At 39.6% G+C, this 144179-nt stretch overlaps 2 protein-coding genes, 1 long non-coding RNA gene and 1 other non-coding gene across 16 annotated transcripts; 2 read left to right on the top strand and 2 right to left on the bottom strand.

Moving 5' to 3' along the window:
* The first annotated feature begins 29888 nt into the window (after positions 1-29888).
* On the top strand, positions 29889-96780 carry LOC100062166 (zinc finger protein 782). 5 transcript variants are annotated; one of them, XM_070249013.1, is made up of 7 exons: positions 29889-30148; positions 30688-30820; positions 57533-57760; positions 58139-58232; positions 62655-62781; positions 78938-79033; positions 89508-96780. In XM_070249013.1, the coding sequence occupies exons 4-7, from the start codon at positions 58218-58220 to the stop codon at positions 91298-91300; spliced, it is 2031 nt and encodes a 676-aa protein (XP_070105114.1). In that variant the 5' UTR covers positions 29889-30148; positions 30688-30820; positions 57533-57760; positions 58139-58217; the 3' UTR covers positions 91301-96780. The 5 variants fall into 5 exon arrangements, with proteins under 5 accessions (XP_070105114.1, XP_070105113.1, XP_070105117.1 ...); XM_070249012.1 differs by lacking the exons at positions 29889-30148; positions 30688-30820 and adding exons at positions 53591-53742; positions 55829-56182; XM_070249014.1 differs by lacking the exons at positions 29889-30148; positions 30688-30820 and adding exons at positions 56053-56182; positions 58564-58710.
* LOC111770248 (U6 spliceosomal RNA) lies at positions 31086-31187 on the bottom strand. The gene has a single exon (XR_002803410.1). It is a non-coding gene; the product is annotated as a U6 spliceosomal RNA (small nuclear RNA).
* A 14999-nt stretch (positions 96781-111779) lies between the features above and the next one.
* On the bottom strand, positions 111780-135819 carry ZNF510 (zinc finger protein 510). 9 transcript variants are annotated; one of them, XM_070248088.1, is made up of 8 exons: positions 135709-135787; positions 134937-135007; positions 133868-134155; positions 133036-133094; positions 121705-121801; positions 119916-120042; positions 119524-119619; positions 111780-117170 (listed from the first exon to the last, which is right to left on the bottom strand). In XM_070248088.1, the coding sequence occupies exons 5-8, from the start codon at positions 121786-121788 to the stop codon at positions 115465-115467; spliced, it is 2013 nt and encodes a 670-aa protein (XP_070104189.1). In that variant the 5' UTR covers positions 121789-121801; positions 133036-133094; positions 133868-134155; positions 134937-135007; positions 135709-135787; the 3' UTR covers positions 111780-115464.
* Positions 135432-138794, top strand: LOC111770123 (uncharacterized). Its single transcript, XR_002803069.2, has 2 exons — positions 135432-135880; positions 138679-138794. It is a non-coding gene; the product is annotated as an uncharacterized lncRNA (long non-coding RNA).
* Positions 138795-144179: the final 5385 nt, after the last annotated feature.

Raw genomic sequence — 144179 nt, 5'->3', positions numbered from 1 at the left:
AAATAAAGAAGATAACATTCAAAACAACTACCATCCTCATCTCTGCAGCTTGTCACATGTATGTAGCTGGTATTTATAACTACCTTCTTCCACCACACATTCCATATTCTTTTTATCCTCAGCAAGTGCCTCAGCTTGTTGTGGCTCTTTCTTTACCAGGTGAAGGCTCTGGGTCATTAGTCATCTTATCTGAATTGGACTGTTTTATTTTTCCACTTACTTTAATCACAGGGCATGGTAGCACTTAGAGACACTGTGATATTGTGATATAATAAGAAATATGTATTTGGTCTTCTTCACTGGTTCTTGGCACAGAGCTGCTAAAACCCTTGTAACTTCCTGAGTGATAGGAGTGAGAGGAGCATCTTTTTTTGCTTATAATAAGCTCTCTTCAAACATACTGAGTTTATGCTAATGAAGCATAATTGAGTTTGTAAGTCAGCATAATATTAGCACACTGAGTTAATGCTAAAGAAGTGACTCTTGGAGGATGAGGACTGGTTACCGAGGAACCAACTATGTGATTAGAAGGTTGGAACTTTCGCCCCCAACCCTCAACCTCTGGCGAGGGAGTTGGGTTGGAGACTGAGATAATCAGCAGTGGCCAATTATTTAATCAATCATGCCTCCATAATGGAACCTCCAAAAAGCCCTACACGATGGGGTGTGGAGACTTGCAGGTCGGTGACAACACTGAGGGGCTGGGAGGGTGCGGCCCCCGGAGAGGGCGTGGGAATTCCGTGCACCACCCACACCCTCCTTACCCCCGATACCTTGCCCTGTGCCTCTCTTCCATCTGGCCATTCTTGAGCTGTTTCCTTTATACAGAACTGGCAATAGTACATAAACTGTTTTCCTGAGTCCTGTGAGTCGTTCTAGAAAATTATCAAGTCTGAGGAGGGGTTTTGGGAACCCCTGGCTTATATTGGTTGGTCAAAAGTGACGGTGAGGGGCCGGCCCTGTGGCTGAGTGGTTAAGTTCACGTGCTCCACTTTGGCAGCCTGGGGTTTTGTGGGTTTGAATCCTGGGCGCAGACATGGCACCACTCATCAAGCCATGCTGAGGTGGCGTCCCACATGCCACAACTAGAAGGACCCACAACTAAAATATACAACTATGTACTGGGGGGCTTTGGGGAGAAAAAGGAAAAATTAAAAAATCTTAAAAAAAAAGTGAAGGTGAGAACCTGGGATTTACAACTGGCATCTGAAGTAGGGGCAGGCAGCCTTGTATCACTGAGCTTTAACCTGTGGGGTCTTCACTAACTTTGGGTAGTTAGTGTCAGAATTTTTTGGTGTGGAAAATTCACACACTTGGTGTCAGAGTAGAGAAAAAAATTTTCCTTTTAGAAGTCCTAAGGGATTGCCTATATTCCAGACATACTCTTACTTCCATTGTGGAGTGGCAGTCCAATTTCCTCTTGGTAATCAGAACTAATCACCCTGGCCAGAACAGTGACTCCCTTCTTTCTCTGTTGATTCAGAGGCAGAGGGGCCCAAAATGGCCAGATGGCAGTCTTAAGTTGCAGTTCAATGGAATCATTGTTGTGTCTCCTGGTAGGAGCATTTCTCCTTTTAGAACAAAGACCTCTAGACCAGCAGAGCATTAGGTCCTGAGGATGGGGCAAAAATTCTGCTAGTGGGTCCCTAGGGTTATTAGTGAATGGTGCCATTCTCATTCCCACCCCTTGACTCCTGGCTATGGGAGAAACAATGCCACATATTGGATGCTGCTTTAGGACACATACAGCCTCCTGGAGAAACTTGACCCAGCCAGGCAAGGTATTGTCACCTATCTGGCACTGTAACTGAGTCTTCAAAAGGCCATTCTGCCATTTCATCAAGCCAGCTTTACAGTAAGGGTGGGACATGACAGGCCCAATTAATTCCATGAGCATGGCCCATTTCCACACTTCATTTGCTGTGAAGTAGGTTCCTTGATCAGAAGCAATGTGTGGAACCATGATGATAGATAAGGTATTCTATAAGTCTATGGATGACAGTTTTGGCAGAAGCGTCGCATACAGGGAAAGCAAATCTGTATCCAGAGTAAATTTCTATTCCAGTAAGAACAAAATGCTGCTGTATCCATGATGGAGGAGGTACAATGTAATCAAGCCTCTAGGTAGCTGGCTGATCACCCCAGAAAATGGTGCCACTGGGGGCTCAGTGTTGGTCTCTGCTGCTGGCAGATTGGGCACTTGGTGGTGGCTGTAGGCAGGTCTGCCTTGATGAATGTTGCTGAGCCCATGCATAACCTCAATTTCTGCCACCACTTTTTTTTCATGAGCCCACTGGGCAATAGTGGGAGTGGCTGGGGAAAGAGGCTGACTGAAAGGGTCATCCTATGCACTTGATTATTAAAATCTTCTTCTGCTGAGATCACCCTTTGGTGAGCATTCACATGGGACACAAATATATTTATGTTTTTCATTCATTCAGGGAGGTGAGTCCACTTATTTCTTCCCTAGATTTCCTTGACAACAATTTTCCAGTCATGTTCCTTCTAAGTCTCTGAGCATCCAGCCAAACCATTGGCCACAGCTCATGAATTGGTATATAGTTGCACATCTGGTCATTTCTCCTTCCAGGCAAAGTGAACAACCAGGTGCACTGCTCAGCGTTTTACTCACTGGAGGAGTTCCCTTCACCATGGTCCTTCAGGGATGTCCCAGAGAGGGGCTGTAGTGCTTCAGCACTTTTTGGGTGGTTCCTGCATATCATGCAGAACCATCTGTAAACCAGGCCAAGGTTTTCTCATCTTCTGTCAACTGATTGTAGGTAACTTCCCATGCAGCCATAGGCACAGGCTGGGAGACAGAAGGGAATGTAGCAGGAATGGGGACCATGGGCAGTTGGGTCACTTCCTCATGTAAATTTTGTGCTTTCAGAGCCTGTGCAAGCCCAGTCTCATCTACGCTGCTTCCATTTGATAACGGAGAGCCTAACATGATGGCTTGGTGGGTCAGCTAACACCCAATTCATGATGGGCAGCTCAGTCTCCATTAAGGCCCAGTAGCAGGCCAAAAGACGTTTCTCAAAATGAGAATAACCAACTGTAGAAATTATCTTGAGTCTATGGATGATGGTGACTTTGGTCACCTAGAGCTAATTCTCAAGGAGCTTCAGCCATATATGTTGATCTCTCTAACCCCAGCCCCTGGAACTGAATGAACTCTTCTTCCTGAAGATGGCTAACACATGTTAGGAGGGAGCAGAGCTACAGCTCAACACTTCTTTTGCTTGTTGTTGAAAACATAGACTGGAAATAACTCAAAGGTAAAATCAAATCTAAGGTTTGATTAATTTGTCTGAATTATTGTCAGGTTGGAAAAAATGAATTATAATTCTCATCATGTTTCATATAAAACATTGGTTCATTAAACAGGAAGATAAAAAGCAAATGTGGTAAAGAATCAACTTTTATCTGGAAGAACTGTCAAATAAATGTTTTGCAAATAAAGAATTTTATTGAATGAAATCCTAAAAGGAATAAACCAGATGGTGCTGTTCGCTTGTATAGACTGAGAATTTATTTGCATCTTCTTTTCAGTAGAAGGAAATCCAAAAGTGGACTCTTGAGGAGACCTACTTTCTTAGTTCTGTTAATTATTCCCATTTTGGAAAACTTATACTGCTATCTAAATCTTCACTCAGACTTGGGGGCAAAATGGTCTGTTATAGTTTTTCCCCGTATTTGAGAGGGCCTAACAGTCTGTCATCATTCCTGCACATCATGATTCTGACACTATCACGTGTGCCTCAGTCATTCCAGGCCAGATTCTGATTATAAACCTTTCCAATAGACATTCATGCCTCTTGGAAACCATATTTGCTCAGAACAGCATGCTCAGCGTGTTGAACCACCAGGGGCCTCTGTGCACACTGTGGGAGCGCTGCTGGGGGGCATGCTCAGGGCTGCCCCCAGGAAGAGGGTGCTCCTCAGATAGGAAACTCCTGAGAAGGGGGGGGTGGGAGGATGGGAATAGAAAGTGCTGGGTCCCAGGGACGGTATATGACAAGTGACCTCTGCTGAGGTATACACACTCTGACAGCGGAGGGGCTTCCTGGAATATTCTGGGACTTTGGAGACCATACTCAGAAAAGCGAGGTCTTGCCAGGCATGGCAGAGCCTTCAGAGTGGCTGCTGGTATTATTGCTACTGAGAGTGAACCAGGGTCTTATAGTCTTGGGAAGACCTTTTTCTGAGCAGTAGGTCAGAGAAGGGACACCATCAACCTCTCTTGGTCCCTTTCTTGGGGCTGGACGTTAGAGGTAGAGGTGTCCAGCAAGAAGTTTCTGGGTGGTGGGGGATAAATATGATCCCTTCTGTGAGGGCAACCCCAGACCTAGGGCCAGAGGCCTCCTCGTGGTAAAGAGTGAGCTGCACGTGAGAAAATTGACATATCAATCAGATTAAGTGGGTCGCGGCACTCTCGACATTTATTTTCCTTTCCCTTTCTCAAAGACTTTAGTAAATCCCAGTCTGAAGGTCCCAGCTCAGTTTCAGCTGTCACTGGGTTCAGTCGCAAACCAGAGACCATCAGGTGCACGAGCAGGGGAACAGCACCTTCTTGTGGTTAGCACTAAGGTAACGTAGTCAAAATTTTTAATTTTTTTGGTGAGGGAAGAGTTGCCTTGAACTAACATCTGTTACCAATCTTCCTCTTTTTGCTTGAGGAAGATTAGCCCTGAGCTAACATCTGTGCCAATCTTCCTCTATTTTTTGAATCTGGGATGCCACCACAGCATGGCTGATGAGTGGCGTAGGTCCACACCCGGGATCCAAACTCACAAACCTGGGCTGCCAAAGCAGAGCACACAGAACTTTAACCACCTGGCCATGGGGCTGGCCCCCAAGCTTTTATTTTTATTTCCTCTGTTGAGCTCCTTCTGTGGGGGCAGTTTGTACAAAGGGCTACGGAATCCATCCTGGCATGCTGGAATCTGGGTGGAGGTGTTTGGATCCATCAGGGAATCAGGGTACTTGCTCTCTTGAATGTGCCAACCCCATGTCAGGGCCCACTTCTGAACAACTGGGTGAGAAAAATTAGATGTACTCCAATTTAACTCTGGCTTCCCATGACCAGGGCAGTGGAAGGCCTGAAGCTGGTCACCTCGCTCAGCAGACCTGGATGGCCTCACAGCTTCCTTACAGGAGTCAAAACTCCCTGCCACGTGGGACACTGAAGGCTGAAAGCTTCCCTGTGGCCTCTGATAAAGAACTGGGAGACTAAGTTTGGGACTAATCTAGAAGAGTTTGGGGCTCAGAGAGGCCAGTGTAAAGTCAGGTCCAATTTAAGGGATGCCCCAGCACACTGGACTCACTGGGGAGTCACTGCTAGTTACTTTATTTGTTGCTGTGATAGAATTTGAAGAAGAAGAAAAAACAGCAGGTAAATAAAGCACAGCTGAGCACCTTTGAGAGGGAACAGAGGGCCTGAGCTTCCCCTATAGAAAGTATTCCAGAGAAGGCAAACAAAGCTCAGGACTGGATGTCATGCATGCAGCATCAAAGGAGGTAGTGGAAACATTTCTCTCTCTTGGTGTGGCCAGCCACTGGGGCTCACCAATGCCTGGCTGCCAGTCCAAGTAAGCACAGGAACTTAGAGGCCAAGGCCATTCAGTCAGCCTTTTGAAGATCACACCTTCACGCAGAGTACAGGAGCAGTGTGGTGGGTAGCATGTGAATGATACCAGACACTGCAGTCAACAATGAACAAAGGAAGGGTGCACACCTTTGCCCAATCTCTGTGTCTTCACAGGATACAATTCCAGTTGTATCCCTTCTCTTGGAGAGGTGTCCATGGCTCTCAAGGCACGTCTTGCCCATGGTGCTCTTCTGAGGAAAGCATGTCCAACAGCTCACTACTGTCCTGGGCATCCAACAAAACCAGTCTTGCTGTCCTGGCCAGGGACTGAGCTGGATCCAAAGGGAGCCTTGTGTCAAGTGATTCTGAGAGGGAAATAACCCTCTCTACTCTGCCTTGGCATAACCTTCTGCCTAATTAGAGTGCTCTGCCTCAGATGCTGGAAAGCAGAACCAGTTCCATCTCCTGGAACTCTTGGGGAGTTAGAGATTCTATTTATGGTGAGTATAGATTCTCCCAGAAAGGCAAGTCATGGGAGCTTATTTTCTGGGTCAAACAGGGATGAGCTGTGGTTCATGTTTTCCACAATGCTCCTGAACACCTTCTTCCCCAAAGCACTAAGTGACTGCTGGGTCATGTGAACCAACTTCTGATGCCTCCTCCAATCCCCATGTACATTGCAACACCATAACCTGAGTGGAACAGTTTCTTACACACATGACAAGCCCAACTAATTCTCTGTTGATGGGGGAGATTCCCTGCTGCCACCCAAGGGTGTGCCCTGAGCTGCCATCTCTGCTGAGGGAGCAGGGATAGAGTCCCCAAGGGCTCCAAATCAAGCCCCCTGCACAGTCTTAAGCTTCTTTTCAGTTTTGGTGAGGTTTTGGCAGTTCTGTCCTTCCTCAAAGATGGTGTAATAGTGTCCTATGGCTGCTGTAACAAATGACCACAAACTTAGCAGCTTAAAACAACACAAAGTTATTCTTACAGTTCTGGAGATCAAAATTTCAACATCAATTTCACTGGGCTAAGTCAAGGTGTCACAGGGCTGGATTCTTCTGGAGGCTCTGAGGTGAGAGTCCATTCTCTGCCTTTTTCAGCTTCTAGTGGCCACCTACATGGCTTGGCTCATGACCCCTTCCACACATCACTACAACCTCTTACTCCCGTTCTCACATCTCTTACTATTTACTGTGATCTCCTGCCTTCCTCTATAAGAACCCTTGTGATTACACTGGGTCCACCCAGATCATCCAGGTTAATCTCCCCATCTCAAAATCCTTAACTCAATCACATTTGCAGTGTACCTTTGCCACATAAAGTAAATTCACAGTTTCTGAGGACTAGGATGTAGACATCTTTGGGGGGCCTTTGGTTTATCACAGATGCTGACCACATGCTTCTCTGTGCAGGGAGCCCTGGAGATGGGGAGATTAGGCTATCTCTACTGCACACTTAGACTCTGCTCTACCTAGTCTGGTCTTTTTGATTGATTCAGAGCTTGGTGTCACTTGACCCCCCACCCCCACCCAGTGGCGAGAGGCAGTAACTGCAACCAAATAATATCAGGATGTGTAAGAACCAGGCAACCACCTCTAACAATATCAAACACCATATTAGATCTCAAGACCAAAGAGAAAAAGATAAGTACCCAGAAATCAGTCATGAGGACAGAAAAATATGTAGTCTAAATGACAAAGAATTCAAAACAGCTATCATCAAACAACTCAACGAGGTAAAAGAGAATGTAGAGAAACAATTCAACGAATTCAGGAGCTACTTCACAAAAGAGATTGAAACTATACAGAAGAATCAATCAGAAATACTAGAGATGAAAGACACAATGGAAGAGATAAAACAAAATATGGATTCCCTGAATGCTTGAGTGGACACCATAGAGGAGCATATCGGCATAATTGAAGATACACTTGAAATGCTCCTGATAGAGGAGGAGAAAGAACTAAGACTAAAATGAAATGAAGAAAGTCTCTGAGAAATAGCCGACTCAATGAGGAAATGCAGCATAAGAATTATAGGTAGTCAAGAGGGAGAAGAGAAGGAGAATGGAGCAGAAAGCTTGTTCAAAGAAACAATAGCAGACAAATTCCCAAACCTAGGGAAGGAAATCCATGTGAAAGAGGCTGCCAGATCTCCTAAACACGTCAATGTAAAAAGATCTACTGCAAGGTGTATAGTAGTGAAACCGGCAAAACTGAATGACACAGAAGGAATACTAAGGATGGCAAGGCAGAAGGAAGTAACCTACAAAGTAACCTCCATCAGGCTTTCAGTGGATTTCTCTGCAGAAACCTTACAGGCTAGGAGAAACTCCAACGACATATTCAAATCATTGAAGGATAAAAACTTTCAGCCAAGAATACTCTATCCAGTGAAAACATCCTTCAGATACGATTGAGAAATAAAAACTTTCCCAGACAAACATAAGCAAAGGGAGTTCGTAGCCATGAGACACCCCCTACAAGAAATCCTCAAGAAGGCCCTCATGCTTGAAAAAAAAAGCAGGGGGGAAGGGGTTACAAATCACAGAGTAAGTAGTTAAATAGGTAGACAGACTCAGAGCAGGATAGCAAATACTCAAGTATAGCATTAAAGGCAAAGGGAAGGAAAAAGCCATAAATAAAGATAATCCCGTCATTTTAACCACAAACTCAAAACACAAAATGTAATAAGATGTGAAAAAAACAACTTAGGAGGGGAAGAGGTAAGGGACTGAGTCGGTTCAGTCTAAGGAAATTAGAGGCCATCAAAAAGGAACTATCTTGTCCACAAGATCTTGAATACAAACCTCAGGGTAACCACTAAACAAAAAAGCAGAACAGAGACACAAATAATAAATAAGGAGAAAACAAAGAAACACAACATAAAAAACTGCACAATTTGATTGGAGGACCTAAATACACAGTCCGAGAAACAAAGGAAATTCAGGAGAACTGGAAAACAGATGATAAAATGGCAGCATTAAGACCTCATATATTTATAATCACCCTAAACATAAATGGATTGAATTCTCTAATAAAAAGACACAGAGTAGCGAGACAGATTAAAGAACAAGACCCAACATTATGCTGCATCCAGGAAACACATCTCAGCTCCAATGACAAACACAGACTCAGAGTGAAGGGATGGAAAATGATACTCCAAGCTAATGGGAAACAAAAGAAAGCAGGTGTTGCAATACTTATATCAGACAAAGTAGACCTCAAGATAACACAAGTAAAGAAAGACAAAGAGGGGCAGTATATGATGATCAAAGGGACATTCCACTGAGAAGAAATAACACTTATAAATATCTATGCACCCAAAACAGGAGCACCAAAGTACATAAAGCAACTATTAACAGACCTAAAAGAACACATTAATAATAACACAATAATAGTAGGGGACCTCAACACTCCACTCACATCAATGGATAGATCATCCAGGCAGAAAATCAAAAAGGAAACAGTGGAATTAAGTGAAAAGCTAAACCAGTTGGACTTAATAGACATATATAGGACACTCCATCCTAACACAGCAGAATACACATTCTTCTCAAGTGCACATGGAACATTCTCAAGAATAGACTATATGTTTGGAAACAAGGCAAGCCTCCATAAATTTAAGAAGACTGAAATAATAACAAGCATTTTTTCCAATCACAATGCTATAAAGCTAGAAATTAATTACAAGAAAAAAGCTCAGAAAGGGACAAAGATGTGGAGACTAAACAACATGCTATTGAATGAGCAATGGATCATTGAAGAAATTAAAGTAGAAATAAAAAAATATCTAGAGACAAACGAAAATGAAAACATACTATACCAATTCATATGGGATGTAGCAAAAGCCATATTAAGAGGGAAATTCATTGCAATAGAGGCCCACCTTAACAAACAAGAAAAAACCCAAATAAGCAATCTCAAATTACACCTAAATGAATTAGAAAAAGGAGAACAAACCAAGCCCAAAGTCACCAGAAGGAGAGGAATAATAAAAATCAGAGCAGAAATTAATGTAATTGAAACAAAAAAGGCAGTAGAAAGGATCAATGAAACAAAGAACTGATTCTTTGAGAAGATAAACAAAATTGACAAACCCCTAGCCAGACGTACAAAGCAAAAAAGAGAGAAAGCTCGGATAAATACAATTAGAAATGAAAGAGGGGAAATAACAAGGGATGCCACAGAAATATGACAGAGTATAAGAGAATACTGCAAAAAACTATATGCCAACAACATGGACAATCTAGAGGAAATGGATAAATTCTTAGGCTCCTACAACCTCCCAAAGCTGAATCAAGAAGAAATAGAGAATCTGAGTGGACCACTCACAAGTAAAGAGATTGAGACAGTAATCAAAAGCATCCCAAAGACTAAAACCCCAGGACCAGATGGCTTCCCTGAGGAATTCTACCAAACTTTCAGAGAGGATTTAATGCCTATCCTTCTCAACCTATTCCAAAAAATTAGGGAAGATGGAACACTTCCTAAGACATTCTGTGAGGCCAACATCACTCTGATACCAAAGCCTGACAAGGACAACACAAAAAAAGGAGAACTACAGGCCAATATCACTGATGAACATAGATGCAAACATCATCAACAAAATATTAGCAACCTGAATACAGCAATACATGAAAAAGATCATACATCATGATCAAGTGGGATTTGTTCCAGGGACACAGGGATGGTTCGATATCTGCAAATCAATGTGATACACCACATCAACAAATTGAGGAATAAAAACCACAGGATCATCTCAATAGATGCAGAGAAAGCATTTGACAAGATCCAACAGCCATTTATGATAAAAACTATGAACACAATTGGGATAGAAGGACATTACCTCAACGTAATAAAGGCTATATATGACAAACCCAAAGACAACATCATACTCAATGGGCAAAAACTGAACGCCATCCCTCTGAGAACAGGAACAAGACAAGGATGCCCACTATCACCACTCTTATTCAACATAGTACTGGAGGTTTTGGCCAGAGCAATTAGGCAAGAGAAAAGAATAAAAGCAATCCAAACAGGGAGTGAGGAAGTGAAACTGTCACTTTTTGCAGACGACATGATCTTCTATATAGAAAATCCTAAAGAATCCATCAGAAAACTATTAGAAATAATTAACAACTACAGTAAAGTTGCAGGGTACAAAATCAACTCACAGAAACCAGTTGCATTACTGTACTCGAATAATGAACTTACAGAAAGAGAACTCAAAAACACAATTCCATTTACAATTGCAAAAAAAGTATAAAGCACCTAGGAATAAATTTAACTAAGGAAGTGAAGGACTTATACGATGAAAACTATAAGACATTATTGAAAAAAATAGATAATGACATAAAGAGATGGAAAGAGATTCCATACACATGGATGGGAAGAATAAACATAGTCAAAATATCCATACTACCCAAAGCAATCTACAGATTCAATGCAATCTCAATCAGAATCCCATTACATTCTTCATGGAAGTAGAGCAAAGAATCCTAAAATTCATGTGGGGCAATCAAAGACCCCGAATTGCTAAAGCAATCCTGAGAAAAAAGAACAAAGCTGAAGTCATCACAATCCCTGACTTCAAAATGTACTACAAAGCTATAGTGATCAAAACAGCATGGTACTCGTACAAAAACAGGCACACAGATCAATGGAACAGAACTGAAAGCCCAGAAATAAAACCACACATCTACAGACAGCTAATCTTTGACACAGGTGCCAAGAACATACAATGGAGAAAAGATAGTCTCTTCAACAAATGGTGTTGGGAAAACTGGACAGGCACACACACAAGAATGAAAGTAGACCATTATCTCATGCCACACACAAAAATAAACCCAAAATGGATCAAAGACTTGAAGATAAGTCCTGAAACCATAAAACTTCTGGAAGATAATATAGGTAGTACACTCTTTGACATCAAACTTAAAAGGTTCTTTTCGAATACCATGCCTTCTCAGACAAGGGAAACAAAAGAAAAAATAAACAAGTGAGAGTTCATCAGACTAAAGAGCTTCTGCAAGGCAAAGGAAACTAAGATCAAAACCAAAAGCACACACACACACGCAGGAAAAAAATATTAAAACTAAAAAATGAATTCAACAGGTTTCAGCACGTGAGAACAACATACAAAAATCAATAGTATTTCTATACACTACGAAAGAACAATCCAAAAACAAAATCAAGAAAACAATTCCATTTACAATAGTATCAAAAAGAGTAAAACACTTAGCAATAAATTTAACAAAAGAAATGCAAGACTTGTACAGTGAAAACTACAAAATATCATTGTAAGAAATTAAAGACCTAAATAAATGAGAAGACATTCCACATTCATGGATCAGAAGACATAAGATTTTTAAGACAGTAATACTCTCCAAATTGATTTGAGAGGTACCATCGGAATCTCAGTGGACTTCCTCATAGGAATTGACAACCTGATCCTAAAACTCATATGGAAACTCAAGGGACCTAGAATTGCCAAAACAATCTTGAAAAAGAAGAATACTTCCCAATTTTTGTAGCTATCTACAAAAGATACAGTAATCAGGACAGTCAGTCTAGTGCTAGCACAAGGACAGACACCTAGACCAATGGAACAAAATTGAGAGTTCAGAAATAAATCCTTATGTTTATGCTTAATTGATTTTCAACAAAGTGCCAAGACAACTTAATAGAGAAATAATAATCTAGATATCCACAAGCAAATGAATGAAGATGGAACTCCTATGTCACGTCGTATACATAGATTACCTCAAAATGAACCAGGGATTTAAAGTGAGAACTACAAAACTCTTAGAAGAAATCATAAGTGCAAATCTTTGTCACCTTGGATTAGGCAATGTGACTTAACAATTCTACATATAAGTCTATATCTAAGAGAATGGAAAACACATCTCTATACAAAAACTTGTACAAGAATGTTTACAGAAGCATTATTCATAATGGCCAAAAAGTGGAAACAACCCAGATGTCCATCAACTCATGAAAGAATGAACAAAATGAGGTATATTCATACAATGAAGCATTATTTGACCATATAAAAGAATGAAGTTCAGAAACATGTTACTACATGGATAAACCCTGAAAACATGCCAAGTTAAAGCAGACAAAAATTCATAGGGACAGAAAGAAGATTAGTGGTTGCCCGGGACTGGGGGTGGAAAGGAATGGAGAGTAACTACTAATGGGTAGGGGGTTTCTTTTGGGGATGACAAAATGTTCTGTAACTATACAGTAGTGATCAACTTGGTGACCATACTAAAAACTACTGAACTGTCCATTTAAAAAGGTTGAACTTTATAGAGTATATGAATTATATTGCAATAAAACTGTTATATATTAAAAAATTAACAGTACTTTCTCTTCCTTGAAGCAGTCTCCCCACTTAGAAAGAGCTAACACACAAAGGTTCTGAGAAGGTTTGGATCACAGGAAGAATCTCCTCAACACCACAACAGTAATTCTTACAGAATAACATTTGTGATTTTATGGCCTTTTAATCCTTTACTATTATTCCCCCTTTATAGTACCTTTATATAATGTGAAAATAAATTTAGAAAGAATACTGGTTAGCAGTTTCCCCTGTCTTCTAAGGATACGCAGATGGATTTCGATACATTATCACTCCATCAGTTTCCCTTAAACACAAGCATTACAAACAGTAAATGCCTGTTTTAGATGTAAAGGCTTTACGCTGCCCCCTGTTATGTTTTTCTTTTCACTAAAAACCCAACAGATGGCTGACCTTCTGCTATGAACTGATAAGCAGCTATGTCTGATAACACAGATGGTCTTCTGCTACTACCCTAAGTCCCATGTTAACAAGTCTGAGAACAGCAGAGACTTTGTTGGAAGAGATGAAAGAGATACTCTTTAGCAACTTGGTTACTGCACAAAAATCTACTGGTGCAATTCTCTGTAAAGCCTATCATAATGAATAACTCAATATATCCTACTGAAGGCTTAAAACTATAACGTACACCTACACAGGCCAATATACAAACAAAAGTCTTTCGGACAATGCAAATATGAAAAGCCTGTCAAACTTGATACTTGTGTGGCTTATCTTTCCAATGCCTGACAATAAAGCCACTCCAACACTGATCAGTGTCTTGCAGCTTTCCTGCCTGCCCACTGCTCCGCTCTTCCTGCTGGCTGACATGTTGGAGCAACACTTCATCTCATCCATTGAAAATCTTCCCTAGACATCTTGGTATTCCTAGGAGATTGTGGGTGGAGGGCAGGGGGATGAACACCAAAGTGTATCAAGTTTAAGCTGAACTGTGTATCTGCTGAAAACAACACTAATGCCTGATCTTCTCTATGTTTGGATGGGTACCACCACATCTGTCTGTATTCTTGAGCAGTTTCATTAATATTGCTTAAAAGTCACATTTAACATTAAGGTCATCAATTCTGAAATTCTAAAATGAAGCAAATCTAACTGCATCAAAGTTATCTTTACAAAAAGAGGTCAATGCTGATTAGGACTGGAATTCTAATGTATAAATAAGTGAAGACTTACAAATCTTAAGATTTAATTTCCCCCCATCATTCACAAGTACCATTCTTCTTTTTTTTCTGAGGAAGATTGGCTCTAGCTAAAATCTGTGCCAATCTTCCTCTATTTTTTAGTATGTGGGCTGCCAGCACAGCACGGCTGCTAACAGAGCAGTGTAGGTCCATGCCCAGGAACAGAACCCGGGCCACCAAAGCAGAGTGTGCTGAACCTAACCACTAGGCAACCAAGACTGGCCTCACAGATACTATTTTTTTATCGGTAAATTATGTTAGGCTCTACCACTACTATTAATAAAGCTATTTAATTCCTCCTTTTCCAAAACAATTTAAAATCTCGACTCTTCAATCCACACTGCCTCGATCACCTGCAAGAGGGATATAGAATGTGCTATTCTAGACACTTTCCCATCTCTGAACAGGAGATTAAAATTTCCGCGTGTGCATACACACATACACACACACACTCAACACATACTCTGAACAAGCTTGTGCCCTTGACTACTTTTCTATTTCAGACAACTATGTTTAACAGAACAATGGTGTTTGTAGACCAGACTGAAGAAATCAACAGAAACTTAGTGTCTAGAATTCTTAATTTTAAATTTTTCCTCTATATATTTTCTTAAAATTTTGGTGCCTGTTATCACTTTCTTTCAGCAACTCAAAATAATATTAATAGAACAACTTGGAAACGTGATTTCTTACAAGTTACGTTTGCTGTCTTTGAGATATGGCCTGCATACAATATAAGCCTATTTTCTACTAGAAAATTCTTATTAGATGTATGATAAATGGAAATGAAATATCTTTTTTTCATGGAGCTTTGAACATTGATGATACCATAGCTTATGAGTGTGAATGAATAAATAAATGAGGTTTAACTGAAGCCCAATTATTGCTGCCCAACTGTTCATGGTGCTCCACTACTAGAAAAGGTTTAAGAACAATTACTTGGGAGTGAGATCAGTATCATGGCAGAGTGAGTTGTTCTTTTGTCTCTCCCCTCTAGGTTACAACCAGTTGGACATCCACGGACAAACAAAGGACTCCCTGCACAGCACACCAGAATGCCTGAGAGATCCATACATCCATACATCTGAAGGTGGGTGGACTGGACCTCTGGGATGCAGTGAAACCACAGGAGCAAGCCCCTCCATTGCAGTGGTGTTCCAAAAGGTGGATCCTCACACTAGTGTGGGCACTGGTGACCAGAGGCTGCAGGTGAAGACACAGCACTTGCAGCTTAGCCCCTGCCCACCCCCAGCAGTGGTGGGTGGTGTACACATCCTGAGGCTTGAGGACACAGAGTGGAGCCAGCAACACAGCCCCTTCCCTCCCCTGGTGGTGGTGCTGGTCTTTCCAATAGTGGGGATAGAAACTAAAACATGGATTTCCTTGGCAGGGGTGGGAGGCCCTGAGCTGAGGTTTCAAAGCACACTCTTGGGTGCCAGTGACAAGAGGCTGCAAGAGCAGCAACAACACTCACTCATGGCTTAGTTCCTGCCCTTCCAGTTGTGGTAGGTGGCACTTGTGACCTGAGGCTTCAAGAACCACAGCAGAACCCCTGACCCAGCCCCCAGTGGCAGCACCCCCAACACTGGCTCTACCAGTGGTGGTGGGGGCTGCATACAAGACCTCAAGCCCCTGACAGCAACAGTGACACCTGTGAACCCAGTGCCCCAGGAGTGGTGCTTCCAGCACCCCAAGATAACCCAGGAGCAACACTGAAGGTGGTGCACAGGGCAGCAGCACCTGAACCTGTGGAGAGCCTACAGAGAGCCTGCAGAGAGCCAGTGGGGGAACATGAGACCCAGGTGACCCCAGAAGCAGCAGAAGTGCACGCAGCTTGGTGACCCCAGTGGCAACACTGGAGACTGCAGTGACAACACAGGCAGCAATGCACCAGCAACCCCAGAGGCACCAGCAGCACAAGGAGGGCATTGATGATGCCTCTAGCAGAGGCAGTGGAGGGCAGAAAGTACAGGCTCAAATACAACCAGAAGCAGCTCAGAACCAAAGTAACCAAAGCCTTACTGAAATAAGAAGGGTGTCTGCTACCACAAATGCACTGGAAGAGGAATTACTCATCAAGCACCATGAGGAACCAGAGTAACATGGTAACACAGAAAGAAAATGACAACTCTCCAGAAACCAACCTTGAAGTCACAGAAGATTACAATCTAACTGACAGAGAATTGAAAATATCTGTCATGAAGAAACTCAATGAGTTACAAGAAAACTCAGAAATGAGCTCAGGAATAAAATCAATGAGAAGAAAGAACACTTCACCAAAGAGATTGAAACTCTAAAAAATAAAAAACAAAACACCAAACAGAAATTCTGGAGATGAAGAACAAAATTAATGAGATGAAGAATAAAGTAGAAGGCATTGAAAATAGAGCAGATGATATGGAAGGAGAATTAGTGAGCCTGAAGATAGAAGTCTAGAAATAATGCAGGTAGAAGAGGACAGAGAATTACAATCTTTAAAAAATGAACAAATTCTAAGAGAAATAGCCAACTGAATTAGGAAAAGCAACATAAAGATAAGAGGCATCCCAGAAGGAGAAGTCAGGGAGAAAGGAGCAGAGAGCTTATTCAAAGAAATAATAGGTGAGAACATCCCAAACCTGGGGAAGGAACTGGATATACAAGGATTTCAAGCTAATAGAACTCCTAATTGTTTCAATGCAAAAAGACCTGCTCCAAAGCACATTATATTAAAACTGTCAAAAGTCAATGACAAAGAAAGAATATTAAGAGTGGCCAGAAAAAAGAAAATAACCTACAAAGGAACCCCCTTTAGGCTATCAGTGGATTTCTCAGCAGACACTCTAGAGGGTAGGAAAGAGTGGAATGATATATTTAAAATTTGAAAGACAAACACTATCAGCCAAGAATACTCTATCCAGCAAAGTTATCCTTCAGATATGAAAGAGAAATAAAGGCTTTTCCAGAAAAACAAAAGTTGAGGGAGTTCATCAACACTAGACCTGCCTCATATAAATGTTGAAAGGAGCCCTCATACCTGAAACAAAAAGGCAAAGGTTTACAAAACTTTGAGCAAGGTGATAGACAGACAGGCAGAATCAGAAAATTGAAACTCTATATCGGAATAGGTTAGTAAACACTTAATCATAGCATAAAGGCTAAAGAGAAAGAAAGCATCAAAAATAACTATAACTGTTTCAATTTGGTAACAAACTTACAATACAAAAAAGATGATTTGTGACAAAAAAAAACATAGAAGGGGAAGAGGAAAATGATGGAATCTGTATAGGCCAATGGAGATAAGATGCTATCATCAGAAAAAGGACTATCTCATCTAAGAGATCTTTTATGCAAACCTCATGGTAACCACAAATCAAAAAAATCACAGCAGAGTCACAATACATAAATAAAGAGAAAACTGAGAAAAACATCACAGAAAACCACCAAACTGAAACAGCAGACAGAAATACAAGGGAAAAGAGAGGGGAAAAGGGGCGGAGCAAAATGGTGGGGTGAGCTGACCCGGGATTCTCTCCCCTCCAAAATACAACAAAGGATTGGAAAAACTGAATTTCAGAGAATAAATCTAATGCCAACACGTTAGAGACCTACAATACCAAGAAGGTGGAGATCATAAACCTTGCTTACACCTTCGGAGGTGCTGGAATGGTAGAGAGAACATCGCTCCCTCCCCTAGAGTCTGCGATGGCTGCGGTGCTGGTCGGGAAGGAGCGGGGGAGGGGCCGCGTGACAGGGGGATCATCCAGGACTCCTGCCGCTGGTTCAGTGGAAACCTGCTCACGAGGGGAAAGCTTCCATCTGCGGGGACCCCATAAACCCAGGACCTTGGGAGACCAGAGAACAGAACTGATCTGAATCCAGATCAGCATGTGAGAATAGCAGCCCCTCCCTCCCAGCAAAGCCACTGGGCGCAGCCATGTTGCCCGAAGGCAGAGAGCTCATAACACGCAGCTCTCAACCCCCATCTAGTGGCGACAGGCTGTAACTGCAACCGAATTCTACCACCATGCGAAAAAAACGCTCCTCTACCATCCAGCTATTTTAAAAAACCCCAGACCAGAAGGAAAACAATAAAAACATAGAATTAAGTCCTGAGGACGTGGAATTAGGTAAACTAAGTGATAATGAGTTCAGAGCAGCTATAATCAAAAAGCTCAATGAGGTAGAGAGAAAGATAGAGAAACAAGCCAATGAGTTCTGGAGTTACTTCACAAAAGAGATTGAAATTATAAAGAAGAATCAAACAGAATTACTAGAGATGAAAAACACAATGGACCAGATAAAACAAAATACGGATTCCCTGAATGCCTGTGTAGACACCATAGAAGAGCAAATTAACATAATTGAAGATAGACAGGCTGAATGGCTCCAGACAGAGGAAGAAAGAGAACTAAGAATTAAAAAATAACGAGGAAAATCTCCAAGAGATAGTGGATTCAATGAGGAGTAAGAACTTAAGGATCATAGGAATTCCCGAGAACATGGAAAAGGAAAATGGAGCAGAAAGTGTGCTTAACAAAATTATTGAAGAGAACTTTCCAAATGCAGGGATTGACGGAGAAATGTGTGTGGAGGAAGCTTTCAGATCTCCTAGATTTGTCAATGTAAAAAGACCTACTGCAAGGCACATGGTAGTAAAATTGGCAAGAAGGAAAGATAAAGAAAGAATACTCAGGGAAGTAAGAAAAAAGCAGAGAATAACCTATAAAGGAGCCCCTATCAGACTTTCAGCGGATTTCTCTACAGAAACCTTACAAGCTAGGAGAGAATGGAGTGACATATTCAAAGCTTTAAAAGATAAAAATCTTCAGCCAAGAATACTCTATCCAGCAAGAATTTCCTTCAGATATGAGGGAGAAATTAAATCTTTTTTAGACAAAGAAAAGTTAAGGGAATTTGTAACTAAAAGCCCTCCACTACAAGAAATCCTCAAGAAGGCTCTCATACCTGAAAAAAGAAAAAAAGGGAGAAAGGGGTCACAATCCACAGACTAGGGAGACCGATGGATAGAACCAGAACAGGATAGCAAATATTCAACTATAGCATTAGGGTAAAGGTAAAGAAACTACCAAAGCAAGGACGATCTTATCACTCTAACTACAAATTCATAACACGAGTTGGAATAAGAAATGAAAATAATTATTTAGGAGCGGAAGAGCAAAGGGTCTAAATCAGTATTGGCCAAGTAAGTAAGAGACCACCAGAGAATAGACTATATTATACACGAGATTCTAAATACAAACTTCAGGGTAGACACTAAAATAAAATACAGAACAGAGTCACAAATCATAAACAAGGAAAAATCTAAGAAACCCAGCATAAGAAATTGCAGTATTAAATGGGTAGGCTAAAGCACACAGGAAAAGAAATGCAGGAAAACAAGATAATGAGCGACAGATTGACAGCATTAAGTCCACATGAATCAATAATCACTCTCAATGTAAACGGATTGAACTCTCCAATAAAAAGACACAGAGTGGCAAAATGGATTAAAGAACAAGATCCAACAATTTGTTGTCTCCAGGAAACACACCTGAGGCCCAAGGACAAACACAGGCTCAGGGTGAAGGAGTGGAGGACAATACTTCAAACTAATAGAAGGAAAAAAAAGGCAGGTGTTGCAATTCTTATATCAGACAAAGTGGATTTCAAAATAAGACAGGTAAAGAGAGACACAGAGGGACAATATATGATGATCAAAGGGAAACTTCATCAAGAAGAAATAACGCTTATAAATATCTATGCACCCAACACAGGAGCACCAAGATTCATAAAGCAACCATTAACAGACCTAAAGGAAGGCATTAAAAACAACACAATAATAGTAGAGGACCTCAACACCCCAATCACATCAATGGACAGATCATCCAGACAGAAAATCAACAAGGAAATAGTGGAGCTAAATGAAAAACTAAAACAATTGGACTTAACAGAGATATATAGATCACTTCACCCTAAAAGAGCTGAATACACATTCTTCTCAAGTGCACACGGAACATTCTCAAGGATAGACCATATGTTGGGAAACAAGGCAAGCCTCTACAAATTTAAAAAAATTGAAATAATAACAAGCATCTTCTCCGATCATAATGCTATAAGGCTAGAAATTAATTACAAGAAAAAAGCTGAGAAAGGCACAAAGATGTGGAGACTAAACAACACACTACTGAACAAGCAATGGATCATTGAAGAAATTAAAGAAGAAATCAAAAAATACCTGGAAACAAATGAAAATGATAGCATGCCATACCAACTCATATGGGACACAGCAAAAGCTGTATAAAGAGGAAAATTCATCACAATACAGGCACATCTTAACAAACAAGAAAAATCCCAAATAAGTAATCTTAAACTATACCTAACTGAACTAGAGAAAAAAGAACAAATAAAGCCCAAAGTCAGCAGAAGGAGAGAAATAATAAAAATCAGAGCAGAAATAAATACTATTGAAACGAAAAAGGTGGTAGAAAGGATCAAGGAAACAAAGAGCTGGTTTTTTTGAGAAGATAAATAAAATTGACAAACCCCTAGCCAGACTTACAAAGAAAAAAAGGGAGAAAGCTCAAATAAACAAAATCAGAAATGAAAGAGGAGAAATAACAACAGACTCTGCAGAAATATGACGGATTATAAGAGAATACTATGAAAAACTATATGCCAACAGAATGGATAACCTAGAGGAAATGGATAAATTCTTGGACTCCCACAATCTCCCAAAGCTCACTCAAGAAGAGGCAGACAATTTGAACAGACCAATCACAAGGAAAGAGATTGAAACAGCAATCACAAACATCCCAAAGTATAAAACCCCAGGACCAGATGGCTTTCCTGGGGAATTCTACCAAACTTTCAGAGAGGATTTAATGCCTATCCTTCTCAACCTATTCCAAAAAATTAGGGAAGATGGAACAATTCCTAACACGTTCTATGAAGCCAACATCATGCTGATACCAAAACCTGACAAGGACACCATGAAGAAAGAGAACTACAGGCCAATATCACTGATGAACATAGATGCAAAAATTCCAAACAAAATTTTGGCAACCAGAATTCAGCAATTCATCAAAAGGATCATACATCATGATCAGGTGGGATTCATACCAGGGACACAGGGATGGTTCAACATCCGCAAATCAATCAACGTGATACACCACATCAACAAACTGAGCAATAAAAACCACATGATCATCTCAATAGATGCAGAGAAGGCATTTGACAAGATCCAACAGCCATTTATGATAAAAACTCTGAACAAAATGGGCATAGAAGGAAACTACCTCAACATAATAAAGACCATAGATCACAAACCCATAGCCAACATCATACTCAATGGGCAAAAACTGAACGCCATCCCCCTGAAAACAGGAACAAGACAAGGATGCCCTCTATCACCACTCTTATTCAACATAGTACTGGAGGTCCTAGTCAGAGCAATCAGGCAAGAAAAAGGAATAAAAGGAATCCAAATAGGGAGGGAAGAAGTGAAACTCTCGCTGTTTGCAGATGACATGATCTTATATATAGAAAACCCCAAAGAATCCATTGGAAAACTCTTAGAAGTAATCAACAACTACAGCAAAGTTGCAGGGTATAAAATCAATTTGCATAAATCAGTAGCATTTCTATATTCTAATAACAAACTAACAGAAAAAGAACTCAAGAACACAATACCATTCACAATCGCAACAAAAAGAATAAAATACCTCAGGGTAAATTTAACTAAGGAAGTAAAGGACCTATATAATGAAAATTACAAGGCCTTTCTGAGAGAATTGGATGACGACATAAGGAGATGGAAAGACATTCCATGCACATGGATTGGAAGAATAAACATAGTTAAAATGTCTGTTCTACCTAAAGCAATCTACAGATTCAACGCCATCCCAATCAGAATCCCAATGACATTCTTTACAGAATTAGAACAAAGAATCCTAAAATTCATATGGGGCAACAAAAGACCCCGAATTTCTAATGCAATCCTGAGAAAAAAGAACAAAACGGGAGGCATAACAATCCCTGATTTCAAAACATACTACAAAGCTACAGTGATCAAAACAGCATGGTACTGGTACAAAAACAGGTGCACAGATCAATGGAACAGAATTGAAAGCCCAGAAATAAAACCACACATCTATGGACAGCTTATCTTTGACACACGAGCTGAGGGCATGCAATGGAGAAAAGAAAGTCTTTTCAACAAATGGTGCTGGGAAAACTGGAAAGCCACATGTAAAAGAATGAAAATTGACCATTCTTTTTCACCATTCACCAAAATAAACTCAAAATGGATCAAAGACCTAAAGGTGAGACCTGAAACCATAAGGCTTCTAGAAGAAAACGTGGGCAGTACACTCTTTGACATCAGTATTAAAAGGATCTTTTCAGACACCATGCCTTCTCAGAGAGGGGAAACAATAGAAAGGATAAACAAATGGGACTTCATCAGACTAAAGAGCTTCTTCAGGGCAAATGAAAACAGAATTGAAAGAAAAAAACAACCCACTAACTGGGAAAAAATATTTGCAAGTCATCCATCCAACAAAGGCTTAATATCCATAATATATAAAGAACTCACACAACTCAACAACAAAAAAATCAAACAACCCAATCAAAAAATGGGCTGGAGACATGAACAGACATTTCTCCAAAGAAGATATAAGGATGGCCAATAGGCACGTGAAAAGATGCTCATCATCGCTGATCATCAGGGAAATGCAAATCAAAACTATACTAAGATATCACCTTACACCCATTAGAATGACAAAAATTTCTAAAACAAATAGTAACATATGTTGGAGAGGTTGTGGAGAAAAAGGAACCCTCATACACTGCTGGTGGGAATGCAAACTGGTGCAGCCACTATGGAAAACAGTATGGAGATCCCTCAAAAATTTAAAAATAGAACTACCATATGATCCAGCCATCCCACTACTGGGTATTTATCCAAAGAGCTTGAAGTCAGCAATCCCAAAAGTCCTATGTACCCAATGTTCATTGCAGCATTATTTACAATAGCCAAGACATGGAAGCAACCTAAGTGCCCATCAACAGACGAATGGATAAAGAAGATGTGGTACATATATACAATGGAATACTACTCAGCTGCAAAACAGAACAAAATCATTCCATTTGCAATAACATGGATGGACCTTGAGGGAATTATTTTAAGTGAAATAAGCCAGCTAGAGAAGGATAATCTGTGTATGACTCCACTCATATGAGGAATTTAAAAATGTGGACTAAGAAGAGTTTAGTGGCTACCAGGGGAAAGGTGGGGTGGAGGGGTGGGCACAAAGGGTGAAGTGGTGCACCTACAACACGAATGGCAAACATTAATGTACAACTGAAATTTCACAAGATTGTAACCTATCATTAACTCAATAAAAAAAAAAAAGAAATACAAGGGAAAAGAAACAATGGAAAAATAGAACAATCTGAAAACAAGAGATAAAATGTCAGTATTAACCTCTCATATATCAATAATCACTCTAAATTTAAATGAATTGAATTCACCAATTGAAAGACACGGAGTGGCAGGATGGATTAAAAAATAAGATGCAACAATATGCTGCCTCCAGGAGACCCATCTCAGCTCTAAAGACAAACACAGGCTCAGAGTGAAGTGGTGGAAGGCAATATTCCAAGCAAAAGGCAAACAAAAGAAAGAAGGTATTGCCATATTTATATCAGACAAAATAGACTTCAAGCCAAAAATGATAAGAGACAAACATGGACATTATATAATGATAAAGGGGACGTTTCACCAAAAAGACATAACACTTATTAATATGTGTGCAGCTAACACAAGAACACCAAAGTATATAAAGCAACTATTAATGGACCTAAAGGGAGAAATTGACAGCAACACAATAATAGTAGGGGACTTTAACATCCCACTTACATCAATGGATAGATCATCCAGATAGAAAGTTAATAAGGAAATAGTGGCCTTAAATGAAATGCTAGACCAGATAGACTTAAAAGATATATATAGAACATTCCATCCCCAAAGAGCAAAATATGCATTCTTCTCAAGTGCACATGGAACATTCTCAAAGACCGACCAAATGTTGGAGAAAAAGGTAAGCCTCAATAAATTTAAGAAGATTGAAATCATATCAAGCATCTTTTCTGACCACAATGGTACAAAATGAGAAATCAACTACAAGAAAAAGGCTGGAAAAGTCAGAAACATGTGGAGACTAAACAACATGCTTCTGAACAACTATTGGATCAATGAAGAAACCAAAGGAGAAATCTAAAAATACCTGGAGAGAAATGAAAATGAAAACACAACATACCAAAACTTACGGGATGCCGCAAAAGCAGTACTATGAGGGAAGCTTACGGAAATACTGGCCTGTCTCAAGAACCAAGAGAAATCTCAAAGAAACAATGTTACACTATACTTTAAAGAACTAGGAAAAGAACAAAAAAGCCCAAAGTCAATAGAGGGAAGGAAATAATAAAAATCAGAACAGAAATAAATGAAATAGAGACTAAAAAAGACAATAGAAAGGATCAATGAAACTTTGAGAAGATAAACAAAACTGACAAACACTTAGCCAGAATCACTGAGAAAAAAAGAGAGAAGACTCAAATAAATAAAATCAGAAGTGAAAGAAGAAATTACAACAGACATCACAAAAATACAAAAGATAATGACAGAATACTACGAAAAGCTATACACTATCAAATTGGATAACCCAGAAGAAATGGATAAATTCTTAGAATCATACAAACTCCCAAAACTGAATCAAGAAGAAATAGAGAATCTGAAGAAACCAATCACAAGTAAAGAGATTGAAACAGTTATCAAAAATTTCCCAAAAAACAAAAGTCCAGGACCAGGCGGCTTCTGTGGTGAATTCTACCAAACATTCAAAGAAGATTTACTACCTATCCTTCTTAAACTCTTTCAAAAAATTGAAGAGGATGGGGTGCTTCCTAACTCATTTTATGAGGCCAACATCACCCTGATTCTAAAACCAGAGAAGGACAACACAAAATAGGGAAATTACAGGCCAATATCAGTGATGAACACAGATGCAAAATCCTTCAATAAAATATTAGCAAATTGAATACAACAATATGTTAAAAGGATCATACACCATGATCAAGTGGGATTTATTTCAGGGAATGCAGGGATGGTTCAATATCTGCAAATCAATGCGATACACCACATTAATAAGATAAAGAATAAAAACCACATGATCATCTTAATAGATGCAGAGAAAGCATTTGATAAGATCCTACAGCCATTTATGATAAAAACTCTTAATACAAGGGGTATAGTAGGAAAGTACCTCAATATCATAAAGGCCATATATGACAAACACACAGCCAACATCATACTCAATAGTGAAAAACTGAAAGCTATTCCTCTGAGAACAGGAACAAGAGAAGGATGCCCACTCTCACCACTCTTATTCAACACAGTACTGTTTTAGCCAGAGCAATAAGGCAAAAAAAGAAAAAAAAAAAGAAAAAGAAAGAAAAGAAATAAAAGGGATCCAAATTGGAAAGGAAGAAGTAAAACTGTCACTATTTGTAGATGACATGATTCTATAAATAGAAAACCCTAAAAATACACCAAAAACTATTAGAAATAATCAACAGATACAGTAAAGTTGCAGGGTATGAAATCAACATACAAAAATCAGTTGCATCTATACACTAATAACAAACTAGCAGAAAGAGAAATCAAGAATATAATCCCATTTTCACTCACAACAAAAAGAATAAAACACCTAGGAATAAATTTAACCAAGGTGAAAGACCTATACACTGAAAACTATAAGACATCACTGAAAGAAATCAAAGAAGACATAAATAAATGGAAAGACATTCCATGCACATGGATTGGAAGAATAAACATAGTTAACATGTCCATATTACCTAAAGCAATCTATAGATTTAATGCAACCCCAATCAGAATCCCAGTGACATTTTTCACAGAAATAGAAGAATCCTAAAGTTCATATGGAACAACATAAGACTCTGAATAGTCAAAGCAATCCTGAGAAAAAGGAACAACGCTGGAGCTATAGTAATCAAAACAAAATGGTACTGGCACAAAAACAGACAGACAGATCAATGGAACAGAACTGAAAGCCCAGAAATAAAAGTACACATCTATGGACAGCTAATCTTCAACAAAGGAGCCAAGAACATACAATGGAGAAAGAAAAATCTCTTCAATAAATGATGTTGGGAAAACTGGACAGCTACATGCAAAAGAATGAAAGTAAACCATTATCTTACACCATACAGAAAAATTAACTCTAAAAGGATTAAAGAGCTGAATGTAAGACCAGAAACCATAAAACTCTGAGAAGAAAACATAGGCAGTACACTGTGACATCGGTCTTAGCAGCAACTTTTTAAATACCATGTCTACTCAAGCAAGGGAAAGAAAAGAAAAAAGAAACCAATGGGACTACATCAGACTAAAAAGCTTCTGTGAGGCAAAGGAAATCATGAACAAATCGAAAAGACAACTCACCAACAGGGAGAAAATATTTGCAAATCATATATCCAGCAAGGGGTTAATTTCCAAAATATATAAAGAACTCACACAACTCAACAACAAAAAGACAAACAACCCAATCAAAAAATGGGCAGAGGATATGAATAGACGTTTTTCCAAAAAAGATATAAAGATGGTCAACAGGCACATGAAAAGATGTTCAGAGCCAGTCCTGAAAGTCTAGTGGTTAAAGTTCAAAGCTCTCACTGCTTTGGTGCCCTGAGTTTGCTTCCTGGTCATGGAACCACACCACCTGTCTGTCTGCTGCCATGCTGTGTTGGTGTCTCACATAGAAGAACTAGAAGGACTTACAACTGGGATATACAACCATGCACTATGGCTTTGGGGAGGAAGAAAAAAATAAAAGAAAAGATGTTTGGCATCACTAATTATTAGGGAAATGCAAATCAAAACTATAATGAGATATGGCCTCACACTTGCCAGAATGGCTATTATTAAAAAGACAAGAAATAAGTGTTGGAGAGGATGTGGAGAAAGACAATACTCATACACTGCTGGTGGGAATGCAAACTGGTGCAGCTATTATGGAAAACAGTATGGAGATTCCTTGATAAATTAAAAATAGAAATAGTATTTCATCCAGCTATTCCACTTCTGGGTTTTTATCCAAAGAAGATGAAAACACTAATGGAAAAGATACATGCACCCCTATGTTCATTGCAGCATTATTCACAATAGCCAAGACTTAGAAGCAACCCAAGTGCCCATCAACAGAAGAACAGATAAAGAAGATGTGGTGTATATATGCAATGGAATACTGCCTAGCCATAAAAAAAGGACAAAATCCTACCATTTGTGACGACAGGATGGACCTTGAGGGTATTATGCGAAGCAAATAAGCCAGACAGAAAAAGACAAATACTGTATGATTTCACTCATGTGGAAGATAAACAAACAAACAAACACATAGATAAGGAGAACAGACTGGTTGTTACTAGAGGGGAGGTGGGTGCGGGGAGGGTGAAAGGGGCCAAGGGGCCAAGGGACCACATGTGTACAGTGATGGATGGCAACTAGCCATCTGGTGGTAAACATGACACAGTCTATACAGAAGCTGAATTATAATGATGTACACCTGAAATTTACACAATGTTATAAACCAATGTTCTCTCAATAAAATAACAAAAAGAAAAGAAAGAACTACTACTCAAGAGGACAGGGACAATGTCCTTGTAACAAAACTTAAAGGCTCCTCAACTGTATACTTGGAAAACCATGGATATTCAGATACTTACATGTTTGGTGAGTAGCCAAGATCAACTAGGAAACCATTAGATCATCACATTCTGGTGCTAAAGTAGGATTCAAACCATACAGGCCCAAGTATGAAGTTATTACTGAGGACTGGAGTAGCTGGGAAGGCTTCAGGTGGCACAAATTGAACTTTCAGCAGAAGGATCTGGAAAATATGGATGAGCACAGGATTCATGAGGGCATTCTGGGCATCAGAAGCATTAAGTTATTTGGCATGAGGCCCTAGGAAGCAACCTGCCTGCCTGGACAGAAGGCGTCAAGCTGGAGAAGATAAGGTTAGATGACTAAGTGGAAGGCAAATCACAGGGAATCTCAGAGGTCTTTCAAACATGTTGTGTGCTTGTTCATTTATTCATTCAATATACGTAACTAACATATGACTATGTGGTTACTATGTGACAAGTACTGGATATACAACAATATGTACATCACCCTTGCCCTCATGGACTTAAGTGAGGCTAAAAGACAACAAATAAATAAACAAACATAAGTAATTACAAATAGTGATAAGCGCCCAGAAGAAAATTAATAGAGTGCAGGGGGAAGCCTGCTTGAGATCATGATGATTACAGAAGGCTTTCTAAGGTGACAGCATTTGAGACCAGAGTCTCTTCCTTTTTTTTTTTTTTTAAAGCAGGGAGCAGCTTTCTAGACAGAGGTCTCCAGATGGACGAGCCAGGGCCCTGCTTCTTGAAGCAACTTGGTATACTCAAAGAACTGAAAGGGCCAGTGTGGCTGCAGCTCGTCAGACATGGAGAAGAGTGGAATAAGGTGATGTTAGAGAGGAAAGAATAAACCAGAGGCTAATAGGGCAGGATACAGATTATGGATGTCTTCGTTAATAGAGTGGGAGGTTGACAAGCACTGACTTGCATTTTAGAGAGTTCTATGTCATCAGAGGGTCTGATTTAGTAGGTTTGGGGTGGAGAAGGGAGATTCTGCATTTCTAACAACCATCCTAGGTAACTTCTGATACAGAGACTCTTCAGAAAAGCTCCTGGAGAATCATGCTCTAAAAGACTCGCCTTCCTCTCCTTTGGTGACGTTCACCCAAGGTAAACTTTGACACAACGGCTTAGATTCTCATCTAGAGAAGTTAGGAACAAGAGACTCCTGAGTTAGGAACAGTGCAGACTTAGCTCCATGCTACACTCACACACTAAACACTGAGTGATTTGTTATAAATTACTATTTCAGAAGGACTACCACAAGGCAACTATCAGCCAATGGTTACCCAGAACTAGACGGAGCCTCCCAAAGTGCTATCCTCAGGAGAGAGGCCTAGAATGCACTAATTTTGTTCTGATGACTCCTAAAGGCTCCAAAACACGTAAGACTGTGCAGACTTCCACGGGGCAGGGGTCGTTGCCTTTGACTCCTCCTGGAACCTGGCACAATGGTGAACAGATAGCTACAAGCAAGGCACTGGTGACTGGCGCCGATTTCTGATAAGATCATCAATCAGTAACTGAAAAAGAGGCTGCTATAATTTCTGCTACAATGTATTAGTATGCCCATGAATTTCGTGCGAACTACTTTCTATAAACGGATCTCAAGCTGTACATAAAGTTGCAATTCTCAGCAGTCCGCATTTAGAGGAAGCTCTTTGTGGCTCCGGTAAAATTTTCTCTGCCACAATTCTTTAAAATTCTGTGGAAAATCACTAAGGAATGGGATAATTCCTAACCTAGTTCATTGACAAGAACAAATGTTCAGTACGTGCTTTACTAAGGAGGACCACGGAAACAATCGTTTTAAGTGATGTGCTGATTTCTTCTAAACTTTGCAGTGTATTTTACAAACAGCAATCTAACAGCCTGGAAGGTGTCAGTCTGCTGGGAGATGCCGAGCTGCCGAGGGCTCGAAGGCGCCACCACAGGCATATAGGAGATCTGGACGCCCCGCCCCCGCGCGCCGGCGGCCCTCCAGACCCCCTGCGGGCCACGCGACTGCGCACGCGCTCTCCGCCGCGAGAGGCGGGTGGCGCGCGCGCGGGTCTCCTCGCGTCCTGGATGCGGACCCCAAGTAATCGGCGTCCCCTCCTTGTGGGAAGTGGATGGATCTGCAGGAGCCAAATCTCTGGTAGTGACGAGTGAGCGAGCCAGGCTCTCGGCCTTTCATCCTGTCCGAAATAGAAGTCTCTTGGGCCTCTACCGGGACTGCCGGCTCAGAAGACAAGTGGCCTGATCCGCAGACCTTTGGGTGTGTGAGGTCGGGCCACCTGGGCTGTGCAAATGAGCTGAGCTGAGACTGGAGGGGGCATCAGAGTCAGCGGAAGCAGAGAGGAGGGAAGGGCATGCCAGGCAGAACGTTCTCTGGGTTCCGAGAAGGGAAAGCTCAGTAAACTGGGTCGGGGTGAAATAAGGGCGAGGCTGGGCTGGGACCCAGCAGCTAAGATCATTGCAGCCTTAAAAACGGCATGGGGGAGTCATGTAAAAACCTTGACTGATTTTAAGCCGGAGAGTGACGTGATGTGTGTTTCAGAGAGAGGACTGACTGCAGTGGATCAGAATGGATTAGAAAAGGCAGGGACAAGCCGCGGGCTTCAAGTTCATCTTGGCAAGAGGTGTTGGTGGCCTGAAGGAGCAGTGGGAATGGAGAATGGTGGATGGAATCCAGATATTTTGGGAAGTAGAATATATAGGACTTGGTTTTTGCCTGGATGTAGGGAGGAAGAGAGGGAGAGGTAAAGACAAATTCTGAATTCTCAGAATTCTGGTTTGGGCAGCTGTGGGTTTCTTCATTGACAGAAGAAACACAAGAGCAGGTTTTGGGGCTGGTGTCTGTGGAAGATGCGTTCACTTTAGGACATACTGAGCCTGAAGTTCAGCTGATGAAAGGAGCAGCTTGAGAAGGCCTTCACTGTGGAATTTGGCATATAAGGTAGGAGACACAGCAGTGATCATTTACAACTTTTTTCAAAGTTTCTATTGTGTCCCTTAGTTCACTTATCTTTTTTTTTGAGATATACTTGACATATGACATTATATTAGTTTCAGGTGTACAACATTAGGATTCGATATTTGTATATATTGCAAAATGATCACCACAAGTCTAGTTAACATCTAGTATCTCACATAGTCACAAAAAATTGTTTTTCCTGTGATGAGAACTTTTAAGATCTACTCTCTTAGCAACTTTCAAATATAAAAATATGGGACGTTTTATGAATTTGCATGTCATCCTTCTGCAGGGGCCGTGCTAATCTCTGTGTCGTTCCAGTTTTCATATACTGCTGCCAGAACGAGCACTGGTTCCTGTACCTTGATGGTGAACTTGTGATTAGGGAACCATTTTCTCTTGGCAGTTCTTGGGACAGGCACACTAACAATTTCTCGCTCTTTGGTTCTCTATTCCTGTTTTTCTTACTGAATCTTATCCATACCAAATGTGAGTGCTTTAGAAGAGTAACAAAAGGGAGTGACATAGGCCTGATTGCTTTTCAGTAAATAAATGCATTTGAGCTAAATGGTCAGATCTGGATGAGAAAGGAGAGGATGGCAGCCTAGAATCCCTGAGGTAAATGCTCCTCTCAGCCTCAGGGCCATGCTTCTCTTCTAGGGCCCTCTCTTTGTATCTCTCTCTCTTTTTTTTAATTGAGTTCATAATAGTTTACATCAATGTGAATTTCAGTTGTACATTATTTCTTGTCCATCACCACATAAGTGCTCCCCTTCACCCCCTGTGCCCCCCTCCCTTCCCCTGGTAACCACTGAACTGTTTTCTTTGTCCATGTGTTTGTTTATATTCCACATATGAGTGAAACCATCTGGTGTTTGTCTTTCTCGGTCTGGCTTATTTCACTTAGCATAATACCCTCAGGTCCATCCATGTTGTTGCAAATGGTATGATTTTGTGTTTTTTTCTGGCTGAGCAGTATTCCATTGTATATATATATATACACCATATATCTCCTTTATCCAATCATCGGTCAATGGGCACTTGGGTTGCTTCCATGTCTTGGCTATTGTGAATAGTGCTGCAATGAACATGGGGGTACATATGTTACTTTGGATTGTTGATTTCAAGTTGTTTGGGTAGATATCCAGTGGTGGGGTAGCTGGGTCATAGGGTAGTTCTATTTTTAGTTTTTTGAGGAGTCTCCATACTGTTTTCCATCGTGGCTGCACCAGTTTGCATTCCCACCAGCAGTGTATGAGGGTTCCCTTTTCTCCACACCCTCTCCAACATTTGTTATTTTTAGTCTTAGTGATTATAGCCATTTTAACAGGTGTAAGGTGGTATCTTAGTATAGTTTTGATTTGCATTTCCATGATGCTTAGTGATGTTGAACATCATTTCATGTTTTTATTACCATCTATATATCTTCTTTGGAAAAATGTCTGTTCATATCCTCTGCCCATTTTTTGATTGGACTGTTTGTTTTTTGTTGTTCAGTTGTGTGACTTCCTTATATATTGTGGAGATAAACCCCTTGTCAGATATATGATTTGCAAATATTCTCTCCCAATTGGTGAGTTATCTTTTTGTTTTTATCCTAGTTTATTTTGCCTTGCAGAAGCTCTTTAGTCTGATGAAGTCCCACTTGTTTATTTTTTCTTTTGTTTCCCTTGTCTGAGAAGACATGGTATTCAAAAAGATCCTTTTAAGTTCAATGTCGAAGAGTGCACTACCTATATTATCTTCCCGAGTCTTATGGTTTCAGGACTTATCTTCAAGTCTTTGATCCATTTTGAGTTTATTTTTGTGTATGGCGTGAGATAATGGTCTACTTTCATTCTTTTGCATGTGGCTGTCCAGTTTCCCAACACCGTTTGTTGAAGAGACTTTCTTTTCTCCAGTGTATGTTCTTGGCACCTTTGTCGAAGATTAGCTGTCCATAGATGTGCGGTTTTATTTCCGGGCTTTCAGTTCTGTTCCACTGATCTGTGTTCCTGTTTCTGTACCAGCACCATGCTGTTTTGCTAACAATGGATTTGTAGTATATTTTGAAGTCAGGGACTGTGATGCCTCTGGCTTTGCTCTTTTTTCTCAGGATTGCTTTAGTAATTTGGGGTCTTTGGTTGCCTCATATGAGTTTCAGGATTCTTTCTTCTACTTCTATGAAGAATGTCATTGGGATTCTGATTGGGATTGCATTGAATCTGTAGACTGCTTTGGGTAGATGGACATTTTAACTATGTTTATTCTTCCAATCCATGAGCAAGGAATCTCTTTCCATCTCTTTATGTCCTTATCTATTTCTTTCTCTAATATCTTATAGTTTTCATTGTATAAGTCCTTCACCCTTCTTGGTTAAATTTATTCCTAGATATTTTATTCTTTTTGTTGTGAGTGAAAATGGGATTATATTCTTGAGTTCTCTTTCTGTAAGTTCATTATTAGAGTATAGAAATTCAACTGATTTTTGTAAGTTGATTCTGTACCCTGCAACTTTACTGTAGTTGTTATTTATTTCTATTAGTTTTCCAATGGATTCTTTGGGGTTTTCTCTATATAAGATCATGTCGTCTGCACACAGTAAGAGTTTCACGTCTTCACTCCCTATTTGGATTCCTTTTATTCCTTTCTCTTGCCTAATTGCTCTGGCCAAAACCTCCAGTACTATGTTGAATAAGAGTGGAGATAGTGGCATCCTTGTCTTGTGCCTGTTGTCAGAGGGATGGCGTTCAGTTTTTGCCCATCGAGTATGATGTTGGCTGTGGGTTTGTCATATATGGCCTTTATTATGTTGAGGTAATTTCCTTCTATCCCCATTTTGTTAAGCGTTTTTATCATAAATGGCTGTGGGATCTTGTTAAATGCTTTCTCTGCATCTATTGAGATGATCATATGGTTTTTATTCTTCATTTTGTTAATGTGGTGTATCACATTGATTTGCAGATGTTTTGAGATTTTTTTTTTGAGGAAACTAGCCCGGAGCTAACATCTGCTGCCAATCCTCCTCTTTTTTGCTGAGCAGAAGACTGGCACTGAGCTAACATCCGTGGCCATCTTCCTTTACTTTTTATATGTGGGACGCCTGCCACAGCACGGCTTGCCAAGCGGTGCCATGTCTGCACCTGGGATCTGAACCAGCGAACCCCGGGCCACCAAAGTGCAACATGTGCACTTAACCGCTGTGCCACCTGGCTGGCCCCAATTTGTGGCTGTTGAACCATCCCTGTATCCCTGGTATAAATCCCACTTGATCACGATGTATGATCTTTTTCATGCATTGCTGAGTTGGGTTGCCAATATTTTGTTGAGGATTTTTGCATCTATGTTCATCAGTGATATTGGCCTGTAGTTCTCCTTTTTTGTGCTGTTATTGTCAGGTTTTGGTGTCAGAGTGACGTTGGCCTCGTAGAATGTCTTAGGAAGTGTTCCATCTTCCCTAATTTTTTGGAATAGGTTGAGAAGGACAGACATTAAATCCTCTCTGAAAGTTTGGTAGAATTCCTCAGGGAAGCCATCTGGTCCTGGGGTTTTAGTCTTTGGGATGCTTTTGATTACTGTCTCAATCTCTTTACTTGTGAGTGGTCCACTCAGATTCTCTATTTCTTCTTGATTCAGCTTTGGAAGGTTGTAGGAGCCTAAGAATTTATCCATTTCCTCTAGATTGTCCATGTTGTTGGCATATAGTTTTTCATAGTATTCTCTTACAATCCTTTGTATTTCTGTGGTATCCATTGTTATTTCTCCTCTTTCGTTTCTAATTTTATCTATCTGAGGTTTCTCTCTTTTTTTCTTTGTAAGTCTGGCTAGGGGTTTGTCAATTTTGTTTATCTTCTCAAAGAACCAGCTCTTTCTTTCATTGATCCTTTCTACTGCCTTTTTCGTTTCAATAGCATTAATTTCTGCTCTGATTTTTATTATTTCTCTCCTTCTGCTGACTTTGGCATTTGTTCTTCTTTTTCTAATTCAGTTAGGTGTAGTTTGAGATTGCTTATTTGGGGTTTTTCTTGTTTGTTAAGATGAGCCTCTATTGTGGTGAATTTCCCTCTTAGTACTGCTTTTGCTGCCTCCCATGTGACTTCATATGGTATATTTTCATTTTCATCTCCAAATATTTTTTGATTTCTCCTTTAATTTCTTCATTAATCCATTGCTCATTCAATAGCATGTTGTTTAGTCTCTACACATTTGTCCCTTTCTCAGCTTTTTTCTTATAATTAATTTCTAGCTTTATAGCATTGTGATCGGAAAAGATGCTTATTATTTCAATCTTCTTAAATTTATTGAGCCTTGTCTTGTTTCCCAACATATGGTCTATCCTTAGACTGTTCCATGCACACTTGAGAAGAATGCGTATTCTGTTGTTTTTGGATGGAGTGTTCTGTATGTGTCTATTAAGTCCAACTGGTCTAGCTTTTCACTTAATTCCACTGTTTCCTTGTTGACTTTCTGCCTGGATGATCTATCCATTGATGTGAGTGGAGTGTTGAGGTCCCCTACTATTATTGTGTTATTATTAATGTGTTCTTTTAGGTTTGTTAATAGTTGCTTTATGTACTTCAGTACATAGATATTTGTAAGTGTTATGTCTTCTTGATGGAATGTTCCTTTGATCATTATATACTACCCCTTCTTTGTCTCTCTTTACCTGTCTTATCTTGAGGTCTACTTTGTCTGATGTAAGTATTGCGACACTTGCTTTCTTTTGTTTGCCATTAGCTTGGAGTATTGTTTTCCATCCCTTCACTCTGAGCCTGTGTTTGTCGCTGGAGCTGAGATGTGTTTCCTGGAGGCAGCATATTGTTGGGTCTTGTTCTTTAATCCATCATGCCACTTTGTGTCTTTTATTGGAGAATTCAATCCATTTATGTTTAAGGTGATTATCAATGTATGAGGGCTTAATGCTGCCATTTTATCACTCATTTTCTGGTTCTCCTGCATTTCCTTTGTTTCTCGTCCCATGTGTTTTGTTCTACCAATTGAGTTATGTAGTTTTTCATGTTGTGTTTCTTTGTTTTCTCCTTATTATTTGTGTTACTGTTCTGCTTTTTTGGTTAGTGGTTACCATGAGGTTTGTATTCAAAATCTTGTAGATAAGATAGTTCATTTTCTGATGGCTTCTTATTTCTTTAGACTAGAGTGATTCAGTCCCTTCCTCTTCCCCTCCTAAATTGTTTTTCTCACATCTCATTCCATCTTGTGTTATGAGTTTGTGGTTAAAATGACAAGATTGTCTTTGTTTTTGGTGTTTTCCTTCCCTTTGTCTTTAATGCTATACTTGAGTATTTGCTAACCTGTTCTGAGGTATCGCTACAATTTTCTGATTTTGTCTACCTATTTATCTCCTTGCTCTGTACTTTGTAACCCCTTTCTCCCCTTTTATTTTTCTCAAGTATGAGGGCATTCTTGAGGATTTCTTGTGTGTGTAGGGGGGGTGGTCTCATGGCTATGAACTCAGCTTTTATCTGGGAAGGTTTTTATTTATCCATCATATCTGAAGGATATTTTCACTGGATAGAGTATTCTTGGCTGAAAGTTTTTGTCCTTCAAAGTTTGAATATGTCATTCCAGTCTCTCCTAGCCTGTAATGTTTCTGCAGAGAAATCCACTGAAAGCCTGATGGGGTCCCTTTGTAGGTTATTTTCTTCTGCCTTGCTGCCTTTAGTATTTTCTCTTTGTCATTGACTTCTGCCAGTTTCACTACTATATGCCTTGCAGTAGGTCTTTTTACATTGACATATTTAGGAGATCTGGTATCCTCTTCCACATGGATTTCCATCTCCTTCCACAGGTTTAGGAAGTTCTCTGCTATTATTTCTTTGAACAAGCTTTCTGCTCCATTCTCCTTCTCTTCTCCCTCTTGACTACCTATAATTCTTATGTTGCATTTCCTCATTGAGTCAGATATTCCTCGGAGACTTTCTTCATTTCCTTTTAGTCTTTGTTCTCTCTCCACCTCTATCTGGAGCATTTCAACATGTCTATAATTATGCTGATTCGCTCCTCTATGGTGTCTGCTCCAGCATTCAGGGAATCCATATTTTGTTTTATCTCTTCCATTGTGTCTTTCATCTCCAATATTTCTGATTGATTCTTCTTTATAGTTTCAATCTCTTTTGTGAAGTAGCTTCTCAATCCATTGAATTGTTTCTCTATATTCTCTTTTAACTTGTTGAATTTTTTTTTAAGATTTCATTTTTCCTTTTTCTCCCCAAATCCCCCCAGTACAAAGTTGTGTATTTTCAGTTGTGGATCCTTCCCGTTGCGGCATGTGGGACACCACCTCAGCATGGCCTGATGAGCGGTGCCATGTCCATGCCCAGTTTTCAAACCAGTGAAACCCTGGGCCGCCAGAGTGGAGTGTGTGAACTTAACCACTCAGCCACGGGGCTCGCCCCTTGATGAATTTTTTGATGATAGCTATTTTGAATTCTCTATCATTTAGATTCCATATTTCTGTGTACTTGTCATTTTCTCTCTGGTCTGGAGATTTAATATAATTTTTGATGCTGCTATAGTGTGTGGCTTTGTTCTTTCACATGCTGGCATTATTTGGTTGCAGTTACTACCTATTGCCACTGGGTAGGGGTCAAGAGCCACATATTCTGAGGCCTCTGTGATGCCCTGGGGTCCCAGGCACTGGAGCTGGCACTGGGCAGGTTGAGGGGAGGGGCACTTTCTTCTGTGTGCTTTTGGGGTTTTCTCACTCTGCTCTCGCTATCTGCTCTCCTGGTGTGTTGGCTTGATGACGTCACCTCCGAGTGAGCTTTCACCTCAGTAGGGGTTTCCCTCTAGGCTGCTAGGGCCCTTGGGGATCTTTGACATTTTCGTGAACGAACATCCCCTCCCCTCTTCCTTCCCTCTTGGAGGCCATGCACAGTCCTGGATTGCAGTCTTCTGGGGAGTGAGCAACATTTTCTCTTACCCACTCCACCTCCTCCAAGGGGGTCTCTAGCCTTTCCACCTTCTGATGTATGGCTGCATGGGTCTCTCAGGCATCTTTTGTGTCGTGCTTGGATGTTGTCTGCTGGAGTATGAATGTCTTTTTCACCATATGGTGGAGGGAGAGATCAGCGGGAGAGCTCACTCCACCATGATGCTAACGTCCTCTTTTTATCTCCTCTTTGCGTAACTTGCCTGCCTCATACTGGCTTTCTTCTTCATCCTCATAATTCTCCTCTGGTACTCCAGTGTGTAAACGGATAATAGTTTCCTAATCACCGCACTTATTTTGTACTTGTGTGGTTCCCAATGTTACTACCAGAAGATGGAATTTTCAAAGTCCTTTGATACTCTGTGCAATTTTTTAAAAAAGGAAGAAGCAGAGTAAAAAGAATGAAGCAGAAGTAGAGGAGAACACAAGCTCCTGCCATGTTGGAATTAGGATTTGAAAACAGAGCTTTTTTACTGTCCCTTCTTAGTTTTTCCTTTCTTCATTTAACAAATATCTCTTGGCATTTATTTGGTTCTAGAAACTGCTATACGTGCATTCCTGTGGGTAGTTGGAGAAGTGTGAGGATACGTACCAACCATTGTTTTCCTGCTGTTTTAAATTTATTTTTTATATTTCAGATTTGATACATGCTCACTGCAAAAATGAAATTAAAATCTAGAAGTGTGTAATAGAAGAAGTAAGTCCTCACTCTCATCTTATAACGCAGGCCCTCCAGGACCAGTTCAACTGACCCCATCTCTTATCAACAGAGTGATTAAGAATTGCCTTTCATCTCCTGCTGGACACTGGCCCAGCCTTGCCATGGTCAGTAGGGGGAGGGGCTTCTCCCCCTTAGACTTTGGAGCTGCCTTCCCCCATTCCCATAGCCCTCTCTGGGCAGAGCCAGGCCTTCCTTGACTGACCCCAAGCTGCTGCCACCTCCTCACACATCCCCACACAGCCCTGACCATGGCCATATTACACATGCTGACCTCACTCAGCAGCCAGGCCTGGCCTCCCTCTTTACCCCACCTCTGCTACTCTCCCAGAAGAAGCCTTGTCCAGCCAGAATGACGCTGTCCTGCCAGTTGGTTCCTACCCACTCCCTTTAGCCTGTTCTCTAAGCCACAAACCTCCATTTGTATGTTGCCTCCTCCAGGAAGTCTTCCAGGAAGCCCCATGTTGAGGAAGGTGTCCTCCTGCTGGCATTTCCCACACTGTTGGATCAATCATTGTATACACATTTGTTTCTTCTTCATGTAGACTTATACAAAATACATGCCTATTGAACTTAATAAATGCAGAAAATATAAAAATCCTAAAGTAAACAATGACAATCCTACCTTTCAGAGCACACTTTTTGGTGTATGTCCTTCTGTTTCTTGCTCTATTTGTGTAGATACCAAGCTGAGTTCATACTGTATACTTTTCCTTTAAAATATTACTATTTTCCTATGTAATTAAACGTTCTTTGAAATGTTTATATAATATGCCATCAAATAGGTAACCAATTTTCTTTAGTTTGTTTCCATTTGTTTGTAGTTAAAAAGAAATCCAAAATGAAAAAAAATGAGAATTGCCTTTCAGAAAATCTGCAGAATCATGTAGCTAGGGCACACACAAAAGAAGAAACGTGACCTGCAACTACCGTGGAAACAAAGATCCTCCTTCCCACAGAACCCAAGGACCGGGACACGACCGGAACTTGGCAATGGACTCTTATCAGAAGCGAGGGATCCCTCATTCAGAAGATCTGGTGTTAAAATTCCTTCCCCACCTCATCAAAAATGTTTAGAACCCCGTTAGAAATATTTAGAACCTCACCATAAAGGCTTGAAGCCCACCGGTCAAAGCCTGTCCCACCAGCATTTCTGCATGCCAACCTGTCTGTCCTCCATAACCTTTTAAATTTTGCCCCAAATCCTGAATTGGGGAGACAGATCTGAGGGCACATGCCCCCTGTTCTCCCTGCAGATCAATTTCGCACAGTAAAACTGACCTCTTTCCCCAAACGCTGATGCTGTAATTAATCAGTTTGTTTATGTGCATCGGGCAGTGAACCCCAACTTTGTGCGGTAACAGTCTCTCTCCTCTTCCACTCCATCCCACAGGAGTAACCGTTTTGGCCGATTTGGTGTGTTTCTTTCCACACATTTTTCTGCGCACATAAATAAATGATAGATATATATATGTATTACATATATATAAAACAAAATATATGTTTATATTATATACTCTATTATTTTATATATATATATATATATATATATATATATATACACACAAGATATATATATGCAGATTCCCCAGAAGACACCCTGAGTTAAGGATTATTTTGCAAGTCATTTAAGAACATGCTCCCAGGGTACAATATTGTGATTTATAAGAAATATATATTTGGTCATTCATATATGTTTAGTGTTTGTCCACAATTCCTGGCTCACAGCTCCCAATACCCTGGAATTTCTTAAGTCATAAGAACAATGGGAGCAACTTTTGTTATAATATTTGGTCTCGTCTTCAGTTCCTAAAATCTCTTCAGAGCCATAAAGGTGAAATGGTGAAATATGTGTCTTGTTATTCATAACAAGACCCTTTCCACCACAACTGAGTTTATGTTAATGAGGTGACTTTTGGAAAGCACCTAAGGATGGGGTCTGGTTGCCAGGCGAACCAACCATGAACAGAGAGTGGGAACTTTCAGTCCCATCCCCTGATGTCCAGAGAGGGGAGGTGCTGGAGGTTGAATCAATCACCAGTGGCCAGTGATTTAATCAATCATGCCTGTGTAACAAAGCCTCCTTAAAAACCCAAAAGGAGGGGGTTTGGAGAACTTCCAGGTTGGGGAACCAGAACACTTCCATGTGCCACTGTGCCAGGCCCCACACTCCACGAGGACAGAAGCTGTTTGTTTGGGACCGTGCCCTCATATATCTCTTCATCTGGCTATTGATTTGTATCCTTTAATAGCCTTTGTAATAAATCGGTGCTCTAGTGAGTAAATGGGTTTCCTGAGTTCTGTGAGCTGTTCTAACAAATTAATCAAACCCAAGAAGGGGGCCTTGGGAATCTCTGATTTATAGCCAGTTGGTCAGAAGTGCAGGTAACAACCTCGATTTGCAGTTGGCATCTAAAGTCCAAAGAAACGTTTGTGGGAACCTCCATCTGTAGTGGGTTGGTCAGAGGCACAGGCAACAACCTGGGCTTATGATTGGCATCTGAGGCAAAGGGAAGTCTTGTGGGACTGAGCTCTTAACCTATGGAATCTGAAGCTATCTCTGGGTAGATAGTGTGAGAATTGAGTTGAATTGTAGTACGCCCAGCTGGTGTTGCAGAACTGTTGGGGGTGTGAGGGACTCTCATACCCCTACATTGGAACTGGGAGCAGAACCCATGACAAGGAAACTGGTAAAGAAGTGGAGAAAGCAAGACAGGGAAAGAATAAAGGCCAAGAAAGATGCAATCTCAGATCTGCAGAGGATTGTTTCAGCCTGGTCCCACAGGGGAGTTCTGGAATATAAATTATATCAGAATCATCTCCACCACAGGCAAGGGAGTTGGGCTTTCATTCTCTCACTCCTGTTTCTCATTGGTTAAGGGCCACCCAAGGTCATGTAAATGCACAGGTACTCCCAGCTCTCTGCACATGCAGGCAAAGCAGTTCTAACCAGCCAAGCAAAGACAGTCTTCCCAATAAGACCCACCAGTGCAGGCATTTGGAAGTGAAAGTAGGTTGAATTTGGGTGAGGAGTTTGGTGTGGTACAAAATGATTTGTATCATTTTGTGTATTAGTTAGGGTTCTCCAAAGAAACAGAAAGGATATTTATTTTAGGGAATTGGCTCACATGATTATGGAGGCTGGAAAGTCTAAAATTTGCAGCATAGGCTGGCAGGCTGGAGACCCAGAGAAGAGCCAATGCTGCAGTTCAATTCTGAAGGCCTTTGGGTTTCAGATCCAGAAGAGAGTCAATGTTGTGGTCAAGTCTGAAGGCCATCAGGCTGGAGACCCAGGAAGGAGTTGATGTTGCAGTTTAAGTTTGAAGATCAGTCCACTGCAGAATTTCCTCTTGATCAAGGGAGGTCAGTCTTTTGTTTCATTCAGGACTTCAACTGATTGGATAAGGCCCACCCATATTATGGAGGGCAATCTGCTTTACTCAAAGTCCACCAATTTAAACCTTAACCCCATCCAAAACACCCTCACAAAAACATCTAGAATAATGTTTGACCACATATCTGGGCACCGTGGCCCAGCCAAGTTGACATATAAAATTAACTACCACATCTGCTCTGTTTTAATCCTTACTCTCTACTTAATGCCTTGTCCCCATCTGACTCTAGCAGCTCCAGTTCTTGCCTCATGGTTGCAAAATGGTTCATATTCTTATACTACGCTGACCACAGGAAGAAGGATCTTTCCTAATAGCCCCCAAGGAAGAGAGAAGAAGTTCCTCCTCCTCAGAAAGCCTCAAGACTCCTGGATAATCTTGGATGTGGCAGATTGTTGCTGTAATGACTCCTAATTTGTTTAAACATCCCTGTATGCACACCCTTGTATATTGCCCTCCTACACTGATTCTGGGCATGGACACTGTGACTTGCTTTGGCTAACATAATACCTTTTATATATGATGCAAGCACAGATTTAAAACTTGTTCTTTGGAACCCTGAGAGCTTCATGTGAAGCAGCCTGGAGACTGAGAGACCACACAGATCAGAAATGATTTGTCCCAGCTGAGCACCACCTCATCTCCCTGACCAACTGAACAAATATGAAAGTGAGGACATCCTAGGACATAGACCGTCTGGCCCTAGCTGAGCCAGTCCAGACCAGAAGAACCACTCAGCCAACCCACAGAACTGTGAGAAATAACAAATGTTTGTTGTTTTAAGCCACTAAATTTTGGGATAGTTTGGTTTGCAGCAAAAGCTAACTGACACACTGAGTTACTTCTCCATCTCTGAACCAGTCACTATGGCCACAGAGATGGGCTTATTGGATTAAGACAATCAGGGCCATCCTTGAAGGAGGCCTTAGAATCAACCCCACCCAAACTATATGGCTGAGAACAGAGAGATTCCTGAGGAGTCTCTGTCTTAGGGAAATAGTTTGGTTCCTGATGGTCTCATCCTTCAGGCCAGGTGCAGGCTCCAGGAGTGTAAATGCATGGGTCTGTGGAGTGCTGTTTGCTTCTGCCACACTCTTGAGTGTGAGAGGCTGAGAGAGGCTGAGGAGGACACAAAGGAGCACTGACACAGAGCCAGGCTGTCCTGAAATCTGCCATCTGATGCCAGACTGGAGCTTCAGAGGCCCATTAGGGATTCCAGAAGGGCTCACTGGAGACCTGAAGGTTCCTTTTGGATTCTGCCTTAAGTTGCCAAGGAATCAGTTTCAAGAGTCCTGTGAGAGTTATTTAGGGAAGGAGGAGACAGGGGTACAGGATGGGAGGAGGTAGGCAAGGTTGGCAAGGTTCTTGGGCTATAGGATCCTAGGGTTCAAATTTCTGCCTGCGTTTCCTTGTATTCTGGACCTTATGGCATTGCTCTGTTCCCTGAAAGGCCCATTGTGGAGGTCTCACCCCTGAGGGAATGAGGAAATGATTGTGGGTCTCTCCCCATGGGTTCTGTATCTGTCATAACAACCTCATGCAAACACCTTAGCTCATCCTCCCCATGACTTTGAACATGCAGTTCCCTTGCTGTTACTTCCTGGTATCCACCTGCTTTGTCCTCAAAATTCAACTCTAGTTCCATGTCTTCAGAAAAAGGTCCTTCCCCCACCTCAGTTAATTATTATTTTTTCTTCAGCACCATGCTTTTCTGCCGGGGTCCCGCCTCGGCGGAGTCCAGGTTCCTGAGGGATGGACGGCGTCGGCGCGATGAGGGAAGGGGAAAATAAAGGGGATGTGAGACTTGGGTTGGTGTTAGCAAGTCCGACTTTACTGTGCACAAGTGTCGTTTATATATTTTTCAGGATTAGTACAGAAATAGTTTTACAAATATTCTCAGAGAGATAAGGAAGTAAGAAACGAGCACAAGAATATTTATTAGCATTCCATTCTATAGAGCATAAGGTTAATGATCGTCTTCTCTGCAATTAACTAGTGTTTGTTGTCTCTAAGCTAAAGGAGATAGGTACCTAGGCGTCTGTTGTAATTCATGGTAAAGTTAAATCAAAGAGAGAAGGTCCAGGCCTCCGGACAGGACAGCAGCCCGTCTGGTTACATCCTGGTGGAGCCATCCCTGCCTCCCTCAATCATTTACGCCATTAGTGTAGATGGTTAATGGGAACAAAAGGCGACTCCAGGGTGTCTTATCCCCAGGGCTATCTGCATTCTCAGCGGGCAGTTAAACATCTTTACTTTTTCGCGCCCTTTAGGGGCTGGAAGCATTCCTTTGTCTTTTAGATTGTAGAGCTAACGGTCCCTTAAGTACACTGCCGGAGAAAGTATCATATTGTTAGTAAAGTAAAGGGCTGAAAAGCTAAACTAAACTATATATCTTCAAGAATAAAAAAGAGAAATAAGTATACACATAACCTTGATAGAAAGCATGCATATAATTCAGAAAATATCGGGGGTGTTGGCCGGCCATTCTTCACCGAGGGGCATTCTTGCACCCCTCGGCCCTTCTACTCACCAATTATTTATTATTTATTGCTTTTAGGAGAAAACCTCTATAACATTTTAACAGAAAGCAGAAGGTCAAGAATAATATATAGATACTTCTTGATCAACCAATTAACCAACAAACTTAGAAGGACGATGCATATGTATATTTAGACAAAGAACTGGAGGGAGAAGGAAACATTAAGCAGACAGAGGCCATAAACCTAATTCGACATCTTATCTGGGCAGGATTCCTTTCTGATTGTCTCAAATGGGACTGTGTGCTCCTCCATTAATTAACTGAAAAATATCTTGAAAGTTACCTGCAGGTGGTCACATTCTCTTACTATATCTAATTTTCCCAGGAGGTAGTGCCTCCCAAGCAGCCACCCAAAGGAGTGAAAACTGGAGGTTAAGAAAGGAAAAGGAATGAAGGGCAATTAGAAGCAGCACAGGTTTCAGAACTGTGTGAGGGGCTGGCCGGTTATTCTTCACCAAGGGGCGGCCCTGCACCCCTCGGCGTTAATCGGCTGGACCCTGTCAAACAGCCGATCAAATGATGTAGCCACGGCTCCCAGCACTTTTCCTTTTCATGATGTCACTCAGTATCCTGGGTTCCTTCCTGTTGGTTGAATTTCGGCTCATCTGCTTACAGCCCTCCCACTGAATACAGAAAAATTTCTAGATTCTTTTGCTGTCCTAAAGACAAAAAGAAAGCTCCAGTTCCAAAGAAGATGGAATAAGCACATTCCATCTGTGTCTCCCCCTGAATGTAACTATAAATTCTTGACAGAATGTATACAGCAGCTGTCTAAGGAGTGAAAAGTAAATAGCAGGAATGAAACAACACACAGTTAAACAACCAATGGATCAAAGAAGCAATCACAAGGGAAATTAGAAAATATTTTGAGATGAGAGAAAAAACACAACATGCTAAAACTGATGGGATGCAGTGAAAGCAGTGCTCAGCAGAAAATTTATAGCTGTAAATGCCTACTTAAAACAAAAAGATTTCAAATCAATAACTTTACACCTTAAGGAACTAGATAAGGAAGGGCAAACTAAACCCAAACCTTGCAGAGGAAGGGAATAATAAATATTAGAGTGGGGATAGATGAAATGGAGAATAGAAAATAAGAGAGAATCAATGAAATCAAAAAGATCAACAAAATCAACAAGCTTTAGCTAGACTAAGCAAAAAAAAGAGAATGCAAATAACTAATATCAGAATGAATGTGGGAACATTACTACCAAACTTACAGAAATAAAAAGGATTATAAGAGAATACTATGAACAAACATACACCAAAAAATTAGATAACCTTGATGAAATGGACAAATTTCTAGAAACACACAAATTACCAAAACTGACTAGAGAAGAAATTGAAAATCTGAACAGGCCTATAACAAGTACAGAGATTGAATCAGTAATAAAAAATCTCCCAAGAAAGAAAAGCGCAGGACTAGATGGCTTCCCTGGAGAATTTCACCAAACATTTAAAGAAGAATTACCAGAAGTCCTTCACAAAATCTCCAAAAAATAGAAGAGGAGGGAAGACTTTCTAATTCATTCTATGAAGTCAGCCTTACCCTGATACCAAAGCCAGACAAAGACACTTCAAGAAAAGAAAATTACAGTCCAATATCCCTTAAGAATATAGATGCAAAAATCCTCAACAAAATACTAGCAAACTAAGTCTAACAGCATATTAAGAAGATTATATATTACAACCCAGTGAAATTTATCCCACAAATGCAAGGGTGGTTCAACAAATTAGGCAAGAAAAAGAAATAAAGGGCATCCAAATTGGAGAGGAGGAAGTAAAATTATATTTACTGTTAACATGATGCTTTATATAGAAAATCCTAAGGAATCAACACACACAAAATGATTAGAGCTAATAAAAGAGTTTAACAAGGGCAGCCCCATGGCCAAGTGGTTAAGTTCATGTGCTCTGCTTCAGTGGCCTGGGGTTCGCTGGTTCAGATTCTGGGTGTGGACCTATACACTGCTCATGAAGCCATGCGGTGGTGGCATCCCACATAGAAGAACTAGAATGACTTACAACTAGGATATACAACTATGTGCTGGGGCTTTGGGGAGAAAACAAAAAAGAGGAAGATTGGCAACAGATGTTAGCTCAGGACCAATCTCCCTCACCAAAAAAAGTAAAACAAAAAACAAATGACAAAAGAGTTTAGCAAAGTTGTGGAGTACAATGTAAATATGCAAATATCAATTGCATTTTTATACACTAGCAATGAACATTCTGAAAAGGAAATTAAGAAAATAAATCCATTTACAATAGCATCAAAAAGAATAAAATACTTAGGAATAACCTTAACCCAGAAAGTGAAAGATTTGTACACTGAAAACTACAAGACATTGCTCAGAGAAATTAAAGAAGACACGAATAGAAAGATATCCCCTGTTCATGGATTGGAAGATGCAATATTGTTAAGATGTCAGTACTACCCAAAGAGATCTATAGATTCAATGCAATCCCTATCTAAATCCCAATGACTTTTTGTTTTTTACAGAAATTGAAATATTTATCCTAAAATTAATATGACATCTCAAGAGACCCTGAATAGACAAAACAATCACGAAAAGGCAGAATAAAGTTCGAGGACTCATAATTCCTGATTTCAAATTTTACTACAAAGCTACAGTAACTGAATAGCATGGTAGTGGCATAAAGACAGACAATATAGACTAATGGAATGGAACAGAGAGCCCAGAAATAAACCCACACATATGTGGTCAATGACTTTCAATAAAAATGTCAAAACCATTCAATGGGGAAATAGTCTTTTCAACAAATGGTGTTGGGAAAACTGGATATCCACATGCAAAAGAGTGAAGTTGGACCCTTTCCTAACACCTATTCCCTTAATATAAAAAAATTAACTCAAAATGGGTCAAAGACCTAAATGTAAGAGTTAAAACTATAAATCTCCTAGATTTGTAGGGGGAAAGATTCATAACACTGGGTTTGGCAATGATTTCTTGGATATAACATGAAAAGCACAGGTAACAAAAGAAAAAATAGACAAACTGGACTTCATAAAAATTTAAAAATTATGTGCATCAAAGGACACTATCAACAGAGTAACGGCAACCCACAGAATGGGAGAAAATATTTGCAAATTACATATCCAATAAGGGATTAATATCCGGACTACATAGGGAACTTCTAGAAAAAAAACAAAAAAGCAAACAACCTAATTCAAAATGGCAAAGGACTTGAACAGACATTTTGCCAAAGAAGATATACAAATAGCCAATAAGCACATGAAAATATGCTCAACATTATTAGTCATTAGGAAAATGCAAATCAAAACCACAGAGATACCACTTCATACTCATTAGGACAGCTGTTATCAAAGAAACAAACAAGTGTTGGTGACAATGTGGAGAAATTGGAACCTTTGTGCGTTGCTGGTGGGAATGTAAAATGGTGTGTAGCCCCTGTGGCTAACAGTTTGGCAGTTCCTCAGAAAGTTAAACAGTATAACTTTGATATAGCAATTCTACTTCCGGGTATCTACACAAAAGAATCCAAATCAGGAACTTGAACAGATATTTTTACACCCACATTCACAGCAGCATTGTTCATGATAGCCAAATGGTGGAAACAACCAAAGTGCCTATCAACAGATGAATGGATAAATAAAATGTAGTATATATGTACAACGGAATATTATTCAGCCTTATAAAGGGAGGAAATTCTGACAAGTGTACAATATGGATGAACCTTGAAGACATTATGCTATATGAAATAAGCCCGACACAGAAGGACAAATATTATATGATTCCATTTCTATGAGGTACCTGGAATAGTCAAATTCATAGAGACAGAAAGTAGAACAGTGGTTGCCAGGGGGTGAGAGAGAGGGAAATGGGATGTCATGGTTTAATAGGTACAGAGTTTCAGTTTTGGATATTGAAAGAGTTCTAGAGATGGATAGTGGTGATGGTTGCATGACAATATGAATGTACTTAACGCTACAGAACTCTATACTTAAAAAATAGTAAAAATGGTAAATTTTATGTTATGTATATTTTATCATAATTTAAAAAAATGCAATACCTGAGACCTCAGCTCTGCCAATGATATAGTAACTTGTACCAGTCTAGCCATCACCAAAAACAAGTATAAAAATTGACATAATAGGAAGCAATTGTTTTCAAGCATTGTAAAACAGGCATTTCAGGCCAGTGAAACTTGAAAGAAGAAAAATTCATACTTGTAGTCCTTCAGTTCCCTAGTTCTTTGCTTTGTAGATATTTTCTGCTTTGCACAAGAGTTGGAGTCCAAGTGGGGTAGTGGTCTTCTTCAACTAAAGAAGTAATCAGAATTTATGGGGCAAAGTACTTAAGACAAGGAAGCACTAGTGTGTTTGTGTGTGTGTGTGTGTGTGTGGTAGGGTGAGAGGTACGTTTTGAATTCAAAATGGGTCCTTGGCCAAGAGCTGGGTTGAATGTATGTAGGCCAAGACTCCTGATGCCTTATATAGGTTGTCTGTTGTGGGGCTGAGAGCTAAATTATGATACCAGATGTGATGCACTGATGTAAGATATAGGTACTTCTGGCTAGCTATTGTGGAGAAACATTGATGAGGACCTTGGCATTACAGTGAAGTCACAGAAAAGTCAGTCCTTAGGAATAAGGACTACACCTTAAAGAAAGACCATGCCCTAGGATTAAGTTCAATACCATAACAGACACAACTATCAAAGATGAAAGCAAAGCCTTACATATAAAAAGGATCCACCAGTAACTCAACTGCCTGCCTGAACAAAATTCATGATCCTATAAAGGAAGACACTATAATCCAGAATCTCTATAATGTATCATCTACAATGTCCATCATATAATCATTAATTACTAAAAATGTGAACCTGAACAATGTGATCCAAAGCCAAGGCAAAAAACGCCAATAGAAAAGACCTGAGACAATTCAGATGCTGAAATTAGCAGCTAAACATTTTATAGCAACTGTTTTCATATGTTTAAAGACTTAAATATGGATATAATGAATGAACAGATGGAGAACTTAAGCAGAAATATGAAAAATATAAAAAAAAAACAAGGGAAATTCTAAAATGGAAAAGTTAAATATGCAAAATGAAAAAATATCACGGGGTGGGCCTAATAGTCTGTTGGTGAATAGAGAAAAAATGTTCATGAACTTGAAGACAAATCAACAGAAATTATCAAACTAAAGATTAAAGATAGAAATAGATTGAAGAATTATGAACAAGAACCTTGGTGATCTGTGGGAAAATAGCAAGTGATCTAACATATGTGTAGTTGGCGTCACAGAGGGAGAGATGGAAATGATAAAGTATGTGCTAATAAGAAGGACAGACTATCTGCAGGAATAACGGCAGAAACTTTTCAAGGTTGGTGAAAACATCACTTTACAGCTCCCAGATCCCAACACCTAAGCCAGAGAAATAGGAATGAAATCATAGCTAGGTGCATCACAGGAAATCTTGTGAAATAGAAAGAGAAAATATTAAGTGAATACAGAGGAAATAAAAATACATGCTCCGCAGTGGGGAACCACCATACAAATGATAGTAGATTTCTCATCAGAACCAATTCAGGCCAGAATTACCTCAAAAAGACCATTGTAAGGGAATGACTTCTTAAGTGCGGAAAGAAGGGGAAAAGACAAGGTGGCAGGACTTAAGCTCACCTGCATCAGTAACTACATTAAATGGACTTAACATGCCAATTAAAAGATAGAGACTTTCAGGCGGGATAAAAAAGCAAGACCCAACTATATTTTGTCTAAAGGAGTTGTGTTTTAACTTCAAAGACACAGGTAGATTGAAAGTAAAATAGTGATTAGAGTGTACTCTAAACACCAAGCATAAGAAATGGGATTTGGCTTACAAAAGTAGGACTCGAAACAGTGGGTATTGCCAGAGACAAGAAGAGATGATTCACGTTAAAAAGGATCAAATTATCCACCTGAAGTTTACACAATGTTATAGCCAATATCATGTGAATAAAATAATTTTTTAAAAAGGGGGGGAAGGATCACATTATCAGGAAGACATAATCATAAATATGTATGTACTTAAGAGAACTTCAAAATATACAATGTAAAAAGAGAGAACTAAAAAGAGAAATAGACAAAGGCACAATCTTTGTTGGAGATTTGACACCCTTCTCTCAGTAATTGATAGAAAAAAGTAGACAAAAAATAAAACCAGTAAAGATGTAGAAGACTTTAAAAATATCATCAACCGGGGCCAGCCTGGTGGCGCAGCAGTTAAGTGTGCACGTCCCGCTTCGGCGGCCTGGGGTTCGCCAGTTCGGATCCTGGGTATGGACATGGCACCGCATGGCAAGCCATGCTGTGGTAGGTGTCCCACATATAAAGTACAGGAAGATGGGCATGGATATTAGCTCAGGGCCAGTCTTCCTCAGCAAAAAGAGGAGGATTGGCAGATGTTAACTCAGGGCTAATCTTCGTCGGAAAAAAAAATATATATATATATTATCAACCAACTTGACCTAATATGTGTAGAAAACTACAGCCAATAACTTCAGAATACACATTCTTTTCAAATGCACTTGAAACATTTACAAGGACAGAACATATTCTGGGCAACAAAGAAGTTTCAACAAATTCTAAAGATTGAAATATTAGAGAATATAGCTTCTGACTACAATGGAATTGATTTAAAAATCTATAATCTTGTGTTGTCCCCTGTGTATTGGAAATCCAAATATATTCTCATGTAGTATTTTAAAGCACCTCCTACCAGCAGTTCCTAGACTGGGAACCAGTGAGGTAATGAAATTGCATTCAAGCAGTGCTTATCTACGAAGGCAAAGGCACCATGTGGAACAATTGTTTTCAAGTGGTCCAACCACATCTGTTATAGTTTGGTGCAAAACTCTTCCCAATAGCTTCTTGTCTCTTGGGAAATAGAAATGTTAAGTGAATGTACAGAAACTTTGTCACTGGACATCAAGCTATGTCTCAAATAATGATTCGTTTTCTACAAGGCCTAGAATCTGCAATCACAGTAAGGCACATGAGAGGACGTCTGGTGCCTCCTCACAACCCGGTGCATCTTTACAATGATCTTCTATGACATAGGGAACGTGATGTATATGTGTCCCCCGTATCCTGAAAGATGCCTTGGGGGATCTTGCTGACAGAGTAGGTAAAGAATCTGAGTGGGTTCTCAACAGAGCACTTAAGTGCCCACAACTTGCCTTCAGTTATAGTGAGACACCGGCCTCTATTAAAAGATGGTGGTCACAGATGTCTATCTACAAAAGTCCTTCAGATATGTACATCACACAGTTCCCTGTCACAGAGTTCTGCACGGTCCATGATTTCGGGGGAAGAAAACTCCAAAGATAACAGAGTTTGATAAGAATTTAGGATTCCGATTTTTTATTGCTTTCCCATCTTACTATGTCCAATGTCACAGGGCTTTGCACTTTCCCACAAGCTCTTTCTGAAGAGGAAAGTAGGGCAAAAGGGTTTAGGTTTCTTATTCCCTACAAAGTATTAAGCTGTAAAGCAAGTTCTAGTCACAGCAGCAGAGGTGTCTCACTCCTTGGCAGAGGCATAGAGTCCTTCTTTAGAGTAAAAACAAGGAAACGAAAGGCAGTGTCCCGGGACAGACCATTGTTGTACTCGAAATCTCTGGGAAAGTATATTTGGAAGGTGCTTAGAAAACTTCCCCCAGGGATCTAAGTGGGGGAAGGAATAGGGAGTGTGTAACTCCCTGTCCTCTTTTCTTTCCAGCACCTCCAGGAAGAAGCCAGAGACTATTCTGTTGAAGAGAGGGGAGAGGACAAAGGGGAGAAAGGAAAGGCAGAGGGAGGGGAGAATCTGGGGGAGGTGGAGGTCAGCACAAGGGACCCTCAGGTACACATTCCTACATGGGGTGGATACCGGCACCCTAGTTCTGCCACTCTGATTCCGAGCATTCTGACTCCCACCTGTAATAATTCTGCGAAGAGTACTTTATCTCTGCTTCATAGAGGAAGACCATGAGCCCAAGGATGAAGTGCCTTTGCTGAAGTTACAGAGTAACTTCGTGTGGGAACCTGAACAAGACTCAAACCTCACCCCTAGTTCAATTTTCTAGATGGAAAAGTAAATTATAACCCCTTGTTCTTTTCAACTCCTGCTGTATTTCCCAAAGTGGAAGGAGACAAACACGGAAAAGAAAGAGCCCAAGCTACTGCCCTGGCACCACACGGGGCAGAGGATGGAGGGAGAGGCTATTTCTGACTCCTCTCACATTTGCTCCCACTGGCATCGCCTGTCACTCACCTGCAAGCATAGACAGGGCTGTGGCTGCTTGCTCCATCTTGGCGTAATAGGTTATTGTAATCCCCACTTTCTGCCCAGAAAACCCCAAACTTTCTCATCTCTCATTTCATCTCTCACTAAAAAAAACCCTTCTATTCACTGGAGACCCTATATCTGACATTCTCTTACTACCAACTTTAATTATCCCAGTTAGAAGCACAGCAGGAACGCAACAGAAACAGCAGGGACGCCCCCCCCCACCCCCACCCCGTCCCTATATATCCCAGTGCACTATAGGCCTTCCGGAAATGGAAGCGGATTTAATTTGGGCCACCGGAGCTCAGCAGACTGATTTTGAGCCTCCCATGTGGCTACAACTTTACTAGTGTTTACTTCCTTCAGGATGCTTCGTTCCCCACCAGAACTGACAGAGGTTTTGTGTTTCCATACTAGTATTTCTCTGTTTCTCTCCACGGGGCATTCCTGTGACCACCCCAGATCCCCCATTGTACTCTCGCACTCCTGGGTGCCTTTGTTCAGGGGCTCCCATGTCAGTAAAACGAAAGCCCATCCTCTCAGGGTGAGTCCGCCCTGGGCGAAGAGAAGGCAGACACGGTGAGGCAGGAGGACAGACCTCTCCCAGTTGGGACGGACAGATCAGGAACAGACCAGCTTCACTGGTGAGAACCACTCCAATCCCTTCTCCCAAGGGTCTCTTTCCTGACGGAAATCATCTCAGGATGATACTCACCTTGTGTGGTTGTTGAGAAGATGAAATGGAAGGCAAATACCAAGTATCTAGAGCTGTTTCTGACACATAGAAGATAAGTTGTTCAGTAAGTGTGAGTTCCGCTGCCACCTGTCTCTTTGCTTTCGGTGTTTCAGTCCAAGATCAGGCAGAGCGAGGCAAGGGGGAGGACCAGAGCTGGACGCCGTCTCCCTTCCCCGGCACTTCTCTCGCAGGGCCCGCCTCGTCTACACCCGCGGGGCCGACGGAGAAGAGGGAAGAGGCGGAGCGTGTCGCGGCTCTGGGGGCGGGTAGCCGCCCCTCTCAGCACTCCCAGGTCCGGCCTCGGAGTCCGGGGTCCTAGGGGTGCGGTGGGGTGGGGTGGGGGCGAGAGAGACCATTTCTTAGGAAAGGTGTTGGGGGGGTTATTTTTATATGTTTATTTTTAGAAAACGTACGTTCTCTTAAAGAATTTAGTAATTTCCCAGAAACATTTAAATTTTGAAAGTTATTTGTTTTACTTGAGAGCTGTGCGTATGGCCCTACTTTGTCCCAGCGCCTGCATCGTGGTCCTAACAAGGTGCTTGCAGCTTCTCTGGCCCGCTGCTCTGAACGCCAGCTCCAGACACGCGCCACCTTCTCACTTTCTCTTCTTCCTGGACCTGTATTGCTGCAGGAAAAGTGTTCAATAGTTTAGCAATAGCATATGTATGAATGTGTGAGGGACATTGCTGTGTCTTTCAACACATCTCTGATCGTTATATTGTTTATTTTTGTCCCATTGATAGTTCCTTCAGGTTAAAAAGTGAAAAAAACGTTGAGAGAAAACAAGCTGACAAACGTTTGAGATTCTAATCTGAATTTTGGCAAGGAATGTTTAGTGTTCTCATATAGAAAACTGGCACTTATTCAAGTTCTTTGTAATGTCAGGAGTAAAGCTTTATGCTCGTGTTCTCATGGATTGCGCTAGGTTCTTGATGACTCTATTCCTTTTTTTCTCCCAGTGTGAACAGGATCTAATTAAAAAAAAACTATCATTGTCATAAGAAATGATGGATGTTATAAAAATATTTACCAAAATTATGCTCATTACATGTAATTTAGTAACAAGAAGTTCCTATAATATTATGACCATATGTCCCTAATTTGCAAATAAGACAAGAGGATGCTCACTTTAGGTTTAAGTAGGGTCATCTCCGGGATGTGAATGATTTGCCTGATAACTGTTTTCTTATTTTGGATTGTGTATATTTTTGTGTATTACTCATGTAATTTTGAAAAGGTTCTTTGCTTTTTTTTTCCTTTTAAGCCCTGCTGCTTATAGATACTGCTCTTTTCTGTATCAAAGATAAAGCGGTGAGAACAGATTAGTTAGCTCCCACTTCCATTGCCTGTCACTCACCTGCAAGCATAGAAAGGGCTGTGGCTGCACTCTCTATCTTGGCCACTAGTTAAAGTGGTGAGAACAGATTTTAATTGGTAATATACAATTGCAATAGGGAAGAGAATCCAGTATGAACTGAACTCAACTTCGATTTGTACAGAGGTGACTGGGAGTTTTAAGGGGAGAATGAAGGAATAGAGAGAGGGTGAGCCAGGGCTCAGCAGAGTGAAGGAAGTGAAAAATTACAAAAAGTGGGAAGCAGGGATTGGTCCATGTGAAAGCCATCTGGGTTTGCTAACTGGCACTTAATGAAATTAGGGTCCTACTCTCCCACAGCGACTGGGAGACAGGGACCCTAGCTTCAGGTTTTGGCTGGAACAGAGAGATCCTTTTGGCTACCTTGAGTCTTCTCAGGAAGGCACTTTAAGGGGGATTAATGTCATTGAAGGGATGAGACTGTTAGAAACTTTAGTATTTTGTTCAAGTCTTTATAGGTCGAAGTTGACAGGCCTAGTTGAGAAGCAGGCTTAGAGGAGCCTAGCTGGAGTTTGGTGAAGGAGAGAAAATTTTTTTAATTTAGTACTGCTGTGCTCCATTTTTAATTGTTTTATAACCATTTCACAGTCTTATTCCTAGGAAATATCTCTATGAACTTTAAAATCTCTCTGCAGCTTTGCATTTAAAAGGTACACTGATGGAGGTAGTACCCATAATCCCCTCCCCTTTTTTTTCCACTCTTATTGCAAAATTTTCAAGCACTTAGAATATGGTAAAATGTGCATTTATCTATACCCATTTCCTTGCTGAAAAACAACTTTGCTGTATTTACTTTGTCTAATTGCTTTTCCTGAAAATTTGTGAATTAACTTACAAAGATATAATTTCAATCCTAAATACTTCACTATGCTTGCCTTTATGAAACCAGTAGGTTTTTCTATGGGATTTCCGTATCATATTTACACTGAAGAGAAACCCAGTGCATATTCAAGTTTTCCCAGCTGTCTTCAATGTCTCTGGCAGCTGTTGTTTATTCAATCAGGATTTGCTCAAGGACCACGCATTGTATTTGGCGGTAGACTTCAAGTTTAACCCCTAACATTTGGGGATTCTGAGACGATCTACGCAGCAGAGGTCAACGTCAACATCTTCCAACCGTCTAAAAAACCGGAAACGCTGCCAAGTCTAGGCAAGGAGCGGGCGCGGAGTTATATGGGAAATGTAGTCTTGTACCGAACCGGCTCGCCGCGCAGCACCCCGGGAACGGGTTTTCTGTGCTCCATCTGCGCATGTACAGCCTTAGTCCCGCCCCTCGGCTTCCGCTGTCTGGGCGGCTGTGTGGAGAGGGTCGGGCAGCTCTCCATTGCTGGGGTAGTGCCGAGGGGTCGTACCTCAGGTGAGAAGGCGCGGGTGGTGGGGAGTCTGGGCGGCTTGGGGACCAGCATGGCGGGTGCACGTGTCCCCGGGGAGGAGGAAACGAGAAGTCCCGGGAGTCCCTCAGGGGGTCTCTGCAGTGTAGGAGCCTGTACAGCCCGTCGGGGGCGGGGGTCGCGTGCCCGCCCGCCCGCCTGCAGCCCGACCCGCGAGGAGCCCGGGGCGGGGCGGGGGCGTGTATAATGGCGACCGTGAGCGGCCGCAAAGCGCGGGCTGTGGGTCGGCGGGGAGAACCAGAAAGGCCCGGCCAGTCCCGGCCCTGTACCTGCAGGCGGGGCGACAGAAGGCCCCCGGGTGAGAGTCCGCTTTCTCACCGGACGGTGCTGCTGTTGTTCTGAGAGTTAGGTCAGTTCGCACCTAAAGAACACAGCCGCCTGAGTGACGCCTGCTGCTGTGTTCGCAAGACGCTTCGTTCCGTTTAGTGGGTGGCTTGTGCAAACCCCACAGCTGCTCTGTGAGGTCCGCATGACCATCAGCGTTAAAAGAAAAAAAGGAACCGAGGCTCGGGTTGGTGGAGGCACGTGCTCGGCTCGCAAACTAGCGGGGAGGGACCTTCAGTATAATAGCGAGAGTGCTTCAAATCTTAGGCTTCGTCTAGATATCACGTCTGCCAGGACCGGCATTACGCCTTCGCAGCCCTTAGCAGAGGGACCTGTCCCTGAAAACCCGGGCAGTGTGCGTGGGCTCTCACCACTGTCGCGTGTGTTCTGGAACTTCTGGGGTCTCATCAGAGTCCTTGGGTCAGACAGACGCCCGCAGCTCTTCCTGCACTGGCAGGTTCTCTGTGTTTTCAGTTCGAAATTGTAGTGAATTCCAAGAGTCAGGTTTTTGGCCCTAAAGTGAATTTGTTTCCCAGACCCGGTCCCAGATCTTGGGAAACAAATTTATTTTAGAACAAAGCAGCTCTTGTGATGTAGGAATCAGGAGGTTTCTAGGAACAAGAATTTTACCTGGAAGCGAACACTCCTGTTCTTACTGTTCTTGCCAAAGATTCAAAGCTGAGGCAAACAAGCACAGAAAAGAGCAGGGGCTAAATTTGCATGGTCAGAAGCAGTAGTTGACCCCCTTGCCCAGTTATGGAGATGTTGCCACGTCCAGACGCCACCGCGCTGTGCGATAGTGGGAGATTTGGGCCAACTTTGAGAAGAGGGGGGTGAGTTGGGGTGGCCCAGGGGTGTGCTGCCTGAGAAAGGCTGCTTTGGGAGAGCCTGTGCGAGTGAGGTGTGGGGAAAGGTCTACCCAGCCAAAGGGTGAAATTCCGTCTCCACTGTTGCTAAATGGCCCCCGTCCCTTCATTCTCCACTCTTTTCAGATGCTGTGCTGCTCTCACACGTGTCAGCTCCTACACGTGACATTATTGACTTATCCTGACCTCACAGAATCCCACAGTCATGGGTCACGAAGGGCTTCCATGGTCATCTACTTCTGACTCTTGAAAGCTTTAAAGAAATTGGACCTGAGCAGTTCAGTGACTTGTCAAGGCACACCCAGTGTGTGTCAGAACCAGGAGGAAAACACAGTGCAGTGCACTCCGTCACAGGTAAGTCACCAAAAGCATGTTAAGAAAAGGACCTTTTGAGAAACTAACTTAGTTAAAAATGAACGAACAATTCTTGCCTTAAAGCACTCTATTCCTTTTAGTGAGCTTTCTGTCGATTTTCTCTCTTGAGTGGTAAGCACTGTTAATAGGAAAATAGTTAAGTGATGTAGCCTAAGTGTTTTGCTATGTTAATTTTAATGAAAGAGTGATGCTTTATCCTTTATGTACTGTAACTAATTCTCTCTTGTGTTGGTTATTGCTGTTAACCATTAAAAAAAACAACTGAATTGTCATTTAACCATGGAAAAGTTTATATTTTGTCAGTGAAAAGCTGTGGGTTTTAGTCCACATGACCATTTCTGAATCTTACGTGGATAGGTGGTGCTGCCTCTGCCTGGTCCTCCCCAGGCCTCCCAGCTGAACCATCACAGTTCTGTACACTGCCAGGAGCAGCAGAATGGACACATCTCAGGTGAGCTCTTTGTTCATTCTCCACTTCACACCGTAATGGGTTTATGAGGTTTATAGGGGTCCATACGTTAAATGGAAAAGGAGAAATAGAAATAAAGCCAGGCTTGAGGGAAAATAAACACTTCCACGTTAGCTCTGATGTTTGCTTTTGGTTCTTGGTAGGTAACCCTTGTTTAATAAGTATATTCCCTGCAGTTATCAGTTTGCTTAGATTTCAGTTTAGTCAGGAAGGTGCATTGAATTATGTTGAGTACTTTTTCTGTCTTGCAATATTATGATTTATAAGGAATACATATATTTGGTCATTCACATGACTGAATCATATTTCGCAGATGTATTTGGTGAAACTTGTGGAATTTCCTGAGCCATAGGAGCAACGGGAACATCGTTTGTTACAGTATTTGGTCTCTTGTTCTCAGTTCCTGAAATCTCCTCAGAGCCGCAAAAGTGAAACAGGAGTCTTGTTTATGTTAATGAAGGTGACTTTTGGGCCCCACCCAAGGAGCGGCGCTGGTTGCCAGGAGAAGCAGCCATGTGATCAGAGGATTGGAACTTTCAGTCCCAGCCCTGATTTCTAGAGAGAGGAGGGGGCTTGAGGTTGAATCTATTGCCAATGAGCAGTGACTCAGTGGATCATGACTATGTACTGAAGCCTCCATAAAAACCCAAGAGGACAGCTCTTTGGCCCTTGTGTTTGGAGAGAGCTACGTGCCACCCTACTGGGCCCCATGCTCCATGAGGACAGAAGCTGTTCGAGACCTTGTCCTTATGTATCTTTTCATCTGGCTTTTGATTTGTATCCTTCAGTATCCTTTGTAATAAATCAGTAGTCTAGTGAGTAAATGGTTTTCTCGAGTTCAGTGAACCATTCTAGTAGGTTAATTGAACCACAGGAGAGGGTCATGGGAACCTGTCATTTATAGCCTGTTGGTCAGAAGTGCAGGTAACAACCTGGACTTGCGATTGGCATCCTGAGTTGGAGGGGGTTGTTGGAACCCCCAGTTTGTAGCCTGTTGGTCGGAAGCACAGGGCTTGCAGCTAGCATCTGAGGTGGAGAGTGGTCTTGTGGGACTGAGTCCTTTACCTGTGGAATCTGGGTCTCTCTCCAGGTAAGTAGCATCAGAATTGAGCTGAATCATTAGACACCCCGCTGGCTGGCGTCTGAGAACTGCTCACTGATGTGGGGAAGCCTCCACACTCACGTTGCAATGGGTCCGGGAACACTTAGTATGTATCTGTTGAAATAGAGACATGGCTTATTTCCTTTAATCTGTAAATATTGTGAGTAGCATAATGAATTTTCTGATATTAATTTATTGTTGATTTTCTGTATACACCCTGCTTGCTGATGAGTTGCTTTGTATATATGTTGACTGGGGTCTTTCTGCTAGTACTTATTTATTTCTATATCACAAGTTATGTGAGCCTGTAATTTCCTTTTCCTGTGTTCCTATCCAATTTTGGTTTTTGGTTTTAACCTCACAAAAAGAATGGGACACATTCCTGCTCCTTTTTTCTTTGCTTAACGTTTTTCTCCCTGTAATTTATATAAGAAAAATTACCTGTTATTTGTGGGGGGATTTTTGTGTGAAGATTTGAGCGTCAAATCAGTAGATCTCTGCTGTGTTTTTCTCTCACCATGTGTCTTTCAAAGAACATAAGTATTTAATTGATCAAGTTTTCAAAATTTTTAATCTTTTTCTTTTGCTAGTTATGCTTTTTTGGTCGTATGTAAAAAAATCTTCCTCTAAACCAAGGTCACAAAGATTTCCTTTCATATTTTTATGTTTTATAATTACAGGTCTGTCATCATTTTGAGTTAATTTTTTATTTGTGGTATGAGTTATAGATCAAGATTGTTTATTTAGTTTTGCTTGTGTATGTCTGATAGTTCCAACAACATTTGTAGGAAAGAACCTACCTTCTCCACTGAACTGCATTGGCACCTCTGCTGGGAACTATTTGACTTTGTGTTGTTTGTAGTTGTTTCTGGAGTCAGTATTCTCTTCTGTTGATCTATGTCAGTCCTTTTGCTAATACCATACTGCCTTGCTTACTGTTCCTTTAAAATAAATATTGAAATCAGTAATGTGAATCTCCAAACCTTGTTCTTTTTCTATAATTGTGTTGGATATTCTAAGTCCTTTCCCTCTTCATGTAAGTTTTAGAATCCACTTTTCTGTCTTCAGATTGAGCTCTGATTTTGTGTGTGATCGCAATGACTCTGTACATCAATTTTAGACCTCCTTTTTGTGTTCCAAAATCATGCAACCAGCAGTGAAGTGTATAGTTCCATGTGTATGTTCACAGATAACTTTGAATGCAAATGAAGAATGTTTGCCCGTTACCTTACTTTTGTTCTTCTAATCTCAGTGTGTGGCTGAGTTAGAAAACCCAGTAGTCTTCCCTCCTGTATGTCTCCTTTACTGTTCATGCAGAATACTTCTGACACTTCTGATCACCGAAAGTGTGTGTTTTTGCCCCCACCAAGCGATTCTCTGCAACACCAGCTAGGTGTCCTACAATTTAGCTCAATTCTGACACCATCTACCTGGAGATAGCATCAGATCCCATAGGTTAAGGGCTCAGACTCACGATACTGCTCTTACTCCACTTCAGATGCCAGTTGCAAGTCCAAGTTGTCCTGTGATTCTGACATATAAATCTTTTTATGACTGTAAATCTAAGGTTCCCATGACTCCCTCCTTGGGTTCGATTAATTGTTAGAGCGGCTCACAGAGCTCAGGGAAACACTTAAGTTTACCAGTTTAGTAAAGGATATGATACAGGATACAGATGGACAACCAGATGAAGAGATATATAGAGAGAGGTCTGGGAGGGTCCCAAGTGCAGGACTTCTGTCCCCATGGAGTTGGGTGCATTGCCCACCTGATAGACAGTTGTGTTCACCAACCTGGAAGCTCTTCAAATCCCGTACTTTTGGGATTTTTATGAAGGATTCATCACATGGGCATGATCAATGATTAACTCTATTTCAGACTCCTCTCTCCTCTCTAGAAAAGCCGGGGCAGGGCTAAAAATTCCAAGCTTCTAATTATGGCTTGGTATTTTGGTGACCAGCCCCCATTCGGGAGCCTATCAGAATTGGCTCACTAGAACAGAAGATGCTGTTAGTGCTCTTATCACTTAGGAATTTACAAGGGTTTTAGGAGCTCTAGTCAGGAACTAGGGGCAGAGACCTATGTGTATATATATATGTGTATATATAGATATATATATATTTTTTTATTATCTCGCAGTGGCATCACTATTTACCCAGTTGCTCATGCAGCTTCTCTCGATACAGCTGTACAAAAAAATAATGATCGAAATTTTGTTCCTTTCTCTTATAAGGGGTCAGTTTCCCGTTCTTCATCCCCATTGCTTTACTTTAATATAGGTTGTCTCATTTTTTTCTTTTTTTGATTCAGTTTATTTAAACTAAAAATACCCAAAATAGTTCACCCATTCCTCCCTGCCACCTTGCCTCTGGTAACCACCAATCCGTTCTCTATATCTATAAGCTTAGTTTTTTTTGTTTTAGATTCCACATATAAGAGAGATCATACAATATTTGTCTTTCTCTGTCTGACTGACTTCAGTTGGCACAGGGTCCTCGAGGTCCTTAAATTGGTCTCTTCTGTTTTGCTGCATAAGACTTCCTCCGCTCTTCTTCCAGAGCATTGCTTCTGAAAGACAAGTCTGATCATGTGTACTGCCTCCAGGGTTTACAGATATCTCTTCATTGATTCCCCCTTGTCCCAGCAGAGAACTCCAAATGGGTGTATGTACCCTAGAAAGAGTTCAGAACAGTCCATTGGAGTACAGGTAAAGATTACAGGAAGCCTAGTTATAATAACTATCTAAAAAAAGGCACTAAACATAATCAGTAATATGTTAACTGACAGTCTATTATATAATTTGTAAGTAAATACAAATACATTAGGGCGTAAGAGTAATATTTCTACCAATTATGTTAGTACCCCAAACTGTAAGACAGTGATAGGGCCATAATAGGTAACCATCATAAAATTTTGTTTTAACAAAATTTTGTTTTATGTATTTATTTTTTTATTATTTTTTTATGTGAGGAAGATTCACTGTGAGCTAAAATCTTCTTTTTTGCTTGAGGAAGATTAGCCCTGAGCTAACATCTGTGCCAGTCTTCTGTATTTTTTGTATGTGGGATGCCTCCACAGCATCAGCTGATGAGTGGAGTAGGTCCGAGCCTGGGATCCTATCCCATGAACCCTGGGCTGCGAAAGCGGAGTACACGGAACTTTAACCACTTGGCGATGGGGCCGGCCCCTAAAATTTCATTTTAAATTCTCACAGTAAACATGATACAAAGTAGTTTTCAAAAGTGTTTTCCATATCGTCTGTTTCTGAACCCTTCAGATTGAATAGAAATGTGCTGTTACAGGCATTAGTGTCATTCAAGGATGTGACTGTGGAGTTCAACCAGGAGGAGTGGCGGCACCTGGGCCCTGCTCAGAGGGCCCTGTACAGAGATGTGATGCTGGAGAACTACAGCCACCTGGTCTCCGTGGGTGAGCAGACCTTACTATGTGACTCCCTCTAGAATGCAATTCCATTTTCTCTCTCCTTTTTAATTTTTAAAATACTTGTGTTGGGGTATAATTAACAGAAAATGAAAGTCGATAGTTTTCGTTATATAATGTGATGAGTTTCAGAAATGTGTATAGGTGATTACCACCACCAAAATAATGATATAAAATATTTCTGTCACCCCAAAAAGTTGCCATGTAGCTCTTTGCAGTGATTCTTCTTTCCTCATCCCTCTCCCTTGCCCTGATCCACCACTGACCTGCTTTCAGTTGCAATAGTTTACCTTTCTAGAATTTTATATACGTCATACAGCATTTGCTCTTTCTTGCTTTGTTCACTTAGTTTTTGAGAGTCACGTACGTCTTTGTGTGTGTTATTCCTTTTATTCCTAAGTAGTATTCCTTTGCATGCATATATTGCAATTTGTCATCCATATACCAGTTGATAGACATAGATTTTTTCCTATTTGGGCTGTTAGGAATGAAGCTGCTATGGCCGTCTAAGTTCAGGTCTTTGTGTAGGCTTGTGTTTTCATTTCTCGTGTAAATACCCAGAAATATGATATTACTGGTCTTATGGTAACTTTATAAGAACTGCGAGATGTTTCTAAAGTGGCTGAGCCAATTTGCATGCCCCCTAGCAGTGCATGATAGTTGTAGTTGCTCCACATCTTCACCAACATTTGGTATTGTAAGTCTTATTTTTTTTAAAGATTCTAGTGGGCATCTCTCTATCTTATTGGGTTTTAGTTTGTGTTTTCCTGATAATTAATGAAGTTGAACATCTTTTCATGTGCTGTTTATTTTCTTTTTTGAAGTCTGTTCAAATCTTTAGACCATTCAAAAAAAATTTTTTTTGGTCTTAGTGAGTTGAAAGAGTTTTATATATAATCTAGATAAAAGACCATAATCAGATAAATATTTTGTTGCTTCCTACTCTCCTGGTGCTTGCTCGTATTTTCGTAACAATGTCTTAGAAGAGCAGTTTTCTGTTTTTTTAATATGTCATTGTTTTTTCTTTTATATTTCATGGTTTTTGTGTCTTTTCAAAAGAAATTTTTGTCTAATCCACGGTCACTAAAATTTCCTTCTATGTTTTCTTGAAGAAGTTTTAGAGTTTTATGTGTAGGCTTATGATTCATTGGCAGTTAATTTTTCCGTATGATGTGAAATAAGGGTTGTGGTTCATTTTTTGCATCTCTGTGTGTAGTTATATCGACAGCATTTGCTGGAAGGATTATTATTTTTCTTTTTTTTTTTTTGAGGAATATTAGCCCTAAGGTAACTACCGTCAATCCTCCTCTTTTTGCTGAGGAAGACTGGCCCTGAGCTAACATCCATGCCCGTCTTCCTCTACTTTATACATGGAACGCCTACCACAGCATGGCTTTTGCCATGTGGTGCCATGTTCGCACCCGAAATCCGAACTGGTGAACCCCAGGCTGCCTAGAAGCGGAAGGTGCGAACTTAACCGCTGTGCCACCAGGCCGGCCCCAGATTATTTTTCAATTGAAGTACCTTGGCAACTTTGTCAAAAACAAGTTGACCATGTATCTTGTAGTTCTGTGTCTGGACTCTATTCTGTTTAATGGATCTGCATGTCTGTAACACACCTTGATTATGTAGCTTTGTGGGAAGTTGTTAAATAAGGAAGATTTAGTCCTCCAAATATGTTTATCACTTAAGAATTATTTTGATTATTATACATTCTTTGTCATTTCCATATAAATTTTAGAATTTCTTGTCAATTTCTTAAAAACTTTGCTTGGAATTCTGGTTGAGTTAGTTCTGAGTTTTTAGAATAGTCTGGGGACAATTTACATCTTAACAATATTGCTGCTTCTGATCCAATTAAAATGATCTCTCGCACTTTAATTTTTCTTTTCAATGATTTGTAGCTTTCAGTGTATATGTTTTACATATATTTTGTTTAGATATATCCTGTGATTTTGATGATGATATAAATGGCACATATTTTACAATTTCAATTTCTAATTGTTTCTTGGAAGTACATAGAAATCCAATTGACTTATGTATATTGATGTTATGTTTTGTAACTTTGCTAGTCTTATTTATTTTAGCAGATTCCCAAGGATGTTTTACATACACAATTATCTGTGAATAAAGATGTTACTTCTTCATTTCTAAACTATATGCCTTTTATTTCTTTTTCTTTAATAACTGGCTAGGACCATCAATCCAATCATTTGTTGCTTAATGAGGGAGACACATTTCAGAGAAATGTGTTGTTAGGCAATTTCATGGTTGTGCAAACACCATAGTGTACTTACACAAACCTGAGTAGTATAGCCTACTGCGCACCTAGGCTATATGGTACTAATGTTATGGGACCACCATTGTATATGCGGTCCATCATTGACGGAATATTCATTATGCGGCATGTGACTGTAATAACAATGAACACAAGTGGTGAGAGAAGATACTCTTGTTTCTAATCTTAGAGGTAAAGCATCCCTTCTTCACCATGACATAATTAATTAACTAAATTAATTGTAGGTTTTTTATAGCTGCCCGTGATCAGTTTGAGGAAGTTCCCTAATCTGCTGGAAGTTGTTTGTTTGTTTGTTTGTTTTTGCGAGAGAGATTCACCCTGAGCTAACATCTGTTGCCAACCTTCCTCTTTTTTTGTGTGTGTGAGCTGCTGCCACAGCATGGCCGCTAACAGATGAATGGTGTAGGTCCGAACCCGGGAACTGAACCCAGGCCACTGAAGTGGAGTGCACCAGGCTTAACCACTAGGCCACTGGGGGTGGACCTGAAAGTGTTTTTTTTAATTATTGATAATTGATAATCATCATCATCAGATGTTCTTTCTTTATCTTTTGAGATAATCACATGGTTTTTCTTTTTTGTTCGGTTAATATTTTGAATTACATTAATTTTTGAATGTTCAACCAACCTTGAATTCCTGGGATGAACCCTACTTGTTCATACTTTATTGTATTTTTGGATTTGGTTCATTAACATTTTAAGGATTTTTGCACATATCTTTTTAAAGGATATTTGTATGTTTATTGTAATGTCCCCTCAAGGATTTGGTATCATGATAATACTTGTCTTATAAAGTGAGTTGAACCATTTCTCCTGTTTTCCAGAAGAGTTTGGATAGAATTGATATTATTTCTTCCTTAAATATTTAGAGAATTCACCGTGGAAGCAGTCTGAACTTGGAGTTTTTTTGTGGGGAGGTTTTCATTAAGAGTGAAATTTCTGGAGCTGGCCTGGTGGTGCAGCGGCTAAGTGTGCACATTCTACCTCTTTGGTGCCCGGGATTCGCTGGTTTGGATCCTGGGTGTGGACATAGTACTGCTTGGCAAGCCGTGCTGTGGTAGGCATCCCACATATAAAGTAGAGGAAGATGGGCATGGATGTTAGCTCAGGGCCAGTCTGCCTCAGCAAAAAGAGGAGGATTGGCAGCAGATGTTAGCTCAGGGCTAATCTTCCTCAAAAAAAAAAAAAGATGAAATTTCTTTATTAGCTTTAATGTATTTTGGGTTATCTTTTTTTGTGGTAAAATATACCCAACATAAAATTTACCATTATAATGATTTTTAAGTGCAGAGTTCTGTAGCATTAAATATACTCATATGTTGTACATCCATTACCACCATTTATCTCCAGATAAATACCATATTTATCTTTCTGTGTATGGCTTATTTCACTCAGAGTAATCTCTTTAAGGTTACTATGTTGAGTAACAGTGGTGAGAACAGGCATCCTGTCTCTGTCTCGTTCCCACTTTTAGGGGGAGAGCATTCAGTCTTTGACTATTAACTATATTAATTATATGTTTTTTATAGGCGTTCTTTATCAAGTTGAGGAAATTCCTAGTTTTCTTAGGGATTTTTATCATGCCTGGGGATTAATTTCCTTCCTCCTTATTTGAGCCTTACTTTGCTCTTCTTTTCCTAATGGAGATGAAGGCTTGATTATTGACTTGAGACCTTTCCTGTTTTCTCTTGTCAGGATTTAGTGGGATATGTTTCCATCTCAGCACTGTTTTAGCTGCATCCCACAAATTTTGATATGTCATTTTCATTTCATTTTGTTCAGTGTATTTTCTTGATTTCCCTTGAGACTTCCTCTTGAAAGGATTATTTAGAAATGTGCTCTTTAATTTCAAAGTATTTGGAGATTTTTCTGTACCTTTTATTGATTTTTAGTTTGATTTCATTGTGGTTAGAGAACATACTTTATTTCAATTCTATTAAGCTTTCTTTTTTTTTTGTGAGGAAGATTTCCCTGAGCTAACGTTTGTGCCAGTCTTCCTCTATTTTTTGTATGTGGCTTGATGAGTGTGGTGTGTAGATCTGCGCCTGGGATCCAAACCCGCGAATCCCAGGCCACTGAAGTGGAGCATGTGAACTTAACCACTGTGCCACTGGGCCAGCCCTGAACTTTTTTTTTTTAATGGTCCAGGATATTGTCTATCTTGGTACAAGTTCTATGGATTCTTGAAAAGAATGTTATTTTGCTGTTATAGGATGGACTATTCTGTAAATGTGTGTTAGATCATGTTGCTTGATGGTTTGGTTAAGTTGTGTAACCTTACTTATTATCTGTCTAGTTCTATCAGTTGTTGGAAGAGGGTGTTGAAGGGTCTAGCTATAATTATCGATTTATCTGTTTCTCCTTTTAGTGCTCTTAGTTTTTGCTTCATATATTTTGAAGCTCTGTTGTTTGGTATATACATATTTAGTATTGCTCTGTCGTTTTGGTAGATTGTTCCTTTAATCGTTATGTAGTGTCCTTCTCTGTCTCTGTCAATATTCTTTGCCCTGTGGTCTCCTTCGGCTGAAATTAATATAACTCCTCCAGCGTTTTTTTTTTTTAATGTTTGCATGCTGTATCTTTTTCTGTCCTGCTTTTAATCTATATCCTTACTTTTGAAGTGAACTTCTTGTAGACAGTACGTAGTTGAATTATGTTTTTAAGTCCATCTGCCTGTTTCTGTCTTTCAGAAGGTAATTTAGATCATTTGCATTTGATGTAATTATTGATATGTTAGGGCTTAAATCTGCTGTTTATTATTTTCTTCTCTTTCTTTTTTGTTTTTTTGCTTTCTTTTTTTGCCTTTATGTGGGTTACTTGAACATTTTAGAGTTCCGTTTTGATCTGTCTCTAGTGTTTCTGAGGGTGTTTCTATATAGCTTTTTTAGTGGTTTCTCTAGGAGTTAACATTTTATATAAATTATCACAGTCTGTTAGTTACCAAAGAGAGGACAGTTATGCTTCACCTTGACCGTTGGGATCATTGGCTTACCCAAACTCACTATGGTCATAATATCCCTTGTTCTAAAATGTGATGTAGTGGATCCTGGACCCTCTGACCCAACAAGTAATATAATAAAATTGTTTGGCACTTACAATCAATTCGCTTGACAAAATGAGACTCAGTTAACCTACCCCCTCAGTTCTGGTCATTGCACACAATCTTTGCAAGCAAGATCTTAACCACATCCAGCTTTCTCCAGGAGCACAGATATGATATTACGTTGATGACATCCTCCTCTGAGGAGATTCATTTGACACATTCATTCAGGACATAACAAATTCTCATAAAAGAGCTCCCAAGAAGGAATGGGCCATTGTGCTACACTTAGCACAAAGCCCCACCATCTCAGTTAAATGCCTGTGAATTATTTGCTTAATTTAAGGAATGCTCTATTCCTGGCACTCATAAAACAGCTCTTGGCACTCTCCACGCACTCAACATTAAAAAGAGCCCAATATCTTTAGTTTTTTTGGTTCTGATGATAACATGTTCCTCTTAACAAATTTTACTTAAGCTCATTTATAATATTAGTCACAAATTATTCTACTTTGAATGGGGTCCCCTACAAGAAAAGGCTCTAGAATCCATCTGAACTGTAATGTAAAAGGCACCCCTGTTAGTGTCCCCGAGAGACTCTTGCTGTAGAGGTTTTAGCAACCCTTTCTCAAGCCTTTTAGACTTTCTGGACCACCATACGTACCGTGAAATGCCCGTGAGCTTCTGATGCAAGAAACTGCCTTCTTTGGCCCTGTGTTAATACCGTTAGAGCAGCATTTGTGGACTTTATACTTGGCTGTTTTGGAAGTGGAGACTTTCACAGGCTCTGAGCCTGTGACCCTCAGTACCCAGCTGCTCATTACACCTTGAGTCATAGAAGCAGCATCCCTCAGATTTGGCCAGGCCACTCAGGCCTCCTTGATGAAATGGAAGTGGTATTTACAGGATGGATACAAACATGGCCTCTCTGGCATATCCCATGTACAAGAGGAGGTGGCCTTCCCTGTCCTCAGTCCCTTACGAGATGCTTCAGTGCTGGCGGAGATTGTCCTTTCAGACCCCTTGACTACCTAGGGAACCTCTTGGGATCAACTGAGTGAACAGCAAAAGGAGTTTGTACACTGCACGTGACAGCACCACTGTGCCACATAATGGAATTTGCTGAGGAACTCCTACTTTTCATCCTTTAACTGGGATATCAGTGATCAAGAATGGGATCTAAGAATCAGTACAATTGGCCACATTTTAAAAAGTCATCTTAGCATTGGAGGCTGCCCTGGCCAACAACCTGCCCCATCTGCACAGTTTTACCGAACTTCGGCCATTGCCAATGACCTGGCTGGCTGGTTCAACCAAAGACAGCCATGATTCCTGGTCCAGGGTAGGCCCCTTTGGGGTAAAGGACTCTGGAAATTTCTTTCCTCATATATACCCAAAAATATAAATCAAGGTTACACGTGTCTGCCATACTAAAACCATAATACAAGGGATCACCAAGACACTCTGCATCTCCTTTGGAATTCCACACATCATCAGTAGACCAAAGCAATTATTCAATTTCTCAGAATACACAACACTGGGCTCCTAAAAAAACTTTTACTTTCTTTACAGCCTCAGGTGGCAGTCTTCATAGAGTGCTCATCAGTTCAAATCAAATGAAGCGAAACGGCACATTTCAAACAGCAGGGGTGAATTGTACTAGAGTCTGACTTCATTTTTGATATGTGACTGCTGACAGCTCTCAAGCCCTACCTCCCCCTTCCACTTCTTCCTCATATCTGGGGCAAGCTGATAAGAAAGCTATGTGTGTCCTTCCTTGGCACCAATGGGGAAGTTCAAACCATGCACACCCCAGCTTGCACGCAAAAACCCTCACCTTGGCCCCACCTTCTAACCATAGTAAAACTCAGGGCCACTGCCTCTTTGCTCAGACCATTTTCAGAATGACTTTGCTGCCTGCCCTGCTCTCCTCAGAAAGCCTCGATATGTGAGTAATAAGTCTTTTCATGTCTTCTTGGTGCGTGTGTAGAGTCATCAGTCTTGATCTCCCAGCTGTCATTGATGAAGATGCATTCTGCATCTGTGGGATTACTATAACACATAGCTGCTTTTGCCAAATTGGGGGAAATTTCAGCCATTATTTCTTTAAATATTTTTTAGCCTCACTCTCTTCTCTCCTTCTGGACTCTGATAACCTGAATGTTTGTTAATAGTCTTCTTTCTTCCTGAGACTCTGGTGATTAATTTTGTGTGTCAGCTTGGCAAAGCTTTGGTACCCAATTATTCGGTTGGACCAAGTTTAAATGCTGCTGTGAGGTATTTTTTAGATGTGATTAGTATTTAAATCTTTAAGTAAAGAATTAAAAAAAAGGTAAAACTGAAGAAGTAGACTTTGAGTAATTAGATTACCCTTCATGCTGTGGTTGGGCTTTATCCTAATCTGTTGAAGGCCTTAAGGGGAAAGACTGAGATCCCCATAGAAGGAAGGAATTTTGGACTGTTTTTGGACTCAAGACTGCAACGTCAATTCTTCCCTGGGTCTCTGGGCTGCTGGCTCATCCTGCAGGTTTCAGACTTGTTCCCACAATGACATGAGCCAATTCCTTCAAATAAGCTTTTCTCTCTGTATATACCCCCTATTGATTCTGTTTCTCTGGAGAACTTTGACAGATAAAGGGTCTGCTCTTTTTTTTCTTGCATTCGGTCTCTTTTCTTTCTGTTGTTCAGTTTAGGTAATGGCTATTATTGTCTTCGAGTTCACTGATTCCTCTGTCCCTTCCATTCTGCTAAGCCCATCCATTGAGTTTATTCCAGTTATTCTATGTTTCAGTTAAAAATTTTCCATTTGGATCTTTTTTACATCTTCTCTATCTGCTGAGATTTTTAATTTTTTCATTTATGTCAAGCATGTTTGTAGCTTCTCTTTGAAGCATTGTTATGATTGCTTGAAAGTCAGTGTCAGGTAATTCTAACATCTTTGTCATCTTGGTGTTGAAGTCTATTTATTTTCTTATTCAACTTGTGATTTTCCTTGTTCTTGGTGTCACAAGTGATTGTTGATTGAAATCTGGAAATTTGGAGTCTTATTTTCTGAGACTCTGGATCTTACTTAAATCTGTTTTAGCTGTCTTTCTCTGAGACTGCTTCGGCAGGGAAAAGGGGGCCACTGACTTGTTACTGCCAGGTAGGGGTGGAAGTCCAGTGTCTTAGTCTGTTTGGGCTGCTATTAGAAAATACTACAGACCAGGTAGCTTATAAACAACAGAGATTTATTTCTCACAGTTCTGGAGGCTGGAAGTCCAAGATCAGGTTGCCAGTATGGTCGAGTGAGGGCCCTCTTCCCGGATCCAGACTTTCTGTATCCTCACATGGTGGAAGGGGCTAGGGAGCTCTGTAGGGTCTTTTTTTTTTTAAGAGCACTAATGCCATTCATGAAGGCTCTACCCTCATGACCTAAGCACTTTCCAAAAGGCCTTAGCTCCTAATACCATCACATTGGGCATTAGGATTTCAACATATGAATTTGGGGGGCGGAGAGAGACATACCTTCAGACTGTAGCATCCAGTTTCCCACTTGTCTTCCCTTGACACCTAGTAGGGAGGGACTTCTTGTTACCACTTGGTGGGGATGGAGGTTCCAGCTCCCCACCAGGCCTCCACTGTCACCACCCTGGTTGGGAGGGGCAGAAGTGTGTCCTTACTGCTCCCCACATGGCCTCCACTGACAGTGTACTGCAGGGGAGGGGTGGTCTTGTTACTGGAGCACTGAAATTCCTTCCTCTTCTCTAGGCCTCCTCTGGCACCATCTCCCTGGGCGTGGGGAGGCTGCATATGCATGGAATTTCAGGCTCCCCAGGTGTTCCCTGCTGATAGTACAGGGGGTAGGGTAGGGAGTGTTGTTGAAATCTAGCAGAGATGAAAGTCCCAGCTCCCTACTTGGTCTTCCTTGACCTCTACCTGGTGAGAAGGATTGTGGCACGTTGTTTCAGCCTGGGAAGGGTAGACGTCTCTGCTCCCCGCTTGGCTTTTGCTGGCAGGGCTGGCGGTGGAGCTGTAGTTTTTTTGCGTTAGTGCTGTTTGCTAGGGTAGAGCAGTTGTCTAAAGTTTTCTGTCTTGCTAGTCTCTCCCTTTTTTGGTTCATTGGGGTAGAGAGAGAACAGGCTTTGCTTGTTTTTGTTGTTGTATTCTGGTGGGAAGAATAGGGAAGAGTACTTGTACTCCGTCTTTCCGAAGGCAGAAGTCCCTGGTGACACAAATTTTTATATGCTAAATGTCAAGGCAAGGCCAACAGTCGCTGGGTGAACAATGAGCCCTTCTTAGATTCAGATAGTTTATTACTTATATGAGCAGCAAAAGCAAAATAAAACAGGAAAACAATGGTACCAGCTCCTCAAATCCTTTGTTCCATACGATCACACTGAAACAAAAGGAACCAGATGACATGATGATTCACTACGAGTGGTGGGATACCCTGGTCCCGAAGAGACAGTGTGATAGTACCCCTAAGCAATTTTATAGCTTGTAGTTCTACCCTAAGGAGGTGGGGTCAAAGCAGAAAGCCTCATACCTCATCAGATCCCAAGATGTGATGAGAAATTATCTCATGACAGCCTCCCAGGAACACAGGGAGAAGGATGAGAAATGACCTCTTAGCAGCTCTTCACAAATTTCCGTGCTCTTGTATTCCGAGAGTCTCACGGGGTGTTCTTGCAAGGCATAGACAGCTGTGGCTAAGCCTTGCCTACACAGCATGTTTGGTGTCTTACTCATTTTGGGCTGCTCTAATAGAATACCACAGACTGGGTGGTTTTAAACAACAGAAGTTTATTTCTCACAGTTCTAGAAGCTGGGAAGTTGAAGATCAGGGCACTGGCAGATTTAGTGTCTGGTCAGGGTCCACTTCCTGGTTCATGGACAGTGGTTTCTTGCTGTATCCTTCCATGGCGGAAAGAGGGCAAGAGAGCCCTCTGGGCTCCTTATATAAGGCACTGATCCCATTCATGAGGGCTCCACCCTCACGACCTAATGTTACCTCCCAAAGTCCCCATCTCCTAATATCATATTGGGGGTTAGGATTTCAACATATGAATTTTGGGAGGATACATTTAATCCATAGCACGTGGGTATGTGCAGGGTCATCGGGGTGCTGGCAAAAAGCTGTTCTATATCATGTCTTCATTTTCTTTTAAAAGATATTTTCTTATTTCTCTTGTGATTTAATTGTTTGTTTCTGTCGGAGAAGATTAGCTCTGATTAACATCTGCCACCAGTCCTCCTCTTTTTGCTGAGGAAGACTGTCCCTGAGCTAATACCCATACCCATCTTTCTCTACTTTATATGTGGAGGCCTGCCACAGCATGGCGTGCCAAGCGGTGCCGTGTTTGCACCCGGGATCTGAACCGGTGAACCCCGGGCCGCCTAAGCGGAATGTGTAAACTTAACCACTGTGCCACCGGGCCGGCCCCTGATTTAATTTTTGACTAGTCTTTGGTGTTTAATTTTCAGATATTTGGGTTCTTCCTAATTTCTTACGTTACTAATTTTAAATATTATTTTTTGTTTAGTTAACTTTGTATACATAGTTTAAATCCTGTTTTAAGTTTATTGAAAGTTGTTTTAGATCTTAGTATATTATCTGTGTTGGTGAATATTCCATATGTGCTTGAAATTATTGTATTTTTTACAGTTTTTGCATCTAATGTTGCTTAGATGGGAAGTAAGTCAAATTAGTTCATAGTATAGTTCAAGTCTTCTGTATACTTTCTGATTTTTTGGTATGCTTTTTCTAGTAATTATTGAGAAAGCAGCTAGTTAGCCATAGTTTTGAATTAGTCTACCTATTCCATCAGGATTTTATGTATTTTCAAAACCTGCTCTAAGGTAGAAAATATTTAGGTTGTTATATGTTCTTCAGGAATTAATCCATTTATTCTCATGCAGTGTTTCTTTTTATCCCTGATAGTATTCCTTTTTCTGAATTTTACCTTGCCTAACATTGGCTTCTTCCTCCCCACCCCCGACTTTTACTTTTCTTTTCTTTTTTTTTTTTTAAAGATTTTATTTTATTTCCTTTTTTCTCCCCAAAGCCCCCAGTACATAGTTGTATATTGTTTGTTGTGGGTCCTTCTAGTTGTGGCACGTGGGACGCTGCCTCAGCGTGGTTTTGATGAGCAGTGCCATGTCCGCGCCCAGGATTCGAACCAACGAAACACTGGGTTGCCTGCAGTGGAGCACGCGAACTTAACCACTCGGCCACGGGGCCAGCCCCTGACTTTTACTTCTTTCTGCCTCAGTATATTGAGAGTTGTTTATTTGTAGATAGAACATGGTTTGGACTTCTAAAAAATTCAGTATGACAGTCTCTACCTTTTAAGTGGATTTCTTTACCTATTTTATGTTTAATGTCATTATCGACGTGGGTGAGTTTGTGTCTATTATCTTGTGATTTGCTTTCTGTTTTTCCATGTGTTTATTGTTCCTTTTTTCTTCTTTCTCTAATTTCTTTGATATTAATTGTACATTATTAATGATTCCAATTTCCCTATTATTGACTAGTTTGCTATTCTTGTGTATTTATGTGGTTGCTCTAGGGTTTAAAATATATGTCTTTAACTTAACACAGTCTACCTTAAAATAATATCTTATCACTCATATATTTTAAGAATCCTTTATAATTTTTTCCATCTCACTTTGGTCTTTGTGCTGCTGTTGTCGTATACTTTACTTGTCTATATATTAGAAAACCCATACTGTTAATGTTTTTCTTTAAACAATGATTTTTTTAAAAAGAAGTCAAGAAACAGAAATGTATATTGATCTTGTATCCTGTAACTTTGCCCAACTTGTTTGTTCTAATTGTTTTTAGTGGATTCCTTAGAATTCTCGCTGCATAAGATAGTGTCATTTGTGACTATAGATTTACTGTCTTTCCAATCTGGATAACTTTTAGTTCTTTTTCTTGCCTGATTGGCCCAGCTAGCATCTATAGTACAACAGTGAATAGAAGTGCTGAGAATGAACATCCTTGTCTTCGAATCTTAGCGGGAAAGCATACAGTCTCTGATCATTAAGTATGATATTAACTGTGGAGTTTTCTTAGAAGCTCTTTATCAGGGTGAGGAAGTTCCATTCTATTCCTAGTTTGTTGAGTATTTTTATCATGAAAGAGTATTGAGTTTGGGTCAATATTATCATACTGCTTTTTCTGTGTCTGTTAATAGGTGATTATGTGGTTTTTATTTTTTATCCTATTGATACCGTAAATTACATTGATGGATTTTTGGATGTTACATCAACTTTGCATTCCTGGGATAAATCCCACTTGATCATGCTGTATAATATATTTAATATGTTGCCAGATTCAGTTTGCTGGTATTTTGATGTGGAGGTTTTCGCATCTACATTCATAAGAGATATTGGTCTGTAGTTTTCTTGTGATGTATTTATCTGATTTTGGTTAGGGTAATGTTGGCCTCATTGAATGAGATAGGAAGTGTTCTCTTTTCTGTTTCTTGGCAGAGTTTGTGAAGAGTTAGTATTAGTTCTTCTTTAAATGTTTGGTAGAATTCAGCAGTAAAGCCCTCAGGGTGTGCATGGGCTTTTCTCTGTGGGTAGTGTTTTATTGCTGATTCAATCTCTTGTTAAAACTCTATTCAGATTTTCTGTTTCTTCTAGAGTTAGTTTCAGTAGTTTGTGTCTTTCTAGGGATTTGTCTCTTTTATCTAAGTTATCCAATTTATTGGCATAGAATTGTTGATAATACTCCTTTTTAATCATTTATCTTTCTTTTTAAAGGTTTTATTTTTCCTTTTTCTCCCCAAAGCCCTCTGGTAGTTAGTTGTGTATTTTTAGTTGTGGGTCCTTCTGGTTGTGGCATGAGGGATGATGCCTCAGCATGGCTTGATGAGTGGTGCCATGTCTACACCCAGGATCCGAACCTGCGAAACCCCGGGCCGCTGAAGCAGAGTGCACAAACTCAACCACTCGGCCACAGGGCCGGCCCCTCATTATTATTTCTGTATAGTTAGTAGTATTGTCCCCTCTTTCGTTTCTGATTTTAATAATTTGAGTCTTTTCTCTTTTTTCCCTAGTTAATCTAGCTAAAGATTTGTCAGTTTTGTTGGTCTTTTTAAAGAACCAACTTTGGTTACGCTGATTTTGTCTTTCTGTTCTTTCTTTTGTTAATTTTCAGTCCGGTCTTTATTATTTCTTTTCTTGTGCTTTCTTTAGGTTAGTTGGCTCTTGTTTTTCCTTTGTGTGAAAATGAAAGGTTAAGTTATTGATTTGAGATCTGCCTCTTTAATATAGGTGTTTATAAATTCCCTCTAAACACTGTTTTTGCTTCATCCTGTAAGTTGTGGTATGTTGTGCCATCATTTTCAGTCATCAAAAAGTATTTTTTAATTTCCTTTGTAATTTCTTCTTTGACCCCTCAGTTATTTAGTAATGTGCTGTTCAATTTCCACATATTTTTGAATTTCTCAAATTTCTTTCTTTTATTGATTTCTGATTTCATTTCATTGGGGTCAGAGAAGATATTCTGTGTTATTTCCATACTTTAAATTTATTAAAGTTTGTTTTGTGGCCTAATAAATGGCCTATTCTGGAGAATGTTCCACGTGCATTTTAATTAATTAATTAGTTTTTATTGAGGTAACTTGGGTTATAACAGTGGATAGATTTCACATGTACAACGTTATGATTCAACATCTGTATATACTCTAGTGTGGTCACCATCAAAAGTGTAGTTTTCATCTATCACCATATAATTGACCTCCTTTAGTTTTTTCACCCTTCCCTACCCCATGTGCATTTTAGAAGAGTGGACTCTGCTACTGTTGGTAGGGTGTACTGTGTGTGTCTGTTAGGTCTAGGTTTATAGTGGTGTTCACATCCTCTATTTCCTTACTGGTCTTCTGTCTAGTTATCCTGGACATTATTCAAAGTGTGATAGTGAACTTTTCAACTATTATCATTTGTCTGTTTCTCCTTTCTTTTGTCAATTTACACTTCATGTATTTTGGGACTCAATTGTTAGGTGCGTGTATGTTTATAATTGTTATAATATCTTCCTGATGGGTTTACCCTTTTGTCGTCATCTCTAATAACGTTTTTAAATTTAGAGTCTATTTTGTTTGATATTAGTGTGGCTTTCTTATGGTTGCTGTTTGCATAAAATATGTTATTCTGTCCTCTTACTTTCAACATCTTTGCATCTTTAAATCTAATGTATATCTCCTTAGGCAGCATGTAGTTGGACATAGTTGGATCTTTTGTTTTAATCTAGTCTGACAATCTCTGCCTTTTGGCTAGATTGTTCTTTCACATTTGATGTTATTATTGATACAGTTGGGTTTTTGTCTGCCATTTTACGTTTTGTTTTCTGTATGTCTCATGTCTTTGTCTCCTCTATTCCTCTTTTACTGTTTTGTTTTGTAGTATGTTGATACTTTTTAACATTTTAATTCCTTTAATGATTTTTTTCACTGTATTTTTTAGAGTTTATTTTCTTAATTGTTGCTCTAGGGCTTACCATTTTATCTGAATTTATCAGATTCGACTTTAAATTTATCTTAGCTAATTTCAGTGACATACAGAAAAGTTAACTCCTTTGTAGCTTTATTCCTTCCTCCCTTTGTGGTCTTATTGTTAAATATATTACATGTCTATATGTTACAAACCCCACAGTACGTTGTAATGATTATTACTTTGTATAATTCTAAATTTTTTAAAGAAGCTGAGACAAGAAAGATCATGTATATAACATAACGTTTATTATATTAATATTTTATTTACCGTTTTTGTTTTTCTTTATTTGTTCCTGTGGATTCGAGTTACCATCTGGTGTCATTTCCTTAGTTTAGTACAGCTTTGCTCCCACCTACCTCTTTTGTCCTTTCATTGGAAAATATAAAAATGCATTTGTGTATGTTAGAAACCCAGCATTACATGTATGTACACACTGTTTTATACGGTTATTTTTTAAATCAATCAAGAGAACTTTTTTTAGTGTAAGGTGGGTCTACTAGCAACAGAATCTCTCAGTTTTTGTTTATCTGGGAATATTTTTATTTGGCCTTCATCTTTAAAAGATAATTTTCCTGAATATGTGATTCCTGGTTGATAGTCCTTTTCTTTTAGTAGTTTGAGTATAATATCACCCCACTGCCTTCTGGCATGTATGGTTTCTGATGAAAAAATCTTACTGAGGGTTCCTTGCCTTTCCACTCGGGAAACACAAACTTCCCACTTCAGTGTATGTTTTGGTAATTTTTCATTCTGCTTTCTGATAATTCTTTCCTCAACCTCAGGTAGTTTCCTCACATGCATCTACAGTTAGTACTCAGTCAAATATTGAAGGGGACTCTTCTGTAGATCTCTCTCAGTGCAGCTATTTTTTATTCTGTGTTGAAACTCACCAGGCTATAAGGTGTAGTCATAGCACTCACCTCATTGTTTCCCTTTTCTCATGAATTCCTAACCTGCACTGCCTGTTGTCCCAAGTCTAAAAGCCAAAGTTTTATATATTTTGTATTGTGTTTGAGTTGTTTGATGTGAGAGGGTAAATTGGTTGCCTTCACACCATCATGACCAGAATTGGAATCCCCATTTGGTTTTTTGAAACCCAGTAAATGTTGACCTTTATTAAAATTTAATGTTATTTAGGCTTGTGATTTAGGGAGATTGATCTCTTTTGAGCACCTGAAAATATTTTCGTTTTCACCTTCTCAAAGAAAGGGTCAGTGAGTATTGTTACTGTGTCACTTGAAGCCGCACCTTCCTTCCCATCAGAGTCATCAAAGCCTGTGCATTGAGCCCAGGTGCTAAATTATTTTCTGTTTATAGGGTATTGCTTTATAAAACCAGAAGTGATTTTCAAGTTGGAGCAAGGAGAAGACCCATGGTTATTAGAGGACGAATTTCCAAACAGGAGTTATCAAGGTGAGTTTTCAGGTACTGGGAGAAGATATCTCTGGAAAACTGAATCCAAAATGGGGTCAAAGATGGCCACCTTTGGAAGTTTAGAAACGAGTAGATCCAATAAAATGTGGGTATGGGAGGTTTAATATAAGGGATACAGTGTAATCATTTTCATTTTTAAAAAAAATTTATTTTTTTTTTTGAGGAAGATTAGCCCTGAGCTAACATGCACTGCCAATCCTCCTCTTTTTGCTGAGGAAGATTGGCCCTGAGCTAACATCCGTGCCCATCTTCCTCTACTTTACATGTGGGATGCCTGCCATGGCATGGCTTGATAAGCACTGCGTAGGTCTACGCCTGGGATCCGAACTGGCAAACCCTGGGTTGCCGATGGGGAATGTGTGAACTTAAGTGCTGTGCCATGAGGCCAGCCCCTCTTTTTTTTCATCTGTTAAACTAGGCAACAAAGTATGTCGTTTATATCTGATGAATCAAGTAGTCGATTTGTATGTAACATTAAATACTAAAAGCAGTTATGCTTATAAAATAAAAAATACTTATAAAAGCAGTTAAAATGGAAGGTTAAAGGATGAGAAAAGTGAGAGAGGAGATACATTAATTTGCTCAGTGATTGTGTAGTAGGAAATCACTAGGTGTGTCTAATTAATTAATAATTAAGAATCATGTAACATAAATGTAACTACTATAAATGTACTACTGTAAATGCACAAATAGGAGCTTTCTCATTATTAGAAGGAAAACACAGTTAATAGTACAAAGTAAACAGAACTATCACTGAAAAAGTTTTTTATAGAAAACACCTATGTAAACATTAACATATGTAAATAGCATAACATAAAGTAAGATGGATGTATCTATCATATCAATGTAGATGGGTTAAAGTCACCTATTAAGAGAAAATAGTATGAGGTTGTAGCAAAGAGATATACCTGAAAATAATTTGGAAAGTTTAAAATATGAAATATTTAGTATTAAGGCAATATACATGAAATAATTCAGGATTAATTTACGTAACTATTGGACAAGATTTTGATTCACGTCAAAATTCATATATTAACAAAAAGGATACTTTAATAATGCTAAGTCATATAATTTAAAAAGGAGATGCAAAAGTTGCAAATACCTGCACACCAATCAAATATTATCATCAAGATTCATAAAACAAAAACTGTGGAGATATGAGGACAAATAGGAACTCATTAGATATAATAGACCTGTACATGCTGCTCTGATTTCATACCAGATATGGTAGGCAACAACTGAGTTCTAGACCATGAGTTGGCAAATTATGTTCGTTGCACTGAATCCAGCTCACTGCCTGTTTTTGTAAATACAGTTTTTGGAACTTAGCTATTTGTTTGTATGTGGATTATGGCAGCTTTTGGAGTACAACAGAGTGGCTGAGCAGTCGTGACTGAGATCATATGGCCCTCAATGACTAAAATATTTACCGTCAGACCCTTTACAGAAGAAGTTTGTTGACCCCTGCTCCAGAAGACATAAGTAGTGTATTTTATGACATGAGTCTAATACATATTGATATGTCTTTCACATTCTGTACTCTGAAAACAATATAAACCTTTGAAGTGTCAGTGGAATAACTAAATGTAAATATATTATGGGTTAAAGGAAAACATCAATAAATTCTGCAGAGTTAAAGTAACGTAGTTTAATAAAGCTAGAAATTGTAGACAATAAGACGAATTAAAATCCCTCCATCTGTAAATAAAAAGTACATTTATACTTTTGAAACATCTGTGATCAAGGGGTACATAAAAATCAAAAATATAAAATGTATTTGTAAACCTGTTGTCCAGAGGTCTCTAAGAACTGAGAAAAGCTGCTGTATTCAAGTTTACAGTTTATTACGGTAAAAGAATACAGATAAAATTAGCAAAAGTAAAAGGCACATAGGGCAGAATCCAGGAGAGACTAGACGCAGACTTCCCATTTTCTTCCCCCAGGGGAATGGTATCAACAGTGCTTAATTCTGCCAGTGGCGATGTGTGACGACATACGTGGAGTATTGCTAACCAGGGAAGTTTACCCAAGCTTCGATATTCAAGGTTTTTGTTGGGGGTCAGTCATGTAGGCCTGGAGCACCTTTGTGGCTGACCTTACTCAGGCTCTAGCCCCTCCAGAGATCACACTGATTTCTTGTGGCCAAAGGCCCCCAGGTATATAAAGACACTGTCATCAGGCAAGATATCCCAAGGACTTAAAAGTTATCTCATAGGAGTTGGTCAAAGGCCAGTCGTTTCTGTGGAATATGCAAGGTCTCAACACCCTAAACCTGTGGAATTAAGTCTTTATTGCACAGAACTTTGGGCTATGGGTATAGCATTGCTTAGTAGAAAATTTGAACAACAAGGAATTTTGAGAAGACTAAGCAAAGCAGAAGTAATTTATTTTAAAAAAAATTAATTGAAAAACTGTAATGGTATAAATTAAAGTGAAAACATGTTTCTTGGAATAAAAGTTAAATCAAATTCATTCGGTTGCTAGCCTATGCTGGAAAAAGGAGAGAAAGCATTATATAAAAAGTTGGAATGCAAACATACCTAGAAATACAGCTGTGCAGATATTGAAATTTTGGAGAGCAACATGAAATAAAACTGAAATAAATGGAAATATCATGTTCGTACATTGCAAGACTATTTTAAAATTTTTAATTCTCACCAATTTGTTTAAACATGTTTGAAGAAGAGAGGGTGTAGGATTTTTTTCTAACAGTTATTAAAGGTATGTTGTAAATCTGTTGTAACTGGTACAGAATAGTACTGGTGTGGGGATAATTATAGACCTTTGAAAAGAATAGAGAGCCCAGAAACAATTTGTGCTTTAATGACAACTGGTTTATGAGCAGGGTGACAGTGCAGAAAGCTGCAGAAGCCATTTATATGAAAATTGGCCTTGCGCTCCACCTTTATATTCTACCACAAAAGTTAATTTTTGGTGGACTGACGCCTGAATTATATGAGGCAAAACTAAATATTTTAGAAGGAGATGTGGGAGAAAATTTTCATTATTCTGTGTACTGAAAATTTAAAACTACAAAAATGTTTAATTTTTGCGAAAAGCCTTATAAACTCAACTCTACTAAAATTCACAATTTCTTGACATCATGAAAAGTGTGAAAAGAGAACCCACACTATAGCAGAATCTATTTGTGATAGGTTGAACCAAGACAGGACTAACCTTAGGATTATAAGAAGAAATTCTGTGAGTCTTGGAGGAAAAAGGCACGCAACCCAGCAGAAAAATGGGCATAAGACAATAAGAAACTTCCACAGTGGAAATCCAGATGTCACATATCAGGGGAAAACATATTTAACCTCATCAGTTGTGAAAACATGCAATTGAAACTTCAGTGTGACACCACTACACATTTATTTATAAGATGGGCAGAAATTCCGAGTCTGACAGTATCACGAGTTGGTGAGGATGCAGAACATCAAAGAACCCCATTTAGTGCTGCAGAATTGAAATTGGTGCACTTTTTTTTTTTTAAGACTTTTTAGAACAATTTTAGGTTCACAGCAAAACTGAGCAGAAGGCACAAATATTTTTCATATACCCCTTGCCCCCACACAAGTGCAATCACTTTGAAATGGTGGACATTATCTAGTAAAGGTGAAGATATCCCTACCCTGTGTCGTGCTGTTCTGCTCCTACCTATATACTCTTGAGAGAGGTGTGCTTATGTGCTCCAGGAAGAATAGGAAAATTTTTTTCCACACAATGAAATCAGACAAACACTCATCAATAGATGAATGAAGAAATAAATTGTGGTACATTTATTTAATAGAGCATAAATTATACAGAAATGGAAATTTGCAAGTTATGGGCACAAGCAAATACATGAATGAACCTCACAAACAATTTTGAACAAAAGAAGCAATGATTCCATTTGTGTAAAATTAAACTTTTTTTTTTAAGGTTGCATGTACAGATTGTAAAAGTAAGTGAGGGAATCATGAACTGGCTGGTGGTTCTACACGAGTTCATTTCATGCCACTTGTTAACTTACACAGAAGAGATTTGTGTGTATTTGCTTTAGTTTTCGTGTTTTAAAAGCTAAAAAAGGACAAAGTAATGAGTGGGAGATATTTGCTACATATATTCGTCAAATGTATTTGCTGTATAAAGGAATTCAGATCTTGTCATGTCACTTTCTCAGTATGGCCTTCCACGACCACCTGTTTATAATGGCACTCTTCATCTCAAGCAGTCCATTTCCCTTGCTTTATTTTTCTCCTAAGCACTTATCAGCTCTTCTTACTTCTGAAATCATATTTCAAAATCTCCACTAAGCTGTCCTATTTGAAAATTTGAGGGACTACTCTCTCCCACACATTTTCTGCTTCCTTTGATGTTACGAGTCATGATTCCTAAAGCAGTCCCACCTTGGATTTGAGCGTACTTTTGTCTGTGCTTCTCTAAGTCCTTGTTCACATTGAGTTGGCCTGGTTGATAGTTGTAAAGTGCCTCAAGCGTGATAAGGCACAGAGTAGGCATGCAGTGGATATTTGTGAATGAATTTTGATTCTCAGACCCTTTCTCCTGCTAATTTGTCTGTCTCTGAACCCTGTCCTACGTGTCTACTCTTCTTCTTCCTATGCAGTAACTCCCTGCATGCCTCATCCATCCCCATAATTTAAGCCTTTTGTTTTATCCTGATGAATTTCTCCCACCTTCAGGGCAGCTGTACTTGAGTGTTATGGCCCCTTTATTTTCAAAATGGCCAGACGAAAACTAAGTTTTTCTCTCCAACTCAAAAATGCTTCTTTCTTTTTCTCCTTCTGTAATCATTTGTCCTGCTATCCTGCTGTCATAACAGATGACCATGAAGTCATTTTAAAGTTCTGAATTGCTTATCTCTGTCATCCATGCTGATATTTCAATACTTCTTGACGTTTTAGTTTTCTTTATACTCAGTCTTTTCATATTCTTATTGTCTAATGACATTATCCAAAACTAGAGCCCTGCTCTTTAATGCCTTGATTATTTTTATTTCTAATTGGAGTTAATTTTTACATAATGCGTCAAATTTGTTTGCTCTGGGCTGACAAAAATAACCTGGCTTATAAACCTAGAGTTTACATATAACTTATATGCAATTTAAATTACCTGTGTTTTAGTGACTAGTAAATTATGAACCCTTCTTGCATTGTCAGACGTATTTCCTTTTGTTGTCTACCCTGATGCCATACCTTACATGATCCAGTCTCCTGTCACCCATCCATGTGACATTCCCCTACATCACGCTTTTCAACGTTGTATGCTTTCTCTATACAAGTTCTTAAATAAATTAATTAAATTGCTTAACATGCCTGGCACAAGGGAAGGTCTCATTTTTTTTTTATTACTGCACATAATAAGTTTTGGCTAAGATTCATAGTTCTATAAAATGATCATGGAATATTTTAGCCTACTTTAATTTCTCCTTTTTATAATCTCCCAACCCACTTCATGACTGTTTCTCAAGAACATGAGACTTTTCACACACAATAGGCCAGATAACATAGAGTTACTGAAAGAGCACTTTTCCCCTTCTGGAAATCCACTAAAAAGAATGGCCTCTGCTTTGTTGTTCCATACTTTGGTATATAATATAAATAAATACTTTGTAAATGCATTGTGGATTAACTGCAAAGCCAGGTAGAAGAAAGGTATTTCATACTGATTCACTCTGAAAGCACTATCCCAAATGCAAATGCCCAAGTCAAGTCTATTTCTCCCCATTAGTTATATAATTAACGTGTGATTACTCAATTACATGTAATTAATTCTTGTTCTGCTGGATCTTGGGTTACCAGTCTCATGAAATTATCTGCTTCTTGACTTAAAAAAGAATTCTGATTCAGTGCACTGTAATGGCCTGAAAGTTTTCTAAATGATGTCAGCTCAAAAGCATAGTTTGTAAGAGTCTTTTCATTGAAGTGTCCATAGCTCGAACTACTTAGTACAGCCTCTTTTCCTGAGGTTCTGAGATTGTCCTTCATTGATGACACAACTCCGGCCTAGTTTGTAAGAGCTTTCAGGCAAGTGTCAGAGTTAAACAAAAGCCATCTATAGACGTCAGACTTAGAATGGCTATGTGTAATTTATTAATAGGAAAAGTCTGCTGTGGGTTCATAATAAGAATAACACACTGACAAGGAAATTTGGTTATTTCTGTGATAGGATAAACATAATAAAGTCACGTTTAAAAAAAGTTTTAGGCAAAATATCTTTAAGGACAACAAAGTTTTCAAAGAAGTCAGAATTTTACGTTTGATCTTGAAAATGCATGAACAAAATTTTATAGAGGAAATTTTTTTCTTTTAAGATGGGCACCTGAGCTAACATCTGTTGCTAGTCTTATTTTTTTTCTTCTTCTTCTTCTTCTCCCCAAAGCCCCCCAGTACATAGCTGTATATTCTAGTTGTGGGTCCTTCTGGCTCTGCTATGTGGGACGCTGCCTCAGCATGGCTTGATGAGCGGTGCCATGTCCATGCCCAGGATCCAAACCAGTGAAACCCTGGGCCCTGAAGTGGAGCGCATGCGCTTAACCACTTGGCCACAGGGCTGGCCCCTGTAGAGGAAAGTTTTTGGCATGTAACAATAATCCTGAGACATGAGACACCAGTAATATACCATTAGTATACAAGAATATCAAATAAAGAGATTCAGTAAGTCTAGAGTAAGGCTTAGATACTTCTCTAAGTATCTTCTTATAAAACAACATCAGTTGAGTCTGAAATACATCCCCAGTTGAAAATTACTGACCTAAAAGATACTAGAGGTTCAAATAAAGTTAGGTTTTGACCAAGTAAACATTTAAAGTAATAACTGGAATGATAACTATACTTTTGTTGCCTAATATTATGTAAAGTATTGCCAATACTCTGATAAATGTAGGAAAACCTGGTAGAAGTGTTTAATGACAGTTTTGGTAAATATTTTTTGTCAACATTTTGGACAGTGAGGGCGTTGACAAATCTGTACAAATTCATTTTGCGTACAATTTCCAAAATATATTAATAATATTTTATATGTCCAAATTTAACATAAGGCAGGGTGAGCATCTCTGTTCTGTCCATCTTCTCATGAAACTCTTAGAATAGTAACACATTAAACAAATCTGATTATTTGTAGCATTTCTTTTACTTTTTATTTGAAATAATATAGACTCACAGGAAGTAGTAAAAATAGTACACAGATTCTGTTTACCTTTCCACCACCTTCCTCCAATGGTGACATCTTAGTAACTGTAGTAGAGCATCAAAACCGGGAAATTGATGGTGGTACATTACTGTTAATTAGGGTGCTGACCTTACTCAGTTTTTATTGTTCTTTTAACTTGCGTTTGTATCTGTGTGTGTGCATATATAGTTCTATGTGGTTTTATCCTGTAAATAGGTTTGTGTAACCACCACCAAAGCTAAAATACAGAATTGTAAAATTACCATGAAAGAGCTCTTTTTGTGCTACCTTTTTGTATTCATACTCCCCCCATTCGCACCCCCTAGTGGTCGTCTGTGCCCCCTGGCAACCACTAATCTGCTCTCCATTTCTAGAATTTTGTCATTTCAAGAAAGTTATATAAATGGAATCATATATAACCTTTTGAAATTCACTTTTTTCCACCAAGTATAATCCCCTTGAGGTTTATCCAGATTGTTTCATGTATCAGTAATTTATTCTGTTTTGATTCTGAGTGGTACTCCATTGTATGATGTTCCAATGTATCAGTAATTTATTCTGTTTTGATTCTGAGTGGTACTCCATTGTATGATGTTCCAGAGTTTGTTCAGTGATTCAATCACTGAATGATACTTGGGTCGTTTTCAATATTTTCCTATTATGAATAAAGTTTCCATGAATATTTGTGTATGGGTTTTTGTGTGAAGATAATTTTCATTTCTCTGGGATAAGTACCCAAAGGTTGCAATTCCAGGTTCATACGGTAAGTACATGCTTAGTTATGTAAAAAAATGCCACTAATTTTCCAGAGCGGCTACATCATTTTACATTTCTGCCAGCAGTGTATGAGAGATCCATTGTTTTGGCATCATCACCAGCATTTGTTGTTATCTCTGTTTTTCTTTTAGCTCTTCTAGTAGACGTGTAGGGATATCTTATTGTGGTTTTAATTTGCACTTCCTAATGGCTAATTAATGTCGGATGACTTTTCATGTGCTTTTTTGCTACTTGTGTATCTTCTTTAAGGAAATACCTGTCCTGTCTTTTGCCCATTATATAATTTTTTCTATTATTATTATTTTAGAACTAAGACCTTTGTTGGATATATGGTTTGCAGATATTTTCTGTCAATCTGTAGCTTGCCTTTTCATCCTTTTAAGGTCTTTCATAGCACAAATATTTTCAGTTTTGATGCAATTTAATACATGTTAAAAGGTGGTTTGTTCTTTTCTTGGTCCAAGAACGCCTTGCCTGGCCCTAGGTCTCAAAAGTTTTCTATTTTTAAAAAATTTTTTTATAATTTTATGCTTTACATTTAAATCCATAATACATTTTGCATTAATATTTTTACACAATCTGAGGTTTAGGTCAACATTCACCTTTTTTTGCCTATGGATGTCCAGTTGTTCAGTACCATTTGTTGAAAAGACTATCCTTGCATTGAATTGCTTTTATACCTTTGTCAGAAATCAATTGGCTGTGCTTATGTTGATCATGTTTTTGATTCTCTTTTCTGTTTCATTGATCTGTGTTTCTATTTCTCTGTCAGTACCACACTGTCTTGATTACTACAGCTGCTTAATAATGCTTAACATAAGGTAGAAGTTTTTCTTCCTTAACAAAATTATTTTAGCTATTGTAGGTTCTTTACCTTTTCATATAAAGTTTAGAACAAGCTTGTGTGTGTGTGTGTGTGTGTGTATAAATGCCAGGATTTCATTTGGACTTGCATTAAATCTATAGAAGAATCTGGGGAAAATTGACATCTTTACTAGATTGAATCTTCCAATCCTTGATTGGAAGCATGTTTCTCTGTTTATTTAGATTTTCTTTGATTTTTGCATCAGAGGTTTTTGATTTTCAGTATACAGTTCTTGTAAGTGTTATTTTAGGTTTGTGCCTAGGTAAGTTTTTAATGTGAATGTTTAGATAGTTTTGCCCTAAAGGGTATCTAGAATCGGAGTAGTGCAAAGGCTGAAATACAAGTAAATTAGAGAAGAATGCACATAAAAGATTATTTTTTGAAATGAACTAGTTAAGGGGGAACATAGCCTGACCAGACTGTTGCAGAAAATACTGTGTACTTGTAGACTTGTTGAATGATAATTTGAACACCCAAAGTATGCACAGGTAGTGTAAAACTTTCTTTTCCAGAAAGATGTCTCTTAACTTTTTCATCTTTGTTTTCCTGGAGCAGTGGGCTCTGGACCATCTTAGGTTTTTAGCCAAGGCTTGAGGTCATTGTCTGGAATATAGGTAGCAGCATGGTAATAGTCAAATGTATACAGTATTGTTTTCTGATAGATAAATATAAAGGATATTTCCAAAATTTATGAGAGCAGGTTGAAACCTGACTCTTAAGGTTATCACAATCGATAGAAACCAGGTGTGTTGAACAGTGCATAGAAAGCAGAGTTAAATATGGGACAGGGTTAAAACTGGTTCCAAGAACATGAGTAAGCACGTTAAAAAGATGATACTTAGGATTTGAAGGTTAAAAAAGGTTTACTTTTGAACAACACTAATAATAAATCTTAAATATCAGAGGCAGGATAGAGCAGTGACTCCAATCTAGGTGGAAAGATGGCTTTTTCTCCAGTCACTTTTATACTGCCTCCTGGGCATTTGTGTTCCTAAGAATTGCAGCCAGGAGAATTATAGCTTGGGCTTTAGGACTGAGTCTTTAAACGTGAGGAAATCTGTACCATTATAACCTTATTTTGGTGTTGATGTGTAGAATGAAAAAGGGGAGCCTCCAAATGGAAGTATGTATACTGATGAGTATCTTGCTATTTTTATCTATATTTATTTGATAGTTTAAGAACCTAAATCCTGATAATCGCATTAATCCAAACCCTTTCTCTGCTAGAACCTCTAAAATTCTTGTCCATGATTTTTTTTGGTCATTTTTGAACTCATCACATTGTCTTATTTTCCTGTTCCCAGGACCAACTCTCTTAAAACCCTTATGTTTCCAATTCATCTTTTTTTTCCTTTATACCCATTTCTCTTCCCAAGTTTAAAAATTATATTTTCAAATGCCAGACAGACATGATATTCATTTCCAGGTTCATTTCCCTTTTTGCATGACAGCAAGTCCCCCCGCCCCTTCCCAAGGAAAGTGAGTAAAGTGAATATAGTTAATATATACTTGGCAGTACTATATTGTTGGGAGACTTAGCCAGAAACAAAAATACCAAATGTATAGTAAAGCATATGTATATAAGCCCTTTTTCATAAAAAATATGTTAAACTTCCTAAGAATTTCTAACTGTCTCTTTTTTAGAAGACCGTCGACTTGATCTTTTAGAGAAGAGCCAGGAAAACCAAGACAAATATTTCTGTCAAGTTTTATTCAACAACAACAAAACATTGACTACACAGCAAGAGAAAGTTTCAGAAAGACCATTTAATCTGGGCACAGACATTTTTCCTTCAAGAAAAATACCTTGTAAATGTGACACTGTGGGGCCTACATACTTGAATCTTTACCCATTGGCACCACATAATTACTCAAAAAAGAAGGCTGATGAGTTTAATGCATCTCATTTCAATACTAGAAATGAGAGAACCAATATTGGAGAGAGATCTTTTGATTACAGTCAAAATTTGCAAGGTTTTAGTTATGTTGAGGAACTTACTCAACATCACACTTTTCAGACTTTGGGGCAATCGTTTGAATATAATGAACATGGTAATGCTTTCCATGGCAAGGCTGCTTTTATTACATGTAAGAGTGCCCACACAAAGGCAAGATCTTACTATAAATTTGGAAAAAACCTATGTGATAAATCAGCGTTTATTGTCTCTCCCAGTATTCACGCAGAGAAGAATCACTCTGAATTTATTGAAGATGAATGTAGTAAAATTGGGAACAATTTCAATAGGGTTACTCAACTTCAGAGAACTGATACAGGAGAGAAAACTTTTGGTCAAAAAGCACATTTCAGAGAGTATCAGAGAACTCACACAGGCGTGAAACCCCTTGAATATGGAAAAAACGTCAGCCACAATTCAGCCATTATAATACAACAGAGAACTCACACACAAGAGACATCTTGTGATAACACATGTAGAGGAACTTTCAGTTCTCAGTCAGCCTTCAGTACAGATCAGAAAACTCAGGAAAGAGAAAAGCACTATGAATGTAATGACTGTCAAAAATGCTTCTCCAGGAGAGCATCCCTCATTATACATCAAAGAACTCACACAGCTGAGAAAACCTATGAATGTAATGAATGTGGGACAGCTTTTCCCTGGAAATCATCTCTAACCATCCATCAGAAAACACACGTGAAGAAGAAACCCTATGAATGCAGTGAGTGTGGTAAAACTTTCAGGCAGAAGTCAAGCCTTGGAGTGCATCAGAAAAATCACACAGGGGAGAAACCCTATGAATGTAATGAATGTGGGAGAGGCTTCACTTACATGTCACACCTCAGAGCACATCGCAGAATTCACACAGGCGAGAAACCCTATGAATGTAATGAATGTGGGAGAGCTTTCACCTACATGTCACACCTCAGAGGACATCAGAGAAGTCACACAGGTGAGAAACCCTATGAATGTAGTGAATGTGGGAGAGCTTTCACCTACATGTCACACCTCAGAGGACATCAGAGAATTCACACAGGGGAGAAACCCTATGAATGTAATGAGTGTGGTAAAACTTTCAGCCAGAAGTCAAGCCTTGGAATACATCAGAGAAGTCACACAGGCGAGAAACCCTATGAATGTAATGAATGTGGGCGAGCTTTCACGTACATGTCACACCTCAGAGGACATCAGAGAATTCACACAGGCGAGAAACCCTATGAATGTCTTGAATGTGGGAAAACTTTCCTCTGGAAGTCAATCTTGAGAATACATTGGAGAAGTCACACAGGGGAGAAGCCTTATGAATGTAATGAATGTGGGAGAGCTTTCACTTACATATCACACCTTAGAATACATCAGAGAAGTCACACAGGCGAGAAACCCTATGAATGTAATGAATGTGGGAAAACTTTCAGCCAGAAGTCAGACCTTAGAAAACATCAGAAAACTCACACAATGGAGAAACCCTATGAATGTAACTAATGTGGAAAAGCTTTCCTTTGCAATTTAACTCTCCAAACTAAACTTACGAGGCAATTCACACAGGATAGTGTAATGAATCACATTTTTGGCAATGAGTCTCACCCTTTGAAACAGAAGACTCACAAAGGGGAGAAATCCTATAAGTGTAGTAATGTGGGAAAATTTTCAGAGGGTTGTCGGATGTAAAAAGCCAAGGGGAGGAAAAACAACTTTTTCCACTGCTCTCTTAGGTTTAGTGGCTGATGCCATGCAAGTTGAAAGACATTAACAGGAGAAAAAGATCTATTTCATGTGAATATGGAGGGGCCTCACCCAAATGAAATGAAAACCCCAAAGAGGTGGTCAGACCTCCAGGCCTTCATTCCGTTTTAACAAAAGGGAAATACATTTGCAGAGAAGTGACTAGCCAGAGGAAAAGGGTTTTGAGCTTCCAGAGGTGGTAAATTCTGAGAAGGTAAGTATGTGGGGAACCAATGGAAGATAAGGATTATTTCAGTAAGATTTGTTTATGCAGATATTAGTTGGTGCCATCTTCAATGATAGGAGTTGTCTCCTCTTTCTCATATTGGGAGATGGGATGGGGAAAACTTCACAAAGCGGGGATTTACGCCCTGCCTTTCGACAGATGGGGGAGGGTGGAGTGATTTTTCTGTGTCTACTGTTTTTCAGTTGCTTTCAGCTCAAGATAATCCTTAAGCCAAAGTGGCATATTTTGGGTTGCCATATTGCTTGCTTTCATCACACAGAGGAGAAACCTTATAAATGTGATAGATGTCGGGAAGATTTTCACGAGAAGTGAAACCTCAAAACATCAGAAAACTCACAGGGAATTAAACATGAAACATATGAATGTAATAAATATGAAAATACTTTCATCCATACATCAAATCTTGCATTAAATCTGACAGCTTACAGGTAAACAGCCTTGTAAATGTCAGGGATCTTGGAGTATGTTCAGTGAGAAATCAAAACTTGGAGAACATCAGAGGGTTCACAGGGGAGATACTATGAAGATGATGAATGCAGGCAAACTTTCAGCCACAAGTCAGGGCTAAGAAAAGATCGCAGAACTCAGAGAACGAACTAAAACTCTGTTAAGCTAATGAATGTGGAAGTTCCTCACTAAACATAAGAGAAATGTCTTAGTCTGTTCAGGCTGTTACAACAGGAATACCATAGACTGTGGCTTAAATAACACATTTCTCACAGTTCTGGAACCTGGAAAGTCCAAGATCAGGGTACTGGCAGATTCAGTGTCTGGTGAGGGTCAACTTCGTGGTTCATAGATGGCCGTCTTCTTGCTGTGTCCTCACATGGAGGAAGGGAGCTCTTTGGAGGCTCTTTCATAAGGGCACTAATCCGTTCATGGGAGACCTGCCCTCGTGACATAATCACCTCCCAAAGGCCCCACCTCTAAATACCAGCACATTTGGGATTAGGTTTCAACATATGCATTTGGGGAAGACAAACATTCAGTCTTTAACAAGGGCTTACACTGGAAGGAAACCCTTGAAATGTATGTGGACAGTCTTTCAGCCACTAAGGATAGGTTTATTCCTTACTGGACACCATAGAATTTTCTGGGGAAAGAAAGACTGCAAAGGTAATGAATATAGGAAATATTCTGTATGAACGCAACCCTAAGTAAACTCCCACTGGAGAAACATTGAGAAAGTTGTGAAAATGTGAAAGCTTTCTGTCAAAGGTTGAATCTCATTGAATAGAGAATTCACACATAGTGAAGAAAATCTAGAATGTGATTTGTGATAATTTCAGTCAAAAGCCACTTTTCTCAGTACAGCAGAAAATGCATAGAGCATTAGAGACCTCATAGTGACCAGATAGACCAGATGAAAGAAATCTTAAGGTAATGGATTTGGGAAATCCTTCCAGAAGTCAACCCACAAATACTGTGTTTGAGTAATACAATTTAAAAGAGACCCCTATCTTACATACTGCACATTCTGCAGTAACTATTTCCTTTGTCTCTAGGCCCACAAGTAGTCTAAATTTCCCAGCCGCTTTCATCCAAATTAGGTAAAGTCACGAACTTCTAGGTAGTGGAATGTGGGTGTTGGTGGTAAAACAAGTCCCACGGAAGACATCTTCATTCTATATATTCTCTGCTGTCCCTTGTTGCTACACTGAAGATGGAAGAGTACCACTGGAAGGAGTCAGGGTTCAAGAATTACTGTGAAACAATTTCCTTCTCTGTGACAGTCTGACTTGTAAGGAAGAAAAAATCTTGTTCTTTGCTAAGCTGTTACAGGTTTGGGTCTACCTATGAACTGACATATACTAGACATCCCTCAGTTAACACAAGCTATGAATGTGACCTCTGAAAAGTGTCAAGCTGGTATGTATCAGAAAAGTCACATGGGAGGATCCTCTGACAACATCCTGAATGATCATTAGCTATTGACCACAACTCTTCTTTATTATTAATTACGTAAATAACAGAATTTGATGTTTCTTTATGATTACAGTTAGGTTATGAACTTTTTGTAGCAACACAATAGAAGTGTTGAGGACTTCATAATACATCATACGAGGAAGCACATGCTGTTAATTGGTCCCATTAATAATATTAAATTGGATTATTTGGCTAACATGGTATCTTTCATTTTTTTCACAAAGTTATTTTACCTTTTATATTAATACCTTGTAAGGAGATACATTCAGGCTATACATATATCCTCTTAATCCTCAAGCTTTCACCCGGCGAAAGCTTTTATTAACATTTGTTTCTAATAATTGCCCAAATAGTAATGCTGATTTTTTAGCATTTATTTCTAATCACTGCTCAAATCAATTACTATAATTGCAAAAGCATTTTCTGTTCTTGTTCTGTTATTGCTCCTGTGCTTATCCTGCTGTGGAAGGATTTTCCTTTCTCCAGAGTTTGAAATTTATGTCTGTATAGACTCAGATTATTCCTTTAGTGGGTTATAATCCTTAACTGGGGTGGTTTTTTGACACTCACATCATCTGAGATAAGCCAGCAGAAGTTCATTGAAATTGGCTCCTATACTTTTATTATGTGTTTCTGATAACATTTTGCTTTTACCAAACTATTTTCCCTGTTCTGATCATGATAATGTTTAATTCGCCTTTGTAATAGTTTACATTATAGAGGAAGTTCTTTATTCATTTTTTCCCCCAAATTTTAAGTGTTCCTTAAAATATTTAGAATTTTAAGCCCCCTTAAATAATTTAAAATTCTGATAAAGCGTTTAATTTCATCTCAGTGAGGTACCCCCAAAGTATAACCAACTCAGTCAACTGTCTTAGAGTCATTCTTGGGAAACTCAAAGACACAGTCCTAGTGATACGGGACTCAGGCCTCTTTGCTGGCACATGTCCAGGGGACACTCCCCAACACCACTTCATCCACTAGAGAATGTTGTCTGAGCCCTAGACATTAATGCTCCTTGCCTTATGGATCTTTCTTAACTGTCTCTGAACTGTTGTTTCAACAAATGGGAGGATCATCTGGGATCCTAGAGAAATTAGGTTTTCTGTATATGTGCTGCTTCATGCTCTTCACGCTACCACAGGCACAAAAGAGGTCTGTTGACAGGGTTTTTGCACTGTTGCATGCAGTGATGCACTTGATGAAGAGCATTCTCATCTTTTCAGTGCTCTCCACAGGTCACAGTTTGCTTACCTGTTTGGTGGTGTGACAGAATGACACTGGATCTCAGCTATTTGCCTAACTGCACATGACTAAACAATGATTATTATACTTCTTTGACTTCACTCTCTGCTTAGTTAACTGGGTGACTAAGTTTCTAAGTCTACAACCATCTCTGACCTGATAGCCAGAATGATAGGCAACCCAGCTGTATGACCCACCTAGAAGGAAAGGATCCAGGGAGCGTTGCCAGGGTAGGTGACTGCCTGCTGCTTTCTCAGGCTTAGGCTCCTCTGTATCCTCGGGCCTTGTCCTCCCATCCTGAGCACATAGTCTTCAGTGTCAGGTAACTAGGAAATAAACATTCTGAGCCACCTCTAGCCCGATCCTAATCTGAGTCCCACAGATGGTTTGCAGTGTTCATTGGCTGGCTGAGATACATGCGGAATTGTCTGGGTCTTTGCATATGTCTAACATGAGAATTCATGGCTTTTGTTAGCTTTTCAAAATGGTCACTGTTTTACTGATTCAGAATTGTCAAGAACTGCTGCTCAGGGCCCCACTCTGCCGGAAGTTCATGGGTATGTTATATGTGCATGTTTCTAGGAAGAGAGTGTATGGCTTCCGTCAAATACTCAAAATGTTTAATTTATTACCTATAATTTTCAGCTGCTGCTCAGAAGTGACCCCCCCCCCCCAGGAAGCTTATGACTATCCTGGTCAGCCCTCCAGTGCCATTTCACAGCCACTCCAGTATGTGATCCTGCCAATCTTAGGAGTCAGTAGTGTGGGGGTCAGCTTAGGGGCCTGGGTTGGCTCCTGAGCCCCACTGAGAGTTGTGTTCTCATGTACAGACTCTGATTCCAGGGACTGCCATCAGTGCCTGTGAGTATTCCGGAGACAGACCCAGGGGGATCTGCAGCTCCTTTCTGGCTGGTGGCCTTCCTCACTGCAGGGTGATAGCTTCAGGGTAAAGGCTCTTCTCTCTCAAGTGGTGTGGATCTTGGGGTTGGCACCATTCTCTGTGGAGCTAAGAAAAGTGCATCTCAGAATGATATGAGAAGGTGACTTAGGTGAATACTGGTCTTTTAAGAAATGAGTTCACGTGTATAAAATTGCATTCTGGGTGTGTGTGCGTGTGAGTTGTATAGGTGCATTTTCATGCCATGTGTACATGTCTGTAGGGACAGCATATAGTATAATGTTTAAGAGCTGTTGTACACATGAAGTGGACTCCTCAAGTTCTTTATCAGTGGGGCTTGTTTTAAAATATGCAGTGTTCTTTGTAAAAGAAAAAATTGTAAATATGTGTATGAAACGTGGCCTGTATCTGGTTAGCACCAACATCCCTCAGGACGCCCAAACAAGCACAGTTGAAGCTCGACTGTGTGTGTGTGTTTTAAGGATACAGGCAAACATGCTAGGGCCCATGAATAAACATGAATCTTTGGCAAAGGGTTGGGGTGAATCTATGCAGGCCAAGACTCCATGAGGTTTAGCAGACATCACCTCCCCTCTGGCTGAGAGCTAAATGGTGACAGCAGACATGCAGGGCTGAGAGATGTAGGCATTCTTGGGCATCCACTGTTGAGAACACTTGCTGAGCACCTTGAGCATCTGGTGAACATCAAGCCTCAGGAGTACAGACTATATCCTAGAGCAAAGGCTGCACAAACTGGCTCATGGGTCCAGTCCAGCCCATTGCCTGTTTTTATACAACTTAGACGCTGAGAATGGTTTTTATATTGAAATGATTGAAAAAAATCAAATTAATATTTTTTACACATGAAAATGATAAAAATTTAGAGCTTTTTAAATCTTTAAATAAAGTGTTTTGGAACAGCTATCTTCAGTTGCTTACGTGTTGTCTCTGGTTGTGTTTGTCCTACAACAGCAGAATTTAGTAGTTGAACATGGACACTTTCATTGCTTTGCACTGCTGCTCATAGTGTTACAGTTGCTAGTGGTATAATTATAACTTGACAATATTGCAAAGTTTGAAAAAGTTGCTAGTGAATATCCTGTCTAAACAAGAAGATAAAAGTGGACTTTTAAAATACAGTAGAGTGTAGATTTTGTTGTTGAATTAGTTGTCAACACTTTTAGAAATGAAAATAGTGACTCTATAGATGTGCCCAAAGTGTACTGTATATGTAGGCATTATCATACTAAGCCCTCAGAATTCTCCCATCTCACATGTAAGCAATTGCCGAAACAGTTAGAAAATTTTAAATAGAATATCTCATCACAGAATTACTTCACAAAATAAAAAAGAAAATGTGGCTGCTGTCAAACCGTTTTCAATGGCTTGATTGTTGGCCAAACAAGGAAAGCTGTTTGATAATGTTGAGTTAATTAGATTGTGTTTGATTGCAGCAGCTGAAGATTATGTCCAGAAAAAAACAACATTCTTATCCTTTTGGTGAGAACACTTGGCCTTAAGAGTTGAGGACAGTTGGAGCAACATTAATAGTCAATTAAGAGAAAAAGGCAGATGATTTAAGTGTTTTTCCTTGGCTGTTGCTGAGCCAACAGTTGTAACCAGTACTGCTCTGTTTTTTCGAGGTGTCACTGCTGCATTTGAAGTGAGTAAAGAATTTAACCTTTATGAACAGTCTGGAACAAATACATTTGAGAATATTTTAAAAGAAGTTGTGAAAACACTTATTCACTGTAACGTGAAGTGGAATCTGCTAATGTGTGTTACAACTGATGGTAAAAATGTGTGTAGAGCAGAAAAAGGCTTAGTTGGACATTTAGAAACCTTGTTTATTGTATTATTTGTCAAAGGGAACATTGCTGAAAATATTTTCATTTCGTGTTAAGGAATAGTGTGAACAGTACAACTTCACTTGCTCTCATGGACTTAACTGTCATGAGATCCATGAGCTTTTTTAGTTTATTATATTTAAACTTAGAAATTTCATGAATAACAATTTTGTTTAAATTCTTTTTCTCTTGTTAATACCAAACTACTGTGGTAGCCTGACTTGACCCACCACAGAGCAGGTGAGTGACTTAGCAGCAGTAAATATTGTGATTTTATTTTTACAAGTTCATAGTCAACATTGAATTTGTTCTGAATGTGAACAGCTGCCTCTGCACTGTTACTGAACTGTGAATGCCTTTGGAAATTAGCTTTTGCTACACGTTTGACAATCTTTCAGGATTCAACTTAAAGTTCTTAGACAAAACCGTACTTACATGTGAAACTTACACTGTGCTGAAGTCGTATCAACAGCAGCTAATGTTTGAATCACGAGGAACGTCAGGCGGCACTGTGCACTCCTGTGTGGTTGGAAATGGAAAACAAGGAGTATCTTCATTCCCACGCTTTACAACCTCAAACTGTGGCATTTTTTTGGGACTTTGATGCAAGTGTAAAGGAAATTTCCTTCAGAATTAGTTAAATTTTGGAATTTAATTGGAAGTGATTATTCTACAATGTAATGACATGTTGAGAGGCAAATATCTAGAGAAGAATCAAACAGAATTCTGTAAATGCCTTCCTAGCACTAAATATGCTTAATTAGTCATATGCCAACACTCAGTGTTTGGCAGTATCTGCAGGGAAAGACATTTTTAAAGATGAAATACATAAAATATCATTACAGATCAACATTAACTGGTGGATATCTCCTTTTTTTTTTGGTGAGGAATATTGGCCCTGAGCTAACATCTGTTGCCAATCCTCCTCTTTTTGGTTGAGGAAGGTTGTCCCTGAACTCATATCTGTGCCACTCCTCTATTTTGTATGTGGGATGCCGCCACAGTATGTCTTGATGAATGGTATGTAGGTCTGTGCCTGGGATCCAAATCCATGAACCCCAGGCTGCTGAAGTGGAGAACACACACCCAACCACTCCGCCACTCGATTGCCCTCTGCAATTGATTTTGATGATAGGATACAGTAACTTTGAACCCCAATTAAATCATGGAATTCCATTCTCAGATCCATATTACATAAACTTGTACTCGTTATATTTAAACTTAGAATTTCATGAATAACAATTTGGTTTAAATTCTTTTTCTCTTGTGTGTATATAGTAGCCATCATTTTGCCTCTTTCTTCACAAAGCCTAGAAGATGTATTATCTGACTCCTTACAGAAAATCTTTATGAAATGCTCCCTAGTAAAAGGACCATGCTGTAGAATTAGGTTCAAGACCGTAATAGACATGGTGCTACAAAAGAATAAACAAAGCCTGACAGATCCAGAAGGGTCGACTGGTAATTCAATTGCTTGCCTGAACAAAACTCAATATTCTATAATGGAAGTCAGCACAATCCAGTGTAGTGGGTTGAATAGTGTCTCCTTAAAGTTCACATCTACCTGGAACCTCAGAGAGTGACCTTAGTGGAAATAGGATCTTCGCGGGTGTAATTAAGGTAAGGATTGAGATGAGATAATACTGGATTAGGTTGCACCCTAAATTCAATGAGAGTATCCTACTAAGAAACAGACCAGGATGCAGAAATTGGAGTGCTGTGTCTACAAGCAAGAAACATGGGTCCCCCAGAAGCTGGGAGAGGAAAGGAAGGGCACTCTCATAGAGTCTTTAGAGAGCGTGTGGCCCTGCTGACACCTTCGTTTTTAGAAAAAAGTTCTGTTTTAAGCCGTTAAGTTTTTGGTAATTTGTTACAGCAGCCTTAGGAAGTTATTATATCTAGAATCTCTACAACATATCATCTAAAATGTCCAGCATGAATCAGTAATTACCTGACATGTTAAGCAGAATAACGTGACTCAAAATCAGGGGGAAAAAGTGCCAACAGAAAAGCTCCTGAAATGACCCAGATGTTGAAATGACATGGTTTTGAAACTACTAGTTTTATTATGTTTAAATTTGGGGAGAAAAAAATGAGTGAACAGATATGGGAAATCTCAGCAGAGAAGATAAAAATGAATCAAAAAGGAATTATAGAATTGAAAAATAGAATATCTGAAATTTAAATCACTGGGTGAGGTTAATAACATTAGAGATTATAGATGAAAGGGTTTGTGAGCTTTCCAACAGCAGTTATCCATATTGAAAATTAGAGATAAAAATAGTTTCTATAAAATTAAGAATTTAGTAATCTATTGGAAAATATCAGTTGGTCCAACATGTAATTGAGGGAGAACGGAGAGTGCAAAATATTTGCTGTGTCAGGCAAAGAATTTGAAGAAATGATGGCTGAATATATCCCAAGAGAAGTTCAGCAAACCCAAGCAAGACCTAAGGAAACCACACCTACGAACACTGTTGAAAGAAGAAGACATCTGAACAGATTCGAAAAACACGATGTAAATGACCAGGATCAGAAGCAGTGGAGGCCAGAACAGAAGGAAATGACATCTGGAAGTGCTGAGGCGGGGGGAACCGGTCCATCCAGAATTCTTTGTCATACGATACTATAATTCAAAAGTGAGGGTGAAAATCAGAGTTGAGAGTTCATTGCCTGCAGCCTTTGCACCGGAAATATGCACCAGTTTGCTTGCCAAGGTAATGTGTGGAAACATGTTTGGTTGTAGCAAGTCGAGAGAGACGGAGTTGCCTGGTATCTAGTGTGGAGAGGCCTAGGATGCTGCTAAACGTCGGACGCTGCAGGGGACAGCCCTCCACATCAATATAGCAATAGCTCTGGGGTGGAGAAGTCCTGGTCAGAGAAATTGTTCCAGAACATGTAATGATGGGAAAATATGGAGATTCCATTGTTCACTCCCAGATTTTTGCTGAAATAGAGCTGGCCGTTCCCAGCCAGAGGTTAAGTGCACACAATTAAGAGAGGTTTAGACCTCAGTATTCTTGTAAACACATTCCGTAAATCCCATGAGGCCCTCAAGTGCTCTATTGATCACAGGATTTTAAAGCCTCCAACGGGAAAGCGGCAGCGGATAGTCCCAGGACGTGCGCGCAGCGCTCTTGGGGTTTAGGGCAGCACCTGCCGAGCAGCAAACGGCTGGTCAGGATCATGGCTTTGGCTCAGGAAATGTGGCTGGATTCTTCTGATAGTCGCACCCAGGAAATTCATCTTACCTAAGTGCCCCCCAGAGCTCCGCCATGTGGGTTTTCATCTGTTGTCACACAGGTAGCATCTGGGACCAAGGAAGAAACCCAGGGTTGACAGCATCCACCACCTCTGTGGCCCTGGGAGAAGACAGAGGGTCACGGACTCCAGCGACCAGTCCTCTCCTGTCTCCCGCAGTCGGGAGAGGCGCGCGTGCCTCCCTTGCACACCCCGGGGCTGGCCCTGTCATCCCTCCAGGCCCCGGAGCCCTGCGGGCAGCGCCCTGGCGCAAGGTCCGCCCCGGCCGGCGCGGCGTGGGGCTCAGCGGCCACCTGCGCAGCGGGGGCGGGGCCCTGGGCGGCCCCGGGAGGCCGCCGCGGCGAAGGAGGGGGGCGGGGCGGAGAAGGGGGCGGGGCGGGGTCGGAGGGGGCGGTGGCGGCGGCGGGGTCAGGGGCGGTGAGCGCGCCGGGGCGGAGGGGGCGGAGGGGGCGGAGTGGGGGCGGCGCCGCGCGCTCGGCACCGTCGGGCGGCCTAGCTGCGGGAGGCTGGTGGCCGCCGATGCTCGGGCGGCGCCGCCCGGCAGCGTCCCTCCCATGGGAGGTGGGCGAGGGCGGCCCGCGAGGCCCCAGGGCGCGGCGCGGGGCGCTTTCCTGAAATGACGGGGCCCGTCGTCCCTCAGGCCGAGGCACTGGCGGGGCGGCGGCTGCAGTGAGGCGCAGACCCCAGGGGTGGAAAGGGACGGGATTTCCTCCTGTCGCTTGCCTGAGAGATTGTGCAGCTTGCTGCTTGGACACGCACAGTCTGTGTGTAACCGAAAGTTCGGTTTCTGAACCCGATGCCAATCCAAATAACGAGAACAGAGTCTTGAGTGGAGAGGAAAGGTTTTTACTATGCCAGGCACAGGGAGCAAAGCAAGGGCTCATGCCTCAAAAATTGCTAGCTCCCGGATGAAGAATGGGTAGGGATTTTTATTTGGGGTTTTGGGTAAGGGAGGGGACTCATGTAGCTTGTGCAGGTCAGTGTTTTTCCACCAGCCTGCGTTTGGCCTTGAGAGGCTGCTTTCAGCAAGGCGGGGCTGGGGCCGGGGGTTGGGGGGGGGGGGGGAGGTGGCAGGGGAGATAGGAGGATGGCAGGTGGGCGTCCTTTGCCGTTGTCTCTTGTCTCGTCTTCCTGTTTGAGGCGCTTCGAGCGCCGGGAGTCGAGGAGTTGAGGTCTGGGAAGCCTCCGCTCCTTGATACTCTTGAGACAGCGGCTTTCCTGGCAAACTCAAGGACACATGATTAGCTAAACTTTAGTGTGCCTCCAACATCAGGCCACCTGGGCTTTTAACAATTTGTAACTCCCATTTAGTTGTAAAGCTCGAGTCAAAGTTTAAAGAAACAGGTATTTACGTATGAGTGGAGCTAGAGAAGCAGGAAAGGGGGTGGTGGGTTTTAGTTTTAACCCCATATACACTGGTTTCAATGTGGGGGAACTGATATGGGGGCTGATGTTAAGAGCCTGTAACATGTGTATCATATAAACTAAAGAGAAGAGAAAATTGCCCAGTTGGTTCCTCCCCAACATTTCTGCGCTCCCCGCCCGTTGCCCCTCTCCCATTAAAAACACACATGCAGGGCCTTAGGATTTTTATGGATGAATTATTGGGATAATTCTTTGCAAAATCCATTTATGAACAGTAAGTTTGTTCCCACTGATAGGACCAGTTACCTTTTCTTTCTTTCTTTCTTTTTTTTAAAAAAAGCCTTTGATTTTGAAATAATTGTAGATCCCTGGGCAGTTGCAAAATTAGTACCAAGAGGTTCTTGTACCCTTTACCCAGCTTCCCTGAATGGCAACATCTTACATAATTGTGATACAATATGAAAACCAGGAGAATGACGTTGGCACAATTCTAATAGACTACAGACTTTACATTTCAACAGTTATTACATGATACAGTTTTTTTCATCTATTTTTAAATTGTTTTAAGATATAATTGACATTACTTTAGTTTCGGTGTACAACATAATGATTCAATATGAAATCACCACAAGTCTGGTTAACATCCATCAACACACAAACTTAGAATTTTTTTACTGTGATGAGAACTTTTAAGATCTACTCTCTTGACAACTTTCAGATATACAATCTAATTAACTACAGAAACTGAAATATATTATTGATTTAAAAATTTTTACCTTTTAACTTCCTTCACCCATTTCTTCAACCCCCTCCACCCCCTGACTCTGGCAGCCACCAGTATGTTCTCTGTATCTATAAGCTTGTTTTGTCTTTGTTTTTCAGATTCCACATATAAGAGTGATCATGTGGTATTTGTCTTTCTCTGACTTATTTCACTTAGCATAATGCCCTCAAGGTCACGTTGTCACAAATGGAAAGATTTCATTTTTCTTTATGGCTGAACATTCTTCATTATATATATATATTTACAGCACAATTTCTTCATCCATTCATTCATCAATGGACACTTATGTTGTTTCCATGTCTTGGCTGTTGTAAATAATGCTGCAGTGAACGTGGTGGGGGATGTACATCTTTTCAAGTTGGTGTTTTCATTTTCTTCAGATAAATACCCAGAAGTGGAATTGCTGGGTCATGTGGTAATTCTATTTTTAATATTTTGAAGACCCTCCGTATTATTTTCCATAGTGGCTACACCAATTTACATTTCCAGCAGTGCATAAGGGTTCCTTTTTCTCCACGTCCTCACTAGCATTTTTAATCTTTGTCTTTTTGATGATAGCCATTCCAACAGGTGTGAGGTAGTATTTCATCGTGGTTTTGATTTGCATTTCCCTGATGATCAGTGATGTTGATCATCTTTTCATCTGTCGGCCATTTGTATGTCTTCTTGGAAAAATGTCTATTCAGATCTTCTGCCTCCTTTTTAATCAGATTTTTTTTTTGCTATTAAGTTGTATAACATTTTTCTATATATTTTTTAATAAAGATTTTATTTTTTCCTTTTTCTCCCCAAAGCCCCCCGGTACATAGTTGCATATTCTTCGTTGTGGGTCCTTCTAGTTGTGGCATGTGGGACGCCGCCTCAGCGTGGTTTGATGAGCAGTGCTATGTCCGCGCCCAGGATTCGAACCAACGAAACACTGGGCCACCTGCAGCAGAGCGCATGAACTTAACCACTCAGCCACGGGGCCAGCCCTGATTTTTCTATATTTTGAATATTAGCCCCTTATTTGATACATGATTCCCAAACATTTCTCTCATTTGGTAGGTTGTCTTTTCATTTTGTTGATGGTTTCCTTTGCTGTGCAGCAGCTTTTTAGTTTGATGTAGTTCCACTTGTTTATTTTTGATTTTGTTGCTTTTGCTTTTGGTGCTAGATTCAAAAAATCATTGCCAAGACCTATGTCAAGAAGCTTATTGCCTATGTTTTCTTATAGGAGTGTTATGGTTTCAGGTCTTAGAGTCAAGTCTTTAATCCACTTTGAATTAATTTTTGTTTGGTATAATGTAGTGGTCTAGTTTCATTCTTTTGCATATAACTGTCCAGTTTTCCCAACACCATTTATTGAACAGACTACGTTTTATCCCATTGTATGTCCTTGGCTCCTTTATTGTAAATAATTGACCATAAATGCATGGGTGTGTTTCTGGGCTCTCTATTCTGTTCCATTGATCTCTATGTCTGTTTTTATGCCAATACCATACTGTTTTGATTACTACAGCTTTGTGATATAATTTGAAATCAGGGAGTGCGATGCCTCCAGCTTTGCTCTTCTTTCTCAAGATTCTATTGGCTACTTGGGGTCTTTTGTGGTTCTATACAAATTTAAGATTCTTTATTCAATTTCTGTGAAAAAATGCCACTGCAATTCTGGTAGGGATTGCATTGAATCTGTAGATTGCTTTGGGTAGTATGGACATTTTAACAATATCAATTCTTCCAATCCATGAGTTTGGAATATCTTTCCATTTATTGTGTCTTCTTCAGTTTCTTTCATCAATGTCTTCTAGTTTTTGGTGTACAGCTCTTTCACCTGCTTGGTTAACTTTATTTCTAAGTATTTTTTTTTTTGATGAATCCTAAATGGGATTGCTTTCTTAATTTCTCTGATAGTTTGTTGTTAGTGTATAGAAACACAACAGATTTTTGTGTATTGATTTTGTATTCTGCAACTTTACTGAATTTGTTTATTAGTTCTGTTAAAAAGGGACAACAGACCCCAAATGGAGTCACTTATGCTAAGCCCCACACCACTGAACTGAGACTTAATATGTAATGTAATTACAGTTTCAGCCTCTCCCAGGAATGGAATTTCAAACCAGTCAATCTGGAATTACCTGGTGAGCACTAGTGAGGTAATCTGCCTGACAGACGGCCTGTCTGATAAAGGAAAGTGACCTTGTCACAATCAATCTGCTTTTTGCTAATATAACTTCCTTATCTTGCTCCCTTCCGCCTATACAAGTCTTTGATTTTGAATAGCTTACCAGAGCTCCTTTCTATCTGCTGGATGGGATGCTGCCCAATTCATGAGTCACTGAATAAAGCCAATAAGATCTTTAAAATTTACTCAGTTGAATTTTGTTTTTAAAAGAGTTTTATAGTTTTTTGGTGGAGTGTTTAGGGTTTTGTATATATAATATGTCATCTGCAAATAGTGACAGTTTTACTTCTTCTTTTCCAATTTAAATGCCTTTTATTTCTTTTTCTTGCCTAATCGCTCTGGCTAAGACTTCCAATACTATGCTGAAAAAAAGACGTGAGAGTGAGCATCCTTGTCTTGTTCCTCATATTAGAGGAAAAACTTTCAGTGTTTACTGTTGGGTACTGATGTTAGCTGTGGGCTTGTCATATGTGGCCTTTATTATGTTCAGGTATATTCCCTCTATACTTGCTTTGTTCAGAGTTTTTAGTCATAAATGGATGCTGAATTTTGTCAACTGCTTTCTCTGCATCTGTTGAGATGACCATGTAATTTTAACTCTTCATTTTGTTAATGCGGTGTATCACATTGATTTACAGATATTGAATCATGCCTGCATCCCTGGAATAAATCCCACTTGATCACAGAATATGATCCTTTTAACGTATTTTGAATTTGGTTTGTTAATATTTTGTTGAGGACTTTTGCCATCCATGTTCATCAGGGATATTGGCAGTGCCATGGGAGGAATACCAGGTTTGGTAAGGTGGCAGAATACAGGAGCAAGGAGAAAGCCAAGGGCAGAGACTTTAGTGGGATTTCCATGAGAAAGGCAAAGCTTGGCAGAGTAAAAAGTTTAGCGTTGCCTAATTTGAATATTTCCATTGGTCTTTAAACTATAGGGGTGGTTTCAAGTTGCCAGGTACCTGGGCCTGGGATCATTAAGGTTGAGGAATACTGCCTCCTGGGGTGTACTGGCCAGATAGAGGAGGTATAGCTCTGGACAGTTTGCATACTAAAGGCCTGCTCCTGGCTGAGTTATTTGCTATCTCTAAGAATTGGCTAGCCCAGTGATGAGCAGTTTCTCCCTAGCCAGAAACAGCTTTTTAAAAGGTCAAAACATCATTGTTAGTGCTGTTGAGTCAATTCTGACTACCCGCAGCCCTTTGTACAGCAGAGTGGCACCCTGCCTGGGCTTTCTGCACCATCCTCTCACCTTCCAGCATTCTATCAAATGATGCTCCACTGCTATTCATAGGGTTTTCATGGCCATTTTTCTTTTGAAAGTGAGTGGCCAGGTCCTTCTTCCTAGTCTGTCTCAGTCTGGAAGCTCCACTGAAACCTGTCCACCATGGGTGACCCTGCTGGCATTTGAAATACTGGTGGTACAGCTTTATCATCATAGCAACATGCAGCCACCACAGTACGACAACCTACAGATGGGTGGTGTGATTCCCTCACTGGGAAATGAACCCAGGCTGCTGGAGTGAGAGTGCCAAATCTTAACTACTAGACCACTAGGGCTGGCTCCTCAAAACATTGCAATAGACAGAAAATTAAAAATTATACAGTACACATTGGCATATTCTCATTGGTAAAGTTTCTGTTCATGCCTTTTGTCCATTTTCTAACTGGATTGTTTGCTTTGTTACTTTTTAAAGAAGTCTTTGTATAGTTGTGACCCAAGTCCGCTGTTGGATATATGGTTTGCAGATATTTTCTCTGTAGCTTGTATTTTCATCCTCTTGCCATTGTTTTTCACAGAGTAAATGTTTTATTTTGATATTCAATTTATCAATTTTTTTCCTTTTATTGATCATGATTATGTAGTCATGACTAAGAACTTTTTGTGTAACTAGTTCTGGAAGAATATTTCCAGAAATAACATTTTCTTCTTAAGTTTTATAGTTTTTCATTTATAGTGAAAGCTATGATACATTTTGAATTAAATCGCACATAAAGTTTGAGGTTTAGATATACACGTGTGTATATATATATATAGCATATAGGTATCTAATTGATTTTTTTGAGTTGATCTTGTAACCTGCAACCTGAAATTCATTTATTAATTCTAGAAATTTTTTTGGTAGATTCCTTGGGATTTTGTATATACATAGACAATTATGTCATATGTAAATAGGTATAGATTTTTTCCTTTCTCATCTATATGCCTTTTATTTCTTTTTTCTTGTCCTATTGTGCTGGCTAGACTTCCAGTATTGTGTTAAATAAGAATGATGAAAGTGGACATCTTTTCCTTGGTCATAATTTTAAGAAGATAGTCTTTTGTTATTAAGCACAATGACAGCTGTATGTTTTCAATAGATGATTTTTATAGAGTTCGTGACATTATCCTCTATTCCTAGTTTGCTGGGAGTTTTTTAAAAAATTATTTATTTTTTATTGAATTCATAATAGTTTACATCAATGTGAGATTTCAGTTGTACATTATTTCTTGACTGTCACCACATAAATGCTCCCCTTCACCCCCTGTGCCACCCCCCACCCCCTTCCCCTGGTAACCACTGAACTATTTTCTATGTCCCAGTACTTGTTTATATTCCACATATGAGTGAAGTCATCTGGTGTTTGTTTTTCTCAGACTGGCTTATTTCCCTTAGCATAATTCCCTCTAGGTCCTGCCATGTTATTGCAAATGGGAAGAATTTGTCCTTTTTTCTGTATATATATATATATATATATATATATATATATATATACACACACCACATCTTTATCCAATCATTGGTCGATGGGCACTTGGGTTGCTTCCATGTCTTGGCTATTGTGAATAGTGCTGCTATCAACATAGGGATGCATATGTTACTCTGGACTGTTGATTGCAGGTTGTTTAGGTAGATACCCAGTAGTGGGATAGCTGGGTCATATGGTATTTCTATTTTTAGTTTTTTGAGGAATCTCCATACTGTTTTCCATAGTGGCTGCACCAGTTTGCATTCCCACCAGCAGTGTATGAGGGTTCCCTTTTCTCCACACCCTCCCCAACATTTGTTATTTTTAGTCTTAGTGATTATAGCCATTTTCACATTTCTGATTGATTCTTCTCTATAGTTTCAATCTCTTTTGTGAAGTAGCTCCTGAACTTGTTTCTCTATATTCTCTTTTACCTCATTGAGTTTTTTGATGATAGCTATTTCGAATTCATTGTCATTTAGTTTACTTATTTCTGTGTCCTCAGGACTGAGTTCTGGGTGCTTGTCATTTTCCCTCTGGTCTGGAGATTTGATGTGGTGCCTGATGTTGGAAGGACAGGACTTTCCCATTGTGATATTATTCGGTTGCAGTTACAGCCTGTCTCCACTGGGCAGGGGGCAAGTGGCGTATTCTGAGCCCTCAGCCTTCAGCCGAGATGGTGCAGCATGGATTGGGGGAGGGGCACTTTCTCCTGCATGCAGACCCGGGTTTCCTGATCAGCTCTCCTATCTGGTCTCCTGGGATCTTGGCTTGAGGAGGTCACCCCACATGAAAGCTTTCACCTCGTTAGAGGGCTTCCCTTTAGGCTGCCAGGGTGCATGGGAGTCCTGGGTGATTCCACAGTGGCGCAACCCCTCCCCCACTCCTTCCCTCATGGAGCCTCCTGTGGCAGCAACCACAGTCTTTAGGGGAGAGAGCGAAGTTCTCTCTTACTCCGTTCCAGCTCCTCCAAGAGGGCTCCAGCCTCTCCACCCTCTGTCGTGTGGCTGCTGTGACTCTCTAAGGATTTTTGTGCTGTTAGGGTATTATCCATTGGAATATGGTTGCTCCTTTTTGTTGTATGTTGGAGGAGAGAGAGTCCCAGGCAAGCTCACTCTGCCATGATGCTGATGTGAGGTACCGCTGGGAGTTTTTTTAAATCATAAAGTGGTGTTGAATTTTGTCAAATGCTTTTTCTGCAATGATGTGATAATGCCATTTTCCTTTTTACTTTAATATGGTTGATTACATCAATTTATGTTCAAATGTTGAATGAGCCTGACATCCTGGAATAAACTCCATTTTGTTGTGTTTACTTGTTTTTATATATTGCTGGATTTGATTTGCTAGTAGGTTTTTGAGAACTTTTGAATATAAATTCATGGGGGATATAAATATTTAGGGTTTTTTTCTTTCTTTTTTCTTACTAACTTTGTCCTATTTTGGTACAAATAATACTGGCCTCATCAAATGAGTTGTAAAGTATTCCCTCCTACTTTTTGGAAGAGTTTTTGTAGCGTTGGTGTTAATTGTTCTTTAAATGTGGAAGAATTCTCCATTGAAGTCAACTGGGCCTGAACATTTCTGGAATCATTTTTACTATAAATTCTACTTATTTACTATAAATATCTACTTATTAGAAAAATTTAGATTATCTGTTTTATCTTGAGGTTTTGTAATTTGTGGCTTCAAGGTACTGACCTTAGTATTGGTCAGTTTCACCTAAATTGTCAAATTGATGCCTACAGAGTTGGTGTTCTTTGATTATCCTTTTAATATCTGTGTGTACTGATACCATCTTTTCCAGCCCCGAAGTGATAATTTGGATCTTCTTTTTTCTTTCAGTCATGGTAGAGTTTTATCAATTTTTTCAAAAGATCAATTTTAGGTTTCATGGATTTTCTCTATTGTTTTTCTGTTGTCAATATCATTCAATCTTGCTCTTATATTATTTCTTTGCTTCTTCTTGCTTTGGATTTATGTTATTCTACTCTTTTTGTTTGTTTCCTGAAATGAGAGTTCGACTATTGATTTGAGACCTTTCTTCTTTTCTAATATAAGCATTTGGTGGTATAAATTTTCCACTTAGCACTGCTTTAGCTCCAAGGCATAAATCTTGATGAGTTTTTCCTTTTAATTCAGTTCAAATTACTTTTTCATTCTCTTTGTAACTTCCTATTTATCACATGGGATATGCAGAAGTGTCATGTTTAATTTCCATGTGTTTGAAGATTTTTCCATCCTTTTTTACTCATTTTTAGTTTTATTTACTATAGTCACAGGTCATACTCTACAAGATATCAATTTTTTAAAATTTTCAATTTGTTTTATGTCATAGTGTGAGGTTTATCTTACTGAATGTTTCATTTATTCTCAAAATGTGTATTTTGCTGTTGCTGGGTGGAGTCTTCCATAAATGCACATTATATTCGGTAGGCTGAGGCGCGGTTCACTGTTCTCTCCTTGCTCACTTCCTATTTAGCAGTCCTATCAATTGCTGAGAGAGATGTTGAATTTGACAACTATAATAGATTTGTGAGTTTCTTTCAGTTCTCTGTGTCAGTTTCATGTATGTTGATGTTCTGTTGTTTTATGCACACAGGATTATTGTATTCTTGGCAGATACAGCCTTTTATCATGTAATGTCTCTTTCTACCCTGGAAGGATACTTTGCTGTGAAGTCCACCTTTAATGTTTGGCTTCTTTCAGTTTAGCACGTTTTGGGGTTTATCTGTATTGTAGTATGTCTCAGTACTGCATTCCTGTTTATGGTTAAATAGTATTTTGTTTTACAAATATACCATTTTGTTTATCCATGCATCTGTTAATGGACAACAGGCTTGTTTCCATCTTCTGGCTATTGTAAAGAGTGCTGGCAAGATATTTGTGTATAAGTTTTTGTTTGAACTCTTTTCCTTTTGGACATATATATATATATATGAATAGAACTGCTACAAAGCCAGGGCCAAGTAGCTTCTTAGTTTATTACTGATGTATCAAGAGTCAGCTGATAGTTAAGCTAATTATACTGTTCTGTGAGTTGGGCAGCCAGTTCCTTAGAACACTGCAAGATCACTTAAACAGCCAGTTGGCCAGGCAGGTTAATGGTACTTTGAGATTGTGCAATCTCCAACAAGAAAATAAACTTGTTTCTAGCCCATTATAGTGTGAAGCTGCCTTGGTAGAACAAAATGTATTATTTCTTCTGGGCTTTTGTACCTGGCAAGGAAGGACAAATATGGAGGCAGGCCAGAACAGGTGCTATGCCCCTTCTGTGGGGGTCAGACATGTCTCTCAGAAGACAGATTCTTTTTTTTGCTGAGGAAGATTTGCCCTGACCTAACATCTGTGCCAATCTTCCTCTCTTTTGTATGTGGGACACTGCCACAGCATGGCTGCCAAGGAGTGGTGTAGGTCTGCACATGGGAACCAAACTTGGGCCACGAAAGCAGAGCACCCTGAATTTCACCAGTGGGCCATGGGGCCCAGTGAGAAACTGAGAGACATTTTCCGTGCAGCTTTCAGGAAGACGATTTGGAAGTAAAAATGAGGGGAACTACTGGTACAATGGACTAAAGGGATGATTCCCAGACCAATTCCTTTGTCTTCCCATTTGGTTGATCTTGAAAATCTGATTTACCATTACTACTGTTTTGTAAAATTGCTTGGATTGGTATTTAGAAGGTATTTGCGCAGAAGCAAAGCCAAAAAAAATAAATTAAAAAGCTGCACTTTACTATGCTAATAAAAAACTGGCATGCAGACATAGTTTTGAATTCGGAGTATTAGTTTATTGGAGGTAAATTCTGTTTTGGTGGCACAGATTTGAGGAATAGTACTGTACAGTTCTGAACGTTAAGAACAAGTTTTAGCAATTTTAGAAAACATCCAAAACAGAAGAGTCTGAGTGGGAGCTTACAGCAACAATTTTCCTTACCTATTTATAATAAATCATGACTCTAAAAAGAGAATTTCCAGCATTGAAAGGAAAAATGTTCAGATTTCATTTAGATAATTCTACCTTCAACAAGTATTTCTGAGTGCCCAATAGATAGAGGGACTGTTTCCTATGCTTGGGATACAGTATGAACAAAACAGATACAAATTCTTGCCTTCATGGAGGCTTTTTTATTAGCTTGAAGACCCTTAGTAGGCAGGCAGATAGAAAATTGACTCCTCCAGTGTCTCTAGATGAGGCATCCATCTGTTGAAATAAAAGTCCATAACCTGGAGCAATGAGCCAGGTGGGGGAAGGGAGCTATGACTACAGCACAGATCACAGTCTCCAGTTGATAATGTATGATATAGAAGAGGTGTCCTGCCAGCAAGGGCACAGCAGGTGAGGCCTGAGTGTCCAGTCAGGGGACTTTTGTCACCTGGCCTCCCAATGCATGATTCAGGCCACTTGGCTGAACTGGTTCCATCCTAGTGGGCAGATGATCCTGAACTTAATAGCAAATCCAGTCATAATCCTAAAAGATTATATATAAAAGTAGACATGATTCTAAATATCATAAGAAACCGAGAAAAAATTTTAAGACTTTCTTGATATTACCAACTATTATAAAAACAGTAAAGTTATCTCTTGATTTTCAGAGAATAGCACTAACTGGACATTATCTGCTCTTATTATAGATGCATATTCTTGGCAAGGCTGCTGGCAGCTCGAGAATAACAACGTAACTGGTCTGTGATGCTCCATTTCCAGAGTCCTAGGAGGCATTGTCCTTTACTAATCTTGATTTGAATACACTTCAGTGAAACATTATCAGGCCAGAAAGATAGGATTTTTGGTGCCTATGAGGTATGTGCCAGTCTTGTTCCAAAACATGTTATTAATAAAACAATGTAGAGAATGGGTCATGAGTAGCCATATGCAATATCTTTACAAGTGAGAATTTAGTACATAAAAATATTTAAAATCAGTAGGAAAGGGGTGAATTAATCAAATGGCATATGGAGCATTGACTATTAACCTGGAAGAAAAAAATGTAGGTTCTTCTATCAAATGACATCCAAGGGAGCACTGGATACACAGAAACCTTTCCTTTGTATCCAGTGTAAAATGGTGAATGTTTTGCCATTCAGTATGATGAGGGATCCAGGTGGCAATGCTAGCAATCAGGGTAGTGAAGCTTGATTAGCAGCTTGATTCCAGTCTTATCACAGAACATCTAGGGCATCTAGTTGAACAACTCAGACATTATGCTCAAAACCTGTGACTTTCCCCCCACAGTTCACAGCACCAAAGAGGGGTGCTCTTGTCTGTCTATAGTTTTAGAACCAGCATGTCAAATAGCTAGGCACAGTAAGAGCCCAAGAGTCAATAAAAATGCACCAAATTTCATCAAAGGGAACAGTGGCCAGAGTTGAGAACAACCTTGTGTTCTGTTCAGTGAGAGGAACAACCACATCAATTTTGGGGTCTGCATAATACTAAGGTTGAATAATCATAGCGTCTGAGTGGTTTCAACTAGCCAAACCATCAGAGAACCAGGCCCAATTAGAGGAACTTCTATGAATAGAGGGCCTTACTGAGCCAGCAGCTATGCTCCAGGCAGCAAAGCAAGGAATAAACGTCCTGAGGGATAGTTGCTGTTTCATGCACAGCTGAGATGCTGCTGGGACCAGGACAGCTACATTCTTGATTTCACACATGAAGCTTGAGTTCTTCGCATCTTGTCAGTTGGTAAGTCCAAGATGGCACACTCCCAAATTGGAACATTAAGTCAGAGGCCTCTGCGAGTCAGGTGTAATGTAGAAGAGCTCAAAAGTAGGCCAATGACTGCGTTACAATAGGGGTATATGTGGGAGTTGTTAGGGCATCAAGTCAAACCACCCTTCCCCGCCCCCAAGCGTGCCTCCTTTTGCCAGAAGTTCCAATCAACAAAATCACCAGTCAGAGACCTGAAGCCCAAAATGGTCATTAAGGCTGTGAGACCTCAAAAGTAGTTCTTTACATGCAACTCTTCCTGACTGGGAGAATGCCCTCTGTGACTTCTGGGAAGGGGAAGTACAGCATACAACATATTAATTCCTACTACACTTTCAGATGTAGAAGTAACCACAGTACATTACACTGGCCCAAAGGACCCAATTTATTCCTAAGATTCCATTCGTTTCCCTTCCCTACTGTAAACTCTGCCCTAATGACATTACATAAATCTAGATGCCCCTACCTCTATGGGAACTGATAAGATGTTGCCTTGGGCAGCTGTCTCCCAGAGAACCATACAAGTTTGAGTTCCCCCCTTCCCTCAATGTTCCCCAGAATACTTCAGTGGGTGCCAATGGCCTTTGGTCCCTTTTCTAGACAGGAAAACCTCTTTCCCTTAAACCAGCTGAGATTGGAGTATATGGAGATGTGGAGAGTGGCTTCATGACATTAAGAAAGTCCCCTTTATTTTAGTCGCATGATGGCTACTCACCCTTCAACCAAAAATCTTCCAACTTTTTAGGTTCATCCAAAGCCCTGTATCAGGCGGTCCTGTCTATTTCAGTGCACTGAAAGAATGTCTTTTGTACAAATTCTCTGATGATCTTTGAGGGACTCCTTGACACACCAACTCTCTAATAAGGTTTGCACTCTCTGGCTGACGTAAGTTTAGCTTTTACAGTAATTTTCTGCCTTCCTAGCAGAGACATGGCTAAATTGTGTGCAGAAACAAACAGAGCCAAACATGCAGCTCAACAGAATACAAGCCTAACTCTTGTTCACAATATATTCAAGCGATAAAAATGTAGAAGAGAGAATCTTGTTCCACACATTCCAGGCACCCTGGGTGTCTTTTGGTGAGGAAATTCATGCTGAGCTAACATCTGTGCCAATCTTCCTCTATTTTGTATGTGGGATGCCTCCACAGCACGGCCACTGAGTAGAGTAGGTCTGTGCCCAGATCTGAACCTGTGAACTGGGCCTAAGCAGAGCGTGTGTTACTTTAACCACCCTGCCATAGGGCAGCCCCAGGCACAGGCACCCTAGCTTTGATCCTGTGCTGTGCTGTTAAAGCATGGCGCCCAAGGTTGTCCTGGAAGTCGTCTCCATGTTCTGACAGTGGCCTGGTAGTTTGTCAGGGAGGTCTTTCTTTGTGAGAACTGGGTGTGGCATCCACATCCCACTAGCCAGTTACAAAGCCCCAGTTAGATGACAGGGAGACTGGGAAGTTTAGATCAGCTATGTGCCTCAACAAAAAAAAAACCTAAATTCTTACTAGTGAACAGATTACCAGCTCATGTGATGTGTGAGTCATCTAATAGGACATGACATCATTCAAAAGGGCTTCCTCTAGTACCTTGAAAGAAATAGAAGCTTGAGGGAATTCTTTAATATACTCTCAGGGTTGCCTCTTGGACAAATTCTTCCCACATTCATTTTTTACACAGTTTCTCTCCTGTGTGATTTTCTGATGTCAAATGGGTTGGTTTTTTAGCCAGGAGTTTCCATACTTATTATATCAATAGGGTTTTCCCCCTCCCTGAATTCTCTGACATACATTTAGGGTTGATTTCTTATACAATTTTCCATATTCATTACGTTCATAAGATTTCTCCCCACTGTGCGTTCTCTCATGTATTCTGAGGTTTGATTTCTGGCCAAAAGTTTTTCCACACTTATTACATTGAAAGGGCTTCTCCCCTGTATGAATTCTCTGGTGATCACTAAGGATTGCCTTCCGGACAAATTTTTTCCCACATTCATTACATTTAAATGGTTTCTCCCCAGTATGAATTCTCTGATGCACTCTGAGGGTTGATGTCCTGGCGAAAGTTTTCCCACAGTCATTACATTTAAATGGTTTTTCACCTGTGTGCGTTTTCTGATGTTGAATAAGATGGTCTTTTCGCCAGAAGGATTTTTCACATTCACTACATTGATAAGTTTTCTCACCACTGTGAGTTCTCTGATGTATTCTGAGGTTTGACTTTTGGCCAAAAGTTTTCCCACATTCGTTACATTGAAAGGATTTCTCCCCTGTGTGAATTCTATGATGATCTCTGAGGGTTGACTTTTGAACAAAAGTTTTTCCACATTCACTACATTTATAGGGTTTTTCTCCTGTATGAATTCTCTGGTGTCCCCTGAGGGTTGACTTCTGCACAAATGTTTTCCCACATTCATTACATTTATAGGGTTTCTCTGCTGTGTGAATTCTCTGATGTGTACTGAGGTGTGACTTCTGGGAGAAAGTTTTTCCACATTCATTACATTCAAATGGTTTCTCTCCCGTGTGAGTTCTCTGATGTTGAATGAGATGTCCTTTTTGACAGAAGGATTTCCCACATTCATTACACTTATAGGGCTTTACTTCAGAGTGAGTTCTCTGGCATACTCTGTGGGTTGATGTCTGGTAGGATTTATTTTCACAATATTCAAAGGATTTATCCCCAGTTTGTGTTTTGCCATTACATACCAATGGATTCTTTTCTGTGACAGTTCTCTGAGGTTGAGTGAGGTGTGACTTCCTGATGAAAGTATTCCCACTTGTATTACATTCATAGTGTTTCACAGCTACATTAAATTTATTGTACTCCTTGACAACTGACTTCTCACAAAAGGATTTCCCACATTGGTTAAAACGACAGTGTTTCTTCCCTGTCTTAGTTCTTTTGTGGTCAAAGAGAGTTGTCTTATCACAGTTTTCCCTAAATTCATCATCTTTGCAGGATTTTTCTCCTGTGTGAGTACTTTTATGTGTAACAGAGACAGCCTCATTATAGAAAGCTTTTCTAATTTCATCATATTCAAAAGCTTGCTCCAAAGTTTGACACTTTTGATGCTCAGTAAGACTTTCCTTATAACTGAGGGCTTTCCCATTCTTATTATATTCAAAACATTTTTTTCCAGCATGAGTTCTCTCAAACTTAATTTTGAAAGGCAAATTTTCACATACACTACAGGAATCTCTTTTTTTGGTTGAATAGGTTCTATTATTAAGGATAAACTGAGAACTATTTTGCGAATTCACTCTCCATGAGTCACAGTGACAGGACATTTTTGTTGAAGAAACAGAAGCTATGTGCAGATTAAATGGTCTTCCCCCAAATTTCTCTTCCTCTTTAGTCAATGGTTTATTATTGATGAATATTACTTGCTGTAAGGGTTTCTCTTTGATTCTCTTATTCCTCTTGAACAGGTTATCACCTTTGCAATCTCCTAAAACTGAGGAAAATTGAAAATATGAGTCTTACATTTCTTATGGTTGGAGCTTATAGAATATAGCTGATGTTCCATTTCATTTTTTGATTTCTCAAGATTAAATAATTTGTGTGACTATATAGATATATTCACCCTCCTTCAAAAAAACAGTATTTTATCTAGTGAAAATGAGAAAGGAAACTGGTAAGAAACACATATCTGTATTTAAATTGTGATAAATTGGAATTTCCTACCAGAGTGGAGAAGGGAAAGAAAAGAAAATAGAAATTAGATTTATAGGAGTGATTATTTTAGGGAGCTGGAAAACCAAATAATGGGATGAATACACCAAGGACTATAAACAAGTAGAGTTGCAGGAAAAATTAGGAGATAATGAGCACTGATGGGCTAGACCCAACAGGGAAAGGGTTTGGTTTGAGGAAGTAAATTACAGTATAGATCCTACATTATCTAAACTATACTGGTGCAATATGCAAAGAGTCTACATACTTCCAATTTGCCATCATCCCTTATTTCCTTTCAATCATTCAACATCCAATTAAATCGATAGCACCAACTTCCTCATGATTTAAGGAAGAAGTTTATAGCTCAGGATCTAAGCCATCTTTCAGCTGTGAGTCACAGAAATAAAAACAAGTTTAAAACTGATGAAAAGAGAATCCATTCTTACAACTAAATTGGATTCACTGCTCAATTCTGGCTGTGGTACCTTTGATTCAGTCTATCAAAACTGTCAGTGAACCTGATCACCTCATCCTAAATTTCTACATTTCAATTTGATATGAGGGGTACTATTTTATTTTTTTAAAGATTGGGATCTGAGCTAACAACTGTTGCCAATTTTCTTCCCCCCCCCCCACCCCCCCGCTTTTTCTTCCCCAAATCCCCCCAGTACATAGTTGTATATTTTAGTTGTGGGTTGCTCTGGTTGTGGCATGTGGGACATGGCCTCAATGCGGCCTGATGAGCGGTGCCATGTCTGCGCCCAGGATCTGAACCAGAGAAACCCCAGGCTGCCAAAACAAAGCACGGGAACTTAACCACTCGGCCCCACGGCTGGCCCCAGGGCTACAATTTTCAATGGAGTATCATGGAAGGCCTTACTGCAAAGATGACACTTGAGATTAAGGTCCAAATTCTTTATGCATTCTAGATGCCCATGCTTAATGGGTTCATTATATGAGTTGTAAATATCATCTGCTACTTCTGGCTCATCTCTTTACTCTGTTAAGCATGAAACACAATTTTTATCTGTATAAAACTTCTATTTGCAACTTAAGAGTATAGGGTGAATATTCATGGAACTAGAAACCATGTCAAGAAACAGAACACAAACGACTCTGCAGAAATCCCTATTTATCCCTGTCCAGTTACAACTTCTTCATGCTTAAGAGTTCCTCACTTTCCTAATATTTATGTAATCATTCCTTTGATTTTCTTTGTAGTTTTACCACCAATATATGAATTCCTAAAAATGTAGTTGAGTTTTGCCTGTTACTGATATTTACATAAATATATCCATACAGGCATATTTATATTTTTTGGTTTCTTTTGCTTAATGTTCTGTTTGTAATCACTGTTTAAGATTTTATGTAGTGTATAATTCTCCCTTAAGGAATATAACTATTTCTTCATTCTACTGTTAATGATACCAATTTTTGGCAAAAATAAACAATATTTCCATAAAGATTCTTTTATTCACTGTAGACAATACAATCATGCTTCCTGTAGGGAATACAGTTAGGAAAGGGACTGCTTGGTTACAAGGTATGTAAAACTTCAGCTTGATTTGATAACATCCTCCTGACTTCACAGTGGTTTTACCAATTTACATCTTCAGTCAGTGAACACCAGTCTTTAGTATTTTGCATCTTCACTAGGACTTGGCATTGCCAGATTTATTAATTTCACCTCCTATCATACATATCTCTTATCTCACCTTATCTTTGGCACTCCATGAAAACTAATGAGATCGAGCACATTTTTAAAGATTTAATGCACATCTGAAAGTTTCTGTTCAAAGTCTTTCATCTGTTCTTCAGTTCGGCTGCTACCTTTTCCTGTAGTGACTTGTGGAAGTTCTTACATTTTCAAGACACTTACCCTTTTCTAGGGTAAGTGTACTGTATACATATTCTACTCTGTGGCTTATCTTTTTATCCTTTTAATGATATCTTTTTTGAAAAAATATTCAATTTTAATGTAGTCCAATTTAATCATTTTCCTTTGATTGGTGCTTTTTGTGCTTTTGGCTTTATAAGAAAATTCTTGAAATATGAAGGTGTTCCCTAGTAAACTGACCTTTTGGACTCTAACTACCCTCCAGGATTCTGTCTGCTGGTGCTCAGTAACTCACCTTGGAGGCTCTGGTTTGAGAATTCTTCCTCTAAGAACCAAGGCTCTTCTCCTTGCTCCAACTTAAAGATCACCTCGGGTTTGTAAGTGCAGTTCCCTGTAAACAGGGAACAGTGGAGTACTTAGGCCAGATGATGAGCTCTTTCGTCTCCAACAGTGGAAAAAGACACAGCTGTGGGAACAGCATCCTGAAGGTCCTCATCTGAATTTATCATTGGGAGCTGACAACACAAACATTCCTACCATTCCTTAAATAGATGTAGTTACTTTATATTCCTGAGTGAAAAGCCTAAATAACAGTAAAATTTAAATAAAGTATTCATGTGTATTGGTGCAAAAAAGGAAATGCCTTCTATATGGAGTTATGAGGGTAAGTTATGCTTATATGCTCACCCACTAAGACTAGGTTTTTGTAGTTCTCCAGCATCACATCTCTGTACAGGGTTCTCTGAATTGGACCCATTTGTTGCCACTCCTCTTGGGTGAACTCGACAGTCACATCCTTGAATGACACTGATGCCTGCAACAGTACATTTCTGTTCAATCTGAAGGGTTCAGAATTAGGTGACATAGAAAATACCTAGGAAAACAATTCCTATGTACTGTAAAGAACTTAAAACAAATGATATATTAACATGAAAAACATTAGATTTGAAGGTAGGAGTGATAAAACATAACGAATAACAATTTATAATGATAAAATGGTCCTTTTGACAGAAGATACAACAAACATGAATTGGCATGCAATTGAAAACATAGCTTCCAAATACACTCAATCCTCATTATTCACAGATTCTGAATTTGCAAACTCACCTACTCACTAAAATTTACTTGTAACCTCAAAATCAGTACTCATAATTTTGCAGTCATTTGCAAACAAACACAGAATGATAAAAAATCCTAGCTAAGCAGAGCAAGATAATGGTTTGCCTTCTTGTTTCAGCTGTCCTAAACAAGCGTCCTTTTTGCAGTCTATATAGCACAATTTTTGCATGTTTGTGCTTTCTCCTGATGATTTCCGTCTCAAATGGCCCCCCTGTGAAGTGCAGAAGTGCTGTCCAGTGTTCCTAAATGTAAGAAGGCTGTGATGTGCCTTATGGAGAAAACAAGTGTGTTAGATAAGCTTTGTTCAAGAATTAATTATGGTGCTGTTGGCTGTCAGTTCATGTTTATGAATCAACAATAATATTAAATGAAGTGTTTTAAAACACATACATACATAAAATAAGGTAATATATTGACTGGTTGACCAAAATGTTGTGACCAGAGGCTTCCAAGAACCTAACCCTGTATTTCTCCTAGCAGTGATTCAGTATTTGTTAATTCAGTGTTAACGGCAACTTTACAAAACATAACCGCTGAGAATGAGAATTGACTGTATATAAACAAAACATGACAGAAATGAGATAGATTCACAATTATAATTAGTGATTTTAACTCTTTCAGTAACTCATAGGACAAGCAGGTTGAAAAAACCAATAGGGATTCAGAATAGTGGAGAGCAAACTACAGCCCAAAGGTCAAATCTGGTCCACCCCCTATTTTTTTAATAAAAACTTTTATTGGAACACAGTCACATTTGTTGTATGTATTATCTATGTCGCCTACAGCACTGTAACTGTAGAGTTCAGTAGTTCCAACAGAGACCGTATCTCCCACAAAACCTACTATCTGACATTCACAGGAAGTCTGCTGACCACTGATATAGAACATTTAAATGACAGAATTAACCAAGTTGACTAATTGAAATATATAGGATAGCCTGATCATAACAAATTATTTTCTAGTACTCTCTGCATATTAAAAAGCAATATGTCTCACCAAATTAGAAAAAATTGTAATCATATAGTTTGCCTTTGAATTTTAGTTCAGAGAGGTAGACAGCTGAAAAGAACAATACCAACATCCTTACAACAAGATCAAATCTGGGTAAATTGGAAATTGTCCTTTTTTGAACTCATCAGAGAAATCAAACTGCATGGCACACCATCTGAAATCAGGAAAGAGACAGGCACCTGTAGGGAGAATCAGGAACCACTTGTTTGCTTACTGAACCATATGCTACCAAACTCCATTGAAGACAGCAGGAAGACAAAGCCAGAAAAATTTTAACCTGCTAAAGGCCACATGTGTGCAAATGTTAGAGTATTAAGTCCCTGGGGAGTCACAGGGTGATTTCTACCTTCTTGTGGAATTTTCTCCAGGAATCCAACCTGTCACAGAGAGGACTGGGGGAGAATCCAGACGAAGTCTCTTTCTGCCCCATGTGATGCTGGCTACTGTTGGGGAAGAACAGTCACTGCCTAAATTCACTTAGACCCATACTGCATATCTCCACTACATAATACTTCATCTGTAAGGGGAAAGTCATCAAAACACATTAACTTTGATAGGATATCAGTGCAGTAGGGGGAAAGCACTAGCGGACATTATCAAAATGCTGCCCAGACTCACATGCCCTATCTTTTGTAAGTAATAAAATGTTGAGACTCAACTTTTCAGTGCCTAAGACTGAGGTCCAATTAGAAGATAAGCCCCATTCCTAGACAACTGTCATTATTTGATCTGTCTGGTGGTTCCCTGGAACATCTCACTCATGATGCTGTCTACATTTCTCATGACTCAAAGCTCACCCACTGCAAATAGCATTTTCCCTGGGGGCATGCCATTAGTGGGGAAAAAAAAAATCACGGGATATTGTTTACCCTCATGGCTACTTCACATAGTTTATAATGGAAACAAGAGTCTAACTAAAAAGCTTAAAAGGAAAAGCTGGAGAATGAGATATCCCACCGGGGCTTTGAAAAGCTCAGACATATCCTTGGGAATCTAGAAGGCAACATACATGCCCTGGGCCATGTGCATACACAGGAAAGACCTGAGAAGGCACTGAGCCCCTAGCTCTCGTTAGCCTTGAGGCTCTGTGCAGGGAAAGTGAAGGCTACTGCGGAGCAGTAAAATGCCAGCTAACTGCTGAAGGCATACCCCAAGATACACACAGAGCACCTCAGCAAAGATTGGAGCCTTACTGGGTACAGGTACTTAAGGAAGTCAGTCGAATTTATTAGCTGACTCTTTAGCTAATGGAGCAGAGCCTTCAGTGGCCACACATGACAAAGAATATAGATTCTATGCTTAATTCAAAAGAGTCACTAAACAAACACATAACAGCTGTGGTGGGGGAGACTCTGATTACAAATTACTACATTATATTTGAAATGTCCAGTTTTCAACAATAATTTGAGATATGCAAACAAATGAGAATGTATGAGAAATGTATGGCTCATACACAGGGAAAAAAAATTATGCATGAAACAGTGTAGAAACTGTCCTTGAGGAAGTCCAAACATTGGACTTATTAGACAAAGACTTTTAATCAACTGTTTTAAATGCACAAAAAGAACTAAAGGAAATCATATCTAAAGAACCAAAGGAAAGAATGAGAACAATGTCTTACCAAATAAACAATATCAATAGAGAGACAGAAATTATATATATAATGAAAAGGGAGACCAAAATTCTGGAGTTGAAAGTATAATAATTGAAGTAAAAACTTCCCTAGTGGGCTCAAGAGATCTGTGCATGCAGAAGAATCATCCAATTTGAATATAAATCTACTCAGATGATCCAATCTGAGAACACAGAGTAAAAAGAATGAAGGAAAAGGAACAAATACCTCACCGACCTGAGGACAAACACAGCAACATCTACATAACAGGAGCAAAAAGAGAGGCGAGAACAAGAGAGGTGGAAAGCCAACAAATGAATGTGAAAGCAGCAGGAGAGAAGTGACTCATCACTTCCAAAGGCTCTCAAATAAGATCAACAGCTGATTTCTCATTAGAAACCAGGGAGGCCAGAAGGCAATGATATGACATTTCAAGTGCCGAAAGGAAAGCCTGTCAAGCAAGACTTCAGCATTCAGCAAAACCATTCTACAAAAATGAAGAAATTATGACACTCCCAGATAAACAAGGATTGGGAAAATTTGTCACTAGTACACCTGCTGTGTAAGAAATATTAATAAGGGTGTCATTCAGGCTGTAATGAGAGTACATTAGATAATAACTCAAATCCATATGAAGAAATAAAGAAAACTTCTAGGTAAAAGTAACTACACAGGTAAAAATATAAAAGGCACCATAATGTATAAATGTATTTTTATGCATTTATTTTTCTCCTATATGATTTCAAGACAACTACATAAAGCAGTAATCAGAAATCTCTGCTGGTATACATATAAGGCAGGAAAACGTAATTTGGATGACAATAACAGTACAAAGGAGTAAGGAGGGAGTGGAGCTACAGAAGAGCAAAGTTTTAGTATACTATGGAAATTATGCTGGTATTCATCTGAACAAGACAGTTATTGTTAAGATATTAATTGTAATCAACAAGATAATCACTAATAACAGACAAAAAATGTAGCAAAGACATAAAATAATGAAAATGGTACACTAGGAAATACTGATTTAACACAAAAGAAGGCAAAAATGACAAAGTAGAAAAACAAAGAGCATATCACCTACTGAAGACAAATGTTTAAATGGAAGACATAAATGCTACTTATCAGTAATTACATGTTAATGGTTAAATGCTTGAATTAAAAGGCGGAGACTAGCAGAATGGATTTTAAAAGACATGATCCAATTATATTCTGTCTGCAAGAGACACTTTACATTCAAAGACAATAGTTTGAAAGTAAAAGAGTGGTAAAAGATATACCATGTAAACAGTAATCAAAAGAAACCTGGATTGCTTACACTAGGATTAGACAAAATAGAGTTTAAGACACACACAAAAAAGGAAGGACAAAAAAATAGGCTTTAAGAACAAAACAAGGAGAAACAAGGACATTTTATGATGGTAAAAGGGTTAATACATCAAGAGGCTGTAACAATTATAAACTTACATGTACCTAACAACAGAGCTTCAAAGTGCATGAAGCAAAAACTGACAGAATTGAAAAGATAAATAATTCAACAATGATGGTTGGAGATTTTAATATGCCATTTTCATAATGGATAGAGCTAGCAGATGGAAGATCAATATGGGAAAAGCACACTTGAAGATAACTCTATATCAACCAGACCAAGATGTCTACAGGAACACACAGGCCAACACCTTCTTCTCAAGTACACATAAAACAGTCTCTGGTATAGACTAGAAGTTAGGCCACAAAACAAGTCTTGATACATTTTAAAGGTTAAAATACAAAGTATCTTCTGTGACCAAAAAAGAATGAAACCAGAAACCAGAAACCAGTAAGACAAGGAAAATTTAAAAACGTGGAAATGAAACAACACACTCTTAAAAAACCCAAAGGATCAAAGAATAATAACAAGGGAAATCAGAAAATATTTTGGGACAACTGAACATGAAAACACAACATATCAAAACTTAGGAGATACAGCCAAAGCAGTGCTTAGAGGGAAATTTGTAGCTGTAACGTCTACATTAAAAAGATCAGAAATCAATAACCTAACATACACTTTAAGGAACTAGAAAAATATTAAAACTAGCAGAAGAAAGGAAATAATAAAGATTAGAGCAGAGAAAAACAAAGGATAGAAAAACAATAGAATCAACAGAATTGAAAGCTGGTTCTTTGAGAAGATCAACAGAATTGATGAACTTTTATGCAGACTGACCAAGAAAAAAGAAGAATCAAATTTACTACTGACCCTACAGAAATAAAAAGAACTGTAAGAGAGTACTATAAACAGCAGTGCACCAACAAATTAGGTAACTTAGTGAAAAGGACAATTCCTAGAAATACACAAACTACTAAAACCGACTCAAAAGGAAACAGAAAATCTGAACAGATTCATATAAGGAGGCTGAATCAGTAATTAAAAACCTCCCTACAAAGAAAAGCTTAGGGCCAGATGGCTTCTAATGAATTCCACCAAACATTTAAGAAGAATTAACACAAATCCTTTTCTAACTCTCCCAAAAACAGAAGAGGGAACACTTCCTAATACATTCTACAAGTTACTCTGAACCAAAGCCAAAGAAATCACAGGACTAAAATTTAATATCTCTTATGAATATAGATACAAAACTCTTCAAAAAAATACTAGAAAACTGAATATAGCAGTATTTTAAAATTAAACACCATGACCAAGTAGGATTTATCCCAGGAATGCAGGATTGGTTAAACATTGATAAATCAATCAATACCATTCTATTCCTTTAACAGAATAAAGGAATAGAATTATATTATTATCTCACTAGATGCAGAAAAAGCACTCGACAAAATTTAATACCTACGTGTGATAAAAACTCTCAGGAAACTAAAAACAGAAAGAGAACTTCCTTATTCTAACAAAGGACATGTACAAAAAACCCTACAATTAAAAGCAGACTCAATGGTGAAATATTGAGTACTTTACCCTCTAAGGTGAGGTTTAAGAAAATGATTTCTATTATCATCACTTGCATTCAACATTGTACTGGAAGTACAAGAATAAAGCTTAAAAAAAATTAAACACATAAATATTGGAAAGAAAAAAGTAAAATTACCTTTATTTGCAAAGGACATGATTGTACCTATTTAAAATCCAAAAGAATCTATAAATAAGCTACTAGAATAAGTGAATTTGACAAAATGCCTAGACAAAAGATCAACATGAAAAAATCCATTGTATTTTAAGATTAATCAACAATAAACCACTAGAAAGTGAAATTTAAAAAACAGTACTATTTAAAGTAATATAAAAATAGATCAAATATGTAGGAATACATCTAATGAAACATGTCAAAGACTTCACCTCTACTATGAAAAACCACCCAGCAGGATTTTCTGTAGAAACTGATGAAATTTCTATGAAAATGCAAAGGAACTAAATTAGCCAATAATTTTTTTGAGGAAGTAAAACTTTAAGGCCTTATACTACCATATTTCATGACTTACTGTAATGCAACAGTAATTATGACAGTGAAATACCAGCAGAAACAAATAACTGGATCAAAGGAAGAGAATATACAGTCTAGATATAGACTCACATATATATATGGTCACCTGATTGACAGCAGAGGCCTTACTGCAATTCAGTGGACAGAAGATGGTCTTTTCAACAAATGGTCTAAAGCAACTGGGTATCTATATGGAAATAGGAATCCTGACACTTACCTTATACCATACACAAAAGTAATTCCAGGTGGGTCAAGCTCAAATAATCAAGCATCTACTCACAACGTAGGAAAATATCTTCAGGATCTTGGAGTAGGGAAAGATCTTTCAAACATTATACACAGAGAACTACCATTAAACTTCATTAAATTTAAGAACTCTGTTCATCAAAAAAATTACTAAAAAAAATAGTCAAGCTACAGATTTAAATATATTAGCAATACATACAGCTGGCAAATGACTTGTATTGATAATAGAGAAATAACTCCTAATCAATAAGAAAAAAAGCAAACAATCCAATTAAAACACAGAACTGAACAGATACTTTACATAAAAGGACATCCACATGGCCAAAAACCAAATAAGGGTGCTCAATATTAGTATTTATCACTGAAAAGCAAATCATAAATTTCAATGAGACCACTAAACAGCCACCAGAAAGGCCAAAATCAAAAAGGCTGACAATAACAAGTGTTGGTGAGAATTTGGTACAGCCAGAATGCTGGTGGGAGTATAAACTGGTTCAACCACTTTAGAAAGCTACTTGTAGTATATATTAAAGCTGAATATGTTTATTCTATGAATTAGCAATTCCATTTCTAGGTATAACAAGAGAAATGAAGAAATACCAAGAGACACAAAGTAATGTTCACAGCAGCTTTATTCATAATAGTCCCAAACTAGAAAAATACAAATGAAAAACTCACCAAAATTGAATGAGCAAATAAATCATGTAATGAAATACTGCTCAGAATAAAAAGGAAGTACTGAAACACACAGCAACATTGATGATCTAAAAAATGTTATGTACAGAGAAAGCAGACAGACCTCCTTTTCCTCTGAAAAAAGAGTACACATCATATGATTTCATTTATATGATGTTCAAAAAAGAATTTATCCTTTTTTTTCTGACATGTGAAGTTAGAATAGTGGTTGCTTCTGCAGAGGGGACAGCGATTATTAAGTAGAAATTGGAAGGAAGGAAATTTCAGGAGTGATGGAAGTGTTCTCCATCTTTACCTGGGTGGTAAATTCCATGTGTATACATATGTAAAAATCCAGGCAGTTCACACTTAAGAGTGCACTTTACTAGTATTAAAGCTGTACCTCAGTTAAGGAAATGATAAACAAAAGGAAAAAAATAGAGTGCAAGAGAAAAATTTAACAAAATTTTATAGTTGGTAATTTGGGAAGGTAGGAACATGTCTATTACAACATTATCCCTTGCATCTTTCTATATTTAAAAAATTTCTCAAAATGCCACTAGCAAAAATGAAATAACTTGGTCTAGCAGACAAAATATGTCCAAAGACAAATGATGAAACAGGGAAAAATATCCGTCACACTTGTCAGAAAAAAAGGATAAATTCTTTAATTAAAAAGCCTCTAAAATTAGCAAAAAGGAAGACTGATTCACAAAAAAAGAAATATAAATGACTTAAAAAATATATGAAACTATGTGCCATCTCAGCTCTCATAAACTTCTAGAACAGCGATCACCATTCTGCCCTCCTGTCTGAAAAATTCTGGAGTCATCTTGACTCTCACCTCACTCCTTTCATGTCTTTCACATTCCATTAGTATTTCCAGATTAAAAACAAAACTGCTTTGATTACATGCATTTCTTCCCCATGTTATGTATTAGAACTCATGATAAAACCAAGCCCTTAAGAATGGCATCCAAGGATTTCTAGTGATAACGGGCTTTTTGTCCGACCCCAAACTCACATACTGAAGTCCTCACCCCCCGTACTTCACGATATTACTGTATTTGGAGACAGGGTCTTTACACGGTGATTAAGTTATAATGACGTCATCAGGGTGGGCCCTAATCCAATATGACTAGCGTCCTTATAAGATGAAATCTGGACACAGATGTGTACAGAGGGAAGATGAAGTGAAGACACAGGGAGAAGACAGCCATCTATCTGCAAGCCAAGGAAAGAGGCCTGGAACAGATTCTTCCCTCACAGCTCTCAGAAGGAACCAGCCCTGTCCATAGCTAGATTGCAGACTTTGAGTCTCCAGACCCTGAGAAAATAAATTTCTTGTTTAAGCCACCCAGTCTGTGGGTCTTTATTATGGTAGCCCTAGCAGACTAATACACCGAGTCTGGTCCCAACATTTATCTCCATCTCTATCGCTTATTATTCCCTAAGAAGAAGTCCACAGTGTAACAAGCAGTCTTACTGGACCTTCCTGCCTTGTTTAGTCCACTTCATGCTGTTCTCTCAAAATGCAGTAACCTCCCCACACTCTGCAACAACTCAAATCCCACCTGTTCTGCAGGACTGACACAATCCTTTCCAACTCTCCATCCATGATCAACTGAAACTACACCACCAATGTGTTCTTTCTTTGACAAATTGCAAATCCTGATGCCGACTCAATTCAAATGACTAATTAATCAGCTAATTCCTTTAATCATGACTTGATTATTTCCCTTGTATGAGGAAGAAATCTTCACATTATTCCTAGTATCTCCTCCAAGGGGACTGTACTTGCCCACAGGAAGTTTAGTCCTTACCAGCAAACAAACAATCTGGAAGAGATAAGGTCTTAAAGATTAGGAGGCTACATGACAATGCATGAGAGGAAACACAAGACAGAGAGGAAGTCAGGAAACCTTCCTCTTGGAGGAGTCCTTCCTTCACAAGAACAGGCCAATTTCTCACGGGTAGAACAAGTGTGCGCAGGTTCCTAGGAGAGAAGATAACAATGGCATGGGCTCCACGTTGTGAGAAATGAGGTGGTGTTCTAAGAACGGAAAAACAGATTCTTTCAGTGGCCCAGTTCTGTATTCAGAGGAGATCATCTTTTATTCAGAACAGAATTTAATGAGCAATCTGAACTAGAGAAGCTGAGGGCCTGGCAACAGAGCCTATGAAATGAACCTGTGGTGGTTCCAGACTGTGAAGGTAATGCTCTAATTGGAGAGACAAATACATATCAGCTTATTTCCACCAATGTGTGAAGTGCCGACAGGAGCAAGACAGGGGGCTGTGTGGATTTAGAAGAGGAAGGGAAATTAGTCCAGCAGGAGATAGGGGGAAAGAAAACAGCATTGTTTCCTCGCTGAGGCAACCAAAGCTGACTCATGATAGGTCAAAAGTAAAGAGCCAGACCTCACAGCCATTAGAATGGCTACTATCAGAAAAATAGAAGTGTTGGTAAGGACCTGGAGAAACTGGAACCCTTGTGCATTGCTGGTGAGAATGTAAAATGGTGCAGCCACTGCTGAAAACAGTATGGCAGTTCCTCAAAAAATTAAACATAGAATTATCACATGCTCCAGCAATGCCACTTCTGGGTATATCCACACAAATGAAAGGCAAAGTCTTGAAGAGATATTGTATACCTATGTTCACAGCAGCATTATTCCCAACAGCCAAAAGGTGGAAGCAACTTAAGTGTCTGTCATCGAATGAATGAATAAGTAAAATGTGGTATATACACACAATGCAGTATTATTCTGCCTTAAAAAGGAAGAAAATTCTGATAAATACTACAACACAGATGACCTTTGAGGCCTTTATGCTAAGTGAATTAAGCCAGTCACAAAAAGACAAATACCGTATGATTCCACTTACATGAGTAGGGAAAGTCAGACAGAAAGTAGAGTGGTGGTTGCCAGAGGCTGAAGGGAGGGAGGAATGGGGGGTTGTTTAATGGGTATAGAGCTTTAGTTTTGCAAGATGAAAAGAGTTCTCAAGATTGGTTGCCCAATAATATGAATGTACTCAACACTACTGAACTGTACACATAAAAAATGGCTAGGATGGTAAATTTTATTTTTGCAGTTACCACAATTAAAAATAAAATGAAAAAAAAAAAGGAAGCAATTGAGCCAGGTGTCTTTTTTGCATGGGCTGCCATAACAAAACACCATAGACAGAGTGGCTTACACAACAGAAATTGATTTCCTCACAGTTCTAAAGGCTGGAAGTCTGAGATCAGGGTATCAGCATGCTTGGGTTCTGGTGAGGTTCTCTTCCTTGCTTACAGATGGGCACCTTCTCCCTGTGACCTCACACATGGTCTTTCCTTGGTGCCAGGGCAGGGAAAGATAGAGAAGCTTCTATCTCTCTCTTCCTCTTCTTATAAGGCAACCAATCCTATCAGATTAGGATCTTACCCTATGACCTCATTTACCCTTAATCACCTCCTAAAAGCCCCACCTCCAAATACAGTCACGTTGGGGGTTAGGGCTTCAACATACGAACGTGCGGGGGACACAATTCAGTCCATAGCACCAGGTAAACAGAATGAGGACACGGTTCTAAAGATCACTCCAGAGAAGACAAAGAGAACATGATACGAGGCAGAGTCAGCAACAGAAGGATGCGTTTAAGAAAGTAAATGAGGTTTGGTGGTGTTCTAGAATAGTCACATATTGAATTTTTTAATGTCTTCTTTCCCACTGAATGATATTAAGAAAGAAAAGTATCTGTACTGTGTAAGCTGTGACTATAGCACGTGTCACTTCCCTGGAACACCTGCTGCTCAATAAACAGTTGTCAAAAGTCGGAGCAGCAGTAAAGGAAAAAGAAAAAATGGGAAGGGGTAACGCCTCCCAAGCCTGAAGGTCGCCCTGAGACTGGGGACTGTACCGTACGGGAGTGAGGAGCCATGCAGTGATTCACACACGCAGGAGACGTGACCTCATTCGCACTGAGACGAACTTCTCCTGTGGAAGAGGGGCTTAGGAGGTGAAGACAGAGGTGGGCAGATCAGCAGAGAAGCTATTCCAACAGTTCAGTCAAGAGGCCATGAGACAGCAGTAGGAGGGATAAAGTAGAAGAATGCATTTAAAATGTCTTAGGTTGAACCATATAAAATTGCTGTTATCTTCGACCTACACAGATAAGAAAAGCAGCAAGACACAACTACAGACCAGACGTGGCAGGAGATGAGCGTACGAGCAACAGGAGCCAAGGACGTATCCCACTTTTATGGCTTGGGTGTCTGGCTGAATGGGCTTGTATCATCTAACAGGGAAAGATGGGGAGGATCTGTCTGGGAAGGGCTGTAAATATTAACTCTGATTTTGAATCAGCTGAGCTGGAGATGCCCTTTAGATACCCACAGAGATGTGGAGTCAACCATGTCCAACATGGTAGACATCAGCCACACGTGATTATTTAAAACTTAAGTTAAAAACTCACTTCCCCAGTCACACTAGCCACATTTAAAGTGCTCAACGGGCACATGTGGCCAGTGGCCACCATTCTGGACAGCGCAGATACAGATCATTTACATCATCACAAAAAGTGCTATTGGTCAGAGTGGGCTGAAGAACCACATTGTGGAGAAGCAGCAAATACATCATGGTTAAAACCAGAGAGGGGATGAAATGGGTCACAAAGATTAGTTCGAAGAACAACGAGAAGGAATCCAAACTTGTGGATGAGACACGTGAAAGGGGAAGAGAAGGAAGACGACTCCATGCAAGAAACACAAGAAGACAGTGGCAGGAGGGTGTCACAGACACTAACTCAGGAGACTGTCCCGAGGGAAAGGGTCGGGGCAGAGGCAGGCGCAGCAGAGAGGTCCACTGAGGTAAGGACTAGGGAAGACCCACTGGATTTGACTTTCATTAGGTGACTGGCGAGTGCGGGTCACAGGCATACGAGCAGAGACACCAAGGCCTCGTGCACTGGTCGTAACTGGGAACAGCAAGTGTGTAACAGATGCCAGAGAAGAGAATTTAAACAGTCTCTGAACAACTTGTTATGACAGGTACTTGAGAGACATATTCACAGAGCTATTTTAAGGACATGAACATGCAGGCCATTCAGTGGACCTCTAGTTAGTTTTGGTAGTATTCCTAGATCCAGCAGGATAATCAGAAAAATGTTTACCTCAACTTCTGTTTTAGTTACCTGAACAAGTGTGTTATCAAAAGCCCTGCTTTGGCAATATGCCCACTACTTCCACTGAGGGGAAAGTGGGAACAACCGCCTGCATTTATTTCAGGGTTGTTATTGGAAAGATTTGCACTATCACCCACATGAAGACCAACAAATACATTTTTCCTAAGTTTGATGACTTTAGATTCCATGAGGAATGTTTGGTTGAAGCCTCTCATCAATGCAAATCTTCAAACAAATATAGTCTGTCTGACTCCGCCAGGGCTATCAGAAAGGTCAGGACGAAACCTGCAGCTGCACTTCGGACAATCTGTAGCATCAGAGGACCTGCATCTAGGCATCGCCACCTCTGCTGCGCTCCTCCTCTGCTGCGCTCCTCCTCTGCTTTCCTCCGTCTTCCTTCAATGATTCTGATCCACTGCTCTTTCTGCTACGCTGTGTTAATGTATATGGTTCCTTAACCACCTTTAAAATCCATTATTAAAAAACGTGGTAATCAATAACTCACCTGAGATATGTTCATTTTCTGCTGCTCTGGGGAAAGTGCAGAGAAGTGTGCGGGATAAGCTGGGGGTAAGGAAAGAGGAATGGAGGCATGAGAGGTCTGGTGAGCTTCTGTATTCACTTGCCTCAAAATCTCATCACACCAGTTAGGGAAAAGGCCTCCCTACAGAGAACGTTCTGCTGACCCTTGAGAAGGGGCAGGAAGCACCACAGAGACAGCACTTCCTGATAGGATCATGTGGATGTAACCTTGCTGTTTTTCACTGGATGACTGTAAATTATCTTCCTATTGACTTAAAAAAATGTATGTCCCCTCTAATTAACAAAAAATTAAAACAGGATTAATATTAATATCCTAGAATATTATTTACACCTTGAGTTAGAAAAGCAACACAAAACTCTGGAAAAAAAAGATAAGATGCTTAATGACAAAATATTTTAAAATCTCTTTGTTCCAATTTGTTGCAAATTCTCAAAAAGACAGAATGAATAGCACTGTGCTTTGCTCCTAGCTCTATCTTAGGTGACCAGGGGACATACATCTCAGGCTCAATATTTTTTTAAGGTTTCAAAAGAGTCAGAAATGGAAGTCCCTTCCTATACTATCATTTTGTGATTTATTATGTTCAGAACAAAGGAATCTTCTGCATATCTCCAGATGCCACATGTGATGGACAAGGTGTGAGAGTGGCTCAGAATCTGGAAAGAGTGAGAGAAGAATGAAGAAAATGGGGGGCTGTTTCCGGAGTGAAGACAGACCTTTCTCAGCTCTGGCTGTGGCTGGGGCATTTCCTGTGCAGCCTGACAGTCCCCCAGCCCTCTCAAGCCCAGCTTACCACCTGCTGGAAGCTGGTCCAGTGTCCACTGTCACATAGTCTATGACGGCTTCTGGATGTGGGGACATCACCAAGTCTGGCTCTCTCTGAGCAAGGTGATTAACAACAGTGACTGGTAGAGCAAACAGGACCCGCTCCTTTCTGAGTTCTTCTGCATCTGTTCTGAAGCTCTGGTGAGGGTGGTCCCTGTCAGATGGGCTTTTCTTCCATGTGGGACTCCTGTCCCCAGGGCTCCGTCCTTCCTTCCAAACAAGAGCGACTTTGTTCCTGAGATATTGAGACTTAGACCTAGGAATCAAATCCATTTTAGTTGAAACTTCCATCGGCAGTATTTCTCAACTTCACTACTGACATTTTGGGCTGGATAACTCGTTGTCATGGGGGGCTGTTCTGTGCATTTTGTAGGATGTCTAGCAGTATTTGTGGCCTTTACCCACAAGATGCTAGTAGCACTCCTCCCAGTTGTGACAACCAAAAACGTCTCCAGACATTTCCGGAAGTCCTCTGGGGAGCAAAATTACACTGCTTGGGAACCAGTGGTATAGAGCCTTACACCTAATTCTCTCGGAATTCATTAGAAGTGTTCAATCCGTTATTGTAGTCACCAGCCACATCCGACTATTGAGCACTTGAAATGTGGCTAGCCCACATGCTGAAATAACATTATGGCTATATTGAGAGAAACACATGTTCCTAAAATTAACTTCGTATGTTTCACATTTAAAATTACATATCTGGCTGACTGTGTCTTTCTGTGGGACAGCAGTGCACCACGACATCAGACTGAGCCTTCCGGGGACGGGCAGCCTCGACAGTGCAGGAGGTGCCGGAAGCCTTAGTCTTACCCAGAGGCTCTGGAGACACACTAGAAATCCCAGAACAAGTACACTCGCCACAGACTGAACCTCCGTTCACACTGACTTGACAATGACAGCGCTGGGGACGTGGCAGAAAGTCCCCCTGCGAGCGCTGCACAGGCTGCCGCACTGGGTTTGAGGCAGGCCTGCTGTTAGGAACAGCCTGATGGGGGGCGGGGAGCCCATCTGCGTTTGCATCCTAGCTTCCTCACCTTTGCGACCTTGGGTCTGGAGCTGCACTCCTCTGAGCCCATTTTCTTATGTTTTAATGAGATGGTTATACCTATAATTAGGGTGGTTGTGAGGATTAAACGAAATACGAAATAAAAAGAACAAAGTGTCTTCCAAACATGACGGGAGCCGACACTACACGTTGCTTATCAGGCGGTACTTACCAGCGCTTATTAACTAGCACTTGGCTAAACGCTTTACAGACGACGACTTCTCTCTGCGTAACGCCACGAAGCAGCTTTCACTAATATCCTTATTTTCAGATGACACACCTGACCGATGCCCGAGCGACACACGCGGAATCGCCCGGGCCCTCGGTCCCCTAAGCTCAGCCCCGCCACGGCAGGCTCTCAGGCAGCCGCGCCGCGCCCCCCGCACGCGCACGCCCAGCGACTGCAGTCCAGGAGGAGGCCCTCACGCGCCCCTGGGCCTGGACCCGCCCCCGCCCGCCCAGGACGAGGCTCTCTGACGCCCCCGGGCCCGGGCCCGCCCCCGCCCGCGCCCGCGCCCGCGCCCGCGCCCGCGCCGGCGCCCCCTCCCGCCGCGCACGCCTAGCGTCTGCCCCCCAGGACGAGTCCTTCTGACGCCCCTGGGCCTGGGCCCGCCCCCTCCCGCCTTCCTAGGGCTGCGTCCGGGCCTGGCTCCGGCCCCGGGCGGGGGGAGTCCTTCCTGTTCCCTTCCCCTGGGCACAAGCCCACCCCTCCACGCTGCCCCCCGAGCTGCGCGGACGCGCAAACCCGCCAACGCTCTCACTTGAGGCGCGAAACCTCCACACTCGCGAGGCAGGAGACGGCGGAAGCAGAAAAGCGGGGCTGACTGCACATGCGCAGGAAACGCAGGCCATCCGTTCCCAGAATGCTGCGCGAGAACCCGTAAAGTTCGAGACTACGTATCCCGTAAAACACCGCGATCGCTCACATAATGCGTGAGTGTGGGGGCGTGTGTGGACGTGGGTGGGGTGGCGTGGGGAAGAGTTAGGGAGTAATGAGATGTTATAAACAGTCTCTACTGATGACTGGTGTCCCGACTCTGCCAAAGCCCAGAGGTTATGGGTTAAATTTTGCCATAGCACACATACCGTGTGGGTCCGTGATCGGATCCTGGTTGGAGAAAATCGGGGAAATCTGTATATGCATTGGATATTAGAAATATTAAGGGAAGTTGTTACTTTTGTTGATTGTGATAACATTGGGATTATGTAGGTAAGTTTATTATTTTTTTAGAGCTGCGTATTAAGGTACTTAGCATTGTATTATATACTTGTAATTAAAAGCAAATAACTTAGAAAAGGCAAATATAGCAAATTGTTAAGAATTTCTCTCTCTGGAATATGGTATGCTCATTTTACTATTTTCGGCTTTAGATGTGTTTGGAAATTTTGTAATGTAAAGTTCATAAAGGGAGAATTTTGAACTGTCTTTTCAAAAGTGTGCCTTTTAACTCAGAGCTGCCAAGAAAAGTAAAGATATATGTGTCAAATAACAAAACCAAGAGAATTTAGCAATGAGTTTGATGTCCTTTATTCAAAGGAAAACAATCTATGGATTACGGGAGTACAGTGCCTAACATGCAGTGGAGCACTCTTCTGAGGGATTTTGGGCAAGAGTGAATTTTCTAGAATGTTAGAAGAGGAAACGTGGAAGCGGAGCATGATTGGTAGGAGGTCAGAGATCTTGAAATTTTCTAGGGTAAAGTAAGCTGGCTAAAACTGAGTTGGAGGATTGTGGTTGTTGTAGTTAGTTTTCCTTGACAATGAGACGTGTCCCACAAGTGCGGGCTGACTGAGGTTTAGATTTGTGACATGAGCCCCCACTTTGTGGGTCCCAATATACAGTTGACTTTATCATATGTAAACAGCTTTTGTAAATAAAATTGTAAAATGTAACAAATACTAGAAAATGGAGCCTGTCATTAGCATAAAGGAATAATATCTATAATCCTCAGCATTTTTCTCTGGGAAAAAAAGAAAAAAGTACATAAGCTGTTCAGTCTTACATAAGTAATACCTGAAATTACACACAACTCGATAAGAAAATGATTATGCAAATTATGCATCTCCTAGGGATGAATTTGCTTAGAATTTATGTGCACACTTCTGAAATTAGAAGCCAAATTAGGAACCTCTGAACACATTTTATGACCTTTATATGTACATATACTTATAAACACACAGACTTTTCTTGGTTAATATTTTGTAATATAGATAATTTTATATTGCAATGCTAAAAAGACAGAGACTCAGTTTTGGTGAGCAAGTAAAAAATATTAATGTTACCAGTAAGTTAGTGCAGTTTATGCGAATCAAGGTGTAAAACTTTGTTCTGTTGACACTTAAACTTTAATAAATATCAGTTTCCTAGATGGAAAGAATAAAATTAAAGTTCCAATCAGAATTCTAAAAAAAGTTTTGTGTGTTTTTTTCTCTTTGACATTTATGTATTTTGTTTGTTAAACGTAAAGTAACAATTCCAACTTTCATTCCAATAAAGACTTTTAGTAATGATCAGAAAAGAATTGAGAATGTATTAACAGTGTGTCTATATTAACATGGATGCTATTGCTAAAATATTTGAAAACTGATCCTGGGGCAATAAAAGTTCAAGTCCGGGAAGAAAAGCAAGTGAGACAGTAGTATGTATCAGAGCCGGGGTTTAAGCAGTGGAAAGAGAACTTTCAGTAACCTTGTAAGAACAATGAGGTAGGTGCTGGAACAGAGTAAGGTTATATCTATGGCATAACTTTCATAGGGATTCAAGCTATATGCAATTAAAAGACAATTTCTAAGTTTTTAAATTAAATTTCTAAATTAAGTGCTTAAAGAATACTAGTGTTTTTACAATGTAAGGCCTCTCAGCTCCTTTCCTAGGAAATGCTGGCCCTTCACTCGTATCCTCTGCGTGAGACCCTGCCCCACGCCGGGTTGCCTAGCTTGCATGTGCTAAGAAGGGCTGCAAACCTGAGCTGCGCCCCACCTCGTCCGAGTCTGGTGCTGCCAGTGTAAGATGGGGCACCACTACAGTAACTAATAAATATTTGCGGAAAGATATTTTGAGGCTATAAAACATCTTGTTTCTCCTCAAAGTATCGCCCACCAATTTAGCATTCGTCAGTGGATCTTGCCTACATCAATTATTACTCTGGTGTTCTAATGGTGATTTTCAATTTCCCTCATTGGTTTGAGGAAATATGAAGCAGCCTCTGACATGCAGGAACTGACTGACACTCAGAGCCTGGCTGTGGCTAACTGCTGTTCTGGTGCTCACAGCGAACAGTGATGTTTTCCTGTTGGACCTAAATAATGTCACTGAACACCAATCAGACAAGGTCATTCTGTGACCTTGTAAGACAGGCACAACCACTTTATTTTTATTTATTTAAAAGATTTTATTTTTTTCCTTTTTCTCCCCAAAGCCCCCCGGTACATAGTTGTATATTCTTTGTTGTGGGGCCTTCTAGTTGTGGCATGTGGGACACTGCCTCAGCGTGGTTTGATGAGCAGTGCCATGTCCGGGCCCAGGATTCGAACCAACGAAACACTGGACCGCCTGCAGCGGAGCGCGTGAACTTAACCACTCAGCCACGGGGCCAGCCCAAGGCACAACCACTTTATAATTTTGCATAAGTATGGACAAAAACAAGGTTGCTCTACCACTCTCAAAATGCTAAACATGATTCTCTCAGCTGATATGAGTGACTGTTGCTTTTTTTAAATTTTTTTTACAGCATCCAACCCAGACCAAATTCAACTGCCTTGGAACCTCTGCAAAATGAACTAACCAAAGCTCAAGTCGTATAATTCCTTTCTAACACCATTTTAATAAAACATTTTTTGGTTCCCATATGGTGTTCACTCTTTCTCATTGCAATGACTATTAAAATACAAATTGTTCTACTACAAGTGTGTTGCTGGTGGTATTTGGCTGAAGTTCACTGCCGTTTTCTACAGTGACTCATTAGAATCTGTAAGAAAGACTTGTCCAGTCTCTATTTATTTATTTATTCAATTATTTGTTTTTATCTGTATGGACACATGGAGTTTTATTTCATTCTTTGGGCTATAATCCATTTCTACATTTATTATTTTGCTAAATATGTTCCAGCTTTAGCCATTGGGAGCTCTTTCAGGCTGGCTCTGAGCAGAAAGTACAGAGAGTTCCTACATACTTCTTGCCCCCATACACATACTGCCTTCTCCTCTGTGAACATCCTGCACCAGAGTGGTACATTTGTTGCACTCAATAAACCTACACTGATACATCATTTTCACCCAAAATCTATAGTTTACATTAGAGTTCACTCTTGGTGTTATACATTCTAGGGGTTTTGACAAATGTATCCACCATTAGAGTATCACATAGAGTAGTTTCACTGCCCTAAAAATCCTCTGTGCTCTGCCTGTTCATCCCTCCCTCCCCTCTAACCCATGGTAATCACTGATTTCTTACTGTCTTCATAGATTTGCCTGCCTCAGAATGTCCTTATAGTTTGAATCGGACAGTATGTAGCCTTTTCAGATTGGCTTTTTTGACTTAATAATATGCATTTTAGGTTCCTCCATGTCTTTTCATGGCTTGATAGCTCATTTCTTTTTAGCACTGAATAATATTCTATTGTCTGGATGGACTCCAGTTTATTTACCCATTCACCTACTGAAGGGCATCTTGATTATTTCCAAGTTTCGGAAATTATGAATAAAGCTGTTATAAACATCCATGTGCAAGTTTTTGTGGGGACTTAAGTTTTTCAGTTCATTAATGCGGGATCATATGGTATGAGTAAGCATAGTTTTCTAAGAAATTGCCAAACTCTTCCAAAGTGGCTGGACCATTTTGCATTCTCACCAGCAATGAATGAGATCTCCTGTTGCTGCACATCCTCGCCAACGCTTGGTGTCAGTGTTTTGGATTTTGGCCATTCTAATAGGTGTGTAGTGGTATCTCGTTTTAATTTGCATTTCCCTAACGACATATGATATTGAGCATCTTTTAATATGCTTATTTGCCATCTATCTTTGGTGAAGTCTATTCGTATCTTTGCTCATTGTTTAACTGAGTTGTTTGGTTTTTTATTGTTGAGTTTTGAGAGTTCTTTGTATATTTTGGATAACAGTGCTTTATCAGATACATCTCTTGCAAATATTTTCTTGTAGTCTGTGGCTTGTCTCCTCATCTTCTTGTCTTTTGCACAGTGGAAATTTTTAATTTGAACGAAGTCCAGCCTATCAATTATTTCTTTCATGGATCATGTCTTTGGTGTTATATCTAAAAAGTTATTGCCAAACCAAGATCATCTAGATTTTCTCCTATGTCATCTTCTAGGAGTTTTAAAGTTTTGCACTTTACCGTTAAGTTTATGATTTACTTCAAGTAAATATCTGCAAAGGATATAGGTCCAGACACAGTTTTCTCTTTTCTCTTTTCTTTTTTTGTCTTTTTTGCATGTGGCTCTCCAGTTTTTCCAGCACCATTTATTGAAAAATCTCTCCTTTCTCCATTGTGTTACCCTTGTTCCTTGGTCAAAGATCTGTTGACTATATTTGTTTGAGTCTATTTCTCAGTTCTCTATTCTGTTCCATTGATCCATCAGTCTAGTCTCTCATCAATACCACAGTCTTTGTTACTGTAGCTTTATAGTAATTCTTGAAGTTGGGTAGTGTCAGTCCTCTGACTTTGTTCTTCTCTTTTAATATTGTGTTGGCTATTCTGGGTCTTTTGCCTCTCTATATAAACTTTAGAATCAGTTTGTTTATATCCATTGTTTATATGTGGGATTTTGATTGGAATTGCATTGAATCTATAGTTCAAGTTGGAAAGAACTGACATCTTGGTAATATTGAGTCTTCTTATCCATAAACATGGAATACCTCTATATTTACTTACTTATTCTTTCATCAGTTTGTAGTTTTGCTCATATAGATCTTGCATATATTTGTTAGATTTATATTTAAGTTTTTCATTTTCTTGGGATGCTATTGTAAATGGTATTGTTTTTAATATCAAATTCCACTTGTTTATTGCTGGTTTTTAGGAAAATGATTGGCATTGTATATTAACCTTGTATCCTGCAACGTTGCTATAATTGCTCGTTAGTTCCAGGAGTTTTTTTTTTGTTGATTCTTTCAGCTTTTCTATGTAAGACAATCATATCATTTGTGAACAAAGATGCTTTTATTTCTTCCTTCCCAGTCTGTAAATGTTTTGTTTCCTTTTCTTTTCTTATTGTATTAGTAGGATTTCCAGTATGATGTTGAAAAAGAGTGGTGAGAGGGGACATCCTTGCCTTGTTTCTGATCTTAGTAGGAAAGCTTCTAGTTTATAGCATTAAGTATGATGTTAGCTGCAGGTTTTTTGTGGATGTTCTTTGTCAAGTTGAGGAAGTTCCCCTCTTTTGTTCCTGGTTTGCTGAAAGTTTTTATCATGAATAGGTATTGGATTTTGTCAAATGTTTTTTTCTGCATCTATTGTTATAATCATGTGATTTTTCTTCTTTAGCTTGTTGATGTGATGGATCATATTACATTGCATTGATTTTCAAATGTGGAACCAGCTTTGCATACTTGGGATAAACCCCACTTGGTGGTGTATAATTCTTTTCATCCATTATTTGATGCAATTTGCTAATATTTTGTTGAGAATTTTGGCATCTCTGCTAATGAGAGATATTGGTCTGTAGTTTTCTTGTAATGTCTTTGTCTGGTTTTGGTATTAGGGCAATGCTGTCCTCATAGGATGAAAGGAAGTCTTCTCTCTGCTTCTATGTTCTGTAAGAGATTGTAGAGATTCCTTAAATGTTTGGTGGAATTTACCAGTCAACTCATCTGGGCCTAGTGCTTTATGTTTTGGAAGGTTAGTAATTATTGATTTAATTTCTTTAATAGATATGGGCCTGTTCAGATTGTCTATTTCTTCTTGTGTGAGCTTTGGTAGATTGTGTCTTTTAAGGAATTGGTCCATTTCATCTAGGTTATTACATTTTTGGGCATAGAATTGTTTGTAGTATTCCTTTATTATCCTTTTAATGTCCATGGGATTTGTAGTGATGTCCTAACTTTACTTTCTGATATTAGTAATTTCCGACATTAGTATTGTGTCTTCTCTCTTTTTTCTTAGACTGACTAGAAGTTAATTTTATTTATCTTTTTAAAGAATCAGGTTTTAGTTTCATTGTTTTTCTCTCTTGACCTCATTTTCAATTTCACTTATTTCTGCCCTAATTGTTTCTTATTTCTGCTTACTTTGGATTTAATTTGTTCTTCTTTTTCTAGTTTCCTAATGTGGAATCTTGGATAATTGATTTTAGAACTTTCTGCTTTTCTAATATATGTATACAAGGCTATAAATTTGCCTCTAATCACTGTTTTCACTGAATTCCACAAATTTTGACAAGTTGTATTTTCATTTAGTTCAAAATATTTTTAAATTTCTCTTGAGATTTCTTCTTTGATTCATATGTTATTTAGAAGTGTATTGCTTAATCTCCAACTACTTCGGAATTTTCCAGCTACCTTTATATCTTGATTTCTAGTTTAATTCCATTGTGGTCTTAGAACATACATTGTATAATTTCTATTCTTTTAAATTTGTTAAGGTGTGTTTTATGATGTAGAATGTGGTCTGTCTTGCTGAAGGTTCCATGAGAGCTTGAGAAGAATGTGTATTCTAGTGCTTTTAGATGAAAGAGTTTATAGACAATAATATCCAGTCGATCCATGGTGCTGTTGAATTCAACTATGTCTTTACTGATTTTTTTGCCTGCTGTATATGTCTGTTTCTGATAGAGGTCTGTTGAAGTCTCCAACTGTACTAGTGGATTCATCTGTTTTTCGTAGCAGTTCTATCAGTTTTTGCCTCACATATTTTGATACTCTGTTGGTAGGTGCATACACATTAAGGACTATTATGACTTCTCAGACAACTGACCCCTTTATCATTATGTAAACCCTCTTTTTTCCCTGATAATTTTCCTTGCTTTGAAGCTGCTCTGTCTGGATTCATACAGCTACTACAGTGTTCTCCTGATTAGTGTTAGCATGGGATACCTTTCTTCATCACCTTACTTTTAATCTATATGTAGCTTCACATTTAAAGTAAGTTTCTTGAAGACAATATATAGTTGGGTCTTATTTTTTGATAAACTCAGACAATCTCTGTCTTTTAATTGGTATATTTAGGCCACTGACATTTAAAGTGATTATTGATATAGTTGGATTAATATCTACCATATTTGTTACTGTTTTCTACTTATTGCCCTTGTTCTATGTTCTTATTTGTCTTCCATTCTTTTTCTGCCTTTTGTGGTTTTAACTGAGCATTTATATAATTCTGTGTTCTCTCCTTTTTAGCATATCAATTTTACTTCCTTTTTTACTTTTTTTAGTGGTTGCCCTAGAGTTTGCAATATATATTTACAACTAATCCAAGTCCACTTTCAAATAACACTATATCACTTCACGGGTAGTTCAAGTACCTTATAAAGACAAAATATTCCTAATTCCTCCCTTGCAGCTCTTGTAACATTGCTGTCATTCATTTCATTTATATATAAGCTATAATCATTGAATACATTATTGCTATTATTATTTTGAACAACTGTTACCTGTTAGATCAATTGGGAATAACAGAAATAAAAGTTTTTATTTTACTATCACTTGTTCCTTTTCTAATGCTCTTCCTTTTGTAGATATGAGTTCCTGACAAATAGAATTTTCTTTCTCTTTGAAGAACTTTAGCATTTCTTGCAAGGCAGGTTTACTGGCAACAAATTTCTTCAGTTTTTTTTTTGTTTGAAAAAGTGTTTATTTCTGCTTCGCTTTTGAAGGATAATTTTGCAGGATATAGAATTCTAAGTTAGTGGGTTTTTTCTCTCAACACTTTAAATGATTTTTTCTACTCTTTTGTTGTTTGTGTGGTTTCTGAGAAGTCAGATGTAATTCTTATCTTTGCTCCTTATAGGTAAAGTATTTTTCCTTCTGGCTTCTGTCAAGATTTTTTTCTTTATTTTTTATTTTCTGCAGTTTTAACATGATATGACTAGGTGTAATTTTTTGGGGTATTTATCTTGCTTTGTGTTCTCTGAGCTTTCTGGTTCTGTGGTTTGGTATCTGACAATTCAAGGAAATTCTCAGTCATTATTACTTCAAATATTTCTTTTGCTCCTTTTTCTCTTTCTCCACCTTCTGATATTCCCACACTTTTTGGATGTTCTGTTCCACTTTTTCAGGCTTT

The sequence above is a fragment of the Equus caballus genome, chromosome 23, assembly GCF_041296265.1.
Source record: "Equus caballus isolate H_3958 breed thoroughbred chromosome 23, TB-T2T, whole genome shotgun sequence".
Classification (NCBI taxonomy): Eukaryota; Metazoa; Chordata; class Mammalia; order Perissodactyla; family Equidae; genus Equus; species Equus caballus.
The sequence above is the reverse complement of the archived record's forward strand: the minus strand, read 5'-3'. Positions and strand labels throughout refer to the sequence as shown.

Bases quoted from the DNA above. Each gene is read 5' to 3' on its own strand.
- ZNF510 (XM_070248088.1), bottom strand. From the start codon at position 121,788: ATGGGGCAGAAAGAGACTTCGTCTGGATTCTCCCCCAGTCCTCTCTGT. The intron at 120,043-121,704 runs GTAGAAATCACC...GTACTGTTGCAG, and splicing joins GGAGAAAATTCCACAAGAAG to GCATCAGTGTCATTCAAGGA. The intron at 117,171-119,523 runs GTGAGTTACTGA...AATTTTCCTCAG, and splicing joins CTCAAACCAGAGCCTCCAAG to TTTTAGGAGATTGCAAAGGT.
- LOC100062166 (XM_070249013.1), top strand. The intron at 62,782-78,937 runs GTGAGCAGACCT...TTCTGTTTATAG, and splicing joins CAGCCACCTGGTCTCCGTGG to GGTATTGCTTTATAAAACCA. The intron at 79,034-89,507 runs GTGAGTTTTCAG...TCTCTTTTTTAG, and splicing joins TCCAAACAGGAGTTATCAAG to AAGACCGTCGACTTGATCTT.